The sequence below is a fragment of the Atractosteus spatula genome, chromosome 19 (genome assembly GCF_055471065.1).
Source record: "Atractosteus spatula isolate fAtrSpa1 chromosome 19, fAtrSpa1.hap1, whole genome shotgun sequence".
Taxonomy (NCBI): domain Eukaryota; kingdom Metazoa; phylum Chordata; class Actinopteri; order Semionotiformes; family Lepisosteidae; genus Atractosteus; species Atractosteus spatula.
Genome location: NC_142724.1, coordinates 4,339,172 through 4,460,702, shown reverse-complemented (window position 1 = coordinate 4,460,702; position 121,531 = coordinate 4,339,172). Strand labels below are relative to the sequence as shown.

The 121,531-nt window shown below is 40.2% G+C and overlaps 3 protein-coding genes across 9 annotated transcripts; 1 reads left to right on the top strand and 2 right to left on the bottom strand.

Annotated features, from left to right (window-relative positions):
• The first annotated feature begins 2,573 nt into the window (after nucleotides 1-2,573).
• lama5 (laminin, alpha 5) lies at nucleotides 2,574-87,130 on the top strand. The gene is made up of 80 exons (XM_088937197.1): nucleotides 2,574-2,993; nucleotides 7,314-7,466; nucleotides 27,162-27,279; nucleotides 30,481-30,599; nucleotides 30,970-31,140; nucleotides 31,773-31,870; nucleotides 35,427-35,542; nucleotides 38,068-38,186; nucleotides 38,553-38,643; nucleotides 39,558-39,692; nucleotides 40,264-40,323; nucleotides 40,710-40,850; nucleotides 41,424-41,561; nucleotides 42,152-42,286; nucleotides 42,700-42,834; nucleotides 43,287-43,424; nucleotides 43,541-43,593; nucleotides 44,012-44,111; nucleotides 44,285-44,337; nucleotides 44,670-44,775; nucleotides 45,320-45,419; nucleotides 45,545-45,701; nucleotides 46,149-46,287; nucleotides 47,541-47,683; nucleotides 48,328-48,431; nucleotides 49,194-49,347; nucleotides 50,367-50,530; nucleotides 50,862-50,970; nucleotides 51,339-51,436; nucleotides 51,591-51,798; nucleotides 52,228-52,354; nucleotides 52,991-53,130; nucleotides 53,569-53,684; nucleotides 54,006-54,217; nucleotides 54,897-55,101; nucleotides 56,705-56,849; nucleotides 57,619-57,759; nucleotides 58,863-59,024; nucleotides 59,460-59,573; nucleotides 59,741-59,824; nucleotides 60,077-60,307; nucleotides 60,772-60,885; nucleotides 61,842-61,969; nucleotides 62,241-62,321; nucleotides 62,443-62,657; nucleotides 62,953-63,053; nucleotides 63,312-63,495; nucleotides 64,275-64,418; nucleotides 65,031-65,182; nucleotides 65,600-65,710; nucleotides 66,176-66,287; nucleotides 66,414-66,584; nucleotides 66,844-67,040; nucleotides 67,603-67,719; nucleotides 68,345-68,499; nucleotides 68,968-69,109; nucleotides 69,331-69,433; nucleotides 69,609-69,722; nucleotides 70,710-70,895; nucleotides 72,354-72,496; nucleotides 72,841-73,017; nucleotides 73,469-73,605; nucleotides 73,860-74,013; nucleotides 74,542-74,675; nucleotides 75,285-75,447; nucleotides 75,666-75,794; nucleotides 76,416-76,570; nucleotides 77,318-77,450; nucleotides 77,986-78,129; nucleotides 78,676-78,806; nucleotides 78,959-79,126; nucleotides 79,752-79,878; nucleotides 80,906-81,063; nucleotides 81,179-81,371; nucleotides 82,120-82,272; nucleotides 82,926-83,082; nucleotides 84,115-84,245; nucleotides 84,812-84,905; nucleotides 85,105-85,224; nucleotides 86,249-87,130. Exons 1-80 carry the CDS (start codon nucleotides 2,721-2,723, stop codon nucleotides 86,395-86,397), a joined length of 11,082 nt encoding a protein of 3,693 aa, XP_088793323.1. The 5' UTR covers nucleotides 2,574-2,720; the 3' UTR covers nucleotides 86,398-87,130.
• A 330-nt stretch (nucleotides 87,131-87,460) lies between these two features.
• On the bottom strand, nucleotides 87,461-93,277 carry adrm1 (ADRM1 26S proteasome ubiquitin receptor). Its single transcript, XM_088937198.1, has 10 exons — nucleotides 93,214-93,277; nucleotides 91,782-91,997; nucleotides 91,237-91,353; nucleotides 90,558-90,681; nucleotides 90,107-90,193; nucleotides 89,629-89,710; nucleotides 89,038-89,300; nucleotides 88,449-88,606; nucleotides 88,098-88,200; nucleotides 87,461-87,714 (listed from the first exon to the last, which is right to left on the bottom strand). The coding sequence occupies exons 2-10, from the start codon at nucleotides 91,989-91,991 to the stop codon at nucleotides 87,608-87,610; spliced, it is 1,251 nt and encodes a 416-aa protein (XP_088793324.1). The 5' UTR covers nucleotides 91,992-91,997; nucleotides 93,214-93,277; the 3' UTR covers nucleotides 87,461-87,607.
• A 1,108-nt stretch (nucleotides 93,278-94,385) lies between these two features.
• On the bottom strand, nucleotides 94,386-117,131 carry osbpl2b (oxysterol binding protein-like 2b). 7 transcript variants are annotated; one of them, XM_088937639.1, is made up of 17 exons: nucleotides 114,356-114,646; nucleotides 113,548-113,637; nucleotides 109,233-109,364; nucleotides 107,869-107,933; nucleotides 106,691-106,839; nucleotides 105,317-105,449; nucleotides 105,002-105,077; nucleotides 104,265-104,399; nucleotides 103,614-103,711; nucleotides 102,606-102,788; nucleotides 102,157-102,264; nucleotides 101,758-101,847; nucleotides 101,181-101,304; nucleotides 100,725-100,850; nucleotides 99,750-99,873; nucleotides 98,971-99,061; nucleotides 94,386-98,230 (listed from the first exon to the last, which is right to left on the bottom strand). In XM_088937639.1, the coding sequence occupies exons 5-17, from the start codon at nucleotides 106,725-106,727 to the stop codon at nucleotides 98,128-98,130; spliced, it is 1,428 nt and encodes a 475-aa protein (XP_088793765.1). In that variant the 5' UTR covers nucleotides 106,728-106,839; nucleotides 107,869-107,933; nucleotides 109,233-109,364; nucleotides 113,548-113,637; nucleotides 114,356-114,646; the 3' UTR covers nucleotides 94,386-98,127. The 7 variants fall into 7 exon arrangements, with proteins under 7 accessions (XP_088793765.1, XP_088793766.1, XP_088793768.1 ...); XM_088937640.1 differs by lacking the exon at nucleotides 109,233-109,364 and having other exon boundaries at nucleotides 114,356-114,585; XM_088937642.1 differs by lacking the exons at nucleotides 109,233-109,364; nucleotides 113,548-113,637; nucleotides 114,356-114,646 and adding an exon at nucleotides 116,181-116,345.
• Between the last annotated feature and the right edge of the window lie 4,400 nt (nucleotides 117,132-121,531).

Here is a 121,531-nt window from a genome sequence, read left to right as displayed (position 1 = left end):
GGGTTTCAAACTCAATTCATGGAGGGTCTAGTGACTTTTTTCACAGAGTAGTTAACCTATTTGCTCAATATATATATAGGATTTTTCTTATGGAAGTTTTAGTGTTAATTACACCAAACATTTTGTTAAAGGTGCAGTTACCTATTATTACCTCAGAAGCTGGCTATAAGTATTGGTGTTGTGCAGTTATTTACAGGATCTGGCTGACTATGTAACTGAGAGCTCAGGTGAATCACAAACCAGAAGCCACAGAGCCATCCAGGTATTGAGTTTGAGACCTCTGCTCTAGAGCGGTGCACAATGGTGAGCTCCTGGGCTGCCAGCAGTCACAACCATTAGAATAAAATTTCCTTTTTCAAAAAAATGATACTGTCAGTCTGTTCTGCATACAGGGTGGCACTACACTACACAATAAACAGACAACCATGAAGGATAAATAGACCTTACAACCAGTGTCAATATATTTTTGAAAGAAGAGTACTTCATTGCTGACTAATTAAGGTAAAGTGACTGACTGAATCAATGACTGGTGAAAAGGTCAAGAACACCTTTGACTGCTCAGAGCTGCACCTAACTGGACAGGTACAGTAGATTAGATACAGGGCTGTGGTGGCCCAGGTGTTCACAGAAGCATTCCCGTTAATTCCTTTACCCAAACTGTGATTTGCTTTTTCCTGTAGTTCTATGTTCTATGTGAAGTATAGTAAATGTTTTTTTTTAATTGCGGTTATTTAGATGTCATCTAACTTGGATTGTACATTAGCAGATATTTTATTTCTGTTCTTCAGCAGTAATAAATAGCCCTGTGCGTGACATGTTCATAGCTCCTGTTTAATGTCTGCAAGTCAGGGTGCTTTATTTCTACTCTGCTAATCATCTCGAAGATCAACATAAGGAAACTTCCTTGTAAAATAAATTTTCAAAAACATCTGCTTCTCTCCTTGACGGGTGACTAAAATACTAGAAAGTTTGGTCCTTTCACCTTTTACAACAATTTCAACAATGCACGTTATGTTTTTCTAAAATCACACCCAGCTAGCTTTGCTTTTCTGAGGCTTGTCAGTTGCGTACTGTTCTCGCTCTTAAGTGCACGTCTTCCTAGTTTTTCCTTTGTGTCCTCCAGCTCAGTGTTTCTCAACATTTTCTATCCCACAGCACACTTGTCCTGGCGGGAACAGATGAAGACTCAAGACGGAGCTCTTGCTCAACCGCTCAATGTTCTCCGTTTTTGCTTTTAAATTTGATCTCCCATCATTCTGGGAAAAACTCAAATCATGTTTTTGTTGGTTTATCTCTGAGCAACAGAACTGTACGTTCGTACGTGTAGTTCAAATACATTACAAAAAGACCTGTCCCGTATATTATACCGGGTACCTTGTTTAGTACATAAAGTGAACGCAGGACTGATTGCTAATTCCGAATGCTCACAATTACTCAACATGTATCATCGGAGACGTTCTGTTCAATGAAGCCTTTTCTTTCCCAAAAAAAGATAAACCTTAAAAGAATGAAGCAATACGAAATGAGTGGAGAAACAGCATATTGCAGACTTTTAACAAGAGCTCTCCGATGACCACTTGGTGTTTCGATGTTCCACACGGCCTCTCAGCTCCGGAGATTTTATACAGTGTTTCGGACTAGCTCGGCCCAACACAGCTAGCTACAGTAGCCTCTCCCGATGAGTGGGTTGCATACACGCTCTGTGGTAAAATACAAAAAGCAGTCAAACCTCGCAGTTAACTCTACCATATACGGATTACGTTTAGGTGTTCATTTCGAAAAGGGTTAAGCGGCTGTTTGATGTAGCTGCATGATGTTTGCCCCTCTCAGTATGGGCTACTTGAACATATGCAGCATTTGCCTTCATTGATATGCAGGGCATATAGATCTTTGTGGGTACCACTTGTTATGCGTGGGAGTCTTAAAAATACAGCGAATAATACAGCTGAAGTTGTAAAGCGCAACTCAGCTACATAGACTGCATAATTACTTCAAGTCCTACCACTTTTTTTCCTTAAGTTTCGGAAAAATGTATATCCTGTTAACCTTGGGCATTTCCCATCCTCATAATCTCATCTTTGGTTATCATCGTAATAGCTTGGGCAGAGCCGCACAAATAAGATATTTTTAGGGCAGAAAAGGGAAGGAAAACGCCGTCCACCCACTGGACGCCTCCCTCACTTTGGCAGCGTTTTCATTAATCAGTGCGACCCGAGTTCCACTCTTAGGTTAATCCATGGGAATTATGGCACGGGATAATACTTCCACTTGTTCCGTGCAAACGTCTTATTATTTATGTATGGAGTATTCCTGCGGACAACTCCTGTGGCTGTTTTTCCTTCCCGAGTCAGTTTTAAGACCAAGAACAAATAGGATGCAATTACAGTCGCACAATCCCGAAGCTGTGCGCGTTTGCTGAACAAAAAAAAACCCTGCCATCTATTGTGTGGTTTCCACAGCTGAGGGGGTGGGGGGACGTCGGAGTGACTGAGTCGGATAGCTGAAATTGATGCATCATCAGTTGATTAGATCTCCCTGGTGAGCAGAGCTCTGGGACCGCAGTCCACTACCCACTTTCACTTGGCGGCGGAGTTTCCAAGTACTGCCCTACAGCTGCGGGACTTGTACAGTTACCGGACAATGAACTAATCAACGGCCCGGATTGCTTTATTATTACTGTATTCACCCCGAACTAGTTAGTCTTGCTTTCCCAGGTGAAGATGGCGAGAGGACCGGTGGGAATAAACGCGATAGCCCTTTCCATCTGCTGTTTCGTGACTATATGCTTTTTATCCGGGGCTTATGGCCAGGAGCTTCCGACAAACGGAGTGAACGGGTTTAGTTTGCATCCCCCGTATTTCAATTTAGCTGAAGGCACCAAAATCACGGCCACCGCAACTTGTGGAGAAGACGAAAACGGGAGAGCAATTCGGGATCTGTACTGCAAACTCGTAGGGGGGCCGGTGTCGGGGGATCCCGGCCAGACCATTCAGGTACGCTGTTGTAGAGAGTGACTGCTGTTGACTACGACTGTAAATGTGAAGAGTATACCCATATAATATTAAAACAATGAGCTCTAAAAACGTTCATGCTTAGATATCTGAGCTGCTACACATTTTTTTCCAGGAGACATAAAATACCCGCTTTTCCGTTCTGTAGGGTTTATTTAACTCATCGCAGTAAAGTCGATTATCATTGCAGTAAGCGCTTGTGCAGATTAAAAAAAATATAAATTAATGAGTGGGCTCTTAATGCCAAGACATTTCTTGCACAATTAAAAACGTTAATTTGAGACAGTCCCTGTAAACATTAAAGTTGTTCTTACAGCAGGTAAGAACGACCGAAAGCCACCGATTTACTATAAAAATAATCACCGATTAAAATGTTGACCACGTTTATTCGAGAGGTTAAACGATTGGGCTGACACCCGAAAATACCGCGTGCTTGTAACGTTTTTCCGCATTATCCCTATTGAGCAGGGCATGGGAGAGTAGTAATAACTTTGTAACTATCAACGCCTGGGAGTTCTTAAAACCATGCCAATTCTCAGTAGAGGTCACATCTGAGTTTCAGTTACCATTAGTTTGCTTTTTGTCGAGGTAAAAAGCGATTTAACAACTCATTACAGAAGCTGGGATACAAAACAGAACAAGCGCTGAAACACCTGCCCTGCACTTGCTTAAGTGTAACTTCAGTAGAATTCTTTGAGTACTTTGTTGTAAATACAACACGGTTTATTGGCGCTAAGCTTTGAATCTGGAGCAAATGTTGCTTACCGCGACTGAACTACGGAAAGACGAAATAATTTTGTATCATGATTTTCGGTTTTAAATAAAGATTTGTTTCATGTACACTATTACGCACTAGCTTCTAAGCTGCTTGTTAGGCATCCTGCTGTCTGAGATGGCTCCAAAAGTCAGATTTTATATAGACACATAATTAATTTGCATTATTGCAGTCAGGTTACTTAGTAGAAATTACATAATTGCTCATTCCAACATATGCCAAGTAAATGTGACAATTACTGCAGGGGAATCCTTAAGGAGTCTATTGGGTTAGTAATTATGTTTTGCACTCTATAGTTTCATTGCGAATAATTGAACTGGATTAGGTTGGAATTGTTTGCATATGCAATTTGTTGTTCTCCAGTGGTTTTTCAATGTCGATAAAAGGACAAGTCAGTTTCATTGCACAGTACTTTTACATTTGAGCTTTAGGCTCAATTTCGTTCTAATCACGAATATCAAGACATCTGCATTAAACAGTGTTTAAATCATAGAAGTGCTTTATTTCTGATCCGAAATACAAATTTCTCCAAGAACGTTTCTTTTTAAAAAGAGTCATTGTATATTTTTTTGGTGAGCTGTCCCCACAAAACTGGGTAGTGGATCTTTTAGGTACCAAATATTTTAACAGCACAAATCTAAGGAAGCAATTCATTTCTTCAGGGCATTTCCTTGAGGAATTTCAAATATTTCCAGATAAAGCTTTGGAAAGCTGGGGTGTGGCTGTCCGAATTGTTGCCTGTGAGTTTGGGTTGATGGATGGATCAAATCAAAGAGAATGCCAATGGTATAAAAGGAGCTCATATTTTAGACAGCCTAAGGCAAAGTCCCCCAAGGTCCATTGCCAGAAACTAAAATTAATCCTCAGGACCAGTCCCAGGATTATCCCACTGTTACAGGTATATGTCGTAGGTATGAAAGACTTGGAAAACCAGTTCTAAAAGACCTCTGTTTTAATCAGCGTCAGATGTATTCTACATGTATAACTTCGATGTTTTTAAACACATCTGTCTTGATATAAAACATGGGAATGATAGGATGACTAAAACAAGCATACCCAGAGAGAGACGGGGAAATGGATTTGAGTCTGAAATGTCAAGGGTCTTTGAGATAAGTTGAGCATGTCATCGGGAAGAAACGTCTGCAACGTTGCATCATAGCAGATGTTACAGAGACCAGCAGCTACATTTAAATCAGCAGGCTGGGCACCAGTCCTCCCCCCTTCACATGGAATTGCAAGAACTAGTCTTAACCCCAAAAATGTATTGCACTGGGTTACATGGCTGTTTAGCTTTCTTTTAAAAACATATTTGGATAGCCAGTATCCTTGCAGCTTTGCTCATAATTAAAAATCTAAGCAAGAATTTTAACTGAGGCTATTGCTAGTTAAGTGCAAGATTTAGATTTTATTTTAGATCCGGTTGGATTTTACAGGAGTGCTTTTATTTTTATTCTCTTGTATGAGTTATTATAAATTTTATTAAAATGTTTGGAATGCTGGTGTGGGAAATTGTTAGGTCCTGTTCAACACTTGGCTAAAATTCTTTGGTAGATTATTTTAATATATTACTGCTAACTGCCTTCTGTATCCGGTGTAGTTAATCCCATTTTCTGGCTCAGGAATACATGTTTTTTACTAATTAAAAACAGTAGGAGTTTGGAGGTGCTTTCAATTTTCCCATCTCTTCTCACCAATGTTTCAGTAAGTCAAGTCTATAAACCAAGCCAACATCAAGGCGTAGTTTTCCATTTGCAATAAAGTATCAGAGAGAAGAGTGTCTTCTTTTTTAAGCATGATGTGGAAGCACACAGTTTTTATTTTAACATACTCTTTTGCTGGAACTAGCTTTTTTGTCTATTTCGTCTTCTGTCAGAGGAATAATCTTTGGAATATATTAGCAAAAGTTATTTAACCATGCAAGCAAAATTGTATTTAAAATATTAAGAACACATTACAGATTGTAATATGTTCTTAATAATGCATATGTGTTTGCTACTGTGTTTCTCACATTGAAAGAAGAGCTAGACCATTTTCTGTGTTAATCTGCTTTTACTCTATTCTGTTTGCACAGAACAGACATTGAGACTCTCTGTAGTTGTACAGTATAAAAGAACTCTAGACCTTTGTTCTGTTTCTCAAGCATTTTTAATGCTTGCCTTTTAAAAACAGTCTTGTAAAGTCTTTAGAAAACAGTCCTTTGCCCTTTTACCCAGTCTTTGGTTTGTTAAAACAGGTTCCTTTTTGCTAAAGAACCTAAAGACAAGAGCAGGAAGGTCAGTGTACTGTGTTTGTGGCACTCCTTGGTCGTATAAGTCAAGAACAGGAAACGTTCAGTGTGGGGATTTTGCAATGGCAATAATGAACTCAGAAGTGCATGTCACCTTGTGAACTCTGGAACTTCAAAGGGATTAGGTTTCCCTTTCAGCCTTTTCAATAATTTGTTAAATTGGGCTTTGATAGCGGGACTGATAAAGACCTTTGTGAAGACATCGGCGCTGGCAGTGTTCACCCACCTACTTGTTTAACTTTCTGTGTGTTCAGTGCAGTGTTTTGAAAATGACACTAACTTGACTTTGCTGTTTATTATTTCTCCCTCCTTTTTTCATTTTCACAATATCAACAGAGTCCATGCCTGTCTGTGAATTGATGAGCAGTTGTTCTATTTTAAGAAATTTAAGTGTGGTTCGTAACAGAAGTGTTTATAATAAGTTAATATCGTCCGGTTAGATTTAATCAGGAAAATAAGCGGATTAACTGTGGTTCATCAGAAAAGTTGATGATAATAACATTAGCATTGGAATGCTTGTCATTTTCATATACACTAAGCAATTCTATCACAATGTAAAGACTAGGCTTATAATTTTCTTGCACCTTTTCCTCCACAGCATAACTCACTAATAGACTCCATGCATTGATCAAGTGTTTTCTGGTATTGATTGTTTTTTGTGAAGCTTCCAGTTATTCCCTCTAGTTTTGCTCCCCAAACGTAGCTACAGACTGTTCAATTATTTGGATCAACCTTATTGATTGTTTTACAGTTTTAAACACTATCAAGTCTCCACTCTGCCATCTTTTCTTGAGACCAGAAAGAATACAATCCTCCCGTCTGTCCTCATAAGTCTTCCCCTTAAGCCCTGGGATGAGTTTTGTTGCTCATTTCTTGACTTTATCTAATCCCCTTTTTTAAAGTGATGCAGATATACTGTAGTCTGCATATCTAGTCTATAACTTAATTAAACATCTTTCAGAATTTCTTAGTAGCATGGCTCCCCTATTTCAGTTGTTTTCAGACCTGGTCTTGGAATTCTTCTGTGTCTTCTGTTCTAGTTGAACTTTGGATCACTGAGGTTCTTTGAGTTCAACTGAGAGAATAAGTTAGCCTCAGTTAACCGCTGCCCTAGTTTCTTCCAAGCTTTAAAAATCCTCTTCATAGAATCAGTGTTGTGAGACACCGTTTCGCCTCTGATGGAAAACATCCTGGTTGTTCTTGATGAACGGAGGTCTCACATGCTTGCTGTGTCTTTCAGGGTCAGTACTGTGACACGTGCATGAAAGGAGACAGTGACCGAGCGCACCCCAGCACCAATGCCATCGATGGGACAGAGCGCTGGTGGCAGAGCCCACCCCTGTCCCGCAGCCTGGACTACAATGAAGTCAACGTTACTTTGGATCTGGGACAGGTCAGTGCATTCCCTGTTCGCCCCTGGAGTCCAAGGGGCTCACAACCTGCTCAAGCAGTCAAAACCCGGTGGTGCAGTATAAACGTTTGTGATCACAATTCAGTTCAGTTTATTTGTCATATGCACAAGTGAAAAAAAATGCTTATTTGCATGTATGCTCCAAAGACAAAGACATTAAAGGAATCACTAAAAACATAAACGCAGAACAGGGGCAGCAACAATAAGACATTAAGTAACACACAACTTAAAAAAAACATCAGCGTGAGCCAGTGGAAGGGGTAGAGTTCAGTAATCTGACAGCTTGTAGGAAGAAACTGTCTCTGAATCTGGAAGTTCGTGCCTTTATGCTCCTATAACGCTGACCAGAGGGAAGGGGGGAGAAAAGTGAGAAATTAGGATTAGCGATACTTCCAGCCTTCCTGATACAGCGAGTTGTAAGCGAGTTAATCTGAGACGGTGAGTAAGACAGCGAGTTAGCCTTTGGTTCACTGAGGTCTAATGTTAAAGATCTGATGACTGGGGGGTCCTGTACGCTGTTTTGTAGTTGTTCACTATATGCTGTGGTTTGTACACACTGGGCAAAGAAAAGCAAACAGTTTTGATAAATGAAAGAGGTTCCTTTTCTATCTTCAAAGAAAACAAGATAGGGCACAGATATTTGTGTTCTTGTGTTTCAACATAAAAGTGGATTTGGAAGACTTTTATTATAAAGAGGCATTAAGCCACTTATTTGAGGATTTTATCCCACTTCATCTCACGATATAAGCCAAATAAGGTGCATATGTTGCACATGGGTGTTAATCCCATAGACCTATATTTGGATAAAAGCTTAAACTCTGCTCTGACTTCCCATGACTCCTGAAAGCTATAGTGAACATATTTTAAATGTGACCACAGCAGCATGTTGCTGATGGACCCATTTTACAGTCTGAGCCTTAAGGGAAGGAAAAGTGTCTGCTTCTAAATCACAGCGTCAATATTTTATGCGTTTCCTTAATGAACAAAGGAAGGCCTGTCTTTTAGGAAGAGACTATGGGTGAAACAATGCTTTCTGTTGTTGTAGGACAAAAATGATATGCTGTACTTCCCAGAAAATGTCCTGGCACAGCACATTTGTTACTGACAAAATAATTTTACTGACACAATGTTAAATAGCACTTTGTTAGACTTGAATTTCAGAGACGTGTAATGTGTTGTATTTGGCTCTTGCTAATGTTTGTGTGACCTGAGGTTTAAAAGAAATAGGTCACGCGTCAGAATTACTCAGGTGTAGTGTTTTTGTTAATGTGGTAATGCTGAATATAGTTTTTCCTTTAAGCAAAAGCCCTCCTTACAGAACTAAAAAGCCATTGGACATTTTTTTTGACAAAGGCACTAGGAGTGTTCTCTTTTTGGTTAGGTACAGTACTTTGTCGGTTTAGTTTTCCTTCGTTTCCAAATCTCTGCAATCCCCACTTCCCTCTCCCCCTCCCTTGAATGTAACCAGAGAGCTGTGACTAGCTTCTCGCTGATTTCCTAGGGTCAATAAACCATCTTGTTAAAAAACAATATCGGGCTATCATGAAACAGACAGCAGGATGGAACCTGGACTCTGTGGGAACAGGGCGTTCTGAAGAGATTCCTGAGTTAATTCAGCCGTACTGGGCTTTTTTTTCTGTTTGTGCCGAGGTAGGAGTGCTCTTTGTCAATGAGCGAGGAATCTAGGTTGCAGCTGAGGAGGTGGTGACTGGCTGCTTGACCCCAGAGAAGGGTTGGAATGCTAGTTAACCTGATCTTTGTCCGTACCTGCGGGAATCTCCTAAACCTCTTCTGCCTCCCATATAGAATTTTTCCAACCTTTCTAACAAGCCTTCAACCTGTCTTTATATTGGAAGCAGAGGCATAAAAAGTCTGAGTCTGAGTCACTGCAGTCATACTTTTATTGGACTTAGCAGTTACTGACTGGATAGATAATTGTTTTATTATTATTTTACTTGTAAGCTTTTTTGTATACCATTTTTTAAAGCCATAGAACATGACTATTTTCTTTATCTGAACTTAGGTTTTAAAATTAGTATCCTTTTTGTATTTTGGTGTGCTGTGGCAGATCTTTAAGTAAGTCAATTAATGAATGATCGATCTATCCATTGGCAAAAGCACCTTATGGAAAGGTGTTTTTTTAAGATAGCTGATGTTTGGTCGGTTGACTCAGCAGCAGCTAATGATAGATCTGGCTAGGAGCCGGTCTTATCAATTAAACACTTGCCTTCTAAGGAATCTAAGGCATGAAACTAAAAAGTAAGTTTTCATTTGGTCTATGATTTATCCTCGGTGACATTTGGACAATTAAAAACAGAGTGAAAGCAATGGCTAAATTAAAACATTAATTAAACAATTACTACAACTAAATTGTAGTATCTCTGTGGTGGCCTGTGTTTTCATTAGGAATGCAGATTGAAGCCAACTATGCAGATATTGCCTGCTCAGGACTGTGATTCCCCATGCACAACTGGCACAACTCACAACTGAGTGCTACTGGTTTTGGTTGAGTTTGAATTGGCTGAGGTGTCTGTCCTTAACCTCCTGTTGAATAGTGACCACTGTGAGACTGCTGTGTTGTCAATGAGAGCCATATCTCTTCTCCGATTGGTGCTATAGAGACCGCAGCAGACACTGAAGGCATTATATAACAGCAGAGATCTAGGAGGGATGCACACTTGAACCTAACCTCACCGTGCTGGAGCAAGAGCAGCAGCAGTATGCCGAATTAATTTACAATTAGCGACTTAAAATCGGAGGAGTATAATTCAAACCAAGGTGTGATTCCAAATTAAAATAATAAATGGCCTATGCCTTATTTAATTCTGTAATGTATCGGACATGATTCTGGAATGCTGGTTATGTACTGTAGTACGTTATAAAATTAAATTGTTATCCGTCCTTCTTTCTGTGCTTCCAATGTCTTCTTTAGATTAATTGCTTTCACTAAATTCAGCAGTATTTCTTCAGGTCTGGCAAGGACAAGGAAAGTCATTTGTCAACTGAAGCATGTTCTGTCTGTTTTCTTCGTCTTAATCATACATATCCCCAGAGGCCAGGAAAATGTTTTAAGAGATGTATAATGGGTAGTAAAAAAAGTCTGTCTCACAAGAGTTTAAAATGTCTTCAGCTGTTTTTCATTGTAAGTACAGTACAAGACAGTGGGAAATGCAGTCTGGACTGACGTTAAATAGACCTGAGCGATAAATTAATAAAGCAGATAAAATAAGCTGTTTACTTAATAGATTTTATTTCCACGAGAACTGCTGTGATTATTTTAATATTGTGCCCTTTTGCACTTTGAATTAGTGAAATATTTACACTTCTGCAAGGCATAAAAAGCTAGATTCATTGTCCCAGCAAGCCTGAAGCAAGCTGGTGCTTGTGTATCTGCTGCTTTTGTGGATCAGTGTGCGTTTGTTCCAGTGGTGTTCAAGAAATGTCTGTGCATCGTCAGGAATGTGACACTTCAGGAGAAGCGCGGTGAAGGCTTTTCAAGCACTTACTTTGAAAAAAGGTGGTAGTTTATGAAAAGGGAACCGACCACATCCTTGTTTATGCTTCTGAAAAGAAAAGGAGCTGGAGTTCCAGTTCCATTCAAAGGCAGTGCCGTTCATAGCTATTTCTTATACTCCTTAAAGCACTAAAATACAGCATTCAGGGACAAGTGTTTGGGTAGCTAACTTCTTGTTGACATATCTCCGTTCTTCTCTAAATTACCTCATCCTTTTCTTTGGCCAATCCCAGATAAGTTTAATTGTTTTCATGAAATATTGTGTCCTGTGCTACTCTTGCTAGCAAGCATGGGGACGAGATGAATTCTCCCCTTCTCTTCTCTCTCCCTCAGTCCACAGGCTTTTCTCTTTTCTGCTGTGTGGAAATTTTATTATCAGGTCTTGTGTTGCCTCCCCTTAGTTTTCTTTCCTGCCTTTGCTCTGTCTGTCTTCATGGTGTAATCTGCAGTTGGTCCGCTGGCATGCTTTCTGAACTGTGTTGTTGTAGTGGAAAAAGAGAGAAGGTGCTTTTCTGGGATTTCAAACAGAGCAACTGAGTCATGATTTTCTTTCCTCATAAAGAGAACAAATGAATAGTATTCCTTCAAACACATAAGTCTTCAGAAGTCAAAGGCACATTGGGATTGCTTTGACCAATCAATCTGAACAGACATCCATGGCTTTTTTTATGTAACTTTTTAATGAGTTTCATTACTAAGGGTAACCTGTATAAGGTCTATTGTCAGTTGACAGAGTGCCAGTGTTACTCCTTAAGTGGTGAACATTTCCTAACATTGATTTAGCCTCCTAATGCTAATGCCCGTACAGGCATTTAAGAACAATTTCCCTTTCCTGTGATTTAGCTAAACTGTTCGTTCTAAGATTAAGGTCCATATCCTTTAGCTACAGTAGTTCTCACGGTTTTGGCATTGTGACTCTTATACACACGTTAAAGGACCTATGTACAGATGTAGCTTGAAGTGACAAACTAGATCTCTTTGTTTTCCCCAAACCAGTCGACTCTGATGCCTTGTTATCTCAGTGGTTTGTAACCCCTTACTTTCTGCTGCAAGCAAAGTTTCAAAAGTTTCAACTTCTTCTCTTCAGCTGGTAAATCATTAGTGACATTCGCCACATCAGATCAGCTAGGGATCGGTTCTTTCTCTCTAATGGATTGTGGATGAAGTAGTTACTTTTTATTGTGCCAGCAGGGACTGGAGCAGCTCGATGCAGCAGCCCATTGAACATCTGGCCCCAGTGGACAAAATGTAGGCTGACGTTTGAGTAGTGATTCTTTTAAACAATATATCAGCATATACATATTTCTAGCCATGTAAATATAAGAAAGTTGCTATGACATATAAGCTTTTCTGTGCTTTTATAAAAACGATGTATTTTTTAGAGAAATATGGAATTTCCAATTTGATATAGAGACATTGATCCTTGACTCACTTAGTAGTCCTGCAGGCATGTAGAGCATTTAAATTCCTGACAAGAAACAGTGGGAAACAGCAGTTCCGACTGTAATTGATTCAAGCATCCACTCCAGGACAGACCCTGCTGTTCTTTAGCTCCACAAACAAATATTGTGACTCTTATAATTCTTGTTGCAACAAGCACGAGAGCCAGTTCTACCTACGATGATGTTTAAAGAAATGAAATTCATAATAAAGCTTGTTCAGATTTTCCAAAGGTAAATACACCATGCAAGATATCACACACCTTGAGTCCTGACAATGTGAGCATTGTTCTGTTTCTTAGATGCAGGTTTCTACAAGCTTGGGTTCCTTGCAGTCGAAGCTGGTGACATGTGTGTGTCAGATTGGCGGTCCCCTGCTTGGGAACAGCCTACAAAGATCCTACTGTACGGGGCTGGGATTACCTCACCCTCCACACAGGAACTGTGGTCGTCTTGTCAGTACGCTCCTCTCTCAACCCCTCATTCTTTCATCATGCTTACTGAACAGGAAAATGAGCTTGGCTGCAGCCAGATTCACAGACTGACCTTAATAGGAGAGAAGTTGGAGTGTATAACGGAAGGCAAGAAAAACAGGAGGCGTGGAGGAGCAGAGCTACGGAGACATGAAGCAGTTGAGGCTGAGAGTGCAGTGTTGTAAGAGATCTGCCACAGCCCCTCTCCACCTGTATATGGTTTTCAATTTCAACGATAAATCTCTTTTTTAACCACTCTGCCCATATCTCAACTATGCTCTAGCTTTCTGGAAAACTTAATTTAATATTCACAGGTTTTTTTTTAATTACTATCGAACAATGTCGGTTAAAAGGGTGTCTTTTGAATGAATCATCAGAGGAAAACTATCTAAGCACCATAAGCTTTTTGCTGTAAGGTTTTCTTCTTGTTTTTTGGAGGTAAGAAGCAACGGATTTAGCATTGTTTGCAGTTTCCTCTCCTGATTGATTTCTTTTGGGCAGGAGTTAAAATCATGACAATATAATACAATTTTCTTACTCCTTGAAAATGAAACTCCTGAGCCAATGTCTGTCTCTAGAACACCTTTAACAAAAATGACCTTATAAGCTAAGAACTTTAGGCAGTTAACAGAATAGACCATAATTAGGAAAAACAGCTGCATCCACATTCTTTTGTTCTTAGATGATTGGATGTGCAGATTCTTACAGTGGGAAGCAGTGCTCAGAAAGACAGCTGTCACAGGTGCTGAGTGCTGAGAGTCAGTAATCCAGCTGGGAAACTGTTAAAGGCCAATAAGCAGGTTGTTTTTTTAACGACACTACTAACACACTTCTGTATTTCTGTGGATCAGCAGAAGTGCAGTAATGGGACCAGCCATATTTGGCTGTGGGATCTACGGCTTCTGGCAGGAGGCCTGTTATCAGTCTCTGAAGCCCTTGCAAAAATCACACCTGTGAGTTGTTGGCTTTTCCCCACTCTTTTTGAGACAACCCTGCAGCAAAGCTCTGTACAGTGTGTGAATCAGCAGGTTTAAGAGTAAAGCCATGGTAGCAAGTGCACCTAGTAGAGCATAAAATTCCACCTCAATGTTACTTCGCTTATCAATGCTTCAGCTGCATGGCTTCGCTGTTTCTAACCTTCTTTGTGATTCAGTTTTGTTCTTATCACTTAGGTAGCATAAAACACAGCACATTCCAGTGCCTGTATTAGTGCATAAGAAATTAAGAAGGCAGTTAACATTTGTGCCAAAAACCTGTCTGATATTAAGTGCCAACTGTTGTGAAGGATTAACAGTACACTTAAATTTGTTCATGTAAGGTTTGGATACCTGATGATCTGAAAAGGTTATTTCCTTTTCAAACTGCATTTTAAAGATTAAGTTTTCAGACTGAAAATGAGTGACAGCGCACAGCTGGAAGATGTTTGTTAATGAGTAAGAACTGGCATGCATTGGGGATTTAAAAAAAAACAAACTTGTGTTTCTAGACACCAAGATGAATTAATTGAGTAGGTCACTACAGTGATAATCAGGTTTTTAGGGTTTGGACTGTTTGCTCTTTAGAGTTAAGAATGAAGATTGTTTCTCTTGAAAGAATAAGCTGTTCCTGTTTCACCCCCTGCCATTTTTCTAATTCACTGGAAACCATAGCTCATTTGTGTTGCGTGTAGTCACAAACTCTAAAGGCATTCCTTACTTTCGGATGTGCTATGGTGCTAGGTTTGGGCTAACAGTCTTTGGGATTGATGTGAAGGTCAATAGTAACTAAGGAAGATGGTTGTATGTGCTATGGAGTGCAATATATTGCCCTGTGCTTCGATTTTCACTTTTTTTTTCATGGCCTACTTAGGTCTGAAATTAATATTTCTGAACAAAAGCTGGCTATTGATTCTGATTCACATGTTTTGTGTAGTAATACTGAAGCATCACTTGTCCTTTCTAGTTTGATGGGTGACCCATGTCTCTGTGATTTGTGAGCTAAAGGACACTGTTTTTTGTCTTTTGGTTTATACATGTTATTCATTAACCACTGGACAGTTTTACACATCATTTCAGCTGCAGCTACATTAGAACATGCAGGGCTAAGGGACCTGTTTGTTAGGAATCACACCTCCAAAGACCATAGGACCCCAATCCCATGTCAGGCAGGATCTCCTTATCTTCCTGGTTGCCACTGGGTCTTTCAGAGCTTCTGTCACTCGAGTGCAAACAGTTGTTAACGTTGGGGCACCACAGCCTTCCCTGAAATTTTGAAGGAAACTGTCAAACTGTTTGAACTTTGCACTAGGAGCTGGAAGAGGGAGGTGGGCTTCGGAAGCTGTACACAATTTGCCAGGGCATGCAAGAGTTTTTGTTCTTTGGCAGTGCAGTTGGCCAAACCAAGGAAGTAACTCTGTGTCTCACTCACTCAAGAGTTATGCTTGTGAGCCGTGTGTTATAGCAGATGCTGATTTCAGCGTATACTGTAGATAGTACAAATGTTTGATTCCAGTGTCTTATTCTCTCCCATTTATTAAGAAAACAAATAGAAGGATTTACAGTGTTCTACTGTTGTCTTTTGCCTTCCAGTCACACTTATTGGGTCTGGTACATTTATTTCTTTGCCTTTTTTTTGGAACTTTTATGAAAATGAAAACCTTTTCCTTTTAAAAAATCTTTTCCACTTAATGATATTTTTTTTGCTATTTCTATTTTTGTTTTTCTTTTCAGCTCGTCAGGTCCCTAGGTTCTCTATTGTCATACTCAGAAACAGGGCACTTACCAGTAGTTATATTTTCAATTACTTGTGCTTGAAAGACAAAAACAGAAAAGCAGTTATTCTATAAACAGTGGAATTTGGCAGGTAATTGAATGAAACTTTGACCTTTAATTACATTGAGGTAAAATGCTAAATATGTTTTGAAGACTGAAAAGCATTGCAGACTGTTGATAATCAACACGCTACAGGGTGCTACAGTCAGGTATGTTTTCAACCCCTCACACAGTGTACTGTCCATCCATTTCCTAACCACTTCTTTCAGTTCTGGGTCATGTTCTGGTGCATGTCATGTCTATACTGGCAAGTAACGGGCACAAGACTGCACCCTGGATGGGGCGCCAGCCCATCACAGAGCAGGCAGACGCGCACAGACAATTTCCATAGAAGCCAGTATAACTTACCAGTATGTTTTTGGACTGTGGGAGGAAACAGGATCATCCGTAGGAAACCCACACGAACTCTGGGAGAACATCAAACTCCACGCAGATAGCTTCCCGGGTCTGGAATTGAACCCAGCGCTGCGAGGCACACACAGAGAAATAATGATATCTTAAAAACCTACATGCATTACCTGCGTATTGCATTCAGCCTATAGAAAATACAGTCTAACAATCTTCTTAATTATCGAGACCAGTCAACATAGTTGTGCTTGAACTTTGTTTCGTGTCTCTGCAGTGTACAAAGCTGTAGCTTAAACTTTTCTTCCTGGCCACTGCCTGGCTGTAACAGTTTCTCTCCTTGATCTTTGAGGCCTGTGCGGTGTGAAAAGATGAATGGCTGAAAGGTGGGTGGGGACAGAGGTTTCTGTCTGCACTTCCTCATTCCCCCACAGGTGCAGCTAAACCTGTGCACACAGTATATATTATTTATGTTAATGCAAATATGTCAAAAAAAATCTTTTTTGGAGATTATGCTGTAATTGAGAATTTGCATTAGAATCTGTGCCCTCAGTACATGAAGCAAAATAGTACTACTAAAATGTAGTCATTAACTTTAAACAAGTAAACACAATCCTGAGGGAAATTCATCACCCTTTTCATGCTGAGGGCACTGCTTTACACATTGCACCTCTGCAGGGGAAACCTGTCTCAATGTGCAGCTGTTAGGCTTCCTCCAGGGAGACTATTATTATAGGTTTCCTGTTGGCTGTAGCTAACACAAGTGTGGTTTCTGAACACGGAAAGTAATGATGCCATAACCAGCCAAAAGCAGCCCTGTCTGTAGCTTGCCATTAAACCACAGGGTTTCCGTGTAAATCATTGCGCGCTGTAGGCCATCGTTCAGAAGATCAGATTCTACTTGTATGCAGTACTTACTGATTATTTTGATCAGTTGTTGAAATTCAGCTTTAGTATGGCTGTGCAAGTCGAGTCTTCTTGTTGGGTTATATAATTCTAACCTTTTAAAACCTTATCAAATCTATATACTATGGTATAATGTAGTGGAAACAGTAAAACGTAGGAAACCATTGTGAAAAAGAGGGATAAGCAAAGACTGTGTAAGCTAAGGGTGTCCAATCCTAATTTCACATGGAATGGTAAAGCACTGTATTAAATTCTCCTTGCTGTAATGTAAAAGACGTATAGGAAGACATAGCTCTGTCACACTTTAATTTTTTATTTCTATATTATTAATGGTTTGATTTATCCTGACACTGCTGTACCTTAGAGAGAGTTTGGGCACACCATATGCATTTGATTTATTTTATACTGGCATTCCCTTTATAGACTCTGAATGGCATAGATTCTCTTGGAGAAACAAAAGCAGTCTAGCAGTTTTTTTTTAAAAGAGGACAGTTTTTACTTTTACAAAACTTGCTAAACTTTATAGAACTTACTGAATCTCTATATTAGCTATCGGGCTCTTCTTTCTTTTTTTGCTCACATCTCTATTCTGCTGTGCATGCACATGTTGTCTCCTAAATGAGTAAAACATTTCACCCGAAGTATTATATCCTAGATATTAGGGGAACAAAGAGATTTGGCTTTCGCTGTTTTTAATCTGGAGTTTTTAGCAGCTGTGTTTGTCTGGCGTAGTAATTTGAATATTACAGATGAAGAAATTTCATGGCACAGCTCTTCCAGAAATTCCAATAATTGAATGAGTCACTTATATTTTCTTCACGGAGTGCTCTGGATCTCTGTTGACTCTACTCTTAAGTCCAATATGTTCTGTCAGTGGGTAGTTAAGGTGTCTGGGTGTGGGTACAGTTCCTTCCTGTTCATTGTTCTATATGGGAATATTCCTTGCTTAGACCTGGTGCTCATGTCAGGTGAGGACAGCAGTCTTGGTCTTTTCCAGCAGTATAAATGGGTCTGGTTAGAATTCTGGGGCTCTAGGTCACTGTTACCCTGTGTCTGTCATGCCAATACCCCTGTACTGCTTTGCCACTCCCACTGTCACCACCAATGGGGCAACTGGAGATTCCCAACTGGGATCATCCTTCAAACCAAGCCAATGCTTATTCCTTACTGCAGCCATATTACTTTGTATCTTCTGAACCCGAGACAAGGTTACAGACACTTCATTTTTCACACAACTGTTTAAACACTGATGTACTGTGCATATTATTTAACCCTTTTTGTGACCTATAAGTGGTGCACAAGGTACCCTATACTTCCAAGTTCATGTACTGTGTTTCTGTGTCAGCTGTAATTGTTTAATAAAATGTATTGCTATTCAGTAAAGGTTTTTCAACATTAGGAAGCCAAAATAAACAAGTTTAGAAATAGTCTGTATAACATGTGGGTAATATTTATTATGGCTATTTAGAAAAGCTTGTGTACTATAGAGTTTATAAAACAACTATTTTTGTTAATGCACAATTATTTTATTATCCTCCGTGATACAATAAATAAACAATAACCCACAGGATGTTATTCTTGGGAATAAAAACAAACTAATATTAGCTCAACAGCCGGATCTTCAGTGTGTAGCTGAGGAAAAAATAAAATGGAACATTAAAGCAGAGATAAACAGCACAAGTTTCTTATCTGCTTTCACTTCTAAAATAAAAAGACCAAATATATGGCCATAACACTCTACATACATTGATTGCAACATGACCTTCATGACTTCTTGTAATGTTTAAACATTTATCAAGAGGACATTGTGGACTTCAAGTCTGAACACAAGCATAATGACTGAGACTACTGTATTTGTATGAAATATGAAATATGGTTACTGTTACATACAGAGGAACCTGCTTATGTGGATAAAAAGGAGATTTCATTTTTAGTGAAATATTACTTAAAAGAATTGGTGCCTTGACATGAATGTGGGTTAAAAATATGCACTGCATGTTTTTTATTGTTCTGGCCAGTTAAACAGCTATAGTAAGCAACTTAAATTGTGTGGCCAGTTTTACAAATAGACTTACTGTATGTCAGAATGTCTGCTTTTTCTAATGGTTGTTCATAGGAACTGCACATTGCAGCCTTTTCTCTCCTTTTCACATGCTTTTTGTAACAGAAGTAGTACATTTGAAATGAAGATTATACTGACAATATAACTGAAACTATTCTTATTATGGTGGTTACCAAATCAGAGGGAAAATGCACTAAGAAAGGTAACAATTAGTGATCTAAGGATAATGCATGAGTCTGTATAAATGCCACATGAAATTACATCATTGTGTTTTCACTTTTGAACCCCAAAGGCATAGGTTATTATAACACCCAGTTTAATATGTGTGTGGCCCCCATATAGCACGAGACACCCCACAGTTGGGCTTTCATAAGATCTGATGCAAAATACATTCTGTAATTTCTGGTGGTAATGACCCATTGTGAACAGATGCTTTGAGAGGATTTGCAAATTCCAGACAGAATTATAGATCTAATACTTTCCTATTCCCAGGAACGTAAAAGCTCTCCATTCAGTCATTTTCTCTTTATGTTTACTGTTCTCTTGGTTACATTTTGCATGCCCTTGCATGTTCCTAAAATAATTAACCCTTAGAACCCAGGCCCTGCTGCCTGACAAAGCCTCCCATTAGAATTTCACTGAGCTCTTGTAATGTCTTTTGGGTAAAACACTAAGATCTGCAACATCTCCAGCAGAAAAGTGTTGATACATTTTGGGAACCCGGTGTTTATCTTCAGTTTGCAACTTCTTATGTGGCTTATCAGGTATGTCTTTCGTTTTCCAGCTAGGCTTTCCCTAACAAGTTACAGAGGCTCATCTCCAGCTTGTTAGAGCATCATCTGAGGGTCAGTCTGCCATTGAGAGAGAGCAGAAGATTTAGGAGACCTTGAGTTAAACAAATGCAGAGGAGGAGAAAATGCAGGCTGCTTTTCTAAATGAAAGTGACTAACTAGGCTGCTTGTTTCTGCAAACTGATGATTTGTTACTTCTTTAAATGTTCTGCTCCAGAGATCACAGAGGCTGTTTCAGCTCTTTAAATATTTTTCTTTTAATTAAATAACAGCAGACAAAGTAATAGTTACAATAGGATGGATAAAGCATTTAAATGCTCCTGTCTTTTAGCCGTTACAATTCAAATTGTTTGAACAGTTTTTCCATTTAACACTTAGTTTCAGTACTATTCCCTGGCCAGATGTACTTGATGTATTGCTAGGCCTTTTAATGGAGAAACATTAACCAAAGAAAGGTTTGGAATTCAGAGAAAGACACGGGAAGCAAGAATCATGAAAGGGAATGGAGTTTAACATTCATTTATATCAGGGTCAGTGAGTTCCAGAAACATACTACAGAAAATCTGTAATACGTTTTCTGACCTTTTACCTGTGTTCTAGTAAATGCTGGTCTTATATTTGTAGATCTATTTCTTAAGAAATGAATTGTAGACTGTATATACATTTAGGATTTTTCCTGCTTGAAAACTAGACAAAAGAAAATACCTTTTGTTTCTTTCAAGCTGTTTTCATGAGGTTATGTGTCTGAGGTCAAGGTTGTGCGTGTTCTTAAGCAATTAAAAGAAAAGGGCATTTGGATGCCGGATGCATGTGTCAAGAATTTTATTTTGAAATTCACCTAAACAATGCGTGCCAACACAAGCCGAAGGAGCCGAGCATCTTATCTGCTGTAAACTGTGGTTATTGTTGCTGCCGTCTCGTACTCAGATCACATCATTCCTCAGATATGCATGCTTCACCTGAATGTGGGTTGGCATTGTGTGAGTGCCAAAGGTGCTTCGTTTTAAAGATCCCGATTGCATCTACCTGCCACTCTCTTTCTGAAATCTCCTTTATTATGCCTGTGGCTGTGGCACAATGCAAAAGCTGCTCTTTTATCCATGTTTTTTGGCCTTTTCCCTGTTACAGTATACTAAACTAATATTTATATAAACACAGTGCTGTGTAATTTAAAGGAAAACAGCAGTTTAGTTTCCCTAGTGGCAAAGACTATTAGGAGGTCGATTTCTGTGTTACTAGCTTTGTTGCCACTAAAAAAGAATAACTCGTTGTAAAGACTTAATTGTGCCACTCAGAACATCTCTGTTCTATTTATGCATAAATAAGAACAAAAATGATTTTTTAGATGGGGAGGCTTCTGTTGTTTGGTATGGACCCCTCATTTTTTTGTTCTCCAGGGCCTTTGCAGAAATACCTTCCAGATCAAGCTCAAAATCTTACATTTGAAGAGATTTTGTTTAAGATCATGTTTTAAATTGCTCTTTTGCAATATTTAAGTTGGAAAACATCTTGGACAAAAGTATGTATCCTATGTATTGCAGCTATTGTTCCTGCCTAATAAATTCTACCTTTATTGAAAGGGTAGCTAACAGTTCATCTTGAACCCTTCCACATGGCTTTGTTGTGAGATAACTACCATAAGACTTGAGTTTCAGAAATGCCAAGCATGTGGTGAATGTTTTGCTGGCTGGAGAGGTAATTCCAAATGCTCGTGCATAGGCAAGCAGTGGTTATTGTCATCAGCGGAGACTTTATGCATACATGCAGCAGCACACAGAAACTAGGGAGTCTTATACGGCTCTCATCCTAAATTGCAACAAGCACTTTTTCTGGAAATACACCTAAAAGGGTTTCTCTCTGGTGACTCTCCCCCAGGCACTGCCCACTCCAAGGGCCTGCTTTTGCAAAAGCTGCTTTTAATTAAGGCACAGCATGGGTGGAATCCCAATTGCGGGGGCAGGAGAGTGAGAAACCGAGTGTATTGACAGCCACAGCTGGATCCAGCTCTATCCAACTTTCTCCTACATAAGCATTTCATTTATCACTCCTCTTCTCCCAATCTGCCCTCCCGGATTCCACTGACGATGCTTTTGTAAATATTTGAAAACCTAATGAGCAGCTTGTTGGCCATTATCAGGCTCCTTGAGTTAAGGAGTCCGATACGGAGTGGGGGCAGGGAGGTAGAGGGGTAGGGATGCCAGTGTCCGAAGAGAAAACCTGTCAAGGGGTCCACCTTCGGGCTTCATCAGCTCTGTTCCACATGGGCCACCTGTTTGGTGAACAGTGTGTGAGAGTCCTGATACTGTGGTAGCCACATCTCTACGCTTACACTGATTTACAGTGCAGAGAAAAGGCTCCTCCAAGGATGATCCATATTCTCGTATACTTTAGAAACTAAAATGGAATTAGATCTTTTGATCAAATATCGGTGATATCTGATGGTTTCCTTGAATTAATAGTTTGCTTCATGTCCAACCATTCACATTTCAATGGGGTGTAGTGCTGGACTTTGATTTCGCCTATCCAAAATGTGAAATTCGTCTTCTGCCATCCTGTTGTAGATCTGCTTATATGATTGTAAGGGGACCAAGTATCCCTTCCAGAACTTGCAGATGCAATGTTGACCTCATGATTATGTTAATGATGACAAGCTGTGCATGTCCTGAGGCAGCAAAGCACCTTAAAACTATGATCACTCCACCACCATGGTGAAGACCAAACTCACAATGTTTCTGACCATCAGAAAGGACAGGCCAGCCCAAACTCAGTTATTGGTTACTTGTTGCAAATTACTGTACTTAACCACCTTCTTTTAATCTAAAAAAAAACATTGAATTGAATAAACATTGAATTATATTGAAGGGTAAATTTAAACTCTTTTGGCTATTTAAGAAAAGATGTATTTTCAATTAAAAAAACAGGATATAATGGTAGGAAATTGTAGTTCCAGTAATTATAATAGTCTTTATGTATTTAATAATATATAAATAATAATTTTCTTTAGATCAGGTGATAATCAGTCTTTTCTTTTTCAGTTTCTTTGCTGAAACCTGCATGTATTCAGAAAATAAGGCAAATGAGATTTCACATTACGTGCAGTATCATGCAATGCATAATTCAAATTAATGTTTACCTTTAGAATACATTTCTCTTATCTTCTAGTAAATCTGTCTAGCAAAAACCAACCTGCCAAATTACCGTTTCAGTTGATTATTAATCCACAGCAATGTGTAACCAGTCATTTATGAAATTATTTTCAATGCTTCCTGCTGTAGTGGAAGACTCGTTCAGCTTTTCCTACCACCAAATCGAATCCCAGCTAAATTCTGTTCTCATTCTGTTTTCATTGTAGTCTCTTGCAAGATTTGCAGCCATGTTCTTTTTGCAATACATTTTTAGATTTTGTTTTCTCTATAGAGCAACAAAGTCTTGCTTAGTGAGTTTTTTCCTGCTGGCTTTTTTGGAAATTCTTTTGCAACTGATAACTACAGCACCTTGCAGCCTGTTACACTTTGCTGTCTGGCTGGACATCAAGAAGGTTTATGAGGACTAATGACTCATCAGAAATCTGATGCTGTATGAGGCCACCAACTAAGTGGATATGTTGTCTTGCCCCGATTATGAAAAGCCTAACTGAAAAGAAAATGTAAACTTGCATCCAATTAAACGTGAAATGGATTAGCAACCTTATACAACCATGACGTTTTCCACTCATGAATCATACAGCTGTTAGCTATATTTGAGAGATGGCTGAAAGTGATAAAACTGTAATGAAGCTCAGGCAGACAGTTAGGCCAATGGCAACTTGGGATCCATCCATCTGCTGAAACGTATCCTGGTCTACAACAGTGGTTTACCAACACTTAATTAAAACGTAAAGCTGTAAATCTATCATCATTATAAAAATCAGGATTTTGACATGGCTGATGAGGAACATGACTAGAACAGTCACTGACATGCTTTTTGTACAATAGCTTTTAATCGGGAAATATGAATATGACTTGTCATGTCCAAAGTTGAGTTTGCAGGATGTAGCTGTGTTGTAGACAGATGGGAGGGGGGAAACACTTTGCACGTCCTCAGTTTTGAAGTTGATGTTTAATTTTTTTCCACAGAGTGTAAATATTCCTCAGCCGGGACTGTGAGGCTGATGAATGAAGTGATCTTTTTTTTATTTAAACAAACCCATCGCCCGCTGTAATCCCCTTCTCAGATGGCAGAACTGTAGACCTGGTTTGCATCAGCAGTCAACCCCTTTATCACCGCAGAGTCCAGCCATAACGACTGGAAAGTGAAGAAAAAGCTGAAGGGGTCTGTGCAGCCTTGAGCTTTTCTCCCTGCTCAGCAGTGCTTGTGCCTGTTATGTGACTCTAGTACTCCGTTCAGGCTCAGGGCATCCGTCTCTGTGGGCAGTCGGACATTTTCCACCTGTACAAATGCAATAATATTATGTTTCATTGTATTGCAACTTTCTATGTACATCTCAAAGCACTATACTAGGAAACTGTACCGATGTACAGTAAAATGAAGACATACAGTATGAGTACATTTTCAAAACCAAAATTAAGTTTTAAGAATCCCATTTTGTCCAAATGCGTTTTTAGATGGGATGTAAAATCACCAGTGAAAAGAGAGCCATATTTCATTTGGGAATGAGTTCCTGAGTTTAGGAGTGCAAGTCGGTGGTCCCTTGCACCTCTGCTTCATTGGTAATATGATTATATGACTGATATCCAGTCAATATTCTACAGTAGCTGCTCCAGCAAGCAGGGCATTACAGTAGTCAAGAAAGGGATGAACCAGTTTCTCCACATACACAACATGGTGGGTGGCGATAATCCCATTTTACTTATGTAAAATCCACAAATGGAATAAATGATGCCATCTGTACAGTAAAATTTATGCAAGAACAGGAAAAAAAACAAAATGTGAGAGCGTCTTCTGCAGCATTTGAAAAATACAAAATTAAGTTGAGCACAGGGCGACATTTGTCAAACAGCTTTCAGTACTGTGAAACAAAACAACATCTTTATTGCAAGACTGTCATGATTATGAGTTTCTGATGTCTTATAATCAATTCATATAAACTTTATTAGCATTGATGGTGTTTCAGCTATGTGGTTCTAGGGTCAGAGTGTTCAGGCAGGGAATTAAAGACAGATGAAAACGGGTAGTACTTGTTTAAAAAATAGTAATAGTAGTATTCTTGAATCTGTGCCAAGCTTTTCAAAAATATCTGTATTTCATAAAAAACACGCAAAATGTTATTCTCCATACTTACTTTGCAGCAATGGACACTTTTTTTAAAACTAAGATTATACAGAAATATTTAATATGAATATTGCATAGAAAAAATAAAGGTGTTTGATTTCAGATTATTTGTGCATAGAATACTGAAGGCTCTTGCCAAATTTGCTTTGAGAAGGTGCAATCTTGTTAAAGGAAATCATCAGTGGTATCACTCAGTAGGCGCCTCAGCGATAGGGAAAAAATGACAGCAATCGTATTGAAAGGCCTCTTTCTGGTTGCTTCTGATCTGACACAGATGCGTCTTTGTTCCGTCATTGTAGAGGGATTCATAAGGAAAAAATTCCTAGACATTCTCCAAACATCCCCAAGTTTAAACTGGGCCCATGGTGTCTATTTCTGGAGCTCTTGTCATTAACATTGACCAATAATTTACAGTTCTAACACAGCATAATGTGGAAAATGGAATGAAGTGAAGGCTGGTGCTGGCCAAAAATAAAATCAAATCAAAATGACACAAAAATTAAAAGTACAATCCCTATTTGTTAAGATAAGTGATCATACTACTTATTAGGATTAGTGTATATAGTCCATGCAAACAGTTCCTAGGGCTACATAACAGACAGGACTGCATGGATGTCAAATGTCTATGCCTGCTTCTGAAATTTGTCACAAAAAAATGGTTTAAAGTTTTTATTGTTCTATTATTGTGCAATGTCTGATGTCAGTTTTCTTTATATATAGGTACATTATTTTGATTTTAAGAGTTATTTGGGAATATTCAGCAACTTTAGAGTGGGCTCTTTATTCTCAGGACTAGCAAAAGCTAAAAACAGCACACTGTTTCCATCTGTTGTGGTGTGACAGTGAATATCATTTTGAGTGTGTACTCTGGGCATAACAATTGCCCATAAAGTAATTAATAAATAATAATAATAAAATGCATAAGGCATGCATAATGAATTTTGGCTGGTTTTCAAGATCTGCTGCTGTGCCAACAGCAGCTGCAAGCAGGATTTCGTGGGAACCAAGTCCTAAGGCGAGAAAAGCTGATATGCTTGGGGTAGCTAAGGAGTGCCTTTCACAAGAAAAGCTTACAGTGACCTTAGCTCTTCATAGACATGGAATCCTCAATCACCCTGCATTATCTGTGCCATGTATAGTATATACTATAGAATACATTAATAGTAAAGTCTTTCCATTTCACTGCTTCTCATTGAGTTTTGTTTGACTTTTTTACAAATTTTAATCTCTTAAATGCAGGTTACACAAACCAAAAAAAAAGGTAATTTATTTTTTGGCTTTCACATCTGCCTCTCCAATACGTTGGCTACTGTTGTTCCTTCAGTCAGTTTTGACAGTGGAGTATTTAACACTGCTGAAGTTCTAGGGAGCACAAGGCAGATCATGTAGGTTTGACCAAGGATATTCCCTCTGTAAAAATACAACACAATGAAAGCTTGTCTTTAGAGGTACATTAATTATCAAGACTCAGTGCTCTCTGATCTCTGATGGAAAGTGCAGAGATCATTAAAGGGTTTTGTTGCCCCCAGTGCTTATATGTAGCATCCCTCCTAATTCAGATTATAACTTGTGGAGATTTGTTATATAGAAATAACTTTGCTCTTTGCTATGTTCCACTGTTTCACATGCTGTTCAGTATGTATTTCTATATTAAGAACTACTCAAGGGAATTATTAACTTATCACAGTTCAGTTTTGCTGTGTGTACTTTTTATGCCACAGTAGAAACTACCACTATCACTACCACAGGAGTGCTATCTCACTCTTGGGTAATATTCAGATTCCAATTTTCACATGCAAGCACGCAAGACTTAAGATTTGTGAACATGTCTGATTTGCAGACACAACAACATCAGCCCAATCACAGTATTGAAAGAGAGTTGTTTAAACAGGAAAAAACTTGTGGTTTAGCACTGCTCACTTGTGTTAACTAAAAAAGGAAAGGGACACTGAGTGACTAATCGGGAAGCACATTTTTACGTGTCCTATGGGCTTTAGGATGCAGTGACTCAAATATCTGCAGGAGGCTGAATGAAGAATAATGTGTTGTTTTTGCTTTTCCCACAGCTCTTCCATGTTGCTTATGTGCTCATCAAGTTTGCAAATTCACCAAGACCCGATCTTTGGGTGCTGGAGCGATCCATAGACTTCGGCGACACCTACCAACCTTGGCAGTTTTTCGCCTGTGAGTAACAGTCAACCTTCCAAAAGGATGAGGCAGAAGTCTAGAAATAGCTCTCGGCACTAAGACTAAGACCCTGTACTCCAGGGAGAAAAAACAAACTTTAGTCTCCTCTGACATGTTTATGCATTTTGATTCCAAGCTGGAATGGATGATGCGTGGGTATTCCTGCACATCAGACATTACTCTGTATTTAACGGCTTTGCAGCAATTGTTCAAGGGCAGACTGCTCCGAGACAAACCCCAGACAGAAGAACAAGTGTTTGTATGGAATGCCAACCTGAGTTGTTCGCTGAGCAAAACAGACAGATCTTCACAGCGCTAGAGAGAGAGAGAGACAAAGCAGGTTCCTGTTGGTTCTGCCTTTGGCTTGTTCTGTCCTATTTTCCTGGAGACCTCTCTGTGGGATTTGCTGTTTGTCACCACACTGAGTAAGATTATTGACAGCGTAGGTGAGGGCAGAGTTCTTCAACTGCTGAAACGCGAACAAAGCACTGTGCCCCTGGCTGCACTTTCTTAGAAGTATATTTTTATGACATAGTGGCTTCAGTGGCATACTGTTTTCTCCTACAGACATCTTTCTAATTGAACATAATTGATGTCCAAGCAAAGCTCCAGTGAGCAAGAGTGAAAGCAGAGTTCAGTGAAGGCTCACGTTAGAGAATAGAACTCTAAATATCAGTCATCTTTTGTGGCTGGAGAATCCCAGATTAAAGGCTTGGAATTACCAAGCCCTGATCACACACTGCATCCCATGGAAGATGCTGAGTAATTCATTTAGTCATTCTGGTTGTGGTTTTTCTGAGCATGATTGACTTGGATGAGCTAAGATGATTTGTGTAACCACCCTGAAGTCCGCCTTCAAGTTCGCCTTGTTTCTTTTTGTCAAGAAAATGCTTTAAACCTTGGAATGATACTACAGATTTCCTCTTATGCAGATTAAACTCTTTATGCAGATGAAACTCTCCTGTTTGATTTGATCAGATGCCTAAAAACAGAACCTGGTGTCCCAATGGTGCTAATCTAAAGATCCCCTTCTGACATTGCAAATTGTGCTCATCAGGTTGTCAGCGTCTAAATAGAGGATTTGGTCTAGCGGTTCTGCTTCATCGAGTAAAGGGTCTATTGTGTGGGTCATCTTCTTCTGACCTCAGTGCAAAGAGCCCAGATTTCCTTTTCTTTCAAGTGCCCACTATAAGGCTGCATGTCTGCTATTGTGCAATTATTAAGGACATTCACTCAACTGCACACTTCTTTAAGGGGCCTGAAATTGAGTTTGGTAGTTGGGGCCGCTTTTTAGCTAAAATGCAGTCTTGGGGTTCTAAATTGTGATGAAATGTCCGAACAGTGGAACATTGGAAGTCTAGGGAGGTTAATGTTGCCTCGTTTATTATGGCAAGGAAGAAAATGAATGGACCAGAAAATCTAGTTTTTTTTGTAATAATTGTGTTTAGCCAGCTGTCATGAGTCAAACTGATTTTTTGTAAAACTCTTTCTGTTATGTGTTGGCATACCGTGAGGCATAGGGCCTCTAGAACTTACGTATCAGAGGAAAAAGTAATTTAAGAGATTCTTTGCTAACACTATGCAGAACACAAGCAAATTTATGATCGCCAGTGCCAGGGTTATCGTGGTTCTGGAGGGCTGCAGAGACCTCTGGATTTTGTTCCAATGTGAGCTGTCAATGAATCTACTTAATAATTGGCCCAGATAGACATAATGCAGTAGTGCATTGCTAATCTCCCCTACATGTACCTGTCCTTACAGTTAAACACCCTTGTTAAGTAGGAGATTCAGGCTTGTGTTAAATATGCAAACCCTCATGTTATTGTAGCAATTGCAGCCAGAAAAAAACAAACCTTTAAATGGCCATTATTTAACAAACATGAATTAAAGACTTTTTTGACACAAAGTGCCGTCACCTTCTACTTTAGGACCTTTCTTTACTTTGTGTAAAGCAACAGGTTTTTCCCCCTCTACTCTTTTGTGATGATTATATTATTTATTGGAGAATAAATTATATTTAGTGTTTAAGCTATATAATATTGTATTATATAAGCTATATAATAATATTTTGGTGTTTAAGATTCAGTGTTTAGCAAACATTCATTTGTGTGAGTCCAGAGTTGGTAAATCCTTTTGTAGGTTTAAGATACAGAGCACTTTGCCAAGGCATTTTTGTGGCTGGCAAAGGTTAAAGCAATGCACAAAGCCATGTTTTTCTTGTCCTGGAGAATTTTTGTGTTGTGTACAAGTATTCTGGGAATTTGTACAAAGAGGTGGGAACAGTACATGAATTCCAACAGATTGTTTGATTTTTTTATCTAGCCTGGCATTACCTTGTAGAACTTGCTAAACAAAAAAATATATATATTATATTAATAAATATATTATTATTAATATTTAATTTACCATTGATTTTAAAAATATGTCACTCAAGCTGTTTAACAGTCTAGAGGGTGATGCTGAATCATGGATCAGCAGCCACACCTGCAGATCCAAGAACAGAATACAATCCAGTGAGGGACAGTAAGTTAGTGGCAGGATCTGGGCTTGACTGAGGAATCCCCCTCTCACAATCCCTTTGCTATAGCCATTGGGCCACCTACTGTACTGTATCCATAATAGAATAGCAGAGTAGAATATATATTTTAATGTAATATTTGGATGTATTCATGTTTAGAGTGAGTGACAAAAGGACTCCACTTTCCTCATTATTTCAAAGATTAGTAGCACCTTGCGAGGCCTTTGTGGTTTCTAGCATTTGGTGATCGGAGCCCACAGGCTGCTGGGGGTCACAGGGCTCTAATTTTTCCTTTTAAGCTGAGGTAGTCAGCTCAGCTCCTGAGGGGGTTTATTAGACTACCAAGGAAATGAGAGCGTCTGTTAATGAGGACTCTACGAGCCATTCTCCTTCCCTCCTATTAGTATTGCTTTGGTGGCCATGCAGTTCCCTGTAATGTCAGTAATGAGTGAGTATTATATAAAATCAGACCCTGGGAAGTTCAGTTCATTGAATACCTGTATCCCTACCCTCCATTGCTCTTAATCATTGTGTTTAATATGCACTGTGGGTACTCTGAGTGAAGGTGTCAGTTGTGAGAATAGAAATGTGACTGAGGACAAGTAAAGTTTGCTTCTAGGTTTTGGTCGTTTGCAGCTGATGTGGGTTTCCCTGATTTCCTGAGCCTTTCTCTTTCCCAGCTTCCAAGAGGGACTGCATTGACAGGTTTGGCCAAAGAACGATTGAGCGCATAACGAAGGACAACGACGTCATCTGCACCAGCGAGTACTCCCGGATCGTCCCCCTGGAGAACGGAGAGGTGAGGCTCTGCTAGCACCTTGATTCTCAATCTGTTTTGGTTTTTGCCAACCATATAAAAATGCCAGGTCTGATGGCATTGAGGGTTTTTTTTACATTTTCTGATGGTTAACACTGACCCCCAAACTGTATCTTCTGCTTACAGCACAGAAAGAAAGGTTTCGATGCCTTAGCTTCCCTTTTTAACAGTTTACAGGGATGGCCCAGTGAACAATGCCTGTCCTTGTTAATAACTCCCCCATCCCTGCTAGACTACTTCCCAGTGCTGTTTCAGCTGGGCCATTATTGTTCATTCTTATAGGCAGCCAGAAGAATCGTGCTATAAATGCAACGGTTGTTCTGTGTTCAAGCCTTGTTGTTGGTGTTTTCAGATTGTCGTGTCCCTGGTCAATGGGAGACCTGGAGCCATGAACTTCTCTTACTCCCCTGTTCTGAGGGACTTCACCAAGGCCACCAACATCAGGCTGCGCTTCCTGAGGACCAACACGTTGTTGGGCCACTTGATGGGCAAGGCACTGCGGGACCCCACCGTCACGAGGAGGGTGAGTGTCGGGACTGGGGGGTCCGCTCAGATAGGTTGGCTGCTCCTGACTTGCATTTGCTTCACAAGATTTGCGCCAGGCCTGGTCTTATCTATGAGCTCACCTCAGTTCAGTTGACCATCTCAGTCATTTACTTTGGAGAGAGCCCAAGGGATGAAAATTAGGACCACTGGGTCATGTAGTCCCAGTGTGGTTCAGTATGGTGTTCAGCAGCTTTTTGATACCATCCATCCATCTTCTCACTGCTTCTTCCAGTTCAGGGTCGCAGGGGAGCAGGAGCCTATCCCAGCAAGCAGTGGGCACAAGGCGGGGTTCACCCTGGACAGAAAGCCAGGGATATAGGCACACACACCCTCGCACCCTCACCCCTAGGGCCAATTTTACCAGAACCCATGTTTTCGGACTGTGAGAGGCAACTGGAGCGTGGGAAGCACATGCGAACTCCACACAGATAATACCCCAGGCCTGGAATTAAACCCAGAGCCCCAGCGCTACAAGGCAGCAACGCTAACCACTGCCGCTTTTTTGATACCAGCAAAGAGGAATTCCCTGCGTTTTCCAAATCAGTCGCCAGGGTGTTTTATTTTACATAATTTTTAATCCTGCTTTCAATTTTCTTTGTGGTCGCTCAGTACTACTACAGTATCAAGGACATCAGCATTGGTGGGCGCTGTGTTTGCAATGGGCATGCAGAAGCCTGTAATGCCAAGGATCCCACAGACCCCTACAGGTAAGACGTCGGGTTGATCGGGGCCTATAATTTGTGCCCTTTATTGTTTCCCTGGCCCCAGTAACTATCTGTTGTCCCTTGCGTCCCGGTTATGTTTCTTAACCTGAAGCAAATTCATACGAACAAATCCGAGGCATAAACATAGTTGTTGGTGTGGAACGTGTCTGTACAGTGTCTTCAGTGTTATAGCTTCAGAGCTGTTAATCTGTTAAGACTAAACAAATGTACTGCGCGTGGGGCCCACTGGAGTGATAAAAACACATCTGTTATCAGTTTTAACTGCATGCTTGAGGTGGCCCAACATGCTGTGTCTTGATTTGCGAGAGCTTTCTGAAGTTTTAATTTCAAATTTCCAATGTCATTTGTTGTAAGAAAAATATGATGTGTGTGGACCAGTTGCTGCTTTTTCTCACATGGAAAATAGCTGTTTCCACCTGCTGTTTTTCAACAGCAGCGCTACTTGTTTGCTGTGAATGATAGCATTTACGTGCTCTATCCTGAATCGTTGAGTCGCTTCTGGGTTTTTTCTCTCATGATCACAGCAGATGTTTAGCTTTGGATAAACATTCATTTTTGCCAAATCTAGTTATGCGTGAGAATGTGCATTCGAAGTGGTCGATCTGTTGTCCTTCAATGTAATTAAGTCAGCTGGCGTGTTAGGGGAATTGTGATTTCGGAGAACTATTTCTATAAACCCACAATCACCAATTTTTTTTAGTGAAACCTTTTTTATAAACCGATAATTCATAATTGAATAACTTGTCATAGTGCCAGTTTGTACAGTAGGGCTTTTTTACTGGAGCAATGTGACTGGGGTGCTTTTTTCAAGAGTACAGTATTAGTGCCCCATTGGGGATTTGAACTCATGACATTGTAAGCAAAAGGCTGCACCATACCACTAGGATGAACGTATTGACTGATCGTTTTTCATATTCAAGTGTTTTGGAATTATTAAAATACAAGAGGGTCTTTGCTACTTTTATTAATCTAGATTAATTAATTATTTTTTTCTGTTTAAGGTTCATGCATACCAAAGCATTGAACATGATTCCTTAATGTGCTATACTGTTATACAGTATGTACAGTACTTAACCAGAATAGATTTTTCTTACACAGACATACCAAATAGATTTTTATGTGAGCTGTGATATGATACCGATGGCTACAGTGGGTTGATAACAGTTACAAACAAGCAAGACAACCATTTCAAAATGCCATGAAAATGTTGCATCTACCTCCATGGGCATAGCCTGTTGTAAGGCTGCAGCTACACCACTTTCTCAGGAGAGCCAGAACCGCCAAGAAACAGCAATAAAAAACAGAGTGTGAAATAACAGATATATTAGGGCAAATAAAGTCCTTTATTGTGCTGTTGGCACGTTATTTTTCTCCAGGCTATAGTCAGCTATTGTGATTTTGGGTTATTAAGATACATACAGTAGCATGGTTCGAACTGGTATAAATCCTTTTATGTCTTGTCTATAGACACTTGTTTGTAAGTCCTTCAATATTACAGAAAATAATACTTCAGATGTTTGATTTTTGTGTTAGCACCCACAATGAGGACAGGAAATGTTGACATGACTTGAAGGAAATTGTTTTTGCTGATTGTTTTGAAGAAGCACCTGGAATTTGCCAAATGCTTTGGAAATTGCAGGAGTCGGCCAGATGTCCTGAACAGGACGATACATAGATTTGAGGCGAGATCATCCATTTCCAGTGCTGGAGGCTATCTGCACCATCTCCTGTAGCTGTCATTACCTTGTCAAATCCTCAAGAATCCCTTCTCTGCCTGGGGCACCTCCTCCAGTGCTAGTTTGTGTAACACATACCTTTGTCTAGAGGGATTCAGTCCTTTTTTTGTTATCCGTTTTTTTTCAAGAACTTTTCACATCGATCCTTTTTTGTATTTTTTTATTAAAAGTTAGACAAAATGACATTTGCACCTGCATCATTCATTAAAACGAAAAATTAGTTTCCAAAAGATCAGCTTAAAAAGCTTCATTCTGAGAACTAAATGGGGTTGGCTTTAGGAGGAGCTGAATACACAATAATGTCCAGTTTTTTTATTGCCTCACTGACTGTGTTATTAGAAACCATTTTGTTGTTTACCATATCAATATCAATATAATTGTAATAATAAAAAAAAATCCAGCAGGGATGCTTGCCTTTTTTCTATAGGTAAACGTCCAACAGCTTCACTGCTGACCTGTTTATATACAGTATCATCCTCACTTGGTAGCGATGAAAGATGTTATAGTATTTTTCCTCTTTTACGTTGCTTGAACGTAACACATTTCAAAGTATCAGAAGCAGCTAGAAGTGATTGTCTGCAAACAGAAGAAATCCAATTGAAGTTAGAAAAGCCCAGTTACGGCAAACCACACTATTTTGTGCCTTTTGCCGAATGTAATTATGTAACTCGTGGAGTGTGTAAACTGGAATCCATCTTTCCAGTGAGTGTGGCATTTCTCCCGAGGAGAGTTCAGAGGGTTGGGAGATAAGCTGGGAATTATGGGTGGTGGAAGAGACGTTTATCAGCGGAGGAATTCAACCAGTTGTCAGAGCTCACAAGATGGAGACAGCGCGACCCAGCACTCCCAGACCCATGTTTGAACCATCGACACTAACCAGGCCGAAGCCAGTGATGTCTTGTTTAAGATTACATGGAATTTGTTTAGCATTTTCACATTTTTGTTTATTTTAGAAAAAAAAACGCATTGAGCTAAAATGTGTTCTAGTTGTCTATCTCATTTTTACACCACACTTGTCGCATTTCACAATATGCTACTCATCCCATCCTACAATTTGTTTCAATTGTGTAGGGTGAAACTCTGAATACACAGTGTGCTAGTGCCAGGATGACCTTTTCCGCTTAATTTAGGGCTTTTAGTTGGGAGTTTTATTTCTAGTTTAAATTAAAGTAAACTGTTGCAGTAGAGTGTGTGACAAAGTTAAAGCTCAGGAAGGTTTCAGTGATATGCATATACAATTACATAACTATATGGTTTATTCAATAGTGCATTCTCCCTCATTGATTGAAACTAGTTGCTGTTTTTCTAAAACAAAATCTTGGCCTGTTCTAGCATAAAACTTGCTTGAAACATACGGAGTCATACGGAAAGCACACTATTTAAATGTGATCATTTATATTATTTTCAGCCTTTTCTTAGCTTCATTTATCATTTCTAATTATTTTTACAATAACAGTGGTAAGCCTAATGAACCCTTTTTAATGTAGGTACTCTGACCAAACTGTACAAGAACAAGACTTTGATCTGTTTACAAATGCTGTGATTGTACTGGAGACCTAAATATCGTAGCACTCCATTGTTTCTCAGATCCAGATTCATTTTTAAAAGATAATAAAGGGTTGGTCAGTGCATGAAGCCCACAATGAAGAGTAATTATCTTGTTAGGTCAAAAATTGCTAGTAGCTGTTATTGGTTTGAACTTGATTTCCATTTGGCGTGTAGCACTGGTAAGAATAAGTGACTGAGGTCTTAGCTAATCCGTCTGAGAGTGACCATTTTTGTTGTTTTTTTGGATGTTAAAGACTGCAGTGTGACTGTCAGCACAGCACTTGTGGAGCATCATGTGACCGCTGTTGCCCGGGATACAACCAAATGCCCTGGAAGCCAGCTACCACGTACAGTGCCAATGAGTGTGAACGTGAGTAGAGACATTGAGTTCAAGTTGTACAGTATGAGTTGTTTCTTTTGTCTGTGTTCATAAGGAGCTTTTTTTCTGCCTTCCTTCACCTTGGGTGAGGGTCTTGTTTGGCCTAGGTCAAAGGTATTAGGAAACCAGCACAGCAGTTTATGTACCATAATACATAAACATCAGATCCTGAACCATGTTTGTAGGTCGAGTTATGTTAATTACATTGTAATTGTAATTGTACAATGGGTTAATTACATTGTAAAGCCTTCTTTTAGACTTTTCTTTACTGTCTTGTTTTTGGTTAAACGGAGACCTCAAAATAAAACATTTTGTACAAAAGCTGGGGCTGAACCTTTGGCTTTTGGTAGCTGTATCCAAACCCATGCTTTTCATCTGCTTGTACTTTTCATTGTTGTTTCTTGGTTTCCTACAGTGTTAAATATGTAACTCGGTTCAATTCTAGTAATAAATCTCAGGTATGTGAATTAAATTGCAAATCGAGGCTGTGTCAAACATAGTGATGCCAAAGAAAATAATGCAATTAGTTAGTACATACAGGTCAATGAAATATTAGTGTTTAAGAAAGGTTCCATTATGGCTAAAGTATGCAAGACGTCTCTCATGCTTGCTCTAGTGAATGCTAGAAGTTTAAGGTTGTACTAGCAGCTGGCTTCTAGTATTTTTTTAATGACTTTGCAAATTGGAAATTTGTATATTGAAGGGAGTGTGTTCTTGTTCGAGAGCTTCTGTGGGTGGATGAGGGCCTCCCCCATGCTGTCCTGTCTTATCTAGACTCCCAGTAAATTAGAACATCTGTCAGCAGGAATAAGAGGCACCAGCAATCTTTTCCCAGTCTAAAATAAATGGAATTGTTCTTTAAATGTTTTTACTGTGCATTTCAGGGATCGATCTCGCATGTCAATAGATTTTTGTATTTAAGAGAGGCCCATAAGGAAACGCTACAATCTATCCTTAATCTTTTTGATGACAGTCACGTGATCCAGTGACAAGGAATTGTACTGAAGTCATTACTCATTCCTGTTTCAGAACACGCAACAAGAACTTAATATTATTACTGTCTTTTTAGTTTCTTACTGCTGGATTCAGACAATAATGAGTTGCTCTACTTTCTTCCTAAAACTTGTCTGTAGTTTGAAAGTATTTCTCAACCCATCTCTGACTCTTGTTCCCCAACCCATCAAAAGAAACACATATGTGTATGAATTTCCGTGGTAAGTTTAAGAACATAATGTGCACAAGACTGGGTTGAGGAGACAGCCTTTCTGCTTCTTCTTAATCCCCAAGTCATTGCACCTCAATGTCCTTGGTCAGGCCAGGCCACAAGAGTATGACTGAGCAAAGGACCCCTTTTGTCTCAGGATTCTGTCTCCTTCTTCCTTCAGGTTCTCCTCATCCTCTTCCCCTCTGTCCTCCCTCTTTCCTGCAGCCCCCCTGGGCCTCTGGGGACTCTCCCTCCCAGGTGGAGCGTGTTTCTCCGCTGTGTTGAGCAGTCATGGGACTGTGAGTGCGTGCATGTGTGCCTTGAGTAACCCCAGAGCTCATTAGAGAGCTGTCTGTTGATACACAGGGCTGTACTCCCACCACCCTCCTGCACTGAAGGGCAGCCGCTCAGAAATCCTTGAAAGTAGATGCTGGTCCTTTGTCTTTGAGTTCCGCTTTAATAACCTTTGGGAGTTTTTCTTCAGTAGCCCCAGAAAAGGCCGTGGAAAGGTCCCGTTCTGAAATATGTCCCATATTGTTTGTGCCTCGCTTAAAACATCAGTTTAAACAAGTATTAAAGGAACAGGTAGAGGTTATTTCCATGCAGAAAAGTATGAAGAAAGAGAGAAAATTGCAGTGTTTTGTCTAGCATTTTGCTTTTTTTTTACAAGCAGAGAATTTGTCTGTGCTTGTTTTTTTCTGAACCAGCCCCCCATCTCTGTTCTCATCCAGATAAAAAATACATTATTTGCAATTTTTTTCAGTAATGCTTCAGAGCCCACATGAAAATAATGAGGCTCCATCCCATGACTCTCCTGGAAGCAACATTTAAAACAAATAATCTTTAAAAAATCTGTATGCATCACTGTATTGCAAATTTGGTTTTAGCTTAAAGTGTGAAGCATGATGTAGCATTTTGATTACTCTTAATTGAATGGAAAAATACTCATACTTTATACACTGTAATGAAAATATTCTATTAAATCGAGTTTTCAGACATTAAGGCATGCAGTGTGCTACTTTGTAATTCGGTGCTACAAGTGTAGTAAATCAATCCTTAAATTTGATTTAGTTTTCATTACTCTTATGTTAATTAAGATTTTAAACATTTCAGAATCTTGTTTTACTTTACACCTTTCAGTTCCATTCAGAATATATATCCTGCATGCTACCCCTAACTCCATGTTCTGATCTGAGATTGTCTGGAGAATGCATATTTTCTTTCGGCTTCTGATAAACTCCGCCCATTTTGCAGTGTAGCCCTAAAGCCTGCATGACTTTTAGTGCCACTTCTTCTTTTTCCCTTCGTACAGCCTGTAATTGCAACAAACACTCCTTTGATTGTTACTATGACCCAGAAGTGGATGAGCGCCGGGCAAGTGTCAATGTACATGGGGAGAACCGGGGAGGAGGAGTCTGCCTGGAGTGTCAGGTACGCAGCTGCAGACGATCTGAAGCCCGAGCTATCACAGGTCATTTTCACTGATAGCTGATGAACATCTGCTTGTTCTCTCACAAACGATTGGCCTGTATATTGCTGGAAATAAAGCTGTGAATGATGCAGTTTAGAAGATGGCTAATTTTACTCAAGTTTTATTGTCAGCAGTTTGCATGTATCTGGAGCACTTCCATTACTTAGCAAGAGGTGGGCTAGTGATTGTGTTTTGTGCTTTAAACAATTAAAAAGTGATGTTTTAACACCCAAATCTTTGAATCATTATTACATGGAAAGGTGATAATTTATTTTTTGGGGGAGCGCATTGGAATGTTGTTGTTGTTGTTGTTGTTTCCTTCACAGCATCACACCACGGGCATTAACTGTGAACGCTGCATCCCTGGATACTACAGGTCACCTGACCACTCCATAGACTCTCCACTGGCCTGCTCACGTGAGTGATGTCATCATGCGCTCTGTGTGGCAGCATGTGAAATGTTGTCTAGGAGACAGCAAATGTACTATTTGTCATTAAGTGAGTTTAATATGCGCTGTGAGATGGTCACTTAACAAGTTTTTCTATTTTGAAAATCGTCAGTATGCCCTAAGTATTTTAGGATTCGGTTAGATTCGTAACAGCTGTTAAGCGTTTTCTTTTACAGAATAGTATGAGATTTAAATCAGTCGTATTGAATTCAGTGGGATGTCATTTGCAAAGGAATTGATTATAGAAATGAATATAATAATACTGAAAGTGAAAAAGAACACGTGAGGTACTGTAATCGCAAAATGGAACAAAAATGGAAAAAAGTAAAATAGTTTTAGCAGAAGTATTTTTTTCTTTGGGTCCAATCTTCTCCATCTGTGCTAAAATGAGGCGAGTACAAAAGTTTTAAGTCAACCAATAGGCCAGTGATCTAGTACATTTGTTTGGGCTATTAGTAGGAATTTCACTGGACCACGCTAAGTATACCTGATTATGCACAGTAGATCCACACGTGCATTTACAGAAGAAACCTTACAGATTAGACCCCTTTAAAAACCCCTTTTAATTATCCAACAAGTTGGATAAGCAATTTCTCTCTCCTCTACCTGATCTCCTTGGTTGTGCAGCTGTTGTTTAACAAAAGCCACAGCACATCGCCCAGGTGGGTTCTGCACTTTAAAGGTGAAAGATGAAATGAGTCCCCTTCCATAGTTAAAGCCTGATACTTGTCTTAAACTGTATCCAGTTGTCTCTTTCCACCAGTGCCCTGTTTGGACACAATACTTGTAGGTCACAACTATGAGACAGACTAAGCTCCAGTCTAATCGGATCTTCAGTATTAAGGATTTCAGTTTCATTAATGTGTGGCTATTTGACCCCAGGGTGCGTCTGTGACTCGGCGTTCACAGACGGCACGTGTGAGGACCTGACCGGCCGCTGTTACTGTAAGCCCAATTACACCGGGGAGAACTGCGAAGCGTGCGCCGAGGGGTACGCCAACTTCCCCGAATGTTTCCGTGAGTCTCACTGCTCTCTTTCCTCACCGTGTAACAATTCAATCTGTGTGCCCGAGCTGTCTTTAGGGTTTGGTCCAAACGTAATTCGCTCTCTTCATGTTAAAGAAACAGGGCAGACACCTGTCACTGTATGTGGCGTCTTTAAAGAGTGTGTGACATTCTGAAGCAGCTGGGTATCAGAATGTACATTTTGTGTTGGTTTTGAAAATATTCTCACCCGTGTATGCTCTTTAAAGTTCTGTATATTTAAATACATTGTGTCCTTGTCCTAAAAGGGACATTTATGGCAACACATGTTGTGCCTGATTGATAACATGCACTTAGAAATGCTTTCGTTTAGACCAGAGGAATGACAGAACACATTGTCTCTCATCTCGCTCTCTGAGTGGTCGTCCGTAATAAGCCTTTTAAAAGTGCTCTAAACTGCACTTGGGTTGCATCCCTGCTGCAGAGAGCCCAAGTTTGCAGAGCAGGAGCAGGCTTGCTTGAGCTCCATTTCTCAGCTGTCTCCCTGTGTTGAATGATTCTTGTCTGCTCACCTTTCCTTCCTTCTTGGTTTGCGTCTGTGCAGCTGTTCCTGCCTATCCCAACAACAGCAACGGCGAAGCTCTACCTGCAGGGGAAATAATAAGTAAGGTTCTTGTGCTTTTTTAAAAAAATAAAAGTTGCCATTCAAATACCATATAGGTACCTGTAAGGAGGTTTTCAATCAGAGGTCCAGGTGCCCCAGGGTGTTCTCAGTGTCTGTTCAGGTGTCTCCCCAACAAAGGAAAAGTGCACAGTGGTTCTGCTTTGAAAAAGCTTACAATCAATCTGTTCTGCTTTAATATTTTGTAGTTAATTGTTATGTATTTGTATTACTAAATTTTGATTTACTGTTTAAAAATGGGAAATTCACAGAATTTCACAGTTTCCTGAAAGGAGGTTTTCCTGCCACAAAGGTTCAGGTCTGAAATATTAAATGCTAAAAAGATGATGGTGTTTTGACCTTCACTGCCCTGTCTCGTCATTCCACAGACTGTGAGTGTAATGCTGCTGGCACAGAGGGTAACTCCTGCCGCCCAGATCCCAGTCGCAGGGCCTGTGTCTGCAAACCGAACTTCCAGGGAATTCACTGTGACCAGTGTGCGCCCAATTATTTTGGACTCAACTGTCAGCGTACGTATGTTTGTTTTCCAAGTTCCATCCCGATCACAATTTTCTGTGAGGTTCTACTGTTGCTGAAAGTGTTGTATTTAGTGAACAACATGAAAACATTGAATTTTAAGTATGTCAGCAAGGAAAATTTTAGACTGATACTGTTAGCTAAATCTTTGGAGTCCTAACATAGCACACAATTGACACTTAGTTGCTGGCTGATTTTTGTTTTAAAATTTTATTTTTTGTCCGGACCGTTTTATTTTTTACCAAAATCTGAATCGGCATAATCCATGGTTTCCAATTTTCCTGGTCAAGATGTGCTCCCTGTTTTTTTATGAAAGCAAAAGGAACCATTTAAAGTTGCATGTCTAATGAGAGGAAATATAAATTAGAAAAGAAAAAAATATGTTTTTCTACATAGACAGCTGTGAAGTGGCAGTTAATAGATTGGTGCAAAAAGATTAAATCATCAGGTCTTTTGATTTCCTTGTAGTCAGGCGTTATCAGTTTCATCTGTTAAATTGCAAAATAACTCGGTACTAAATGTTTTGCTGTCTAGAATATTAACACCCCCCGTCCCTCTCCTCCCAGCCTGTCAGTGCACTGGACCAGGGGCCTTGGAAGGCAGCTGTGATTCTGAGACGGGACAGTGCCACTGCCGTAGTGGGTTTGAGGGCTACCACTGTGGCCGCTGTGCTCCTGGGTATTTCAACTACCCTCTGTGCCAGTGTGAGTTTCTGGGTATAACTAGTCTTTGCTGTACTTTGAGTTATGTAGCATACTGTATGTAATCCCCAGCAGATCTGTTGAGGAATTTTTAGATGTGTTAGGGCAGATAACTGATTGTGGCCAAGATGAGTGAGGTGTCGAAACTGAAACTGGGGTCTGGGGTGGGGGGGTTGTGTCCACCTTACCAGAAAATGAGGTCAGTGGGTCTGGCCTTTCATGAAAGTGAGGTCCATGGGTGTGGCCTTTCATGAAAGTGAGGTCAGTGGGTGTGGCCTTTCATGAAAGTGAGGTCAGTGGGTGTGGCCTTTCATGAAAGTGAGATCAGTGGGTGTGGCCTTTCATGAAAGTGAGGTCAGTGGGCAGGGTCTTTCATGAAAGTGAGGTCAGTGGGTGTGGTCTTTCATGAAGGTGAGGTCAGTGGGTGTGGTCTTTCATGAAAGTGAGGTCAGTGGGTGTGGCCTTTCATGAAAGTGAGGTCAGTGGGTGTGGTCTTTCATGAAGGTGAGGTCAGTGGGTGCTCTGATGAGAGGTCTTCTCAGGCAATCAAGAAGAGTGACTCCTGCCTTGCTTGTCTGTGGGTCTTCTTTCAGTGTGTGGCTGCAGCACAGTGGGCTCCTTGCCTGAAGTCTGTGACCCATTTGGCCAGTGTCTGTGCAGGCCTGAGTTTGATGGTCCACACTGTGAACGGTGCAAGTCTGGGTTCCACTCCTACCCCAACTGTCAAGGTACAGAGTCCTAGTCCCCATACTCTGACACTTGTGTGCTGACATAAAAATGTTTACTTTGGTGCAGATGCAGGGCAGTGTTGTTAAAGAGTTTCCACGGTGACGTAGGGTTAAAATGACATTTTAAGAAATGTATCATTTTACAAAAGCAAGTATGTACGTTTCCTTAGTTCTTTGTAGTTAAGGAACTGCCATATTTTGCCTTAGTGGCTTAGCGGCACTTTTCATTGTATTATCAAATAGACAACTGTGCTCTACATCCTAAAAACGAGAGATCTGGACATAAGGAGATCGAGAGGGAAGGGAGCAGAATGGGGTAGCTGTACTATTTGCTTTGGGACGTACAGGTGCTCTTTGGCGAATAGGTTTCCCTGACGTCCACTCCCACTGACTCCCAGTGCTGTCATTTGCAGTTTGCTCCTGTGACCCTCGTGGCTCTGTCGATGCCAGCTGCAGTGCCTCAGGGCACTGTCACTGCCATCCCAACTTCTCTGGTATTTCCTGCGACAAGTGTGCCCCTGGCTACTATGGTTACCCCAGCTGCACGCGTAAGTTTCCCACTCATGTCCCGAAAGTCTCTACCCTTATACCCTGGCCGCACATTTCATCCTCTCTATTTATAAGTTGCCTTTGAAGATTTTTACAAAACCTCATCTTGCAAGGATTGGACCTGGGTAAGATTTTCATTGCCTGGGCCTGTGTACTCTTTACAGCTCAAGTCCCTTTATTATGTGGTGGTGTGTCATTCCTTAAGGAATTTTACCCTGGTGAATTTTTTATTCTATTTTGCCAGGGGTTTTATCCTAGTTTTTTATGGTTTTAATGTGCACTATAGGATTACCACAGTAAATATTCCTATGAAACTGCTTTCAGTTAGGTATGTTGTTGTTTTCCCATGATGCAGAGTATTATAGATCACACAGTAAAAGTGCAGAAACGTGGATAAATATCCCTCTGATAAACAGTCATCAGGGATTATGTCTTCCATCTTCTTTCCCAGCCTGTCAGTGCTCGATGGAGGGCTCCCATCACAGCTCCTGTGACCAGTTGACTGGGCAGTGTTACTGCTTGCCCAACGTGGTTGGCCAGCACTGTGACACCTGTCACCCAGGAGCCTATGGCTTTCCTCAGTGTCAAGGTAGAGCCAATAATATCATTTCCGAATCACTTGATGTTGTTGTGCTTGTCCGCCCTGTTAAACTGCCAGAGTAAAACTGCACTTTTCTTCTGATTATTGATTCATCTTCCTTGCAGTTGGCTCCTGCAACCCAGCTGGTTCAGCACAGAATGAAGTCTCACCCACAGCTGTAAGTACAGGTCTTGTGGTAGTAAGAGTCCCAGCTGTTGCTTTGGTGAATGTTTTTACATTACAAGAGCTAAGGGACAATTCAGTCCCTTACAACCTGTTTCTTGTTCCAGCTGAACTTTTACTGGCTTCATCAGGGCTAAGTGTCTGATTCATTGAACGAATGTACATTGTTTTATCAGTTTCAGAAATGTTTTCAGGGTGTGCATTCTGTCTCCAGTCAAGTGCATCATTAAAATCACCATATGTGTAGAACATGTAAAAGATGGAAAATGTCCAGTTAAGGTCACATGTCCATCAGTTATGTAATCAACAACTTAAGGAGAAGCAGAAAGTTACTTGGGTTTTGTATGCCTGCTTTACAATAACACCTTCTTCCCTCTTCTCAATGAGAGACTCCCTGATTCATTTCTCCTCAGGGTGTCTGTGTGTGCCGGCCATATGTTGAAGGCTCGTCCTGTGACCGATGCAAGCCCCTGTATTGGAATCTCTCTTCAGACGTGCTCTATGGATGCATGAGTAAGCCGAGACTGGTCAGATTTATTGCTTTGTAAACGAGGAAATCATGTAGGCCAGTAGGGGGTTTCCAGGTCTTGCAGCCACCCTTAGCTGCAGTGCACATTACAATTCTGACCTTACGGTTTTGTTTTTTAGGCAGAAGGTCATTTCTAATTGTCATTTATTTTCAACAGGCTGTGATTGCAACACAGAGGGCACATTGAGCACAGTAGCAGAATGTTCCCAGGTTTGTAGTCACAGATTCCATTAATTATGCATTGATTTTAAACTGTTACTAGAACAATCATTTTTCAAAGACCTTCTTCAGAAATATTTGTATCAAGTACTACTGTATTAAGTAGGTCCTTGATCTGTTTGGGTAATGGTACGCTGACAAAGATTATGAAAGAAATGGTACTTTGGAACTTTGTCATATTATGTACTGTAATCGGCTTTCATGTCGTATTTCTTAAACCCGTTTCGCTGACATCCTGTGATTTAGTTAGTAATTCTGTCGCATACCTGTCATATGTGAGGGAAGCTGCAGTCTTCTGATACCATGTTCTCCTTCCCTCCCAGAGGAAAGGCCAGTGTTTCTGCAAGCCGAATGTCTGCAGTGAGACCTGCTCCACCTGCAAAGATGGCTTCTACAATCTGGAGAGAACAAACTATTTTGGGTGTCAAGGTGGGGTATGCTGAGAAGATAAAAATAGTGTTAAGTTGTTCAGATCTGATAACACTCAGGGGTGCTGGGTACTATTAACATTCAATGTTTTGTGTGCACTGTAGAATGATATATGAAGAACGTAATAAAAAGCTTTGATGGCTATACACCAAGAGCCGCTGAAGTCATTCCAGCATTACTTACTGCAGTTCATTTATAGATGCATTTTCTGAAACTGGCGTGCTTTTAGTAATCTGATATCCAGTATCTGAACTGTGAGAACAGTTACAATAGAAATGGCACAGGGGTCTGGTGAAGATGGGTGGGTCATGGAGAAAAGTATTTTTAATGGGAAATGATATCTTTGTAGTTCTTTTAACTAGGAGGTACATCTAGTTACAAAGGGGGAATGCTTCTTTAAACAAGGGGAAAGGCGTTCCCCTCAAGTATACCTGAACTAGCTACATCTCTGATGTTATTGCATTAAGTGTTTGATGATACAGCTGTGCTGCCCTGCATTTTGACCCCACTTGTTGTCTAGCCTTCCTGTCTGTGTCATCCTAAGGCTGTCAGTGTGATATCGGAGGCTCAGAAGGGCTCTCATGTGAAAAGAGAAATGGAAGGTGCAGATGTAGACCCAATATCGAAGGACCAAAATGCACTCGGTAAGTGTTCTGTAGGGCTTCAAAGTAAGGCTATGAGGAACCAGTTCTGTGCAAGCGCAACAGTAGACAGCTCAGTAGTCCTTTATGCACTTTTCCTCATATCCAGAGGCTTTGTTTGCTTGCAGGCCAAAGAGTAACCACTACTTCCCTGATCTGCACCACCTGAAGTTTGAAATAGAAGATGGCACCATGCTGGATGGCAGGCCGGTTCGCTTTGGTTACAACCCGCTGGAGTTTGAGAACTTCAGCTGGAGAGGCTACGCACAGATGTCTCCCATTCAGGTAACTACTGACCTGTAGTATACTGTTATATAGTTTTATCTAAGACTCGCCTTTCTTTTGTTCATTTTTAACCTTAACAGATAAGCAAGATCCTATTTGACATTTGCATATGAGAAGCTGTAGAAAAGTGAAATGTGCTGATTTTTGTGATTTATGATTTCTGTGATTTTCCTTCTGTGAATATATCTGCAGATGTTGAGCTTTACTCTTATCTCCTTCAATCCTGTAGCATGTCTTCTTTTTTTCGCTGAAAAAAGAGCATTTCTCCCTCTGCCAGGTGTGGAGCTAGGTGTAGTTGGCTTTGGCTTGCCACAGGCTCTGGTCCGTGTTGGGGTCAGGGGTGCAAGCTGGGTGCAGGTTGGCGGTGGTTATGGAGGTGGTGGTGGCGGTAATAAGGCATGGCTTTGCTTTTTTTCCTGTTTTGTTTCTCTCCCTCTCTGCTTCCAGCCAAAGGTGGTGGTGTCGGTGGTTGTGAACTCTCCCGACCTGTTTCACATAGTCTTTCGCTATGTCAGCCGGGGCTCCTCTCATGTCAGAGGAAGGGTTTCGGTCCTGGAGGAGGGGAAGCATGTTGTCTGCGCCAACTGTAAGTGCTGACCTCACCCCTTCCAAGCCATGGTCATTTTTTTTACTTCTTCGCTGCCTGCTCTCTTTCCTTTTTCCCTTGGGGAGAGGCTGTTTTCTTGATTAGCAAAGGTTCAGAGCAGTACATGCTTGTCCAGGGTTTCTCCTGGAGAAAGAGTCCTGTGGACTCTTTCCTGGCCCCAGGCCTGTATGTGGGCCCACATCTGCTGTAATTCCCCCCAAACGCCTCTGTGTCTTTCCAGAGTACAGTGAGAGTTGCAGTTCACGTGAACGAAGCAGAGCTCTATCTCTTCCGTTTCATCCTCAGATATGTTAATACAGGAGCTGCCGTCTACTACGGTAAAATTACAGCATATCAGTCTAACAGAAAAGGTAAGGAGCAGGCGCTTTGCAAACTTCCAGCAGGGGTTTGCTGGATTAACAAAGTGTTTTTTTTAAATTTTGTTTACATCAGTCCGTCAGTTAGAGATATGGAGGCTTAGTTCCCATCTTATTTTATGAGCGTGAGTGCAGGTGTCACCATATTTATTTTAAATCGGAGAAAATATTCATCGATCCTCACAAGGAATATAAACCATGTGACGTCCTCTTTAGACTAAAAGTGCCAATTTGTTTTTCGAATCTACATTCAACCAATGTCAAGTGCAGAATAATAAAACTAATAATTGCTTGGATATATACGGTATAGTGCCTTTTGCCTTAGCAGATCTCAAAGCACTACACATATAGTAAAGTCACCTGAGCGACATGCTGCAACCATTCTGTGCTGGCAGCCCAACTAACAATAGATTTAGTTTAAATGGGAGGTCCTCACAAGTACAGAAATACCAATAGGTGTGTCTGTTTGAGACTCCATCCACATTTCTTTGGAATTACTAGGTTAAGGGCAAGTGAATGGGTTGTGTGTTCATTCTTCAATGTGTGTGTTTGACATTAAAAGTGTCTGTATTGTCTCTGGTTTGAATGAATTGATCTTGGATACATTCAAACTATTCAATGATAAACCATCTCATACGGTCTTATATTTTTGTATAGCGAAGTCCATTTTAGCATTTCAAAGCAGTTCTCATAATTTGTAATGGTTACAGAATTCACATTTGATCATGGGTAAGTGAGGTGTCTGATCCCAATACTGATCCTTATATTTCAGTATTTATTATTTAACCCACCTACATATGGGATACAAGAGAATCATTTTAAACTTCAAATATTATTTCTTAAGTCTGAAATAATATTCCTTTTCCCTCTGCGCAGGCTCGGATCAGTCCAAACAGATCATCTTTGCACCTAGTTCAGAGCCCTCCTTTGTGACTGTGCCTCAGAACAACTTTGTGGAACCTTTTGTCCTCAACCCTGGCACCTGGTCTGTTGTCATCGAGGCCGAGGGCATTCTGCTGGTGAGGATCTCTGCGTCATATGGCTGCTGTCTGTTTGGGCACAAGTTGTTTCAAATCTGGAACTGTTGAAATGAAACTGAAACGTCTTTTGTTTCCTGTTCTATATAAGTCCATCTCTTTTTCAAGAATGATACCAGACTGACAAATGGTGGAAAACCTTTTTTTTCTATTGTGATTCTTGTTCACTTAAAAACTAGTTTTCTATTGTGGTCAAGTTTTTTTCCTTGGAAGCTGCTTTGTTGTGGGAACTTCAATGGAAATTTGATATATAAATATTTCTTATTCGACCACAATAAGGACATAACAAAAGTTCAAAACAACATGGGGCCACTTGACCCATCTACAGTAGTTCTTTTGGTAGTTAGTACCTAATTGACCCAAATATCACATCCAGCCATATTTCTGAAAAAAATCCAGGGTTCTGGCTTCAACAGCCTGGCTGGAGAACTTATTCCATACTCCTACAAACCTTTGTGTAAAGAAGTAAGTTTTGAGTGAAAATATTTGTGTTAATAAATTACACAGTAATAGTGTGTAATTCATAATTTATGATGTGGGCTGACTTCAAGAATGTGTTAAGAGTCACAATAGCAACAATAACAATCTTGTTTGAATTGCAATGTTTTCTCGGGCCTTTCTTTCAGGACTATCTGGTGCTATTGCCCAGTGCATACTATGAAGCACCCATCCTGCAGCTAAAGGTCACAGAGCCTTGCACCTATGATCACTCTCCAGAAGCCAGCCAAAAGTAAGGCACGCATACATCCTTACAGTGAGAACAAAATTGTTGTCTACAAAGATTATTTTTTGTACAACTGTTGTAGGAAGAGTTAAGAGTAATATGACAACACTTTGTTTACTACATAACCATTCAAAATAAGATTCATGGTGCAGAATAGGCTTGTGCTTCCTGATTTGGAAGAAGTGGTTAGAAAATGAATGGTTGGATGGATGTGGTGCAGAATGGTTATTGGTTAAATGCAACAGAAGTATACCAGGGTAATATGACTGAGCTAAAAACAATGGACAGGCATCAAGAAGTACATTATTGGTGACAAATAGAGGTAACTTAAATAAGAGGGTTTTAACATAGAATGGGAGCAGGACCCCCAGGTGCAGTCTGAAGGGATCAGATTTAAGTAACCTAAAGATGATGAGGAATGGAGACGTCCTGGTGTGCACAAGCTGCTGGGATCTTCCTAAGAGGAGCTGACGAAGATGATGAGTGGGACAGACATTGGCAAGAAGAACCTTTATCTGGAGGACTGGATAGGAGCAGCATAAGGTCGAAGTCAAACTGGTCTTGATTTGTCTGCTTGAGTGAGGGTGCATTTTCAGCACCACCTCATGCATTAGCACAGCTGCAAAGCTTGTCCTCACTGTGTGCCTCATTGCATTTCACAATGCAATTGTTATGCACAGTACCACAGCATAAGGATACTGTGGTGTGGTGTGGCAAGATGCAGTTAGTGCCTCTAAATTCAGCCATTCTGCTCTCCTCTCATCACAGCTGCCTGCTGTACAAGTATCTATCCCTGGATGGGTTTCCCTCAGCCTCAGGCAGGGATGCCACCTGCAGATTTGACAATCACCTGCCCAGGCCCTGCCAGACAGAGAAGATCACTCCTCACCACCCCTCCATGGCCATCTGCAGTGGAAACGACGTGAGTGTCCATGTTGCACACCACACCCCATTCTTCTGAGATGGGTTGCAACAAAAACCTCTATTCTATAGCAGACATGGATAAACCATCAACCATTTTAGTAACCTGAGGACAGCTGTAGTAGTGCGCCTATTGACTCTCATTTCCATTTTATACCCAGAAGAGATTTAAGGTACAATGCCTATGGCTGTGGTTCTCAGTTCTGGCCCTGGTGACCCACACATCTGATGGGTTTTCATGCCATCCCACCTTCATTTGATAGCTGAAGCCTTTCTTGATGTTGCTTCATTGGAAAATTTTGCATTTGGTTTCAAGTCACAAGTCTGGGATTTCATTTCACTTACAAAATACAATGGTTACAGCTGCAACATGTTTAAGAGCTGGAAACAAACCGTTTATTACGAAGGCAATGAAGGGTTTGATTGTGTAACTGAGGGCTTGGCTGGAACACAAACCAGCACTGGGACCCAATGCTCCATAGCAAAAAGCATTAGAAGAACCTCCCAGTTCCAGAAATGTGCTATAAACACCTGTAAATTATTTTAAAAGATGGAAAATAGGAAAGGACAAGGGTAATCTTGCTCTTTGTTGTTAATTTAATTTGTCTCGGTGAAAAGGGCATTTGACTCCTACCCCAACAAGGGAGAGCCCTAATCCCATTTATCATACAGGTTACTGAAATCACCATTTTCCAAGGACTGGGAACAGTTGTACATTATTGATTGATTGAGAGAACACGTAATTGTATCAATTAAGGGAACTCTGCGTTTTGAGGACTGAAGGGGTTTCTGAATTTTGCTCCAAATGATCTTATTTGATAATTAATGACAATTAAGTCATTCCATCTCATCTGAAATTTTACATTTGATGGTCGCCTATAAAACATGCTGATCTTGGTATTGCAAGTCCCTTATATTACCCCTTGTACTGTAGCTCATTTACAGTATGTGATAATATCATTTTTTCTGATGTCATTTGGGGAACTGTGAATATCTTGCCTCTTACTCCCTGCCTTGTAGCTCAACGTGCAGTTCCGGATCCCAGTTCCCAGGCCAGGCAGCTATGGCCTGGTGCTGGAGTATGTGAACGAGGATGAGTCTCTGCAGACGCTGACTGTGTCTGTGAACTCGCCAGGGGTGCAGACACAAGTGGAGATCATCAAACTGTACCACTGCAAGTACAGGTGAGGCCAGGACAAAGGATGTGCACACTGGCTCAGACTTCAGTCTGTTGAAGTTTTCCGGTCCTGACTAAAGGGTATAGATGATACGCAAAACTATTTCTTTGCAGTGTGTTTGGGAGGCAGCATATATTAAAAGACCTAGAGCTGGTCTGTATTAGATCTGGCAATGGCACACATTTCTTGTGAACTATCCTGATTCCATCAAATATCATATGAAATCCAATTCAGATGTTTTTACCTTTATTAATGACATTTAGACACCTTAATAGCAAACCCACATTCCTAAAAATGGGAATCGCGTCATGATGTTTTTTTTTCCATACTCCTTTAGCTTCATGTGCCGGGTTGTCTCCACTGACAGCAAGAATCGAGTTGGTATTTTTTCCTTGACAACAGAGGCAGATGTGCAGTTTATTGCAGACAGAGCCAACTTCTTCCTGGTGAGTTTGGCTAACTTTTAAATAATGTTTGATCAATGTAATAAGCTTACCATGATGTACCACATACATAGCAAGATTTATTCCACTTTTTAAGTCCAAATTAGATGCATGAATATATAATCAAAAAGGTTCTTATCATTGGTATGACACATAGCTTTGTGTCAGTGTTACACTTCCTTACATAAGGTGTTCCAATATGAACATTCTCCTCTCTTTTAACAAGTCCTCATTCCATGAATTATTCAGTGTAGAATCTATGAAGCTCAAGCACAGAATACACACAGTTGCAGACGGGTATCCTTGTGTGAACATCCTCTTGCTCTCTAACACAAGATCTGTCCTCTGTCCTCATTTCCATGTATCTCCAGCACAAGATTTATCTCATCCCTCATGAGCAGTTCACTATGGAGTACGTGGAGCCCCGTGTGCACTGCATCAGCACGCATGGGACATTCTCACCAGCCAAGTACGCTGCATTAATAATTGAAATTTCTGTCCTTTATGAATTTTGATTTGTTATCGACAGTGAAAGGAAGTTTGGCACCATCTGCTAGCTTTTGTGGGCTGCTTCCTTTCCTGTTGAGATGTGCTTTATAAGAACTGTTTCTCTCCTTTCCCAGCCTTGCCTGTATCCCATCCCGATTCCAGACTCCCTCCCAGTCCATCATGCTAAGGGAAGGCCAAGCTTCTTCCATCCCAGACTCCCTGCCCTTCTTCCACGAGTCGCAGGTCATCCCTGCGGAAAGACCCGGCTGGGCGGAGCGCTCTGAGGATCGTCCACCCACTGCAGCAGACAACTCTGAGCACATCCGCCTGGACCGTTCCCAGGTACAGGAGCAGGAATGCCCGGCAGAGCTGGGAAAGAGAACAGACTGTAGGTCTTAGCATCCCATGCAAGCTTCCACAGGCAGACCGATTCCATTTCAACTCTGGATTTGAAAGCTGAAATTGTGTATCACAGTAAACTGGCAGAATTTATCTGAATTGAGACAGTTTAATTTATTTAACACTAAAATAAAAAATTAAAGTCTGACAATAGTGGAAAACTGATTGGTGCATGTTGTGTGAAAAAAATCTGGTTCATGTTGCACTTCTTGTATTGTAAAAAACAAAGTCTCGTTAGGAAATATGAGCATATTTGTTTTGACAGTCCTCTTACAGTCAGAGAAACACATTTTGAGAAAACAATAAGCTTATGCTGCCTTGTGGGGAGAATCTAAGTCCATTTTTCGTGTGTTTGGCTGCTCTTCCCTGCAGAACGCTGTGGTTTATTCCACCCGTGTTCAGACTCTGGGCCGCTATGTCTTCATTCTTCACTATCACCAGCCAGACCATCCCACCTTCGCGGTCCAGGTCTTCCTCAACGCCGGCCGCGTCTGGCAGGGTAAGGCCAAGCTAGAGAGGATGATGGGACCGTGGCATGTCCAAGCACCGTGATTTATATTGTGCTGGGAAGCCAACATCTCTGCTTCCCCTGGGCACTTCCATTACACTAGCTGACCTCTCACTGTGTGCAGTGCTTAAGTGTTCCTTTTCAAATGTCAAAGCTCAGTTTGGCATGATTTAAAAACCTGCTTAAGGTCTATCTGGACTGCCTGGACTGCTGACCTTTTCAGACGTGTTTACAGTACCTTCTGTGTAACATTACTGAAGCTGGTCAACAGTTAGGACTTGATTCTAAAAGGGCTGGATGTTGTTGCACAACCACAAAAAAAAGTTGGAACTTAAATGGCACAAGGATGTTTAGACATCAGTGGGGATATTAAAAAAGCAGGCCTTAAATCCTTCACTGTTCATCAGAGTGGGGTCAATACATGAAACAGTGTTGAAAAAGACTGTTATTTAGCTCTGCAAGGAAATACTGATTGATTTTACTACTCAAGTGAAAACTGACATCTTACATTTTCCCTCATGTAGTTATATACTGTAGAACTAGGTCATTTCCTTCCCTTGTGCTCTGAGCGGGTTTTCTGTGGTTCCCTTTGCCTGAGGTAACCAGTTTTTCTGTTCCTCATGCCAGGCTATGCCAACGCTACATTCTGCCCACATGGCTACGGCTGTCGCAGTACCCTGAGCTCGGAAAATAAAATCATCCTGGACGTGACGGACAATGATGTGTTTCTAACCATCCGTGTGCCTGATGGAAAAACTCTGTGGATGGTAAGGGTCAAGGAGAAATCAGGTGGTCTCAATCAAAGTGTGACTCCAGTTCTGTGGTGCTCTCCTTGGTCTGTGTGTTCACACTATGCAGGACAATTGCTTGGAGTTGTGTGCATTTGTATTTATTTTGTGCTTTTATTAGGGTTTCAGATCTACAGTGCATTATTTCATTCTCTTTCCTTTGCTTAGGCCACTTTTTTGTTTAACAATGACTCTGTGGTTATTGCCCACTTGAGTAATACATATGTATAGCTTTTCTACATATGTATATTCAGATGTAAAACTTTATGTATAGGACATTAGTGAATGAAAGAAAGAAAATTTGTTGAAAGCTGCTCACTTGTTCACATGATGTCCCCTTCTGATCAGTTTTTGATTCTCTGCTATTTGTAGAGTGTTGTTTTATTGAGATGATTACCAGTAAATCTGCTCTTTTAGGATTATGTTCTGGTTGTCCCCGAAGGGAGCTACAACCCTAGCTACCTCACAGAGGAACCCCTGGACAAATCATACGACTTCATCAGTAATTGTGGTTTGGACAGTTTTTACATCAAGTAAGAATTTTATTATATCACATAGCGGGCGTCAGAACGCAAAATGTAAACTTTTGTTTTCATCGGAGTGAATGGAAATAAAAAGGTGTGTGCCACTGAGTCACTGTTTTAGCTTGGCTGTAAAATGGTTAAGCAGGAGGCGTTAAAACCTCAGCATGTCTTTCTCTACGGCAAACAAGCAAAAAAAATGAGAACGGACACTGATTTCTTTCGAGGTTGTGATTCATTTGGCAGCTCTGGAAGTTGAGGCACAGTTTGTGTTAGTTTTTACCTCAGACGCCCTCAGTTTGTGACTCTCTTTTCCTTCCTGTCGCTGCGCAGCCCCACGGCGTCCTCTCCCTTCTGCAAGAACTCGGCCATTTCTCTGTCGGCGTTCTTCAACAGCGGCGCCCTGCCCTGCGGCTGCCACGAGGTGGGAGCGGAGGCCGCCGCGTGCGAGGCCTTCGGCGGGCAGTGCCGCTGCCGGCCCAACGTCATCGGGAGGGACTGCTCGCGGTGCGCCACGGGCTACTGGGGCTTCCCCAACTGTCGACGTGAGTGCTGGGGGGTATCGGGGCAGCTGGGCAGCGGAGGTGGGGGTAGTACCCACCAGAGGTGAATGTGTGTCACGGGAGAAATTTTCAGTGCTGTGGGTGGTGTATGTCTGGCACGGCAGAGTGGGGGTTACCATTGCATTGCTCTGCAGTCCTGTCTGTGATTCTGGCCAAGGACATTTTCTGTGCCGTGCTTTACTGTGGGTGCTCGAGTGTTTTTCCACAGCCCAAGGGCATGCAGCGCACGTTAAATTGCTTCCTGTTAATGTGTGTGCTGCAATGGCATCTCATCTGGGATGTAGTCCTGTACCTGGCAGGTTACAACACAGCTCTCCATGACCCTCCTCTGAACAATCTAGACGTTACTGAGAATGGAGGGCTGGATGGGTGAATCTAATTTCAACTACATATTAAACAAGTTGTTTGTTCTGCACAGAAATAATACACTAAACCGGAAAAAACAATTTTGAAACAGCCTTCTGTCCACTAAATTGTATGATCCATACCCGTAATTTCCCTACAGCATGAACTATTTTTTAGACCCTGTCAATTATACCATCATTTCGAATAAAAATAAAAATGAAAGATTTTTCCATTTAAGAGAAAAACAAGTCGAGACGCTGTTTTTCGACGTTCTGGTTCCGTTGCTCTGGTAACCGCCTCCTTCCTGCCTCCTCAGCGTGCCAGTGCGGGACACGGCTGTGTGACGAGGTGACGGGAGAGTGCATCTGCCCGCCGCGCACCATCGTGCCGGAGTGCATCGTCTGTCAGCCGCAGACGTTCGGCTGCCACCCGCTCGTTGGGTGCGAGGAGTGCAACTGCTCCCGGCCTGGCATTTCCGGGCTCACTGACGACGGCTGCGACCGGGAGAGTGGGCAGTGCAGGTAACCTAGCAACAGGAGAGCAAGGCACTATGGGATACAGAGCATGACGGGAGCATTTGATGTGTTCTGATTCACAATTTCCAGATCTTGGGTTGCCATTCCAGAGACATTCCGGCCATGAAATCTTGTTTACCTAAAGTATCCCGTGTCTGTGATGTTTATTCTGTTTTGTTTACTGTCACCATGACTCAAAGAGAATTACAAAGAACATTTAATACAGCAGGTTTAACATCTATTTCCCAGGGTCATGATTTTTTGAAAATCTCTTTTCCCACAGTACTTTGGTACCTAAAGCAAATCTTAATGTGACCTTCAGGACTGCTAGTTTTGACCTTATGTCTAGCAGGCTGTTCATATTTATTTTCAGCCTTTCTTTATAATCTTATTTCTTACAGTAATATGAAAGTGACAGTGTTTGGGATCAGAAAGCTTAAACAGTTATCGTGCAATTGAGTGACTCTGTAAGCTTCAGATTTGGCACGAAACACAATTCACTAAATTTGGCATTGTGGGACACATGAAGAGTGATCCATTTGTCCTGATAACACCTCTTAGGTTTCCTGTTTGTAAGCATTCTGCGCTCATTTCTTTTTGCAAAAAGAAAGATAGCGAACTGGTTCTAGCTGTCTGATGGATCTGTGGAGATGTTGCACTGTGGGAACAGTCAAAGCTTGCGCGTGACTCCCACTGAAGCTTGACATTTCTATAGCTAATTGTGGTGCATTTCAGTGACCTTGAAGTGTTGGGGTTAAAGAAACATATACTTAGCAATCTGACAGGAATTCTGGTCTCTTTCAATGCTTTGACTACGGAGGGAAATGATGAAAGAGCACTGCGGCCCAGAGCTGATGCTATTTGAGAGGCGGGAAGGACGTAGCGGTGGGGGGAATGGGGAATGAAGAGCAGGGTGTCTTTTGTCCTCTCTTCCCTGTGGTCACTCAGCAGGGAGGAATCTAGCGGTTGGGTGCCACATTCTTCCCCTTGCGTTTCTAATCTCCCAAGAATTTGTCTAGACATGAAGAGGTAGTAAAGGTTCTGTCAGAAACACTGCGAGGGTTTAAAGGCCAGAAACTTTACATCTGCTCCAGATGCCTGCACTGCATTACAGCAGATATTCGGGGGCATGTCATTGTGATGGGTGAAAGAAAGAACTGTATTTATTTTTCCCTTTTTCAATGTTGTGTGATTAGAGGTCAGTTTTGTGTGGTTTTGAAAACCATGCTCTGGAAGCCTGTTACCATATAAGTTTTAAAACTACCAAGCTTTTCTGCAAAATTGATTTGTAGCACTGCGAACCAGGATCAGTATTCTTATCTTCGTGTAACAAAACCTCTTTTACATTTTAATCTGTGAACTAATTTAGGAATTCTTCAACTTACCTTTTTACTGTTTTTTCTAGGTACCTCAAAAATAATTTTCTTCAGAAAATTACATAATTACATAATTAGCTTTTAACATCTCAAGTTACTTCAATCTTCAGCTAATTCTATTTTCAGTTTTGTTTTCCACAGATACTACTATTGAATGTGTGAAGTATTAAATAGCTACAGTACAAGTTCTCTTTGGTTAATCTTTCATATACTGTATATATTTTTTTACTTAGGTGCAAGGCAAACATTATTGGGCGCCAGTGTGACCACTGTGCCCCTGGTTTCTATGGTTACCCCAACTGCAGACCTTGTGACTGCAGTGAAGCTGGCACGGAGTCAGGAATCTGTGACTCTGTCACCGGGCAGTGCCTGTGCAAGGTGAGAGCTTTTTATTGTCTTTTCCCACAGGTACTGGGCCTGTGTATCCCAACATTTACTGCACTGAGCAGGACATAGTCAATAACAGCCTCTTTCCCCTCTTGGTTTCCCGAGAGACGCTGGTTGTTTGTTCTTTGTTTTCTTTGTCTTTGTTGCTTCTTTTCCTCTGACTTTGACTTTAATTGGTAAATAATGAAAAGTTTACACTAGTGAAGAGAGTGGAACATCTGGCTGAAACTACTGTTTTCCAGCGCTCATTTTTTTCCAGCCCTCCATTTCTGTGTACGTTCCTTTTATTGTTTTTTAAAGGTACCATTTAGAACAATAAAGCATAAAACTACATATTTTTAGTAAGAAACTACTTCTAGTGATAGTTCTGCTGCATTTATGTGCTCCCACAAATCATTTTGCAAAAACAAATGTTGCATATTTTTGGTATATAAAAAAGTATATACTGAAACTGTAAAATTAACAAACCTTCAGATTAAGCCTGACTTTTAGTACAACTATATAGACACCTTACGCAAATAAATATTGTTTTTATTTAGGAGTTCGGCGTTCTGATTGGGTGTGAACCCAGAACACATTTCCATTCATTCTTGTGGGAAATTTGCTTTTTGAACTGCACTGCCCTTTTCAGGAACATGTCGAGATCTACCTGTAATTGTTCCTGCTAAAAATGTCAGCGCATGGATTGTAGTAACATTCCGGCTATGAATGCGAAGGCAGGTCCAGCTTGCTCAAGTCCTGTGCCTTCTCTGCCCCCCAGGAGAACGTGGAAGGTGTGAGGTGTGACCAGTGTCGAGTGGGCACCTTCCTCCTGGACCCCAGCAACCCCAAGGGCTGCACCAGCTGCTTCTGCTTCGGCGCCACCGATCGCTGCCGCAGTTCCGAGATGCGCCGTGTCGAGGTGCCTACAGTCCGACTGCTGAGAAAACACAAAAAAAGAGGAATAAGACTCGGATCGCCAAAGCTTTTAGTTTTTAAAAAAAAAATCTAGGACTAGGAAAACAGCTCTGGCATGTGCTTGAAAGCATGTCCTTCCATCATGAAACGAAGAGCCCAGTGCATTATGGCAGCGTGTGTGTTTTGTCAGCTGGGTCTTGGAATTGCCCCCATCAAATTAAGCTTTGTTAATAGTAAAGGCAGGCTGTCAATTTTTGTTCTGTACTAAAAATGGGAAATTTAGGGAAACTGACATGAAATCTAGGTTTGTGAAAGTCCTTTATTAAATGGCTGTTTCTATACCATTAAATTACTTGAGAGTTTAACTTTCACATAATGTGGGACTATTTAGTCATAGTTAGATCCCCAAAGCTATATATACAGCTAGATGACTTGGTTAGCCAAGATCAGGTTATGATCAGGTTAGCCTGCAGTACCTTGCTCAAGCATAAGGAAATTAATGTACACCTGCCTTCCAGAAATGATCCACTTAAATTTTTCTATGTTCTGTACTGGAGCAATATAACTATATATGTATGACACAGCATGTGGTAGTTCTGCTGGAGATGATCCTCAGGATGTGCAATGTTTAATTTGAAGATGCAGTGCTGTTTCTCTGTGGTGTGCAATGACTTCACTGAGTGCAGTAAGCAATCAAATTAAGCATCATCAGTAACTGGTGTAGCAATGAAGAATATTGTTACTAAATATTAATTAAAATGAATTATGGCAAGGCAGCTATCCAATAATATTGCTTGTTGATGGCCCCCTGGAAATCTTGGAATAAGACCTGAAAATGTTTACACTAGCAAATATACCATCGTTACAGGAATATGGCCTTATCTATTGAGGAACAGGCATTTAGTGTTGTTCTGAAGAAAGTCTGCATTTCAAAGCTATTGTGGGAGATAATTTCTGTCCTGTCTATTATGCGAGATGAGTATTAACCTGCATTGAGAATGCTTTAAATATACAGTAACAGAATAAGCAATAGAAAGTAATTTGAGTTTGTTGAGTTGCTTAGGTACTGTACTTAGTTTCTGTGCTCTAATCCTGTTTCCTCTGCAGCTGATGGATATGAATGGCTGGATTCTTCTGAGTGGAGAACGCCAGGAGATTCCCATCTCCACACATCTGGAGCGCAGCCTGGTAGAGGCGGACCTGCAGGACGTGCCTGATGTCTATCAGGACCTTCATTGGCATGCTCCACACAGCTACCTGGGAGATAAGGTAGGCAGGACGGATTGGAGTGTGGGAGCGATGCTTATCTCACTCCTCACCGAGACTGGAGCAGAGAGATTAGTAGGGACATCAAATACAGCAGAGTGGGGATGATTTTCGGTTCTGTCTGAAATGCTAAGGAATGTTTTCATATCTGCCAGACCTGCTTCGTATTTGAATACCGTTTGTATTGTTTTACAAAAAACATGTCCACTTGTTGAGAAAAAAAAATCAACAGAGTTCCTTTTAAGCGAGTTGTGCTTTTCCAGTTCACTTTCTTTAGCTTTATCCTTAGCTGTGTTATCCTTTAACAGGAGATCATTTGTTTGCCAATAAAAAAGGGTGACAAACTAGAGGAGGCCCTTCAGATCATCTAGCTTCCTTGGTTGCCAGTAGCTACCCTGCCCTGAGACTGACTGCTGATCGTGAATCTGTCTCCTGCAGGTTTCCTCCTACGGAGGGTTTTTGCATTACAGGCTGCTCTCCCAGACACAGCCCACCAGGGGGGACGGGCTATCTCTTCCCGCTGAAGCTGCGCGGCCTGATGTCATCCTGAAGGTACCCATACCTCTGCTAAAACTTCCCAGTGTTCACCCACTATAAGGGTACAAAGTACCATTAACTGCAGCCTGTTCATACCAGCTGACAGCATCGATAAAATCTCAATAGCACGCTCACACAGTGGCGCGTGGTATTCACAAGGATGTGCATGATTTGCCCTCTAGGGGAACCAGATGACATTGGTGTACCTGGAGAAAGAGTATGCTGCTCCTGGGATGCCTCACGAAGGGCGTGTCCACCTGGTTGAGGTAAGACAGAGCGTAGAGCGAACAGCCCTCCTGCGTGCGTCGGCAAGCCTGCTGAGAACCCTCGGCTTCATGAACATCTCTGGCTGGTGTGTCAGGATGGATTCAGAAGACGTTCACTGGGCTGTTTGCCAATGCCTTTGAGGATGCTGTGTTGCAGGATCGGTGCAGAGTCGGCTTCCCAAGCGTGGGCGGAGGGGAGGGGGGGCTGAAGACTCGGCGTGGCCTGAACCTGACAGTGTTTGCTCTCCGTAGGGGAGCTTCCGCCACGCTCGGACGGGCAACGCGGTCTCGCGGGAGGAGCTGATGATGGTGCTGGTGGGGCTGGAGGGGCTGCAGATCCGGGCGCTGCACTCCCAGTCCTCCCTGGTGGTGTCTCTGCAGCGGGTCGTGCTGGAGCAGGCCTCGCACTCGCCCACAGGAACCCCGGCCAGCAATGTGGAGATCTGCTTGTGCCCGGCCAGCTATCACGGAGACTCCTGTCAGGTACCTGCCTGTGTGCAGCCAGCGCAGTCAGAGAAGTCAGTGCAGGGCTGCTGGTACTCTGGCTCTGCTGACATGCATTTGACCTGCAATAACTTCCACAGTTATCTAGATGTAGACTGTAGGTGATACTGTATGTCCACCAGGATGTATCTAGAAAATGAGTTAAGCAGTAAAATCTATTGAGTGCATTGACTTGTTAATTCCTTGTCTCTTACTCAGATCAATTTGATTATATTTCTGGTATTCTGTAGTATTTTCTGAAAAGTGAACTCGGGGTTTCTTGAATGATTTTTTGCTCTTTTAAGTACCTATGACTAAAGACATCTTAAAATTGCCACATGCTTCTAAAGGTTTCTGAACTATTTAACATGTTAAACTGATGAGTGAACCTTTGAGCATAAAACCCACAGTTCATTGAATTCACGATCCAGTGCTGCGAGTTGAACACTGCTTGTCCCCTACAGGAGTGTGCTCCAGGTTATTATCGGGACACCAAAGGGCTTTTCCTTGGGAAGTGTGTTCCCTGCAACTGTAATGGCCACTCGGACCAGTGCCTGCATGGCTCAGGAACCTGTGTAGTAAGTTTCATTGCAATGGATTATCTGCTGGATATTGTTTGTGTAGCACAACAGGGAATATTTTAATTGTGTGAGAACCTGTCTAGTCTGGGAACTGGCCACGAAATGAGCCATAAAGAAACATTAGGCAATTGCATTTTTGTATAAAAAGAGTAGTGCAAAAAGTCGTTCACATGATTCTGCGATCTCCGACATCTGGTTGCAGGAACATTTCTATCACGAATCCAGGGCCCTGGCTGGAAGAGTAGGGGTTTAACCCCTGTGTCCTGGCTAAATGCCGCTCTGGGCTGGACAATCTGGCCAACGTTCTTTGGTGAAGCAATTTACCATTTCTCCCCTGATCTGTTGTGTAGTGAGGCTGCTGATGCAGAATGGTGCTGCATTTCAGTGGAGGGATGAAGCGAATCCCCTCATGTATGTGAAAAACTTTGGAATAAAACCACTATATATACGCAAATAATAATTATTATATCTTATCACGTTCTTGTGACGCAGATAAGATACTGTTAATGTACAAGGAAAGAGAATGGAATTGATGGTTTTGTAGATTCTTCAGATTTCAGAATGTGCCACCTGTTGTTAACTTTTCTCTTGTGCAGCGCCTTGAACACCTCTCTTTAATATACCTCCTCTCGGTTTTCGGTTCTTACTAGCGTCCCTATACAGTGTGTCCGCAGCCTCACAGCCACAGTGTACTTCTCACGCGTGCGACAACGGCTTTCCCTGCTGTGCATCTGCTTCCATTTCCTCAGCCCTGGAACGCTGGGTTGTCTGTGACTCTAGATCAGACATGGTGCTGTTTTTTATTTAGAGAGAGATACTTAGTGCAAGCTAACAGGCAAAATTAGCAACAGTTGTAATAACAAGGTTATTCTTGTTGTAATAAGCAGAATAACCTAGTGCTCTTTCCAGTGCACTACAACGCTGTGAACGGGACCTTTCTTTCACATTGTCAGAACTGCCAGCACAACACCGAGGGAGACCACTGTGAGAAGTGTAAGACTGGTTTCCTTGGCAACTCCACCGATGGACAGTCCCAAATCTGTACCGGCTGCCCCTGCCCGCTGCAGGTGACCTCCAACAAGTGAGTTCCACGGGCTTTTTTTTCCCTTAACAGTTGCATTGCATTGAGACCCAAAGTTTTTTTTTCCATTTGGCAAGGCTATTGATTTGTGTCTGGGAGGTACACTTCACTTACTAGTCCAGAGTTTTCTCTTCATTTTCTGACGTGGTTGAAATTTAAGCGTTAACTTAAAGAAGACCACTTTTTTTCACCAGAGCTTATAGGAATGATTCAATGTGCTGGGTCAAGCTGACTGAATACTAAAAAACCTTTTTTCTTCCTTTTGCATCAGTTTTGCAATTGGGTGCGTCGAGAGAACGAGCAGGATGCAGTGTCTGTGCATGCCAGGGTATGCTGGGTCAAAGTGCGAAAGGTGAGTGAGTTACTTTTTCCATTCCTGTCTGTAGCTGTTGCTAAAAGTAAAAGTGCAGCAAATTGCACAGCCCACAGTGGTTTCGCTTCAGGAATAAACTCGTGTGCCTGTACTTCCTTAGGTGTGCTCCTGGTTTCTATGGCAACCCCATGGTGATTGGCAGCTCGTGCCGTCCTTGCCAGTGCAACGACAACACCGATCCCAACATGCTTTTCAGCGACTGTGACTCGCTCACAGGGGTCTGCCATGGCTGCATGCACAACACCGCTGGCCCTCACTGCGAGATCTGTGCGCCGGGATACTTTGGAGATGCTGTGGTGGCCAAGAACTGCACCAGTATGTCTGACTTTGTTCTTCTCCCAGTATTTTCCTGATCTGTGTGTTTTAAAGCTTTGTGTTTTCAACAGTGAACTTCCCAGGATCAATCCCCGGTGCCATTTTGTTAAGGTCAGCTTGCCCAGGTCTCCTCTGTGTATGAACTGTCGTCAGATAGGACCTCATATTCACTATCCACAGTTTTCCCACAGGGAAAATAAGGTTCTAAAACTTTGACTTATAAATTGTGCTTGACTGTACTGTAGCTGTGACCTTAAGCTGTGGAATTTGAAATTTTTCTGGATTGTTTTCTCAGAGTGTGACTGTTCGCCCTGTGGCACATCGTCCTGCGACTCTCACACCGGACAATGCCACTGCAAGCCTGGCGTGACCGGTCCCCGATGTGACCGCTGTGAGGTAGTGTCACCCTCAATTACGTATTATCAATAAATGAATAATATTTATCCGGCCCGTGTTCAATATTCAGTGATAACCCAATATTATTCTGTGGTAACTGACATTACTGTCAGTTGAAACAAAGGTTCTAAAAATGTTGCTTCTGTCACCCCCTCTTTAGTCGTTTGTTCTGGACACTTGACATATCCTGATGGCTGCTTAGGTTTCTTCACAACAGTCTGTGTTTTTCCTTCACAATGGGCGTGTCTTCCCCTCCAGGAGAGTTTCTATGGCTACGAGTCCTGCGCAGGGTGCCGGCGGTGTGACTGCGGTGCAGCCGCCGCCCTCACCCAGGGCTGTAACCCTCAGAGCGGAGAGTGCTCCTGCCACCCAGGGGTGAACGGGCCTCAGTGTCTGCAGTGCGCCCCTGGCTTCTGGGACTACAAGCCCAGCGGCTGCAAGAGTAAGTGTTCTGTTCCACAGAGGCCTTGAGTCAGGCATGAAGCTCCCAACGAACGGCACGTTCTAAGTAAATGAAATCACTTTGAAGAATTGTTGAATGTTTTCCCCAGAAGTAGAATAATAAGTGTTTGATGGGTTCATTTCATCTGCAAGAAAATGGATATGAACATGGATATTCTTGCTAGCAATAAAAATTTCCGTCAATTAGTGTAGCACCTTTTTATCATGAAGGGTTTCTGCATGCTTCATATCTAGGACAGGGTGTTTTATTCACTTACTGAAGTGCAGCCCCACTTAGGTGATGCATGACAGCCATTCTATGCCAAAATCCAAAGGGAAATTTAGCCGGGACGCTGTGGTTAACAACACCCCAGCTCTTCCTATGAGATCTTTCTTGACGATATGGTCAGGGCTTCAGTAACATCTCCTGCAAAGGAGTGTGTTTCCCACTGTAGTGTCCCCTACCACCATACAGGGCATTGGCTTGGAATCTCTGGTACAGAGATGGCTGGTCTGCCACACCACTTACAGTACAGCAGCAGCCTGAGAAGGTCTCCCATCCCAGTACTGACTGGGCCCAGCTTGACTTAGCTTCTCACATCTGCAAATGTGATTACATATTCAGACTTAATTTTTTGGAGTTTTAGATTTGAATTGGAAGTAGATTCTAGTTTTAAAAATGAGCTGAATGATGCAACGCTTAATGCGCTTCGACCTGAAATGTCACGCCCTGCTGTGTGAGAGAACTAGCTGACAGTCTGTGTTCCCCTTCCGTTCCAGAATGCCACTGTAAAGGTGGGTCATGTGATCCCCGCACGGGAGAATGCAGGTGTAGCAATGGGCTGACAGGAAAGCAGTGCGACACCTGCACTGAGAGTTACCACATCCCTGTGGTCAATGGAGCTGACTCCCTGCAGTGTCAGCGTGAGTAGGCAGCCAACAAACTGTGGTGCTCGCTTGTTAGGAAACGCGGCTTTATAGTCTTTATAGTCTAATGAGGAAAGAATCACAGGGAGAGGTGATTCTTACTGTCCCTGTCTTCTCCATCGTAATGGAGCTACATTTTTTAAATTTACAAGTCTGTGAAATTCTCTTCTTGTGTTCTTAACAGACGTATGATAATCTATAATCGCACATCAATAGAATGGTTTACAGAACTGCAATATTTCAGTACATGCACTGGTAAATCTAATTCATTTCTAAAACATTCTAACCTGCAATGCTGGGAAAGGATATGAACAGTGTATGAGCACTAAAAAATGCTGGATTGATTACTAGTTTATTAAATGCATTGTACTATATATAATCTTTTTAAGATACGCTTTTTTTGTCAGTGCTGTCTCTTCTCCGTTTGAGTGCTTAGTCAACCCAGCAACTGACCATAATGATTTTCCAGTAAAAACGCTAATTTAATTACAATAAATAGATCATCACAATCCAGAATTTCCACAGCTCTAAAATGTTTTAAGAATGCCTAAATAGAGTGGCTCATGGACTTGTGTTTTTAACGCTATGTGTTGGGTGTTCGTTGGCCAGCCTGCGACAGCTGCGTGATCGTGCTGTTGGAAGACCTGGACAAAATGACTGGCCTGTTCCTGACCATCAGGGGTCAGCTGACCAACCTCAACGCCAGTTCTATTGCCTGGACTCGCCTGCAGGCGCTGAACGACTCCGTTAACAATGTGACTGTGAGTACAGACCCAGGGAGGAGGCGTGGCAGGCCACACCATAGCACTGGATCTTAATAGTTCTAAGATTTCAATTCCTTCGTCATAGGAGAAGCTAATTTCTTCAAACTTCAAGTCTACTTCAAACTTGTCAGTACAGTTTGTTCATTGAAATTTCTCATTGGGACAAAATAACCAGGCTAATCAGATATAGTTTTTATCTTTAGTTATTATTTACAAACATCCACTTTGTAGACATAGGCAATAGTTTTGAATTATGAACCACTTATTCACTTCTCATTTTAGTGTCTAATTAATAGGTGTTTTCAACTATGGTAAGATTTAAAAAATATAATTTCTTGTCCAGTAGATCCTAGGATAAGAATATCCTAAAAGGCAGTTCTTTTTATATATTTGTTTCCATGTCCTTCCAATCAGAATTACCTCTTTGACTATAACAACTCATTGGATAGCCACAAGATTAAGGCAGATGAGCTGGAGAATGAGGCCATGAATCTCTCTGCAGATCTGGATGTTCTGGGGGATAAGGTAAGGTTTGTCCATTCTCAGGTTGGCTGTCATTGATATTTTTGTTATTATACTACAGCTACATCTTCTTCTGATTCTAGAAATATGCACAAATGCTCTATATTAGTCTCTATTTGTGAAACCGACATGGTCGGTGTGGTGGTGTGTTGATTAGAGCTACTGCCTCACAGCTCCTGCCCAGGATCTTAGGTTACTTTCCAGTTTGGGACATGTATCTATGTTGAGTTTGCAGGTTCTCTCCACAGGTCTCACGTAGTTTTTCTCTGGGTGTTCCAGCTTTCTCCCATGTCTGGAAGACATACTATAAATGGCTACTATAAATGGTGGCATTTCCAGTACAAACAGTACTGTCTAGGGAACTACAGAACGGAGAATCAACTTAGATCAATGGTCCAAATAACCTTCTGGTCTCATTTGAAGTTCTGAAGTGAATCTTCTTGTGATGTCTTTGTTTCTGTATCGCAGGCGAAAGAGACAAGCAGGAAAGCTGAGACAATGGAAGAGGATGTGGCACTAACACGCCAGAGAGCTGAGGAACTCCTGAATCACACCCGGGGCACCCTGAGAAACATTGAAGGTGTGCTCAGCTGAAAAATAAGCTCCTTACAATAATGTATTGATGCACAAGAAAGAACTACCACATTGATTGCTTTTGTAAATATAAACTCCTGGCTTATTCTCTCACTTTCGCCTGGCTGTGCAGATCTTATTAGGCAGGCAAACAGAACTACGGTGAATGACAGCAGCAGTGAATCGGCAGAGGGGCTCAGCAGGAAGCTGGCAGAGGTGGAGGAGATGCTGAGGGAGATGAGGGACAGAGTTTTCTCCATTCAGACGGAAAAGGCAGGGAAAGAACTAAAAGAAGCCAAGAACTGTGAGTCGCCCTTGCTTCTTTGATCCACATAGCATTCGGTTCACGAAGGATTTAATCTTTTTTATTTCGGATTTCAAGAAAGGAATGTTCTTGAGCTGAGAGGACCATGCCTGACCAACCCTAACCCTGCCCGTGTGTCCGTGCTTATCTCGAAATCATGTTATAGGGCAGGAAAGCTGGGTAAATGGGCATTAAAGGACTGGTTCTCTGTCTTCTCTCCAATTTTGATTTTTCCTTCTCCGGCTGCTGTTCTTTTCAGTAATGGAGCGCATGCAGAATGAGCTGGTGAGCCGCCTGAATGACAACGAGGCGCTGGTGAAAAGCATCAGGGACAAGCTGGGCAAGTTCAGTGCCAAGCTCATGGACCTCCGTGACGCGCTGAATGAGGCTGTCAACAAGACTGCCCAGGCAGAGGAGCTCAACAACCTCAACAGGAACAGGCTGGAGGACAACAGGGTGAGCTGAGGAGAGCAGAAGAGAAAGAATTCTGGGCCCTTTATTTGCTGCACGCTCAGCTTTTCTATCTGCTTCATAAAGGTTATATGAAAAGATGTGGCTTTGCTTCACTTAAGCAATTAATCTACTGGTTGATTTATCAGAGCATAGATGACTGATGTGGCACTTTACTCGTAGGCCAAGATTATCATTTTGCCAAAGCCTAAAATTCACTAGTCCTCCTGCTGCTGGAACCCACCATAAATCATCCTCACTTCCACAGTGAAATTAAAAATATATGATTTCAATAAAAGGTCAGGCACCAACGCAAAAGAAAAAACAACTTCAAGAAGAGTCAGTGACAAGTGTTATGAAGGTCCTTACATTTATATCTTTATATATATATACATTTATATCTGCCATTTTCACAGTGTACTTGGCTCACTGTGTTGCAGTGTAGACGTCTTTGTTAGTAGCTGATGTTGTGCTGTCCATTGGTGGAGAAAACCTGTACAACAATTAATTCCTCATGTTCCTTGCCTTTTTGAAAATTTTCTATGCTTTCTTGATCTCAACATTCTAGGAAAAGATTGAGGAACTTGAAGGCAGGAAAACGGAAGTTCAGCAGCTCCTTCAAATGGCTGAAGAGGCTGTGGCTCAAGTCAACGATCTCCTGTCCATGCTTCAGGAGAACAAAGAGGTTAGTCTAGCAGTACAAGACATTTGGAAACTTAAGCCTCTCTTTTTCTGTTTTACCTCTAGCGCCTTGCCCCTTATGCCACCAAGTTTAAATTAATTTATTGTTAATGTTTGCATCATGCTCCATAGAATCAATTTTCATATCAGAATTATTTATTTAGAAAAAAGTTGCTTTGGACATGTGTTTGCTTTTTTCCTGAAACCACAACCTCCGTGATTCAAAGAACTAGATGCAGAAGATGAGATATTTCATTAAAGTATAATGAATAAGTCTGCATGGGGGCACATAGTAGCTCACGGCTGAGATATGGGGAATCTCAGAGCTGTGCAATGCCTACAAATCTCCATTGGTCTATAAGCCTCAGTGTGACTCAGCTGATAGTAGAAAGAAAGCAACTGCCATGCCTGGTAATTTGGGCAATCTGGTGATATTTTCATATAGAATGACTATATGTATTTCTAGCTTAATTTGCATTAGTAAGGTTTGGTACAGATTCTTTCCTTTAGATCTGTTGTGCTCATGCCTTGACAGTACTTCCTGCAAAACCTATTTTGAAGTCAGTTGCTGAGCTAATTGCCCAGGGCTCGTGTGACTCTTTACATCCCTGCTTTGTAATCCTTGGAAGGAATATGAGAGACTGGCAGCCCAGCTGGATGGAGCCAGGATACCCTTGATGGAGAAGGTGCAGAAATTTGGTCCGTCCATCAACAAGATCGAACTGGTGGAGGAAGCCGAGAGACACGCCATGCTGCTGGATGAGCTGGCCAGGAACCTCTCTAGGTATGGTCCTTCTAAAGCTTTACCACGTCCAAGTCATAGGTTTTCCAGCAAATGGTATGTTTCACATTACAAATGAGACAGACGTATAAAGAAACCCACTTACGGAAACACCAAAAAAGAAAATGTGGAGAAAAAAAATAGATGAGGACTCCAACATTAATTGATCACTTAGCTGAGGCCAGTGAATGAACTGTTGCTCAACACCTGCAGCAACCAGATAAACTCTGTGTTACATCTCATCTGAAGAACAGAGCACAAGGGGATGTAAGTAACATGCTCAGGACAACATGCAGTAACCTAGGTGCTGAGACAGGGCTTGAGCTATCAGTCTTGGTAACAAGCCCTACACCTTACTTTTGAATCCCCAGACTCCTTTTTTAAGTATCACTATGGGAGGTACTACAATTGGGGAAATCCAGTTCTTAAAACGAATACAGTTTATCATTTTAGCCCTGCCCTTTTTTTCAGGGTTATCATGGACACAAACCAAGATGGCTTCATCCAGAGGGCCATTAACGCATCCAACGCCTACTCCAGCATCATCGAGGCTGTCCGCAATGCAGAGAAGGCTGCCAATGAGGCCAACCAAGCCGCAACAGAAGCTCTGAAGGTTTGTTCACTTTGCACAGACAGTGAGGTCTGGTTCTGTCAATTTCTAATCTTTTATCTTCACAGTGGCTTTTGATTCTTGGTATATTATGCTAGAAACTCCCTACTGGTGTCAGCCAGGGAGAGTGCTGTACTCTTCTGTCTCTTTATTTTTTATTTGTGCATGCAACTCAGCGATGTTAACTTAAAATGGCTTTTTATCAGATAGTGGTTGTTTTGCAGAATGTGATGTCTGAAGATACTGGGTTGAAAGCAGAGAGGCTGAAAAACAAAAGCAATAGTCTGGAGGAGAAGGCGAAGACAGTGGAGAAAAAACTTTTAAATGGTAGTGGAAACAAAAATATCTTTTGCTGGCTTTTTCACACAACTGTATAGTTAAAATGTCATCGTCGAGCAATGCTATGGCCGGGTAACTCTGTTAGTACTCTTTTCATCTACATATTAAAACTGGATTGAATCTGGCACTAATTCAGATGTCCTCACTGCCGTTTCTGTCACAGACCTGAAACCGCAGCTCCAAGCAGCAAAGAAAAGACTACAAGATGTCCAACGCAAACAGAGGCAGCTGCTGAAAAACTTGGAAGCTGCTCAGAAGAGTCTTAACTTTAGCAGAGGTGGGTTATGTTGTAGTTCACCCCTGGCCACTGATCAGGAGCAGAATCCCCTGATGTTGACTTTGCTCTGTTTGATCTTCTATCTTCCTACCCTCCACTTTAAAAGCAGAAGGTGTTACAGTTAGTTTTATTCTATCAGTGTGTTTTCAGGTCTGTATTTACTGCCTTATTATTTCTTAGCTTCTGTATTGACTAGTTGCTAAAGACATGCTGTCATCACAATGCGGCTCTTGTTTAATGCACATTTTAGAAGTACGTGGTTTGAGTTGCGTGTTTGAATACAGCTTTTCGAGCTGCATTCAGAAATGAATGCACAGGTACCGTCAAACCTATGCACATATTATCGCAGAAGACCATGGGCAGAGACTGAGTCTGGAGTAGAGTAAGAAACCAGTGTATAGAAGCACTTGATTTTTGGAAAATCTAAAATATTTGAAAATACTTAAATAATCTTCCAAGCAGGACTAATTTCAGGACCTTTTACTTCTTTTTTTTCTATTGTTGGTCTACGTTAACATTCATTGAGCATATCAGGGATGGTGAAGGTTATGTATTATATGAGTGGCTAAGACTTTCCAATGCATCTTTTCAAGGTTTATGAATACAGCGTTTCACACGGCGCCCATTTGGCTTATGCGCTTCTAATTGCATTAGAAGCTTTTGTGAAAGAGGCCCCTAATGTCTTTTTGTACAACAAGCGAGCACAGCAAAGTATTAAGACTGCTGCATTTTCACCCCTCTGCCTCCATGACATTCTGCACAAAAGCTGCTGCAGATAAATGCATACACCAGTTGCATCTGTTGAGATTGTAAGCTTGAGGCAGTCGGTCTAAACACAAGGAGACTGAGCCGCTGGTTTCACTAAGAGGCCATGCTGAGTTTGCTCTCCTCTGAACCGTAAGTAAGATGCTGTCAGCATTAATGCAATCCTCCATTTTCCTGAAAATGTTTTGGTTTTATTTTGCTGCTCTTTGTGTCCCTATATAGAAGAGACAGCAGAGGATATCGCAAAGGCCAAGTTAGCCGCGGCAGAGGCCAATAATACTGCCACAAATGTGGAGAAAGCTCTTAGCCCCATGAAGCAGCAGCTCGAGCAGTGGAAGAAGCAGTATGGGAATGCCAGCGAGACGAGCATGGATTTCAACGCTGCCTTCCAGGAGGCCAACAAGTCCGGTAGAGCCCTGGCCTTCTGCTCCTCTCCCTCCTTCCCTGCTCTGGGAGGCCTGATGGCTTCCCAGTCAAGCATATAAGCTCCTAGCATCCTCTGTCAATTCAGGATGCAGGATCCTGGGGTGAAACCAGGAGATTATATCACACTCCTAGTAATACAAGAACAGGGGGTCACAATTGGAAACTAAAAGGGAAATCGTCTGGGCAGAAATAAGAAAGATTGCTTTACACAAGATAGGCCCAAAGCTCTTTTATTAACTGCCAAAATGAAATATAATATATTGATGTAGTTGATAATATATGATATACAGTAGTTTCACATGGCTACTAAACTATAGTGTGTAGTATTTTTGTATTTTTTTGTGAGTTTTGCTTGGTTTTACTGTTATTCCCTATGGTTTACACAATGCTTTACCATGCCTCTGTATATTTCGCTGCAAATTGTCAATGATTTTGTGATAGTTCAGGTGGGTAGCTGCGTCAGCATGCGTAGGCTGCAAAGGAACAAGTAATAGGTTTATTCCATGCTGAAAAGAGAAGAAAGAAAACACAACGTTTCGGCTGTGGAGCCTTCTTCAGGTGTGAGAAAGACAGGGCAGTAGGCAAAGGTAATGTAGCGGGAGAATAAAAGCTGGGAGAGAGGAGGAACGAGGGGCGGGAGCAGGGGACAGAAACAGAGGTCAATCAGGAGGTGTGAAGTCAGGATAAGTGAAGTGAGGTGTGAAATGAAACCTACAATGAATAGAGAGAATTTAGAAGAAAACTAGTCTGTCGTTGAGAGAAGGGGAAAGGTGTGATCCTAGCTGCAGGACAGGATAAGTTTAGTGTCGGTTGTCTTTCTGATGTAGGAGTTAGGAAAACCATCTTTGAGGACAGATGGAGAGATAAGTGTGATCATGGCCGTCAGAGGTGAAATGGGAAACAATGGGTTTGGAGAGATCTTTAATCTTCACAGCCCTAACATGTTCTCTGAAGCGGTCTCCGAGTCTCCTTCCTGTTTCTTCAATGTAGATGGCTGGGCATTTACTGCAAGAGATACAGTAAATAAGGTTGCTGGAGGTACAAGATGCCATCTGGGTGATCCGGAATTGTCCTGAGGGGCCTTGAATGAGTGTGGTGTTAGATGTGTATTTGCAAGTGATACAGCGAGCTCTGTTGCAAGGGAAAGTGCCTGGTGTGGATGGTTGCTGAGGGCGGTCGAGGGAGCTGTGAACAAGAAGGTTACGCAGATTAGGTGGTTGGCGATATGAGATGATGGGGCGGTGAGAAAAGAGGGGCCCAATGGAGGGATCATCCTGTAGGATGGAAATGATTTTGTGATGCGCATTGCTGTGTTTCTAACATAGACACCAAACTGAGATCAGTATGTTGTGGATGTTTCGGGAACCAGTGTGAGGGAGTGATTGGATAAAACTAGCCCTAACCCGGAGATTTTCACTTGTTCACATCGCCATGCCACAGTGGGAATGCTGGGAGACACCATCCCCTTGCTCATAAAGAAGCTGGACAGCTTGCAGAGCCGCTCGATCCAGATGCCCAACATTTCGGAAAACATCCAGCGAATCCGGCAACTCATCTCCCAAGCCCGGAACGCTGCAAGTAAGGTAAGAACTGCATGAAGAAAGTGCCAGGCTGGGCGGGGATGTCCTCAGCTTGTGATGTCAGCGAGAGCCTCTTCCAATCAATGATAGCTCGCCTGAACAGCACTGTGGAGCTTGCAGCAGCATGTCCAGAGAGGAGCAGCACGATGGTGGGCATATCAGAGCAAGAGTGTACTCCTTCCCCCTAGTGTGGTTCAGTGGTTATTGAAGTGAGCAAAGTGTAAAAATGCACAATATTATAGAAGCAGAAATAGAGCACCTTTCAACTAAACTCTTGAAGACTGAAAAGATGAGTGTTTTCTTTACCCATACCATGATGCTTTCTTGTTTTTTTTTAATTTGCAAAGGTGAACGTGCCCATGAAGTTTAATGGCACTGCAGGTGTACAGGTCAGAAATCCCAGCAACCTTGCAGATCTCACAGCCTACACATCCCTCAAGTTCTACATCACTCTGCCAGAGGCCCCCTCCAAGCGCCAGACGGAGCCCACCAAGCAGTTTGTTTTCTACCTCGGCAATAAAAACGTACGTTTCTGGATGCTGCTGCACTTCTTTTGGCATAGCTTAGAGCATGGGAGACTTAGAGAGTGCTTACTTCTAGACAGTTTTGCTGAGCCCAGGTCTGTTTCTGTTTTTGATTACTTCGAAGTGTCGCTGATTGGTCTTGCATCATGGAAAACTGGCAGAAGTTCAGCAAATAGCTTGAAAACTCTCGTGGCCATTTGTCTCCTCAGGTCGGTTCAAGCATGAGAGAAAACAAAAATGGAAACTTAATGGAGGCGACATCACCAGTCCTGTTTCAGGATTGTTTTGGTGTTGGGTTTCATTTAAACTCCTTCTACCGAGTAGGATCTTCAGTAATGATTGCCTGACAATGCCTCTTGTTGGGGTATCCCTAAAGTGGGTGGTTTCAGTCATAGAGTTCAGTCTTATGCTGTCTGTGCTCTTGTGTTATTTTTGACTTTTGACACTTTAGGCAACAAAGGAATTCCTTGGCATGGCACTGGAGGGAAAGCAGCTGAAGTGGCTGTACAATGTTGGTGGCGAGACGGCTGTGGTAGAACTAAACCAAGATATCAGCTCTGGCACGTTTGACGCTGTCAAACTGGAAAGGTGATACAAGGGGAAGGGGGGTGAATGATTAGATCAGACTATTTAGAAACTGCTGGCTAAAAAACACACTTCTCTTGTTTCGGATTATGTCAAGAACACCTCTGCATGTCAGCTGAAAATGTAAGTTTATAGATACGGTACACGAAAGAGTTGGTGGCAGGCCAGACCCTGTGTGGTACTCAGTTTTCCTTTTAAAATGATTTCATACCTTACACAATCAAGCTGTTCTGATTGGATGTTTTTTGCTTTCCCAGGATCTTGCAGTTTGGCCAGATAGAGCTCTCTGTGAAGGGAACAGTTACACAGGTGACTAAGCAGAATGACAGGGCAAGTGGCGACAGTGGGCTGCTACACCTGCCCCCTGATGAGACTGTGTTTTATGTGGGCGGCTACCCTCCGAGCTTCACGGTAAGAGATGCATCTCCACTGGGGAGTGTTTACCAACTGTTGAACACGCGTCCAAAACTCAGCTCATTTATCACAAGATTTGTATGTGCCCTAAAATTTATATAGAGCTTTTCACATCAGTTCTTTTTCTTGAATTAATCAATCAAGTACTTGAACATGATTAATAAGACTGAATGTGTACTGCTGTAGATGTCTGCTGACCACACAATGAAAGGTGTTTTTCTATACTGTAACAAAAGTATTTTTAGCATGAGAACGTAGTGTAAGACAAGTTATATCAAGTGCATTTTTCTAGTTAGTAGTTAATTGATTGAAAAATCGCTTGCGAGTCATTTCTTGAACAAAGTGTTTTGGCTTCAACAACACAAGTAGGCAGCTTGTTCCATACTCCCACAACCCTTTGTGAAAAAGGGCCTCCTGTTCTCGGATTTAAGTGTAGTTTCCACTTGTTGTCTTGGCTCTGAAGGTCACTGGTTTAACTATGTCAATGCCTTTGAGGAATTTTAAGATTATTTTTATTTTTTACAGCCTCCTCGTGAACTACAGCTGCCCAATTTCAAAGGCTGTATTGTGCTGGATACCCTGAATCAAGAGGTCCTGAGTCTGTACAATTTTGAGCAGACCTTTGATCTCAACACTGCCATAGACCGGCCCTGTGCAAGGTGTGCTCTTGTTAAATCATTTTCCTTTGCCAATCAGCTGTCATTCAAAATTCCAGAAAACACCCAGCGATATTCATTCACCTTTCAGCTGTGATCTCTACTTCAAAACAGATCCATGTAAAGTTGCCCTTAAACAGAAAGATATTAAAGGAGATCAAGACTTAACCAAAGACTAAACCTTTGCTAAACCAAATATTATTCCTTCATTAATATGTGCAACAAAACAGTTTATTTTATCTTATGCAGTGTTTTAATTGCTCCTTTTAGTAACGCAGCAACAAGAAAGTAATGGGCATCACCTGTTAAATAATGAATTCCTTTCATTTGCACTGTCTCTCCCGGCCGTAATCAATACAGTGATCAGCTACTCTCGCTATCTGATTAAAACTTCCTCACCACTCAGTAAATGAGTGCAAGATCACAAGGTAACTGTCAGTTGGGTAGAATATCTTTGATGCATGTGACATTTTGGAAGGTGCAAAGATCAGTAGGTAAGTGACCTATGTTGTACTGTACATTATGTTAATGCTATTTGAATGGGACTTGGATGCCTCAGCCTCTTTATATCATGGTGGAGCTGCTGTTACTGTTTTGATTATTTTGTTGCAGGTCTAAGTATGTGCCAGAGCAGTGGGTCGATGATGGGGCCCACTTTGATGGAACTGGATACGCCAAGATTGATTTCCGAGCTGATGGTGGCCCAACCAGGCGCTTTGAGCAGGAGATCAAAGTGCTGTCTTACAATGCTGTCCTGCTCTTGTTTCAGAAAGAGGTACTTTCAATTGAGCCTTTCCCCAGTGATCTGTTTCTGTCAAAAGATTACCAACATGACAATTGATGTAAAAAATAATGAGCTTAAATTAAGAAAAATCACAAATAAAGTCTGGTGCTGCTTTTTTCTTCATTTTTATTTTGTTTACAGTGTACGCATTCGTACCAAGTGTTGTTTTTGCAGGCATGTCTGACCTGGGTTTATCTGTTTTCTATCAGGACCAGTTCCTCTGTTTAGCAGTTGTTGATGGAGAGCTAAAGGTTTACTATGATTTCAATGGAGGAATGCAGGACATCAAGCCAGAAAAAGACAAATCTGCCCGGATCAGTGATGGCAAATCCAGACAGGTAAAGCAAAGTTCATTTCCTCCTGCCTTTAGAGTTAAAAAACCTACTATTTTAGTCGGAATTCTCTTGAGTCTAACAGCGTTAAGCACTGCGTCCTCACACCTCTTGGGTAATTTTTGTACTGAAAATCACCTGTACAGTGATTACATATTACATATTAGTACAATAACATATGAAAACTTAATAAAGTGTGGTCAATCCAAGTATCGCATTGGCTCTAAAATTTAGACTTTTGTGTTAAAATGTGCATTATAATGTTCTCAAAAGTTGAAATGCATTATAAAGTACTAGTTAACACCATAATATAAAGAATGAATTTGCTCTAGTGCTTTTAGAAAGTTATTTGCTTGTGCATTACTTCCTGGAAAGGCTTAACTGCTGAAATTCATGACAAGGTGGGAATTAATTTTATGTATGCCTGCTCCATTTTGCCTACTCCTGTTCCTATATCGAGAGCGATAGTGACCAAAGTAACATTATAAATATAATTACATTCACTGCCATTATATTGCAGCTCGGACATTTCAAGTCTAGGAGTGAGGTTTGCCTGTAAAGATGACCGTAATAGCAATCCATTCTCCTTCAAAGGATTTCTGAAAACCTTTCATTTTTTTTTCTCAGCTGGAGATCATCCTCCATCAGACAAGCAGCGGCACAAAAGTGATTGTCCGTATTGAACGAGCAAGCATCTTCATCAAACAGTTTGATGAGCCCTTCCCGCAGTTCAACTATTTCTATTACCTGGGCGGAGTCCCCCAGGACAAGATGCCAGAGGGGTAGGTTTAACGACCAGTCTGGTTTTCTTTCGATTATTCAAAGGACACTTAAATTTCAACTCTGTAGTACTGTAGTTCTGCTAGCATTCAATAAAATTCTTTTATAGAATTAATGTAATTTGGACAGAGAAAAAAATTAGGTAGTAGGTCCCCTTTTCCGGCCATAAAGGACCATGGGGAATGGGCCACCATTTTTCTCAACCATCTGACACTGGAGGTGCAGGTAATGGGGTCAGCAACACACTCCAGCCTATTACCCTGAAAAGACCTCCCAGTACTCATTTGGAAAGCAGGCTGAGTGGACCTGGGAGCTGTCTGGAAGGAATTAGAGCAAGCTCCATCACTTGCCCCTACCTGTGATTGAACCTGGGACCCTCCAGTCAGGAGCTAGACGCCCTTTCCGTCTGAGCCACCACGGCTCCAAAAAAATAAATAAATAAAAAATGATTATATATTATTAATTATTTATAATGGTAATAGAAACCGGGTGCTCTGGTTTCTCCCACATTCCAAGGACGTGCTAGTATGTTAATTGACTTCTGGGAAAACTGGCCCTGGCGTGAGTGTGTTTGTCTGAGTGTGTCCGGCAATAGACTGACGTCTCCCCTGTGACCCTGTATCGGATTATGTGATAAGAAAATGGATGGATAGATACTGGTAAAAAATAAACTATTGTATCACAAAATGTTGACTTCAAAATATCAGGTTCCCTGTAATGTTCTGGAATGGGATTTTCTTGTTGTTCAGATTGAAGGCACTATTCCCAAATCGGGGCTCCTTCAAGGGCTGCCTCAGGAACGTCAAGGCTCTTGGCAAATATGTCGACCTCAAACGAACAAACAGCTCTGGGGTCAGCTATGGGTGTTCCCCCGACTTGCTGGTGAGTTTGCGACTGCCTGTTTCAAGGGAATGACTTGTCTTGTGAGTTTGTCTTTCTGCTCCAGAACTGTTATTTAAAAGCACTTGTAAAATAATTGTAAATAACTGAAACAACCTGGTTCCTACAAAGCAGTACACTGCTGTAAATCCAAGCTGCCAGCTTCATTATAATGGTAATTAGCTTTTGATTTGTAACTTTAAATATGAGAAACAATCAGAACAATTGCATGGCACATGTGCTCTTCCTGGCCAGGATTCAATCTGCCATTCCTGAGGTGTGTCTCAGCACATGAGATGCACAGCTAATACCAACAGCACAGAGGTAATCTTTTTAGCTCAAGAGACTTCAAGGCCACTGTAAGTTATGGGGGAAGTGACACCACCACAAGAGTCACATCTTAGTCACTTCGATACAATAGCTCCCTCTTCAGTGTTGTGCTTCTGGAATAGGCAGAGTAGATGAAACCCTGCATCTCATAACCTTGCAAAAAGATCTTTGAAGCTGAAAATCATTCTTTTACCTTCATGTCCTTTAGGTCGTGCGGGGGGCAGAGTTCTCTGGACAAGGTTACCTCGGCCTCTCCTTGGAAAATGTCCCCAGTCTGCAGGATAATTTCTACGCCGGATTTGGCTTCAGGACAAGCCAGAAAGATGGACTTATGTTTTATCATGAGGCTCAGGTACATACTGTGGGGTCAGGGAGAACAGGGAGCTAGCAGGTAGACTGGTGACTCTCCTGATTAATGTTATTGCAGGAATATGAGGCAAAATCATTCTATGCTACACTGAAATTCCCATTAGTATTATTGTTGTAATGAATTATTGGACACCCTTTTCCAGAACAACTTACATTAAAGAATAACTTTTTGTATAATCTAACAATTTCAGTCAACTACAACTCAATCCCAGAGTGCATCATGTAGAATGATATAATAAAGCATTACCATTTGAAATAAAAAATAACAAACAATGATAAGTGATAGTACAGCCATCTACATAATTGTGCTAATGAGTGCTTTTCATTAAGATTAAAATGCAATTTAAAGTTTTGTAGTTTATGATTGCTGGCCTAACTTGTCTGACCATTGTGTACTAAACAGTAATTATCTTCTCTTGGTTGATATGTGTAGATACTGTTGACCTTGTTTCTAAAAGTCTTGACTTGGTTCTACATACAGTACACATTTATATACTGTATCAAATGTAATGATGTTGTTATTTTGTAGGATGGAGTCTGTGAAGTCTATCTTAAAAATGGGCTTGTGGTTGCAAAGTCAGTCAATGCTGAAGTAAGGAGCAAAATGATCTATAATGACGACAGTAGTCATTATGTGTCTTTATACAGCAACAGCAGTGGGTAAGTCGCATGGTATGGTTTTAATAGAAAAGAAATGTATGCCATGCATTTTTGTGCTTTAGATTTCTATCAATTTGTACCTCGTCGTTTCAGAGTAATGGTCTTAGAGCAGCTGCATCCTCTGTGAATCCTAACTGTGTCTTGTTTCCCAGGTTGCTTCTCTATGTGGATGATGCCTTGATGAAGACTGGGCCTGTGCAGCCAAAAAGGTCCAGACACCGCCGGCAGGCACAGCTGGGGAGCTTCTATCTCGGTGGCTCCCCGGCCTCCAGCAGTGCCCCCAACCTCACAGGGTGCATCAGCAACCTCTTTGTCAAACGGTGAGGAACGTCATGTGTCCGATAGACTCCCTGCCAGTGGAAATTAAAGAGATAATAGGGGCCACGAGTTGCTCCGCTACATTCAGAAACCCCTTAATCTGCTCTTCGTTTGGTTTCAGAAACAATATCATTTATTATTTCTCATTCCAAATGCAGAAGTAGTTAAGAATGTGTTTCTTTTATTATACCTATTATAACATTTGTTTTTTACTGATAATGATGGGCAGGATGGTGCTTTCTTTTTCAAATAGTAAGCTATATAAAAGTGTATTTTTCCACATCCTTGCCAAGATTTTTAAAATAACACACGGCAACATTTATTTGAAGCAGATATTTCATAACTATGACACAGATGAAGAAGGAAAATAGTAGAAGAACCAAAATCATTTTAACATCTTGAATGTAAGAACCAAGCAGTTCACTTTAAGTGCAAATATTTTGAGGGTCCTTTCTCAAAGCAAGATTGATGGGCTGTCCACCTTCTGAATAAAAACTGACTAACTGGATGCTTTTTTTGCTTAAAAAATATTCCGGAACAGAAAATAGCTGCTAATGTGTTACTACAGTAATAGGAAAAAATAGTGAAAGGCGAACAAGGAATAAAGCAATATTTTCTCGTTTGTAGGAATCAAATCTCGCAAGAGGTGGTGGATTTGCTCCAGTCGCATCTCGTAAACGTGTCTTTGAACTGCGCAAACAGGAGGAAGCCCTTGTCGATGTGGGCGTCTCCAAGAGCCCACAAAGCTTCTAAGGTAAGACAAGTCAGAGAGTTCCTGTTCTGCCTTACAACATATACAGCCCAAAACTGACTGGCTGTGACCTTACTGTGATAAAATGCAGATCCCTTCTGTATGGATTTTCCTCTCTGTGTTGAGGATTGAGGGAGGCGATTTCCCCATTTATTCATCCTGGTAACTGGAGCACAACTTCCCCGGCTCTGTTTAGTATGTACTGCACGTATGTCAGTTATTTAAATTTCATGGTATTGAACGATATCGTCTCACCATAAGACAGGTTACACACAATATAAGACAGTTTAGTCTGTTTACTTAATTGATACCTAAAGCACTTTGCAACTGTTAATTTTCCAGTTGTGGTCTTCTCTTCACAAGTACTGTATGACACATGGTGCTATTGTCATTTGCTTAAACACTACATTTAAATTAATTGTCACAGTCCATGACATATCATCTGCAAAGATGTTGGGTTTTCAGATTCTCCCATATTTATCTTATTCATATCATAATGCCACAGTGTCTAAGCTCTCTTTGTTCAGGGCATGTAATGTGATGGGTTTGCTTTGCAAACATTACCAAGAAAAGTGATTCTTGTTATAGAAATGTGCATGCAATTTAAGGAATTATGTTCTGTGAAACATCTGAAAAAATATGTGGATTGTTGATCAGTGGTAAACTAGTTCAGCATATTTATTATTGAAACTAAAACAAAACAAAATGTTTCCCTGCCCTCTTGAGATACTATGATTTAAAAGAACAATAGGCAAAAATGTAACACACAGACTGCAACCTAGAAAGTACTTACTACTTTAGTAGTGAAAGTTTTGTGGTAGTGATTCAGTAATGATATTGGTTGGTTCTCTTATCTTATTCAGAATTCTGTAATGTGTTTACTGCAGTTGTAGTGTTATGAGAAACTGGGTCCATATGCAGTGTATTATTTTTATCATTTGGTATTTATAGCAGTGTATAAAGCAGTGAATAAAAAGTCAGCAAGATGCCTTTTATCCCACTTACTGTCATGTTTAATCCTGCTTACTAGGTGCATTCCCAGGCATCCTTAAATGTGCCCAGGAATCGCAGTGTGAGGGGGTCTTGCCAGACAGAGCAACCTAGACGCATCACAGCAGGGCTGCAGTTCAGTGGTTCCATGACAAGCCATCTAGAATTCAGCACCACTCCAGTGGATTTCAAGACAAGGTACTGTGTACGAGCTCATCCATCTTCTCGTTGAGACGTTTTGAGGGGTTAACCTTGTACAGACTGCTTACATTAGTATTCTAAGCAGATCTAAAACTTTCTCAACATCAAACAGATTCCACTTTTCAATGGACATCCATCTGAACTCTTCGGATGGTCTGATACTCTACATCTCCGGAGAGAAGGAGCACAATGTCATGACTCTGTCTGTGGTCAACGGGCACTTCGTCCTGATGGTAGATGGTGGAAGAAGGAAGAAGACTGAAATCAGAAGCAATAAGAATTACAATGATGGACTGTGGCACACAGTGAGTTTTCTTGGAGCCACATATGATCTGTTTGACTTTTTCTTTACTATTTTTTTTTAATGGTTGAAGGTTCATTACAGGTTACCGTAAATAAAAATAATGGAACCGTTATAATTAGTGGAACCATTTGGGGGAGGGGGTTCACCCTGTGTTCAGTGTGGGTCCTAATGCCAAAGTATAGTGACAGGGACACTATACTGTACAAAAGGCACCGTACTTTGGATGAGAAGAGGTCCTGACTCTTTGTGGTTATTAAAAAACTTAGGGTGTTTTTTTTTTCCCAAAGATTAGGAGTGTTACCCTGGTATCCTATCCAAATTTACCCCTGGCCTTTATCAATCATAGCCTCCTAATAATCCCCATCTGTGAACTGGCTTCATCACTCTCCTCCCCACTGAGAGCTGGTGTGTGGGAAGCTTACTGGCACACTATGGCTGCTGTTGTATCATCCAAGTGGGGGCTGCACACTGGTGGTGGTTAACCAGAGTCCACATTACCTGTAAAGAGCTTTGAGTGGAGTGTCCAGAAAAGCGCTATATAAGTGTAACTGAGCACCAAAAAATGCAAGGAAGAGCCTGAAAGTGAAATGTAAATATGCATAGGAATTGAGCTTTAATCAACATTCCGCTATAAATTTGGTTTAATAATCAAAACCACAAAATCAAACTATATTTAATATGTGGTGAATTTATACATGGGTAGGTGTAGGTAAGACTTAATCTGTTTGATTGATTTTTGCTTGTTTCAGGTGTTTGTCAAGAAAGAGAAGGATAAAGTCCGCATTGTGACTGATGGACTGGATGTTCAATCAAAAAGGCTTCCAGGTGGTGCAAGGATGTCACTCAGCTCACCTTTTTACGTAGGTGGGATCCCAGCAGGAAAAAGCAGGAAACTCTCAGCTGTAAGTGGGATTGTTAACATTATAAGCCAATGTGCTGCCAATGTGGAGCAGCTATAGCTATAGACCATGTAGAAACACTACACAAATTACAATTGAATTAGTTATTAGTTTACAACTAAACTACTACTATTATTGCTTAAAATAATTTGTTTTTTTTATAACTGGGTGTTATCTATATCATCATTCCCAGAAAAAAATCCTCAAATGAAGAGATGCTTATTTTAAAGATCTCTTTAATAAGTAGAAAACAAAACTTATTGTAATGTTAATACATCAGTGTCCGCATCATTAAGAAACTGAAATAAGCTGTCAAACACTTAGGGTTTGCTTTTATGTGCAGAAATGTGTGAAACCATTTTTTGGGGGCGAGAGTGTATTAAAGAGTTTGCACCACAGAGCAGTGCTGTACAGCACATAATGAAAACTGATCCATAGTTTCCTGGATTTAGGCACTTGAAGAAGGCTCCACAGCCAAATTGCATCTCTTTCCTTTTCTTTTCAGAAACCTTTACTTGTTTCATAGTTATATTCATATACTGTATTACCATTTGCTAACGACATCAGGCGCATTTAGTTTCAGCGTTTTCTGTAGGAGATGTTACAACTGGGGTGAAGCAGCTTTTGTGAGGAGGTGATCGTCTTTCTGCTTCCAGGTTGAGGGGCGCGGTTTTGTGGGCTGTATCAAGGGGATGAAGCTGGACAACGTGCCCCTGGATCGCCCCTCCCGTTCACTGGGGGTGGTACCTTGCTATGAGAAGAGTCTGCAGCCAGGGGTGTACTTTGACAGCGAAGGGGGGCATCTCACTCTTGGTAAATTTTGCAATACCCATCACTGCAGTTGGAATGACAACTCCTGTGGTCCTCTTCCTATAGGTTATGACTCAAGTCAAAAAAGATCTTGCTTGCTGTAGCGCAAAAACCCCAGTAATTAAAATGAGTGCTAGAATCCAAAGCTTGGATTATTTTTCCCGCCACAGAAAAATGACATTACAGCATTGTGTCAAGTGCCTGATAACCTGAATTAATTAGTTAATATTGATTGGTCCTGTTTCACAGCTGTTTACCGCTTATAAAAGCTATAGGAAAGCCTGGAGCTCACTGGTTGTTAACTATGTAGTTCAATCTACTGTATATCTAAGACGTCCCATGCCAAAGTTTGCCACTGCAGGTTTTTTAATATATTTTTGCAGTTTTAACATGCATTAACCTTGTTCTCTCATGGTATCATGCTTTACTAGACCTCTTTGGGACAAACTCTACTCCTATTGTGATTTTATTATGAGTTACATAGCACACTTCTTTACCAGCAATCATTGTCCAACTGCTTACCCCCTTTAAATAGTAATCAGCACTCAGTGTGTCTGCACTAGATTCATTTAGTGAACATTTTATTCTTCTGAACAAAAATGACCTTAAAAACCTAGAGGGTGAATATTGTATTCTCCATTAAAACAAAAGAATACCAACAGACACCTAATTTAACTTGGTGAAAATAAACACTCCATGTTTACCATCAGTACTTCAGCATGAGTGAGCAAAGAGGCAAAACTCTGAGTGACTGTGATGTTGCATGAAAACAGCATGCATTAGCTTGTCATTTTTAAAAGAACGGTTTTTCCACTTATAACTGGGAGAGAGGGGATGTTTAAAGGTATGAAAGTAAGCATCGAAAACCAAGTGCCCTAGCTTTACAACACTTGCATCAGTTTGGATCATGAGCTGACGGTACACCATTAAAGGAGATAACTGGGAATAGGTCGAACTCCTGCCTGTTACCTCTGTTGTTTAATTTTGTCTGAAAGTCAGAAATGTGACAATTGTTTTGTATGCTGTTCCTTCCAGATGACTCCTTTGTAACTGGTCAGGACTTTGAGGTTGTACTGGAGGTCAAGCCTGTAACCAGCACAGGCTTGCTGCTTCATATTGGAAAGAATAAAGGACAGTTTGTCTCCCTCTACATGGCAAACGGCGAGGTAAACTCCTCTTAATCTCCTATAAGCAAAAGTGTTTTTGCACAAAGAATATGTCATGTGGGACATGCATATACAAAAGATCAATATAAATATAAAAGTAACACTGTACCAAGCCTTTCCAAAGGCACGTATGCTGTAGAATTGTGAGTAGTGGGTGTTAACAAGTTGAAACCAAATGCCTTATCACTTTCTAAAAGATAACTTCCATACACAGGCCTGTTAGTGGATGCCTAGGTGACATGTCCACCTGCTGGAGAAATGTTGTTATTACAATTAAAATGGGGAGAAACTTTGCATGATCATTTTGTGTAGTTCATAGTTCAGATGTTGCTAAACTGATGTGTTACGAACCCAAAAACTTCAGCTAGGGGAAAACAAATGATTGCTTCACTTCTCTTTGAGATCTGGAACTCAATGTTTTTCTGGTGTAGTCATGGGTTTGGGTCTCAGAAGGTTCTGCTAGGGCCAGTTCTTCAAAAAAACTTTGAAAAATACATTTTATGAAAAAAAGTAAACCGGTAAAAAGAATGTAAAATTAAATCTGCTGCATGCATCATTCTGCACAGGTTCTTTTCACGGTCGATAATGGTGGAGGAGCGTTCTCAGCTTCGCTGATCCCAGAGGAATCCCTTTGCAATGGGAACTGGCACCATATTGCAAGTAAGGCACTCGTCCGATCGCTAGATTATTAATACGCACATGCAACACAAAATGAAGATGAACTCTGTGTAGTCAACATAGCTTGTCATGGCTTCCAGTCTCACTTTTCCAATTCTTTCTTTTCCAATTCTCCAATTCCACTTTTCCAATCTTGCTGGGCAGATTTTAAAGAAATGTTTCTCTCCTGGATTGATTTCAGTTGTCAAGAAAAACAACGTCATCCAGCTGGATGTGGACTTGGAAAGCAATCACACGGTTGGTCCGCGAGGATCGCTTTCCTCACGGACTAGAGCGATGGCGTATTTAGGAGGCGTGCCAGGTGAGGGGGTATTGAGGGTGGGAGCTTTTTTCTTCAGACCATGATTTTGTAGTTTTCTGTGGGATACCAAGCAGCTGTTGTTTACCTCACGTCACATCACTCCTTCTTAGAGCTGTGCAGTTCACAAGCCACTGATTCTGTTCTTTGTGAACAAATCACTTGAGCGAATCAAATGTATTGGTTCAGTTTTCCCTCGGACAATGTCTTTCTTTTGATGAAGTCAATCGGCTCAGAGTGACGAACTGAGTATTGAACCAAGCGAGAAAATAATTCCGTTCTAATCTCAGAGCCCAGAGAACAGAGAGAGGAATTAAACTGGAGTCCAATGTAATTAATCCATCCATTTTCTAACCATTTCATCTAATTCAGGGTCTCAGGGGATCCTATCTTTCCACGTTAAAAAACTAATGTCCAGACTATTAGTTTTACATTGGATATTATTTTCCATTTTGCTTTGGAAATGAGTCAGCCTCATTTCAGTAATTATGTTTTTGAATATAAGAGTTAGTAGTAGTATTATTCATTGACTCAACCCCCTCTCAGTAATTGAGTCATTCACTGGCTCAGCTTTAGTAGTACTATTTCATTCAAGTGAATTGGGACATCCAATGACAAAAAGTGAATGAATCTTTTTAATTGATTCAGTTAATTAAATGAATCGCTTCACTAAAATGAATTGAACTGTCCAGCTATACTCATATGCCATACATGTGAAAAAATGATTTCAGGTTCATTAGTAGAGAGATCTGGGAAAGTAAAATTAAAAAAAGTGCTATTTGTATATTAATTGCATGGTTTCATGCCTCCTCCACAATTATCAACACACAGCTTTAAGAAACTGATACTTAAACATCTTTTGTATTCAATTTTGCCAGGTAGAAATTTAGCACATGAAGGATATGTTTCTCCAATGAAGAGTTTAATTACAGGTTGTATCTGATAGCCCAGGTGTCATGTAGGTTAAGTTACAAGGCATACAGCAGCTGGGTTTCTAGCTGAAGTCATCTTTTCTTTCTTTTCCCAGATACAGTTAAACTTCCTGGCCTACTTTCTCCCATGCCCTCGTTCCACGGCTGCATAAGAAGAGTTGTTATGAACCAGCTCCCTATAGATTTATCCAGGCCAGTATCTATATACGGTGCAGTTGGCCTTAAAGGATGTCCAGTTGTATGAATATGGAAATGCTTACCTTCTTCATAGGATTTTTATGTTTTCACGCTTGGGTGATGGGGCTCTTTGAAAGCATAGGTTAATTTAAATATTTATAATTTTATTGATCTTTAATTTTATTCTGAACATCACTGAAGTTATTTTCAAGATTTCAAACCTACACTATTAATCAAACCTATGCAAATAAAAGGGGGGGGGGGGGCGGGCTTAGGAACATGGGACATTTTTTTTTCAAAACTGTGGCTATTCTCTTCTCTGTAACTGCAGTTGTGTTTGAAGCGCTCAGTTATCCTAAATTAAATCCTTATTAAGTCTGGCAGCTCAGAGATCATTCAGAACATTAGCTTTTAAAAAATAATATTTCATGTGCCAGACTAGAAGGACTGAAACATTATGAACTGGACAAAAAGCAGTGCTGCTCAAACTGGGTATTGCCTTCTTTTGTTTGGTGTGACTCCGTTAAACTTGTTGCCTTTCTCCCACCAGGTCCACACCTGCACTTAAGCCCTGTACTGCCACCTATTTGCTGTATTTTAATTGTGAATTTATATTGCTTTGTTTGTTTGGTATAATAGGATAATATTATAGGAGAGGGTAAGAAAGACTGGTCTATATGTCATTTTTATTTCAACCTGAAACAAATCAAATCAAATGCCATTCCCAAATTAAGAGTACAGAGTTGATAAACTTGTGGTTATCCAAATCGTCCAAATAAAAATCCTTGTGACAAAGAAAATATGGAGTCTGTTATTCATTTTTTTTCTCCATAGTCTGACAGAACTAGCAATGCATTTATTATAACACTCTAAAATGAATAAAACTTGTTTTAGATAACAAGGACAATCCCATACATGGTTACAATAATGGTTATGTTACTTAAGTAGTACTGCCTTCAGCATAAATAAAGCACAAAAACCCAATATTTCCTGCTCTGTGCCAGGAACAGGATGGTGTAGTGTCTCTAAGGTTGTGGCTTGAAAGAGCATGTCATAGTTTTTGCAAGCAATAATATTCCCCCCCCCCCAAAGTAAACTATTTTCACTATTTACAAAACAATGTAAACATCTTTCGTGCTGTTTGAAGACTATTTATTTGCGCCAAGCTTGGAACATTTATAAAGAACAATGAAGTAAATCTTCTAGACACACATGGGTGGACTCGCAAGCCCTAGCATGTAATAATGGGATGCAGGCGTGGATACCATCAGCGATACCTAATCCAAACTCATATCTTCTTCATCATCCTTCTTGTCCTTGGGGTCCCCCTCCTTTTTTTCTGCCTTACCATCACCTTCCATTGCTTTGGCAAATGCTTCCACATCTGTAGATCAAAAGATCATCCGTCAACTGTGAAACTATACATTCCCCAATAAAGAAAAATGAACACATTTAAAATTAGTCAATTAAGATTTTGAAGTACATTCTTGGTGCCAAACTCTTATAATCTAATTAAATGCTCATTTTATGGTCACTTTAAAATAATGGCCTTACATTCCCATTGAATAACCAAGAATAATTGGACACTTGCTCTGATTTCTAAAGCCAATTTCAGAGTTATTTTAATCCCCAACAATGCCCTGATTCATAATGAATACTGACTGCACTGTCCAACGCTTTTGTAATACTAATGTAAGAACACACAGAACACACTTGATGCCCCTAAACCTGTAGATCTTGTAAGGCAGGAAGGCAGCAGATACTCACCTCCTTTGTTCGCTGCGTCGACAGCCTCTGTGGGCAGTCCAAACTGGCTCATGAGAGGACCCAGCTGTCCTGAAGCTAATGCCGAGCTGAACATGCTCATAGCCTACAAGATATCAACAGAAGACAAAACTGTCAAAACAAAGACCCCCTTTAAAGCAGACAATGATATCAAAAAGCAGATGGTTAAATGGAGTTTTGAGCTTCTATAAAAAGGCCTTTTAAAGCCTGTATTTATATACTACAAATGTGGGGGGGAAAAAAAGACTTCTGGCCTTTGTGGTCAGTGCTTCACAATTCAGTACTTGGTCTTATAGTGAAACCAAAGGCTTCAGGGGGTGGAGCATGAGTGACCTGCTGGAACTGCGGCGAAGTCAGCGTGTTCTGGATCTCCTCTGCAGTCTGGGGGAGAGACTCTCCTGAAGGTAGGTATGGCAGCAGCCGCTGCTGCACTTCAGCATTAGCTAATATAGGAGCCATGACCTCTGGTGTCAGCACACTGGCCAGGTCCACTGAAAAACAACCCAAGGCAAGAGTATTACATACCACATCACAGCATCATTGCATTAGTATATACATATGCACATACATGGGAGTGGGAGAAAAAGGAACTAAGATTGCACAATCCTTCTCTCTACATGGGTGATGGTTTCATTTGATACCGCATTTATGTTTATGGCCACCCTAGCTGCTTGTCTAAGATCATGAAGCATGAGGTGTACTGTGCGATATCACCAGAGGAAGCTCTGATCTCCGGTCAGACTAGACTTGCCACACAGGCAGTACGTGTGCGACAAGCATTACAGCGATGAGTCAGCAGTATCGGCTGTTTTTAACACTGTGCAGTATGATGACACTGCTGCCTCGTGACCCTTCCATATGACGCAGAGGAGCACGGCAATGCACCAGCGAGCACAATCTGAAATCCCAGCCTGACACTCACCCCCCTGTCCGCCTGCAGCCATGGCTGGGACGTTCATGGTAGCCAGGATGCTCTGCAGGTCGCTGAGCTGGATGGGCTGTGTGGGGCTGCTGGCGGCGGCGGCGGCAGCTGGGGGCGTGACGGCGGTGCTGCTGGGCGCAGGGGTGGTGGGGGACGCGGTGGAGGGCGCCGCTGGCGCGATCGGAGCGGGAGCCTGGGCTGAGCTGATGCGTGTCGCAGAAGCGGCGGAGGATGGGGTGACAGCGGCAGACTGGCTGCGGGAGCTGAAAGCAAGGCAGTTTCTCAAAATCAACGTCAAAACAAGCAGGTGATGCCATTTCTTACAGCCTCCATTTTAAATGGAGATGTGGAACTTGGACCATCAAAGCCCTGGGCACTGCCTATTTGTAACACCACAACACTGAAGGAGAATGCTTTGGCTGGTTATAATTCACTGAACACATTTTAACACCTGAATCCACAATCTGAAGTTTCACGACATTGTGCATGTGTTTCTGCTGCAATAACTAGGTGTGAACAAGGTTTCAGTCAAGCCATTATTTACTTCGTGTCAGCAAGTTATACAATAAAAAACCTCCTGGATTTTATTACCTGGAGGAGGAACTGCTTGTGGGCGGCCCTCCACTGCCCAGCAGACTCGCCAGCCCGGGCCCAGCAAGAGCACCAAGCCCACCTGACAACGGAAAACAGCTTTAACAAGTTTCACAGCTTCAAGACCAAAAATGTAACAGAGTTAATAAGACTAATTCCTTGTAACCCTTTATTTTGAGTCATGTGTATTCATGAATGAGGTAATGTACATGGAATTTCACTGGTGCTAAACCTTTGACCCACTTTACAATGGAAAGTTTTAAAGAACTACTACAAAGTCATGTCATTAGCATTGGAGAGAAAACATTTTTCCTCCAGCTTAAAGGCGGATCAACACAGCAGGGATGCACTAGGCATTAGACCAACCACGAAAAAAAAATGAACTGTTCTCGTTCTGTGGGTAAAGTTGAAAACAAGTTCAGCAACTTCACGAGATGTTTTGTTACTAGGAAATTCACAAGACAATGGAGAAACTCACCGAGTCCTCCAAGCCCTGTTGGTCCAATCAGCTGCATCAACTGGTTATGGCTCATATTACCCAGAAGGCTCTGCAGGCCACCTTCTCCTGTTAAAGTTTAGATAGATAGATACTTTATTGATCCCGTGAGGGAAATTGCAGTGCAACAGCAGCTTAACACACACAACACAGCCACAGTGTAATGAATTATATAATAATAGTACAATACATACAATACAAGAGTTACTCACAGTCCGGACACACAAGAACAAACTAGAACAGAACAGTACACAGAAAATCATATGACACATATGAATATAAATATAGATGTAGCTATAGATATAAATATAAATATAAATGTATATTTACATTTAAAACTTTGTTAAAAGTGCATACCAGTTTTTACTGTTACAATCAGAGATTGTACTGTAACTCATGGCCTCGATCAGAAGTTCTCCCCTTTATACCTCACCTCCTAAAGCAGAGAGCTCGTGGCCTCCACTGCCTCCACTCCCCAGAGCCCCAGGCATCGGGGGGTTGTTGAGGTATTCATTCACTTTACGGCAATACTCTTCATCCTTGTCGGATTTTGGCTCCTGGAAGAGGGAGGGAGAGTCATAAAGCAAACAGGAAAACAACATCTCTTTTTAAAACTTTGATTTGATGGCACTGAAAGTCTTTTAAAAGAAAATAAGCCTATATATTCTGAGTGAAATGCAGACAATTTGTTAGATTGGAACAAATGGAACAGGCTCTATAAACAGAAGGCTCACATGTTTGGTTTACGTACTAACTAAAAAAGGCATTAACAGTATAGTCCACCACGTAGGGTCCAAAGAGCTGCAGAAGGCCACATCTGAACAATCTCATTTTCCCTAATCGCCAACACAGGGATGAGGCCCCTCGGGTTGCAAGAGGCCTGGAAAAAACCTAGCCATGTTGTTGAATCTTATTTCCTTGGAAAAGCTGGATAAGGTCCTTGGATTGTTAATTAGCAACCAAATTTAGGCAAAATGGATCGAACTGCCTCCTCTTATTTGTAGCCTTACGTTCTTATCTGAGATCTAATAAAATGGTGTGAACAAGGTGATGAGAAATTACAAGGAAGGGCAAGTCCCAGTCATACTGGGACTCAAATGAGGCCGATTTACCTGCATCCAAAAGAACAGTCTCTTAGATCCTGCCTTGAACTTCAGCACATATACTCGGCCAGTAGTGCACTGAGTTACCCTCTTGAATTCACAGTCATCAGGGAAAATGATGAGATCCTGAAATGCATTGCAACATTATGATATTAACTTACAGTAGTTTACATAGTCAGTGTACATAGGCCAAATAATAACAGAACACACTCTGTATATCCACACTCTGTGGCTGAATGAAGTGAACATGTTGTGCTCAAAGAGGTTTTTTCAATGGACTAATTTCTAATACATCTCAGCGCAAAGCTGTAAATTGGTTTCACAAATGGGAAATATTTCACAGAAGATTAAAAACAACTGTCAAGATTACTAGGATCCTGAAATTTAAAAGCCATTCTGAATAACTAAGTCTTGGTAAGATCGGGATTCATGAAATGCTGAATTTCCGTCTTGTTAAAAGCACAAGCTGTCTCCCAGAAACCACCAAGTTTTCCAAGGTCCAAAATGATTCTCAGTTCCAACATTTTTTGCGAGCAACAGGTCGGCCTGCTTACATCATCCACGTTGCCAGTGGTCCTGTCCTTCCAGCAGAAGTGGATCAAAGAGTCGTCAGTCTGCTGGATGTAGACGAGGCCTTTACGTTTGTCAGGAGTCACAGTGCTGCCTTTCAGGGTCATCTTCCCAGCCCTGAACTCCACCAGGTACTTACTGGAAGACCCCCGTGACCCAGACACCAGACTGGGAAACAGCGCGCCCGAAGACATGCTTGACTAGATGGGAGAAACAAACATCACAGGACTTCAAGGTTGCCTCCATGAAAAAGATGGAAAGTTTCCTGATGAGTAAAAATTGTGAGCTTTTTATTTTTATTCAGGGGCAGCAGATCAATCTCCCGGCATTGCTAAACTGAGAGGGAGAAGGGAGAACTGCCCACGCTGAAACTATGTTGTTTTCATATTTGGGAAAAATGAAAGGTTATAAAATTGGGCGTGTTGGCAAACGTTTTATGAACGTCGGAGGGAAATAATCCATTTGTAAACATTCTGTTGCACCGAACACTGAAAAAAAACTGAAACGAGTAAACTCTGCTCTGAGGACATTATACAGCCTGCACAGCGGTCTGTATCAGAATACACTGAAATCTATATAAACATTTTCTGTCCACAGAGACTCTGGTTCAGACATGCAGGGCTGTATCTTGCTATTACAAAGTAGCAGTTCAGGGGGGGAGCTGCGTCAGAATTCGTAGGCTGCAAAGGAACAAGTAATAGGTTTATTCCATGCTGAAAAAAAGAAGAAAGAGAACACAACGTTTCGGCCGTGGAGCCTTCTCACACCTGAAGAAGGCTCCACGGCCGAAACGTTGTGTTCTCTTTCTTCTTTTTTTCAGCATGGAATAAACCTATTACTTGTTCCTTTGCAGCATTACAAAGTAGCTACGCCTCTAATACTACCAGACCAGGAGCTCCTGCCAAGGGTGAGACTGCAGTTTTCCATGGATTACATCCGTTCCTTAAGGTCGGCTATCCACAATTCCAGCTCCTGCCTTAAACCTTGTGATTTTAGTCCCTTTACGTTTCAGAGTCAGAACATCATGCAGTAGGTTTTCAGTTTTGCACCCTACGGTACTAAATGTCCCACCGCATTCAATTAATCACGCAATTCTCACCTACTAAACCGCACAGAGGATGCTCGCAAACGATTTAGTATCATCACCAATTTCTCAAAAACAAATCGTAACTCGTCGATTTTAAAATATTAGGCAAACATTTACGAATACAGCACTACAAAATTACAACACTAATTACAGAAGTGGTGATTTTCTGTATCACGCTAATCGAACGCCAATCTTGAGATTAAATATTTTAATAAACCGCGCATACGGTACAAGCTCATCGTGCAACTTTACTTTGACGTTTAATTTGTATAACCGTACTCCTAAGATCCCTTTTAATCGTTTTTATTGACCGGTTTTGACTGCGTTACCTCTTTTGATTTTCAATCTTCGAAACAGACAATCACACACGAACCCAGCGGAATCCAGGAAAACAAAACACCTCCCCTGGAGTCTGAATACGTCGTTTGATTGGCTGGGCGAGATAGAACCAGCTCATTGGTTGGATTAGGTTAGTGTCAATCGGGTGCCTTAAGCGCCGTAAATTTTAAAGTTAGGTAGAGAGGTTTTGCTGCGTCATAAACTCACTGCGCAATCTCTGAGAGAGAAGGACGCAAAAGAATTTGACGAAACTTTATTGGCACCTACCAACTAAAAACACTGGAAAAGCTTTACTGGTGGGCGTCAGATTCAAGATTCAAGTTCGTGGTGCCAAATCAGATCCACTGGCGCCAATTGGTTTACGCATTAGACTAGAAGTGGAAAATGTCCCTTCCTTACTGCAGAAACACAGTTCCTATACTCCTGCTGAAAAATTCTGTGTTAATTGATTATATTGTAAGGGAGTTTCAAAAGTTTTACTACTTTAATAAACTGACTTCCACATTTTAAACTTTCGTCCTCACAGTGCTGATTTGAATATTACGTTACTTTAGTTTTATTTGCTAGATCAATAAAAGAAATCGAGATAATGTAATCATTCATATGCAAATCAGGGAGAAAACAGTACCAAAGGTATACATGTTCAGCGTTATCCATTCTTTATATTCCAGAATTGTGATATCCTTTATAAAATGTCCTAATTTCCGGGTGAATTGAGCCATTACTTTCTCACCCCTCCTGCTGACTCATAATGAATGCTGCAGTGCTGCACTTCAGCAGTGGATGGAGCTGACCCCGTCCTTACATGTAAAACACTCTGGGATAATCAGCTGTATATAAAAGCAAAGAATCACAGCAAAACCACAAGAAACAAACACAGCAGAATCAGATCATCATAGGCCAGTGACTGCTGAGTGGACCAGACCACCACTCCATGGTCAGTATCCTTCAGGAACATGTTAACTTGCAAAGAAATTCCTCAGGTAATCATTACCATTATGTTACATTATTTAAGATCTAAAACCATTTATAATTAAATTCAGTGCTTCACATACCCATACCTAATGCAAAACACCCCCCCCCCCCAAAAAAAAATTACAAAACCCTCCCATTAAAATTTCATGATTTATTACAACAGTAAAAACCAGACAAACAGGAACCATGCTGTTCACCGACATTTTTTTATTTAAAAAGAACAAATGTATTTCCAACTGAATATTGTGATTTTGTGAGTAGCTCTTACATTTAACTGCCTACATAGTATTGTGCATACAGATAAAACTCCCTTTCTTCCCCCCTCAAAAACAGAAGAAAATGATTTAGTTTGATGTTACTTTTTAGACACAGGGGGTACACTTGACAAAAAGAGAAAGGAATCGCCTTAAATACTATAAAAATAAACTCATTTTGCAAGTCTCTTTTTCAGTATGACCCAACGTCTCCATGCCATATTGAGAAGGCAAACTAAAAATTGTTCAAACAAAAGTACAGAAAGAGGGGGAAAAACTAGTCTAGATGGAAATTTGTAGTTTACAACAAAGAGACAGCCAACCAGTACAGACTCAAGTGTTATTAGTTTTCGACACAAAAACCATACACAGCAAAATAAAAACTTTAAATGATCATTTTTATATTGCTAGTTTACAAATAACCAATTTTTACATTTCTTAAGACCGCAATTAAGTGGATAAATACAACAGTAGTAGTGTTTTAATATACAAAGGGGTAGAAAATAGGTAGCACTATTGGAATATTTAGCATAGTTATTTTAAACACCAATACTTAGTGACATTAATAAAGATGAAAGGCACAATAATGATGGAGTGATGGTTTAGAAAGTTTGCACATTTTTCCACATGATCCCAATGTTTAACTTGACCTTTACGTTCGCCGCTTAATACTCATTTGAAAATATATTTTTAGTTGCTTACGGAATTAAGAAACTAAACAGTGTAAGAAACTATGCAAGTTCCACAAACCTTTATTTGAAAACAGTAAGCCAAAAGATGTAGACAGTGACTGTCAAATTCAATCTAGCAATAACACTTGAAACTTGGTTATCTACTACACATACAATAAGTACTGATTGTTAGCAGACCAATTAAATTCCCCACAGCTATGTCCAAATCAGTCAGTTCACATTGTTTTCCTGAAGGTGATGATATAAATCTTCCTAGATTCCTAAAACACAAAAGGCCAACCTATGTACTGTATTTATTTACTCCATATTTTAAGTGACATGTTGATCATATTGATTGTTGTTTGCATAGATTTATTTAATGTTTTAAAAGCACTGAACATTTCAGAAGCCTACACTACTTTCAATTATAGCTGCTTTTATGTATCATAAAGATGTTCAGAAAAGCACTCACTGACAAAAATCAGTGGACATATAAGACTGCTGAAGACCAGCAGTTTATTATTACTGTTATTACATACTAAACTATCTACAGTTTACATCATGTACATACCATAAAGAAAATCCAAAAATTCTACCAAATATCTTGAACTATATCTGGAAATTAACTTCATTTTACCATTTCTACCCCCAATATGCATTTTACTTCAGAAACAGCAATTCGGAATGTGAAGGAAAAAAATAGTTTTAAACAACTATGAGGACTATTTTTAAATGCCAAACATTTTCTGTCCATTAGAAATCTAGCTATCATGGAGGCTGAATTTGAAAATAATTGAATACAATCCCAAAGAAAGAAACATCACCGCTGACCTACATTTCTAAAACCTACAGGTATGTTCAGGACCCTTTTTCCTCTAGATCTATTCTCCTCACACAAAAATAATGCAGACTATACAGGTAGTATTTTTCATATTCTGGAAGTCACATGGTAACCAGCAATGAATTCTTACTTTATTCTGAGATAACAGTTATGTAGCCTGATTTGATGTTTAGGTAAATTAGGCTTAATACAATAATGAATGTGGAATTCAATGTTAGCTTAAGCTTTCTTTCTGCCAGTTCAGTCAAAAATGCAAGATAATTCCCAGTCCTTAAGATGAATTAATCCAACTCCACAGAACCATGTTTTCACAACATACTTTATACTGATATAGATATGAATACCTGTACCTGCAACATTAGTATGGCTTTGGAATTTCTACATGAAAATAGTCACTTTGGCAACCATACACATAGACACTTAAATCTATTTGAATTGAATGATTTTATTATTTAAAAAAGTGTTAGTTAACTAACTAGGTAAACATGGTCTTAAGCAGCTTTCAGTTTTCTCACCAACTAAAACAAATTAATTGGTAACATTTGTAAGCATGCATCAGAATAAGGAACATAAATATTTAGTGCCAAAAACATTTCAATTACAGGACACACACAGACTAGTTGTGCAAATGTGAAATTGGCCAAACTAGTAACAGCTTGAGTAATGGGACTTGTTATGCTTATAAAGAAGAGGATATCTAAACTAAGCTCTGAAAGGTGAAACAAACTGAAAAGGCAAACAGAAACGACACACTCGTCTCTGAAACAGGATCTTTTATGCACTTATACCACGAGTGTCAGGCCTAGTGTCCTTTGGTTTTTGTTCCAAACTGCACTCTCAGTTACATAATGGGTCTAATTATTTGTAATAACTGCATAAGTCTAATGCCTGTAACTAAGCTCTGATGTGTTTTATAAGTAAATGTACCTTGATGAGTGAGTGTTCTGTATATGTCTGATAATTTGGCAAATTGCTTATTTGAGTACTTAGGTTGGGAAATAAACCAGCAGACACTAGGCACCCCAGGAAGAGAGTCTGACAACCATGCGCTATATTAAAGCCGGATGGTTTAAACCTAGTTTGGAAAGTCCGGAATTCATATATAAAACCTAAAACAAAATACAATCTTTCCATTCTTTTTTACTGCATTTCATGATGGCACATGCCTGTTTCTTTGCTGGTATTGATCAACATCATGCTTTGCTTTGTCACTGAAGATTTCTATAGTCTATAGTCTCAAGTGTTTTCACTGTCTCTTCAGATACTGTTTAGCATACTGTCATAACTGTGGAGCTATACCCATCAAGTGCATACACTAATGGTAGACATTTTTAAGGTACAGACGCTTTAATATACAGAAAATAAGATATTTTTATAACAAGGAAATGACAAACAGTATGAAACCTTACTTTATTTTAAATTAATATTCTTTATGCGTACCATTTTTTTGGAAAATTTTTAAACGATCACAGAACTGATCGCTGTTACATGTTACTGTTTAAATTAAATGCTTTTATGTTTAGAACCGCACACAATGGTCTCTTCATCTGAAACTAGCTGATAGGCACTACTGCAGGTTTTCTTTTTTTTTTAATCTAACCAACAACTCACAAAAAGAACATTATACAGTGATGTAAGAGATTCTGTAGACTAGCTAAGATCATATTACCAATTTTTTGTTTAATACGTACTGTAGGACCCTAGAAAATGAAAAATTTGAGCCTCCTGTTTCTATTAAACCTAAAGTTGCACTTATTCCTTAAAACAAACCAAAAAAAAATTAAAAGTGCACCAGCTGACCAGACATGATTGTAACACGTATGCAGACTATTGCAAGATCTTTCTTCAAGATGCTTTTGAGATTAAACTCCCACATACTGCAAGATACATGAGGGAAACTACAGAGAAAAAAGAACAAATACTGATTACAGAGATATATCAGATGCTGAGACTGAGGGAGAAATTGGGGAGATCACGGCTTTCCTTCTTCTCGTTCTCGCTGCCAGTCAATGAAATTTCCATCCCAGGCTCAGAACTATTTCACGAGTGGAAAAAGTTTGTACAAATTGTTAATTGTGCCACGTTAGGGGGAAACGAGCAACTGATTTCTTCCATTTCCAATTAGAGATGATATGGTGCTGAAGGCTGGAGGTGATTACCCCCTCAGTAGATGTCAGGACAGTCAGTGTAATTCCTATCAAAGTACCCTCCTGTGTAAATCCAGTCCTGGGACCCTGTGTGGGGATTTGTGTCTAACCTGAACCACCTGAAAAAAAGAATTAAAAATCATAGATTTCTCAATACCAGATGTGCATTAAAGAATAGAAACATAGTAAAACTCAATACAGACAAGTGTTATGTGTTGCACAAATACAGTATATTAAGCCACTAAAGGTCACAAAAGACATACTATATAATAATAACTATAATCTGTGCTAGGCCATGTATTTTTAGGCTATTTTTTTAATCAAGCACAAGTGTATTTCCTTCTACACTCAGTCACCAAAAACTGATCATTTTATCTTTAATTGCTTGACTAAATTTAGCATGAATATCTTTAGCTTATGAGGAATCTCAGTGAATATATGAAGAACAGGAAATAGGCACTGCCCTTTTCCCAGAGGACTAGCTTTAAAAATTAATCTAAAAACATTAAGATTCCTGGGGATAAAACCAGGCAGATAGGAAGGAAGACATTTTCAGCCATTAAAAATAAGGTAATACTCATTAACTGTTCTTTCTAGAGCTCTATAAATGTTAGAGTAAGAAATTATTGGGTTCAATTTTTTTTTTATTGAAGTGCACTTATTTATATGTTTTCTATGTAAGATAGAAATAATGCTGAGGAAACTGGATCCATTTTAGTCTACTGTAAATGCAACTAAGTTATACAATGGAGTTAATAAAGAATTCCTATTTTTAAAGACAGCGAACACTTGTGGAAAATGAGAAATACAGACATCCCATAATCCTGCTTGATGCTGTCAATCACATGATAATGTTTACCTGGGTGACCACTCTTCCTCACTCTTAGCTCGTTCCTTACGAGCAGCCCTCTGCTTCTCCTCCAGCCTTTCCTTCTCCCTGCTGGCCACTTCTGTCAAACACAAAACAAAACCAGAGGATGACCACAGCCTCCGAAAAGTTTCTCATTTCACACAAGTAAAAAGATAACGTTTTGCTCAATGACAACTGTATCATACCAACACATTACATGTGTACATCGCTGTGTTGACTGTGTTAAGCTGCTGTTGCACTGCAATTTCCCTCACAGGATCAATAAAGTATCTATCTACATCTCCCATGCGGAAATAGGGGTGCCTCTGTGCCTTCTGCATTAATGAGTTGAAATGTCCAAAATAAATGCACATTGCTAAAATCACTAAATGGCTTCCAATTAAAACTACAGTCTCAGCATGAATTTAGCTAATATAAATGTACGGTAAAGCAGTTTCTGAATGTAAAAAACTATGCTCTTTACCTAAATGCTCCACAAAGTGAACATAAGCAGTATACGTGAAGCTTAAAAAATCACTATTCAGTGGTTTCACACACATCCAATTAGTGATGGGACTTCTTGGATTTCCAAGAATGTTGCATCATGTTACAGCTATAGTTAAAGCTAAATTTGAAACTAGCCTGTGAAACCAGCCCTGCATCTATAAATTGTATGATTTGTAATCAATATGGACCACAGGACTAATGAAAAGCAAATGCAAACAAAATGAGCTGATGTTTATTATGGATAAAAATTCGGTTTGTTCAATGCTACAAGTCTTACACACCCATGTCTCCATTTTCCATGGCCCTGATGTCCGGACGCAGGCGACAATCTGTCAGTGGTAAAATCCGGTCCATTCCTGGTTCCAGTTCATTCAGAGTGATAGCAAAGTTTGTAAAATTATACATCTGGGAATACAAAAAAATAGGAAGTAAAAGGTACAAGGCAAGTACAAGCGGGCAATACTTTTTTTTAGAAATTTGAAATCACCAGTAATTATTTTCATTACGTGCCCAACCCATCTGGAATTTCCAATTGTTTTAAAACTCTCAAGTCTTAGAACAATTGCCAAGAGTCAACAGACTGTAAATTTTAAGGCTTTACAGCCACCACTCCTTTACCTTTACAGGGAGCTCCAGAAATGCTCTTTCAAAAAACCTACCTGTCAGTCACGTATTCACATACTGTACTGCAAGTTCTGCAGTGACAGGAGAGATTATCCCAATAGGATAATCAGCACATTTCTTACTGATATCACTGCAAGTTTGCAGGCACTGGACAAAAGCTGAACCAACAGCTCTGGCTGGTAAATGTGCACCCTACCTCAGCAGTGTTCTACACTATAAATATGGCATTCTGTCAGTAAAACATGAATGGGCAATTTAGGTCCTAGAGTGCCAATTTGTCTGCGGGTTTTCAATTATTGATTGAACAAGACCTATTTAACGATTGCCCAAAGCCCATCAGTGCCATTGCTTTGAAGAGATCTAGAATACCTACAGACACACTGGCCTTCCAGGAGCAGAATTGCCCCTACTTGTGGCAGACAATTAGCGGGGCAAAAAATTATCTAGGGTGTTTTTAGAGGTTTTTTTATAAAATATCTACAACGTGGCTGCTGAAAAGCTTTGAAAGAGGAAGATGGATTCAACTTCACAAAGACAACAATATCTCTTCAATCGAGAGTCTGGTAACTCAAGAATTGCATACTGTTGAGGCAAAGAGTGCAACAGGCTGGAGAAGATATAATTCTTCTGACCTGCGCAGAGTGGGGAGGTCTGGACCATATTCTCCACAGCAGCGTACTGCCCGGGATAACTGCCACTGTTTCCTGAATCTCAGGCATGTCATCAGCCTCATCATTCTCTGCCTTCAAGCTTTCATCCTGCAAAGGGAAAGGAGAAGACGCTTCACAGTACAGTCATACCACAAAATACAGCACACTACGACTCCGAGCTGCAGTTTGCCGGTGTGAAAAGACCACACTGGAAGACTTAACATGTTGGTTGTATCAGCTTGCAAAAAAAAACACCCTTGCGAGCTAAGCATGCATGCCATGTTTTCTGATTATTTAAAGTACTGACTGACATCTAAACGTTTATCATATTTAAACAAAAAACAAAAGCATCAGCCCACCAAAATTATAATTATCTCCAATTCTAGATAAACCAGAAGTAAAACAGTCTGTTCTGAGCAAGCAGATAAGAGGAAATACCTGCTTCTGTTTCTTTGTGTCAGATGTTTTTTTGTCAGTCTTCTTGTTTGCTTCATAGAGCTGAGGATCTACACTCCACATGCATTCTGTCCATTTGCCATAAATCACACACAATTTCTTCTTGCTGTTTCAGAAAAGAAACCGATTGAGTCCACATCCAAGCAGAAGCAATTAGTAGAAACATAATCAATGATTTTTATTCAATGCTACAAAACTGATACAAAGAAGTCTGAGGCTGTAGAACAGTCATGTCGCCAAGGTTAAGCTACACTGAATTCAGTGTAGATGTTTTTTAAGGAATTCAGCTATAAGTACATCTACATGTTATTCAGCAGACAAAGTTATTGTTAGGCTACTGCTGTTTGGAGTCACTAGAGGGACAGGACAATGAGATGGTGAAGGAAAAAAGGTGATTTTTATGCTTTTTGTCTTAAGGAAAAGCAAGTCTTTAGCATCCCTAACCAGCTAAGTTATTCAATGCGGTCAGTACTTACATGTACTTTACAAATCACCCGTCATTCGCATAGACAGCTGAGCTACAAAGAAACTTCCATGTTACTCAGTTTCCAAAACTTACTTTTTGTCCTGAATGTACCCTTCAACTCTGTGGAGCTCTTTCCCAAACATCCCACATGGTTTGAAGTTCAATACACATTTCTCTCCAGTACTGTTAAAGCACAAGGGAAAAGGTGGCCCTGTTAATTTTGCATGCAAGGCAATCAATCACAATTTAAAATATTTTAAACATGGGATCAGGTTAAACTCTTCTAGATAATGTATTAACTGAGTATGATAAGCATATCTAGTACAATGCACATACACATGCAATGGCTGCAAATACACTGATCTTTCCTGGTGTAACTAACCATTTATACTGCCAAGGTTTGTAAGCATTCAAGTATTTCTAGTACAGAGAACAGCTAGAGGCAGCAAAAATGCCTGAGCCATAGCACATGAGACAAAACTGTTTGCTTACCTGTGATTGATAATCTCAACTGTTCCATACTGTTCTATCCAAAGTTTGCCTAAAATAACGTTATGTACACAACAGGAAGGGTTTGTCCATGTGTAAGCTTCTTTATGCCTGAAGAGAGGACAAAAATGTGTCAAGCTGAGCAAACAAAACTGAAAAGGCAATTCCATTCTTCTCCCTTAAAGCCAATAACCAGTAAATTATCTGAGAGCTAAAAAAAACTATTACAAAATTTTAAAAATTTATGTTTGGGTAATTAAAGCATTAACATTTTTATTGTAAAAAATACACAGGACAGTACATATGCATGTATATTTAATAGGTGATGTTAAAATAAATGCATTTATTAAAGAGACAATTTAACAGTGTTGTTAACCAGCCTGAGTTTTTTTTCCCAGCAGAAATACTGCAAAGCTTTAAGGAAAGAGACTGGTTCTGAAGATTATGCTTACCTGAGCAGCTCTAGGGTGATAGTTCCTCTGGGTTCTGCTTCTACACTCTTACCCCAGAACTTCAGTTTGGGGTAGATGGAGCCGTGGAAAACAAAGTCGTTGTTAATGCCTTCGGAGTAGAAAGCACTAATGGGAGGATGATGGCTGACCTGTTCAGATATGAGCCTAAATCCCTGATCCGCTCTGGAAGTAGAACACAAAACCATTAATCCAAATGATCTAATTGTAATTTTCATCTAATTATCCAAACCTACACCTGGTCTAATAATAACTTTCGTATGAAAATACAAAGTTATAACTCTTTAATACCCCATTGTGTGAAAAAATATAATTTATTCAAAGAAACCTTACTTTTTTACTTGCCACCATGAACTTTCACGTGAGGCCACAGTGCTGTTGTTAAATTTGAAATATTGTGTAATTGTTCCTCTTTTTGTCTTAAGGAAATTAACAAGCTGTGGGATATTGGGCCAGATTAACTAAAACAAAATGCATTGTATTTGAATTGAACATTTGTAAAGACAATATTAATAAAGCTAAAATGAATAATTTAAAAATCAACGTACTGTACTCTTCCTTATTGTCATACAACTTAAAGGTTTAAAGGCTTTTTTTAGTACAAATATGGTCAAGCAGATGTACACAACTAAATCATATCTAATTGGCTCACTGTCCAATGAGCAGCTCCAACCACACATTGTGAACATCATTGTGGGAACTTTTCAACAGATTTCAGGTGCAACACAACCAGAGAAAGAGTAAAAACTGCAAGGGTGGAGACAGAGATGTAAAAGAGGATGTAGAAATCTGAAAAAAAAAACCTCTTGCCTTGTTATGGTTTGAGGAAACATTGTAATAGTAACTGAGCAAGCACTGCTATAAGTCTTTCTGTATTATAGTGGAATCCTCCTCAGCACATTTGTACTGTAACATCTTGCTGAGAACAGATACCTTTACACTCTTTAAAAAACACTGTAACCACAATGTTTGTGGACAATGAGTCCTCACCGTGTGAGTTCATAGGTTTCTCCTAGCAGTGGATTGAATGGTTTCCCAGTTCGCTCCCACTGAGATGCTACTGCAGACACAGCAAAAGCAGCTACAGCCTGGAAGAGAGCAACACGCTCAGCAAATATAAATCACTCCAGTTAAAGCAAGCAATCAGGACTGTCTGATGAAGAAGTCATTCTAATCTAAATGACTTCTCTTATTCATGAGACTTCAAGTTTTATTCCTCGAGAAACAAACCGCAGTAAATTATTCGAATGGGTCCGTTTTTGATATCATGAAAACATTAAAGTTTATTAAGCTAGGATCTTTGAGATAATAATAAGTAGAATCGTGGTTCAAAAAATGTATATATACCGCCTTTGAAATAAAATAGATTTTATGTCCCCTATGTACGTAATGGTTCACATTCAGATATATTTTAAAAGTACTTTAGATGCTGTGTAGATATGTTAGAATAGCAAGATAAGACACATAACAGATAAGACAAAATGTCCCTGTATCTCTTTTGCATCTTAAATCCTTGACCGCACAAGACAAGTTGAATCAGATTAGGTCGTGTCTACTCATATCACAGAAATTGCTCAAACCAGATTCAAAACTCTCTTAGAACACGTGACACAGAAAGACAAAAAACTCTAAATGGATCACCTGCATCCTTTCCACAGAGTCTGAGAGAGAGCATGCTTTATGAATGAGGTATGTGTGCTCCATGTATTCTGTGATTCGCTGCAGAAAGCTCAGTGGCTCATTAAATACTATAGGCATCGTTATTTTGGAAAGCTCCTGAAACACAAAAAAGTCAGTTATTTTTCCATCACTGTTGTATAGAACAAATATAATTTTTATTTGATATAAACAGAAAAATAGTCCGTCATTCAGATGAGATGTAAAACCGAGGTCCTGACTTTCTGTGGTCATTAAAAATCCCAGGAAGTTTCTTGAAAAGAGTAGGGGTGTTACCCCGTTTTCCTGCAGAATTCCCATTGGCCTTTACCAGTCTTGGCCTCCTAACAATCCCCATTTACAAATTGGCTTCATCACTCTGTTCTCTTCCCCACTGTCAGCTGGTGTGGTGGTGAGCGTACAACATCCTGTAAAGCTCTTTTAGAGGAAAGTCCAGAAAAGCACTATTTAAGCATAAGGAATTACGAATTATCATAATATGAATATTTATACTTTGAGACCAAAGTACATAACTGAAAAAAAGACATAAATACATGCAGCATAACTGGAATATTGTCTCCCATGTTTCATCTTAGAAAATTTTATTTATTAGCCTTCTTGTGGCTAGCTGAAGTTTCTCTTCTCCAGCATTCCCTGTTAAATGAGGACTCACACCAGCAGAGTGTCTTTACACAAAAAGAGCACAATGGTGGTTTACTCACCAGTCCAATGCATTTCTTTAATATTCCCCACACGCTAAAATTATTTCGGGAAAACATTGGGGCTGGCAAGGTTGTTCTGGAAGACACAGCAACAAACATTTTACAGTTGTGGGATTGAAGCAGTGGGATTACCATTATGAAACCTTTACAGTACGTGTTTAAACCCAATGCCCCAAAAATCTCAGATATACGGGTTGGACAGTCAGCAGCTTAAAAGCAATGAGAAAGCGTTTTAGAATCACAAATCTTTTCATGACAAAGAACGGTTTCTGGGGAAATCCTCCCCATGGTAATGGAGCTGGAACCTGACTATACCTGCGCTGCTTGATTCCATTCTCCTGTGGCGTGGTCCCATTCTTGCTCTGACTGGTGTTGCCTCCATCAAAAACAATTGCATCTTTATAGCTGGTTTCTGATGTACCTTCGCAGGATTCATCCGACTCCAAGCCTGATGCACATGCAAACAAAAATATTTTTTTTTCTATTGTTCTTAGAGGTAGGAATTAACATTTCATACTGCTAGCTTCTTCTATATTAATCCTGAAAACCAGAAACGGCAAACATATTATCACTCCCTTTAATCAATGTTGCTATTTAAGGTGTGCTGTATCACAGCAGGAGCAGTAGGTGCTTCTTTCTGTATATTTGTTTATATTCATTACATTTCCTCAAATGTGAATTAAAATTCTTAATTATACGTTACAGTTTTGTCCCCTATAACTCAAAGGGTTTCATACTTACTGTTTTAATGGTTTTGCATAACTGTACATCTCCACGGACTGACATTAATAATTCACACATTTTCATAATTACACCTCTCAGTTCACTCTTTCATTTTGATGTCACGTTGCTTGTGCCATTTTACATTTAAAACTAATCTATCAGAAACACTGCATTCTGACATAATCGGCATTACAATAATACTAATTCTACCTTGCACTGTATATTGTGAACATCTGAGCCAGAGTGACATTTTCAGAATAATCTTTTCAGAGATTAATCGACATAAAACAAACAGCCTTAGGCAATCTATTCTGCATATTATTATGCATATATTAGCTTCAGAACAGAGACACATGTGCAAGTGACAGGAAATAAAAAAAACAGATTACTGAACTGTTATTTAGGACTCAAAACATTTCAACAAAGGTTATGTCATTTTACATATATGAAAGTGATGATTTAGGCATGCTTATTAATTTGAAATAAATAAAGAAATAATTAGCTGATTTAATTCAAAGCTTTCAGCGGTCACATCATTTATCAACAAAGCCATCTGCTTCTATGTAGTACATAATGGCATAATGATACATAATACCTTAGCTCCTGGGCCTTTATTGCCCAGCAGCAAGACATTACAATGAAATCCATTACATAATATAATAGGTTAATGCATAATTGAAACATTGCACACGTGATGGAAGATGATACTATTCAGTGCTAGTAATAACTTTTTTTAATTTGTCTGACACGCATTTCCAAAGCAACCTACAATTGCACCCATTTATACAGCTGGATATTTTATTGGGCCAGTTCAGGTGAGGTGCCTTGCTCAAGGGTACACCGGCACTTGTACCCACACCCTCCCAGTTATGAGTCCAGTTCCCTGACCACTGCTCCCTCAACATTTGTTAAGCAAAGTGGATACATCTATGGTGGATTCACCGCAGGCCTCGCTATGCTTCTTACCTGTGATGGCATCAAAAAACTCCTCCTCGCTGTTCATTTTCTAAACTACAACTGCGTCTGTTCAATTGTCTTTTCTCTAGTACATTGTTCTGTCGTGTGGCAGACGTGTTGCTTGTCCTGTGGATTTCTTAGCTGCTAAGCCAGAAGGCCTGAAACAAAACAATAAAACAAAAATTCATGCTCTCCCTGCATTTGAATGTAGTTACAACTGGGCTGCATTCATTGACTGTAAGATATCTGTTTTTGCTTATCTTGTCTTGAACATATGGAAATGTAGAGCATATACAGTAGACCTATGGCCCTAGCAATTAAAGCCACATTTCTACCAGCAACAAATTACACTCATCTGGTTCAGCGGTGTCATGTTGTTTTTGGTGAATAATAATTTTTTACAAAGTTTCTGAAAAACAGAGAATATGCTCTGTTTGACCAATTGTCACCTGAGGTTATGCATGTTTTAAAGGAAGCTGTATGCTAAGGCTAAATATGTAAACCATTTTCTGACCCAACTAGAACGTTTCACTGTCTAGAGCTGGGAAGACCCTTCTTTATTTCAATAAGAACTATAAAAATATATGGAACACCAGTCTATAAGCAGAAAATGTGCTGTAATAGGCAAGCACATCTGAAAGCTTCCCAGCAAGTTACAAAGTAACACAATATTATAGTGCAATAACATGATACTACGTTCTGGTAAACAAATTAGTAAAAAAGAAAGAAGGTGAAATAATTATCTGTGTCTTCACTAATTCAGAAACCATAAAGCACTTAGTAAAGATCCTAGTTGTAAAATACTGTAGTAAAGCAACAGTAGGTTGTTGCTAGGATTCTGTATTACTGGTAAGCATAATAAAACTAATGTCAAAGACAATACTTGCCATTTTTGAAGATCATTTGCATTCAACAAGAAGCAATTTTATTGTTAAGGTTGCAACAGCGCAAATGACCACTGGCAGTCAGCTGGCTATTTTGAGTTATACAGCAGCCCCATTGTATGATATTGGAAGTGTCTTTTCTCCCGTGATAACTAGACTTGACTGGGAAAACAGGTTTTGCACAGCAGTGTAACAGGCACGTATGGACAAGAGAACAACAGAGCGGACAGGTGGTCAGGTTTGATTACACATCAACCCCCTATCACCATACTTCAACTGTATTGTCAATAGAATGATACCAACCAGGCTTGGAGTTAATTGGCCAAAGAGTTTTCAAAGAAGAGCAGTTTGCAGCACAGGACACGTAGCTGAGGGAAAAGGGGAGGTAGAGAAGCCTGTGGTTTACATGGAAACCTCATTTTGCCACACTGTAATTGCACTGCCACTAGAATGATAATTACCAAGTTTGGAGTTAATTGGCCAAACAGTTCTTTTTTGTTTGTTGGCGATATGCAAAAAAAATGTCTGTCGGGAAGACATCTTAGTTTAGGAACCCCGTATTGCAACATTTTTACTTGTACTGGCACAATAATGTGAACTCCTACGTCTGGAGTTAAGTGACCTAATGCACTTCAAAGCAGGGAGCAGTGCACTGTTTACTGTCGACTGCATTTCTCAAAGCTGTTTCTTGCCAATTGCAGGTATAAATATGATCGTGGCAACTTTGCAGATGGAAGTCTGAAGCAGCTTTGGTTCATGATGAAATCTGCTCATTTCCTTTTCAACTGGTGCTGTGGTTCCCAGGAAGATGTCAGGAAAAGCGTTTTCAAACACGTTATTATCTAGGCTGACCAACTCCAGTATTAGTTACAAATTAAATAAAGCAAGAGTATGAAGCTGCTAGGCTACCAGGTCTTCGACCGCAATAAATTTCAAAAAGTGAAAAAATACAATATCGTACACTATTATTACAGAACTTATGCTATCAAGTACAAAACATTAAAAAGCAGAACCAGGAATCAGCGGGGCCTACTTTAAGGCATGTTAGGAATGAAGCTGCTCTGTGAGTGCTAATTTTATTACTACTACATAACTTGAGAGGGTATAAACATTTCCAGTTTGCTTTTGGAGAGCCCCACAGACAATTCAGAAGACCCCTGTTTGAATGTGTTTTTCTCCCCCATTGATTTTGGAATTAAGCAATAACTGGTGGGGGGCAGGCAGAGATCACAGATTCCTCCGAAAAACATGCACGCTAATCTCGTCAGCAAACATCCCCCGACCGATGCAGTAAAACAATTCCTGCATGCTGTGCCCCGTGTAGGTTAAGAAGGCAATCTTGACAGTGTTATTATAAAATAGGGTGAAAAGGGGCATTATCATCATTTCCAATACTAAGGTTGATCAGTACAGTACACACAAATAGCCATGTCATATCGTTTTAAAGAAGCTGGTTCTTTGAAGTACAGGTAATCCTGCTCAGCTTTCTAAAAACAACTGAATCAGTAAATATTTACATCCTAGTTAAGCAGAGGTTTATCTTTAAGTATGGGATGGTGGGAATGCTCACATCATTCATAATAACAGGACTTGATAAACTGGGGGGGGAAAGCATTGCCTTGAATCCCAAAGAACCTAGCAGTCCAAAAGGAAAGCTTTCTTCTCACCTTAAGCACTGTGTTTTGGATGCTGTTCGGGGAAAACAAACACATTGGCTGGGGTTCCACCAAGAAAAGCGCCACTTTGTGTTGACAGAAGAAACCAACTTGATACTTCAGTGTTTTCACAAAAGCACTGAGCTGTTGGAAAAAGGAGAACCTTCACTGGCAGTGAGCTTTCTCAAGTTCTAACCGGATTGTGTGACCTGGCTTTTTCATCAGCTTATTGTAAAGCAAAGAGCATGCTCTCCTACAGAGAAGAGAAATCATAAGTGGGAAATTAAAATTAAAAGTCCTGGAAGTATAATAATAATTATACAGCGCTTAATTTCCATTTTAGGTAAGCAGAAAATATAAACACTCAGCAATATGAAAAGAAAGTCCTTTTGACCTAATTTAAAATTACTGTCCACACTACTAGGCTGCTCACTACAGAACAATCTTTATCAGCAAAGGCCTTCTCCAGACCCACAGATGAGCCGAGAGGGATACCTGAAGAAAGCAGCTGTGCTTTTATTATTTGGCCTTTTGTACCTAATTGAATTTATTTTTACATAAACGTACATCTCACGTGCATGTAGAGATGTAGAGGCTAAGATACCTTCTGTAATTACAACCATCAGTGATTCTGCGACATTATAAAAGAACTGCCTGTACTTTGGTACGAGGGTTTCCTTGCACAAGGTTTCCTTCATTGTCACAGTCAGAGGCATTAGTGGCTACTGAAAAAGATCAAATGATCCCTAAAATACCACGTGAATCTAAAACCTGACTGGATATATAAATTAACAGATATTTGAATATAAATCATATTTATAAATAAAAAATAAGTAACTTAATGCTTGTTTAACTCAGATGCAGTTAATTATTAATTTTAATATTTCCCAGCTTTCATTACAAACTTCAGTACTTCTTCAATTCCTTTAGCTTTCAAAACTCTTTGGATGGCTCAGGATCATAAAATACAGCTGAAATCATCCAAGCAGACCAAGGACTAAGCAGAGCAAAGAAAAACACATTTTCTTTATAATTCACTTTTACTTTCCCAAAGCAGTACTGTGGATACCATTTATACAAATATTTTCACATAAATACATCTTCTTAATATTCTCTGGTGTATTAATAAGGTTTGGAAAAATACAAATACTCTTACTAGACATAAGATACTGTACATATTGAATACCTAATGGCACCTATATTTTGCCAATTGAATAAAAAAGTGTCTGTGCTGAGCGTATTAAGAGTGTGGGAATCACTGACAAGAAAGATAATTGCAGATTGTTAAAACGAGAAATAAAAGTAAATGTGATTGTGGGTCCAATACACCACCAGCCTCCTACTTTCTCACTGACAGAAGTATTGTTTTAAACACAAAGTCACACTTGTGCGAGGTAACAAAATGTTCACCTCATACCAATACTGTTCAGAATTACTGTATTGTCTTTGTACAAATGATACCATGATCTAAGTGAAGTACAATATAGTTACTATGTCATACAATATTAATTTCAATAACATTAAAACAGAATCTGGAGACCCAGTGGAAAACTACACTCACACGTCCTCTCTGATGTGAACATTTCTATCCCCATAAATGAAAAAAAGTAGCAGCAATCAATCCAGAAAGACACTGAATTAATTTTTGCTTTATCAGCTGAGAGTCTCTGAGACAACTATTATCTAATGAGATGCAACTGGACAGACCAGACTGAGACCTGCTTTTTCAGCAATTTACCAAACATAAGGCATGCATATTCACCAACAACATAGCTTATAGCTTCCATAGCCTTACACAAATTTTTGCAAGCTAAAGGATTTCACACTGCTGGGATTTCAGATTTCCAGCCTCTTCTCAAGACACTGAAAGATTGAACCCAACTGTTCAACACTATTCCTTTAAGAAAACATTCTGTACTGAACAGGTGTTATTTACCAAGCCTAATCTATTACTAAAGAGATTAGATAAAAAAAACATGTCAAACAGTTTAAACTTCATGATGGCCTGTTAAATCAACAAATGTCTTAATTTTAAAAATACCATAGCAAGTGCCAGTCCAACAGATATTTAGTCAATTACGATCTATTACAACATGTTCAGTTTACAAATTACTGACTGACATTATCTGCCTAAAACATTTGTGTGCTTAAAAGAGAAATCACAGCTATGATCTAGCATAAGCAAAGAATTCCAAAACCTTGTACCAATTTAGTTATGTGTTCTAAGAATGAAAGACAAAACTATCCCTTTCAATGCACAGAAATTAGGTTTCTACAGTACCAGGTAGAAGTTCACGTTTCATAACCAAACGTGACTATGATACCACATTCCTATAAGTCACATCCCAGGTGATTCCACAAGTGTCAGAATGCTGATAAATATCCAATTAAATTATGACAAAATACACTTTTGGCAACTTCCGTTTTTTACCTTGATGTTTTCCAGTAATACTAGAATCTGTAACAGACAACAACTGTAGCCTGTATCTACAGGGCTGCTAATAAACTCATATCAGAAATTATTGATGTTTCCACTTAGTGCCTTGCTTATCCCAATAGCTATTGATTGTCCCTTACTAGTGTGCACCTGATCTCTGAGCAATTACAGTGTGAAACACTGTAAACACTCAAACAATAGCATGATCTAAACAGGACAACGGCCTGAGAGGAACATTGGTAACTAAAGCAACTGGAACTGCTGTAATAGCTGATTAAAAACAAAGTCCATACTAAAATGGTGTAACACTAGCACAACCAAATTATGTACCACTTAACAGAATTTCAGAACTCAAGTAATACACCATTTTAACACGCATATAATGAATTATTTTTAGTTTTAAACAAAATTAAATTACAGAACATAGCAAATAATTTAAACTAACACAGTGAAAAATAACAATATTTTTCATTGCCCTATTCGACACTGTTTCAACTAATCCGTATTTCTGATTAAAGTCAGCATTTACCTCCAAACTTGCCATGGAGCTTACTGTATCTGCCTATCAGAGCCACAGACCTTGCATTTTCGGCTTCAGCAAACAGTCCAGCAAATTCATTTGAATGGAATCTTGTTTAACTAGCTGAGTCACATTAAGGCCAGGGATTGTCTGACAGTAAGAATAGTTACACCCAGATTCATTGAGAACACTCCAAACCCAATTTAGTACAGTATGCCCCTAATGCACCTATAAAAAAATCAATTTTACAACTGCTTAGTAACTGAGACTAACGAAGACATTAGAGAAAGCATTTCCAAGGAACACAAACGACTTAGTTTTTGTTAAACAATATGTCGGTCCTTCAGGTGTGTTAAATATGTCAAGTTACCAGCTCCCAGTCAATAACTCTTTCTTCTGGGAGTGGGGGCACGAGCTTTACTTCACAATTAAATCATCTTGGTGCAAAACTCAGTAGCTTTAGGTCTTACAAAATTCACCACACAAAGATTCCGACAGCAAAGTAAAGGGGAATGATTATTCACTCTTGCTCCCGAGTACAACACCGCATATTGAACAAAGGAGGGCCAGTTTGATTTTTTTTTTATTAAGTCTTTACCATTACTCAAAAAATTAGGTAACAGAGTAAAGACGTATGGAATCTGTATGGTGACATTAGGGAGGAAAACAAAAAAACCCGATGGATTATCTCACTGTATATACTGCCCGAGGTCATTGTCCGCCGACTGATGTTGCCCATTTTGCTGTGTGACACAAGCAGCATCTTGCTGACAAATCCCTGCGTGTTAAACGTAAGGGAACAACGCACTTTAAGATTTATTAACCTTTGTTTCTGGTTTACAACAATAGACTGAGGTTGTGAAACTCGGAAATCTCGGGTGGATACAAAATGCACACACTTCGTTGAGGTTTCTATGAGTCAGCGTTGCTGCGATACCTTAAAATCACACTGTTCCTGCCCCTAAAGGTGTTTAAACTTTCAGACATATTCCCTGATACCACATCCAGAGGTTAAAGTGACAAAACCTGAAACTCCATCAGTGAGATCTCTCCTCCCTCAACCCCAACAACCCATCTATTTTTCAATATAGAAACGGTATAACATATTGTAAAATAGGTATGGCAAGCAAGCTTTCTTAAATATGCCATATTTCTTACTACCATTAAGAATACATTTAACAATCACAAAGGACTTTTTCTAAACAAACTTGGTTTTACAGAAGACAAAATTATAGTAATATTATAACTCTATGAAGTGCATGAAACTGCAAAGATTTTATAAGACGTGCAAATGCAAGGAGAATCCATTTCCTGGCACACCAATTTATGACAGGACCAAGAAAATAATAATAATAATAATAATTGCTTACACTTATATAGCGCTTTTCTGGACACTCCACTCAAAGCGCTTTACAGATAATGGGAACTCCCCTCCACCACCACCAATGTGCAGCATCCACCTGGATGATGAAAATGGAAAGTTGCACTACCTCTCTCTTTCATTCATTACCGTGACACACACAGAGCCTGAAGAAGTAGGCCTTCCTAAATCTCCAATCTCAAGTGAGTCAAAATTAGACTTTCTGCAATATCTTCAACATTTTCTGCTAATTGATTCTTATTTAATATACAGGGTCCCCCATATTAGGGTTGGATTGTAGAAAACACTATCATACAACAGCACAAAGCATATTGCTGCAAAAGTGCAAATATATTAAAGTCAGAAGTGCTATTTTATATCATAATTTAATATCAACTGATATGTAGCCCACAGGGGTTACTGTTTAAACAGCTCCTTCACCAAGTCTTCACCACTAAACTACTTAGCATGGACTTGAGTTTTAAAGTGCTCCACGATCTTATGAGCTTTTTATTTTAATCCAGGAGCAAAACAAATAAAATCTTTATTACATTTCCTTCATGCAGCTTTATTATTTTCAGACGTGCTGCTGCACAACTTTCTGGACATTTACATTTCAGCACCTGCCTTTTGTCAGTGTAGTATTACAGCAGACCTGATCACTGTACCGCTTCTGCATACGGACACATTATCCCAGTAATAAATAATATATTATAGAGGAGAGAAAATTCTTTATAGTTTTCTAGGTTTCCTGGACTCCTCTATGTTTGAGTCACTGTACCAGCACAGTGTTTTATCTAGTTTATTGTTTTGCATACCTTCAATGAAAGATGTCTTTTAATTTTTTAAATGAGGATCTTTGCTCATCAGACTTCACAAGATGATATTCCTTTCACATGGGCATGATTGAGGTACCTATGTCATCATGCCTTTTATTAATTATAGCAGCATTCGCAAACTGCCATAAGAGTTCGATATAAAGCTCACAAAATGAGTTTAAGACTTTGTTGTTACTGTTGCAGGTTAGACTGTCCCTGCAACTTCAAAGCTGGAAAAAGAATGAAAAACAGTATCAGAAAAGGCTGAGCATTCATGTTTTTGAACAAGAGATACAACTGAGTTCTAACTGCTTTACAAATGAGTTGCAAAACACCTGCCAGCTCCTTCTGCGATTGCCCTCCAACCTTCTTTGTAATGTGGTTAATATATACCTTTTCTTTCAGCTCTTTGGAGATCTGTTACTGTTTAAAAAGTGGTAGGTTACTAATAGCTGGGGCTAAATAAAACCAGGCTCATATTCAAAAATCCCCTTTCTGTCTGAGACTTTGGTTGTCCAACTCTCACTTTTGTGGTTTCACTACCAAACTACAAAGTGCAACGAAGTCAATAGCCTTTAAATACTTATGTGCATTAAAATACAAGTTTAAAGTGGTTTAAGAGCATACAGGGTTAAGTAGAATCACTATATCTGCTTTGCATTAAGAGACGTAGCCACCCAGCAATCATCCAGAGAATTACACACCTGGAGAATTCTCTAATGCATCGCATCTATTATTTCAAAATCAGGGAGAAAAAACATCAGTTCAGAGTGGGAAATTACAGCAGTAATAAAGGTGAAAAATTGCCCGTTGTAGCTAACTGCTTCACATTACAATAGCAAACAGTATAAGCATTGTTCTCGTACACTATATTGTAAGTCTTTTTAACTTTCAGGGCAGCACAATTATCAATGTGGCGTACATATTTTACTCAATACGAAAAAGCTTTGAACAAACATTTTTCCCCCGAACTAATTCGATTTCCGTTGATGAAAATGCAGTATTTCACAGCTTCAAAAAATATACTAAAAAGAACAAACAAGAATACTGGCGTTAGCATATTTTTCCCAGCCCGCTGCAAAAGAGCACTACAATGTAAATCTCTGATTATTACAGATGCAAAAACTGGGTAGGCACCTCATCTTTTATGCGCAATCACAAACTGGATCGCGAATATGGCCACATCCGTTTTCTTACAGATTATAAAGAGTTGCAATACAAGTACAGCATGAATCATTTCATGCAGCCGTTTAAATAGTGATCGGTACTGGTCGACCCCAGCCAGTGGGCTGCTGCATTGCTCATTCTTAAAACTCAAGTGCACCAAGTTGCAGAACTTGATTTTAATAAGGCAGGAAAATAGGATAACATCTCGGGTAGAAGCAAAGATATACCTCGGCCCGAACTAATGGCCCTTCACAGCTCTAAAAACATCTGATGTTGTGACAGCATCACAAGACAGCCCGTTGTTTTCACCAGAAAAGACTCGCACCATTCCTGTTCAAGCAGGTCTGTTTTCCAGAAAAAAAGGGGGCTGACTCCATTAGCTATCTATGCCCGCAAAGCCCACTCACCAGATAACTCCTAAGTTAAAATCTTATCTGGTTGCCTTCAGAGGTCAACCTGGTCAGACGATAGCGCAAACTTTCATTTAACACCACTAAAAACAAGACCAGTTCTCTCATAAGTTATTGATAAGAGAAGCCAGTCACTGGACGTAGCTGGGGTTGACTTTAGGCCTCGCACCAGGGTTACCGCCAATGAAAACAAGCTTAATCTCTATCTTAACACGTAGGCTGTGTAACAAAAGCAAAAACCCGTTTACCTGCAAGGTTTTGGAGTCCGAAACTGTTATATTTATCCAACAAGGCAAAAGCAACAAACTGAGCCCCCTGCACTGACACAGAGGCGGAAGTGGTTACAAGGGCGGTGTGATTGACAGGGCCAGCGCCCTATCAGATCTCACCAGGGCAGCCGCCTGATAGCAGGAGGAACCAGCCAGAGGGCCAAGGCGGGGACTTGGATAACTGACAGCTAAGTGTACAAATAGAAAATCGCGTCTCCACAGTGCGCCAATCACGTCCCTAAGCTGGTGATTCCCCTCCAGTGACAGAGAGGAGGTCCCTAGTTTTGTTGTGGAGGAAGTGTTATCAAATTTACACTGTGGAATGAAGGCTGTTAATGGCCTTTAGCTTGTAACAGTTGCCAAGCACGTTTCGGTGTCATGCATCTGATAAGGAGAAAACGCAGGTGATTTTACACACACACACACGTTTTTTTCTGGTTATTCCAAAACAGGGCTAATAAAAATAAAATCGAGTCGTGATTAAAAATGGTCAAAAATGGTGCTTTTTCGTTAAAGTCTCAAAGTGATACCACTGAGATTGTAAAAGCCAAATATCCATTTATAATATGAAAATATAATAAAGCACCCTACTTACAGTATGTGGTTTTTGTATGGTTTTAGCAGGAAATATCTCAAGCCTGTTTTCGTCAACCAAGACAATTGCAGCCAAGCAATATTTTACAAAAAGAGCTTGTATATTATGCTGCGTTCGATATACTTCAGTTAATTTGTTTTAAACGGCTGATTGAAAAAATAGCATACAATACAAAGTAACTGCCCTTTAAATACTACACATATTTTCTAAAACATCAACTGAAGAAACACTTTGATTTTAAAAGATGAAATTGGTGAAATTAAACTTTTTTTTCTGAACTTACTTCTTCAACTACTTACGTTTATACAGTAGTTGCCTGCTTGCTTCCCTTAGAGAGCGAGAGTGCAATCTAAAAATACTGAGAGGTATTTGTCTGGCAAAATAATCTGAGCCTGTCACAAATTCTCTCTGACCTTGCTTGTGGGTTACCAGTGCTTGACAAACAAGACGCTAACTGTTAAGTACAGTAGTGATGTATTTTTTTCTTTCTCCTCGGGTTAAAATGTTGCTATAATACGAGCTGCTGCCAGACAGCTCTATGTGAAATAGAAAACCTTGTCCTGTTTGTCAAGGTCGTGTATTAATATTACGTACGTTACTAGTAACAGAATTGCAATTTCAAGTGCAAAAAAAAAAACACGAGAGTACAGCGTCTGCTATCACTGCTAATTTATTTTGCTGACGCTTTTATTCAAAGCGATTTAAATTCGCACACTTTTATACGGCTGGATATTTAACTAAAACAATTCTTGTACCTTGCTCAAGATACAACAACAGTCCCTCACCTTTTTGGAGATGTCTCTGCCCAGTTTAAGTGTTGAAGGCTTATCAATGGTTTACCAAAGACGTGACGTACTTTATTACAGCTTTTTCCATGTGCAGAACCTATAAACAAAGGAGCACTCAAAAAGACAAAATGTCAAATCTACTTCCAAAAGAAGAAACGTAAAACAAAAAGCAAGTGCTGTTTGTGAGGTTCTGATTCAGGTTTCTTACACTTTCTTTCGTATTTTTTTTTCCTGCTTGATCTCCACCTTCCAAGTTAGAAAAATAAATAGAATCACAAGTGATTACATGCCTTCACCTTTTACAGTCTTATCAACCAAGTGAAGTGTATTTGATTTGGGAGGGAACATACAAACATTTCAAACATTCTGCCTTTCTTTGACTTCAAATAATAGCTTGTTCACTGTGCTGGAATACTGGAATTGGGCCAATTGATTTAATCTCATCTGCGGCTGCCCTGATGTTCTGAAAAAGCACATGGGGATCAGAGAGATAGGTTGAAGTAACAAGCTGTTATATATGTCTGTGGTGACTTGTCTTAAGTTAGTATTGGAAGGACTGTGGGAAAAGTTTAAAAACATTTGAGTTGCAGTGTTGTATGCACTAGTTGTTTGGAAAAATAAAAGAAAGATGTATTTTGCATTTTCATCTGACTCATGTCTGATTATTGCAGTCAAATAATCAATATTTCATACAGTAAAACACAAGCAAATAGGAATTACAGTATTATTAAACAAAATTGGTTAAAATAATTCAGAAGTAGCAGAGCTACTGCCCCCGCAGCCCAGAATAATTAGTTCCACGTATAACTTTAAATTCCATTGAGTTGTTTCAAGCATTAACTGAGCATTGGTGAATGCTTCTGAGACAATAGTCCTATGAGTTCCTGTTGTTTTAAAACATACCTTCAGTATATCTTTTTTCTTTTTGGATTTTAAAAGATAATATTTCAATATCATTTTTCATTTAGGACAGTTTTTTTACAGTTCCTACCGCAGCTCTCTATTGTATCACAGGTATCAGAAGAAGGAATTTCAATGTTCTTGTTTTTGGAAGAACAATAATTTTTGGTGAACTTTAACACATTATCTGCATATGGTATTAAAACACGTTGACCTCTGAAAAATACTGGAAATAGAATGGGGCTCAATGTTAAATTATATCCCTCGAAAACTGGAGCAAGGCCATATTCATAATAAATAATCTTGCAATATTGTGTTGATATCAGTATTATAAAACTAAAAACTTTGTAAGTCTATGAAACCACAATTACAAAGACTAGAATTATAAGCCAGAGTTAAAAGTTTTCACTGGTCATAATTATATAAGATCTACCACAATCACAAGCTTCATCTCTGCTTCTTAGGCTTATCTGTCCAGTCTATACAAACTGTGTTCATATAGATCTAACAGACAAACCAGTTTAGCCTTTCCCACCCTCAGAAGCTAAAAGGAGTGAGAAAGGAATGTATTAATTGCAGTGCAGAGTCTGTCTTTTATTACTTTTTCACAGTGAAAGCACAGAGAGCTTCATCTGTTGTTAACAGATCACCTTGAACAAAGCATAGCAACCACATAAACAATGGTTAACGCTTTGGAAGCGAGTCTTTCTGTGTAAAGTTTTCATGGTATTTATTGCACAGCTCGATGTGGTTTTTGAATGCTGGAATTCTATAAAGTTACTAATAATCTGCACCTCATTAAAAACACACACCGCTAACGAATCAGTGCTACGGAACAACGATAATAGCATTTTAGTCCTTTTTCCTACTTTTAACTCGCAAAGTTTCACACGGTGTGTTCCTTCGTAGTATAACTGACAGTGCTTTAGATATCGAACCTGGCCACCTGCTTTTTGAAAACAAGAGACAAGAGACAACAGAAATCATTAAACACTAGGATTGCATACAGTATCTTATCGCTGCTTTCATTAACGAGTCACCCACAAAGCCCAAAGGGTTACACTTTGGAGAACATCCCTTAGATGGCGATAGAGTACTGTTTACTATATTGACTGTTAAAGAACCTGGTCTTTCTCAACAAAAGGAAACTGGTGGCAAGAACCAGTATCTTTCCAGTAGGTCAGACATTAAACCAAAAATTAAAGAAGGAAATCCTCTATATAGTGCAGCATAACAAAAATTAATTTGACATTTTCTGACAATGAAACATGCTTTAAATCCTATAAAGTGCACTGCAAATTATTTCTGATAGGGTAAATAGAAGCTATATGTTCGAGTTCCTTTTTCTAGAAGAAGACTACATCTGTATGCACATTTTATCAAATCTAATATCTTCATACACCAATGTGTTGTTTCATTTTCTTTTTTTCTCTTTCTTTCCTTTTGAAAGCTTACAATGTGAGATCAAAATGGTAAAATCACAAAATGGAATAGCGAAGAAAATCTAGTACCTCAGAAGGGTGCAAGGTGACAGCTGCTGATATCAAATTTCAAAAGCAGGTTTTAATGTGTCTCTCTCCACATGTTTGCGCTGCAGGATGCCATTCATCAGGACCATGACATCTCCACTAACACCATTAAATCAGCTCACCAGAGTGCGCGATCCCAACAGGCTCCAGTCAGCCACAGGGAAGAGATGAAATAGAACCCCATAATTATACTCCCCAATGCATATATTACCAGGTCTTGATAGGCAGTACTAGATGCCTTTTTATGCCATTAACAATAGTGTATACTTCCAAAAAGCTAATAACCATTGCTCCTACAGCATAACTATATCATAAACAGGTTCTTAGATATTATAAGAGAAACGTATGTGAGAATAACACAAAGCCCATTATTGTACACAAATCTCATTCGTTATGTATGCACATCTCAAATAATGTACAGGATTTAAAATATTGTAACACACCAGGATTTTTAAAATCTGAATGGCAACATCTCTGTACTCTTTCGCTTGCTATCTTTACTCCACCCATGTACAGCTCTTCCTTAAAAGCCACATTAAAACACATTTAGCCTGTTTTATTCTTGCATAAACGATTCTTGGCTAATTTTCATTGGCTTATACAATATTAGCCCTGGTATTGAGTTATGATGGCAAAAGTATAAGAAAGAAGGTGGCTTTAGTGTACTGAATGTTGTGTTTCCTTTCTTCTCTTTTCAGCATGGAATAAACCTTCACTTGTTGCTTTAATTTATGCTCACTTCCTTGCTGGTTCTTGACTGTGTTGTATCTCTTACAGGGTCGTACACCATGCTAAAACTCTCAGCACATTTATGGCAACTTTTTGCTCTTATCTCCAGTGTTTTTGTTTCTGTCTTTTCTATGGCAGAACAGCTCCTGAAAGTTCTGGGAGTTCTGCTTCCCAGTCGTGATCCTGGAGTTCTCCTGTAACGTCTGATTTTTTTATCCCAACTGAACTCTTGATTAATTAGCCTTTAATGTAATTATTTGCATTTTTTAATCAATCACTGTCAGGAATTGACTGGTATGAGAATGTTAAAAGTGAGCATTTATCCTGTGTCAGAAGCTGACATTCAGTAATTGTCTCCTTTATGTTTTGTTCCAAGGTGGAATTTACACAATTACTGTAAGCAACAATACTAAACACAACACAGTTCAATTTGCAACACTTATTGGCCATAATCTAGTTTTTTTTATTTCATTAAATGTGATCACTTTGAGACCTTGGTACAGAAAAAAGGGGATATTGTCATACCTATCCATGATGTTCTTGAGGAATTTGACAATAACCTATGTTGCAATTCTTACAATTCTACAAGGTTTGTATAACTGATTTGTCACAATTAACCAGCTATTATGTTGTAATCATGAAGAGCCTATATACGTTACCATGTGTCCTGGGAATTACTGTTTAATTATTAAGGGATTCCATTACTTAATAGCTTTTATGTTCATTGAACCATTAATTTGCCATTCAATAAATCATGTCAGAATAAGGCTTTTTTTAAGCACCACACAT

Coding starts and splice junctions, on each gene's coding strand:
- lama5 (XM_088937197.1), top strand. CDS start 2,721: ATGGCGAGAGGACCGGTGGGAATAAACGCGATAGCCCTTTCCATCTGC. Junction 73,606..73,859: donor GACGCTGTCAAACTGGAAAG/GTGATACAAGGG, acceptor TTGCTTTCCCAG/GATCTTGCAGTTTGGCCAGA. Junction 84,906..85,104: donor GAACTGGCACCATATTGCAA/GTAAGGCACTCG, acceptor GATTGATTTCAG/TTGTCAAGAAAAACAACGTC.
- adrm1 (XM_088937198.1), bottom strand. CDS start 91,991: ATGTCTTCGGGCGCGCTGTTTCCCAGTCTGGTGTCTGGGTCACGGGGG. Junction 90,194..90,557: donor CGAGCTCTCTGCTTTAGGAG/GTGAGGTATAAA, acceptor AAACTTTAACAG/GAGAAGGTGGCCTGCAGAGC. Junction 88,607..89,037: donor GGCTGCAGGCGGACAGGGGG/GTGAGTGTCAGG, acceptor GTTGTTTTTCAG/TGGACCTGGCCAGTGTGCTG.
- osbpl2b (XM_088937643.1), bottom strand. CDS start 106,727: ATGAACAGCGAGGAGGAGTTTTTTGATGCCATCACAG. Junction 102,265..102,605: donor ATCACCCTAGAGCTGCTCAG/GTAAGCATAATC, acceptor TCCTCTCTTCAG/GCATAAAGAAGCTTACACAT. Junction 101,848..102,156: donor GTTGAGATTATCAATCACAG/GTAAGCAAACAG, acceptor GTGCTTTAACAG/TACTGGAGAGAAATGTGTAT.